Source organism: Triturus cristatus, chromosome 3_2 (genome assembly GCF_964204655.1).
Source record: "Triturus cristatus chromosome 3_2, aTriCri1.1, whole genome shotgun sequence".
Lineage (NCBI taxonomy): Eukaryota > Metazoa > Chordata > Amphibia > Caudata > Salamandridae > Triturus > Triturus cristatus.
The window spans coordinates 386,940,648-387,084,826 of NC_140584.1; the positions used below are offsets into that span (position 1 = coordinate 386,940,648).

Sequence of the window (144,179 nt, forward strand, 5' to 3'; positions counted from 1 at the left end):
AACCTTAACTGGAACAGGGGGGCACTGATTGGGAGGCACAGCACTTGCCTCAAAACCAATTCTCAACTATTTCTAAGGTTTTTGATGTCTTATGCCCCCATAGCTCGGCACCATAAAGGGACACACCCGATTTCTAGTAAGAGTACAACTGAACAACTGGGGAAACTGATTTAAAGGAGGACCTCTGGTGAACCTCCAGCAAGCCCACCCCCCCACCCCCCCCCCTCCGACATGCAGCTCCAAATTGAGCCTTCATTTTGAAAAATGACGGGACCAGTTCAGGTTCTCGTCTAGGGTAATACCAAGAGGTGGACCTGGTCTAATGGGGTACCATTCGGAATAGGTATAAGGCATGTGATCCGCTTCAATACCTACCATTAAAGAATACAAAGCTGGATCAGCCTCCCACGATTTCTGCCATTCTCAGCCTGTCCTCTAAAGCCATTACCTATGTCCGCAATTCTTGCCTCATTCCATACTAAACGGTCATATGTACCCCGGCAGTACCACCTTAAAGGCTTCCCATTCCGGCCCGTATGTGGCAGTGCTTTCGTTATCAGTGACGTACAAATCTATGTGTTCCCCCACGTGTCTTAAGTGGGGCACCACCAATGCTAGAGGTTGTAATCGACACCTGGGTATCACTGGTCACGGTCTTACCCATAAGAATGTTACCAATAGAGGACAGTGCTCAGCCAACATCCTGCCTAAATACTCTGCCCCTGTGCACTTACCCACCCGAGCCCCACTGCTATTTATCAAATCAATCCTTGTGTGGAGAGAGTGTAATGCTGAGTAATAAGAGTATTTGTACGTGTGCAGGTGTAGATTGCACCAAACATCCAGTACCTTTATATTGTGTTCCCACTGTTGTACCTGCCTAATAGTTGTGTTCAATTGTGCCCCCGGCACTGGAGATGTTGATCAGTCACTCAGTAAATCTGGGACGCAATTAAAGATCCCACACCAGAAGACAGGGAAAGTACCAATGCATAGATGGGGCAGGGTTAAAGTAGCCAGGAACAAGGATTGCCCCACATTTGGAGCATACAGCACCAATAATGTGAACGGTTCATCGTACATGGAACCCTCCGCTATTATGTAGTGACCCTCTGCCACCATATGAGTTTCCTGCAAGCAGACAAACTGGACCTGGCGCCTTTTCAAATATGCATGGCCCTGTATCATTCGCTATAGGTTCTCAGCTCCCGCACATTCCATGTCATGATACGATATTCCCTTGTCGCCATATGTGGCAAGTGTGTCGTAAGCCCCACCCCCCAAATCAATGCACGTGGACAGAGACCGGTGTAGGAGAGGGCTCCTAGAGCCAAATGAAACCAAACCAAGAAACAAAATAAACAAACCCTAAAAACACAGCCGCCCCCTCAATAGAGCGCAGCCAATCACAGTCTGTAATGATTCGGCAACCAACATATTGTCATTCTGTTAATTGGGGTGTTCCAGCTGGTCCAACATTTCACTGTGCAGTCCGTGAGCATGCCACCATGGCAGCATAGACATCCCCCACATGCAATGCCTCAGGCGCTCCGGCACCTCCTCCCACACTGAAGCACCCCTTATTCAATTGAGTCATCAACAAAGGATAAATCATTGCTTAGATGCCCATTAATAAATCTGTTGGCATTGGTTTGACCAGCAGGCCACCACAGAGCTCCTCTGGTAGTTCAGGTCCCTGGGATGTGTCCACCGAATCCCCCCCATGTCCCCATCTGATTCCCTTACATCTAAACTAGACACTGCTGGATGCTCCATCGTGGCCAGTGCCTCTGCTCCGCCTCTCACCACCTGTGCTTTTGTCAGCTTGCCAAGGAGGTTCCTGGTGGATTCCCATCTGGACTGCAGTGTCTTCCATTCCTCTGGGGTCTGACAAAGAAGTATGCTGGAGGTCTTCACGTGTCCTGAGCCAATCCTACATATCTTTAGTGGAGGAGACAAAAGGGTCTTGGCCCCTGCAAAGACCTGCAGCTTCGCCAGATACAAGAGGGCATATTTGAGTCCCAGTTTGCACAGACATCACTTTGCATCCTGAAACGACTCCTGCGGTTTGCGTACTTCCATCGTATAATCTGGGAAGATCATGACAGTACGGTTGTTTACAGTCCAAGGACCGTTGGCTCTAGAGATATGAAGAATATTGTGACGATCTTGGAAACTAAACAGTAGTGCCACTACAGGCCATGGCAGTGCCCCCCAGAGCTGGTGGGCAGCCTGGCAACCCATGCACTTTTTCCATCAAAAAGAATGTGGAGGTCTTACCTCCCAATAATTGTTACGATAGCCAGGCATCCAGGTATAGGCCCATGTTTGGCTCCTTGATGCCTTCAGGGAGTCTCACCAACCTGATATTTTCCCTCTGGGACACTTCTCTGCATTTTCCACCCTAGCACACAGTATTGCCATCTTTTCTGGAGTGATTCAAGTCCACTGTGATGCCCCATTACTGAAGGGCACACAACCGCCAGTTCCCTCTCAACATCAGACACTTTGTCTTTCAGTTCCTTGTGCTCCTCATGTAGGAACCCCATGTTGATCACTAAAGTGTCCAATTTTGGTTTCAGGGAGTCTTTAAGACTACCAACAGCAGTCAGCAGTTCTACAAATCTCTCTGTGTGATCTTGTAGGAGATACTACACTGATGTGTGCTGGGATGGCAGTTGTCCACTAATGAGGACCCTGTTACACAGTAACGTTATGTACCATAAACCACAGAACCGGTGGTTTGTAAATGTCACTACAAGCCATTTTATACTGCATGTTTCATTTAGTGCAGTTAGAAAAAAAGTCCCCTAAACCCTTCTCCAGAAGTACATATTTAACTGAAGAGAGTAAGTGAAACACTCCATTATAATGATGTGTTATCTGTAGTAAAAAGAAGAGACAATGTTTACAGATTTAGTTAGAAATGTAGGGTTACAGAAACACGAGCTTTGCTAAACAAAAACTCCACATTAACTAACAAGACCAACACTGGAATTTGAATAATCAGGCTTTGTTTACCTTTTAAGAGAATGCTGAATATAACAATAAATAATGGTAATTCACAGCAGAGTAGTTTAGAGTTATTATTTAAATGTACTGTGGTGCTTTGCGACTAATTAGCTGTAGGGAAGGACATGAGACTGAGACAGGGCCTACCATACCACATATGCCAGATTCCACAGCACTTATGTCATTTCTGTAAATTATTGACGGGTATGACATCATGACTGTGAAATATGGGTTTTATTGACTGCTTTTCATGCAGTCAAATCACCCAAAATGCATATACATAGGTAGTTACACTGCATAATGTAATACCTCAGACTGATCCCAATCACAAATGATACATAGAAATGTATTCTAGCAATATTAGGAATCAGAAGAAAGGAATCCAGATGATGTCATTTGTGAAAGGATCAATATAACTGACCTATATGAAAAAAGGTAGTCAAGATAAAAACATATTCCATAACCATTTGTTGAGCCCACATTTCCATAGTGGGGCACTGCCTAACTGCTTCACCATAACATCTACCAGAAATGATTAAGGTAAAATTTTAAGCATTACAAAGAGTAATACAGCACACATTGATACATGCATATTTTTCTTTTTATTTCTGTTAAGGAATTCTGTTCACTTTAAAAAAACTGTTGAGGGAGGCGCAAGTGCCTTACATCTAAGCGTTAGATGTTCACTTTTATTTGTATTTATAAACAATGCAGGTGAAATCAGATTATAAACTACAAAGCACGCCTTTTAGGAAGGAATCCAAGTCAATTTTAATATCCCTTCCAGTTCAAAGGGAACCAGGTGCTTTACAATGTTTTCCACTAACACAAAAGGTAAGCACTTTACGAAAGTTAGGTGTGACACTGTACTTTGTCCGATACAGAGCAATTCCACAATCTACAACAACAATCAACTAATCCAACGTCTTTACATTTGATAATTGCATCATTCCACACAACGAGGAAGCAGTTTGCTTACTAACATATGACATTACAATTCTGTAATGATAATTAACTGGAATACAAGGGTATTTCACACCCCTGTGGTTTCTTAGCACACAGTGCTAATTGAGCCAGTGTGAACAATCAATCAACGAGAAAATAGAACATGCCTCACAAAAAAGTTTAGGCGAGGACTGTCTTCTTTGTTAGAGCCATGTTCTATTGAATTTCCCGTTTTGGCACACTGAGGGCTTGTAGATTGACCCATATGAACACGTATTTCTAATAATGATACAATGTGTATCAACAAATCCATTGCCTGGTCTTGCAGGTACATTCACTTGCGGCCTAAAAACAGCAATGATGTTTGCAACCAGATTCAATTAGTTTTTTTTGTCGGTTACTATATTTTTTTCTTCAAATTACATGGTATTTACAAATACAGTATAAGTCATTCCCTGAAATCGGAAAATTTACCAAAGGAGACAATTTATCTAACAAAGTAAGAGGTATACACATAGAGAAAAAAAATGTTCGTTCAGTCACATACAGGATGAAATTCTGACAGTGGCAAAATCGAAGTTCTAGAAGGGAGGGCACAAAATGCGACAGTGACAGCATCAAAAATTATGTACGGGAGGACAAAAAAATATGACCGTGACAAAAATAACAGAAAGCAACACTGAGTCTGCAATCAGACTGGCTAACTGTATGCTTCTGGCACCAGTCAATAGTTATCAGCGTGCACACAATGCCTATGGACTGTTGGCTGGGTTATTCTAACTGCAATGTAAGACTGCCTAGAAGATAACATTTCCAGCTCAGCACAATACCTGTCTGTTAAATGAAGGGGGATTCGTAAATTAGAAGGCCACTTCACTAAAAAGATTTATTTTTAAAAATAAATCTTTCTTTGTTGTGGGTTTTGTTACAGATCAAGAAAAACTGTAAAAAATAAACCTAAAAGAGGATGGATATCTTGTTTTGGAAGTAGATGCTTTGTGACACTGAGGTTCGACTCTCTAAACTTTGGTGAGTTAAACACAATCCTTAACATGAAACCACAGGTCATGCATGGGCTTTGACATGGACATGTAAAGAACTCCAGTTCGAAGTTATAGAGAGAGACTAATATGCATATTTTGACACTTTCGACTTGTGTCGTGCTTTTCTGCCATTGGACACGTGCCTAGCACTATGCAGACAACTGTAAGACATGCCAAAACAAAATATAAGAAAAAGAAAAGATTATAATATGAAGAAAGCAGGCACAAGATACACTAGCACAACCATCATGACAAAATGCGGGAAAAACAGCCTGAAATAACTTTACGCTGAAAAGGCAGTGAATGCATGATTATCCTTCAATTATTACTGGATTGGTGCAGACAACTCGGTGTAATAAGAAATGTAAAGGTATATTGTGATAAAAACAAGCAGATAAACGGGCAGAGTAATTGGACTAGCCGGTGCTTATCTTCAGCCAAATTAAAGAACAGAAAAAAGAGATTCAGGAAGACCTAGGACATGCTAGTTTGAAAACACAGACTAACGATAACAAATAAAGAGATCATTCTAAGCCCCACATATATATGGGATAGCAATACTACACCTGGAATGTCCTATGCGGCATGGCAAGGCAATTCGATGTTGTGGTATTGCCACACAATTCGAGTTTTGGACCTTGAAAAGGGGACAACACACTAATTGTGTGTGCATTCCCGTTTCTGAGGTGAGTAAACTCGGAATGCCTGGTGTTTGCCTGCAAAATTTGTACAAGGTTTTACTCCCGTTTACACCTTAATCAGGATTAGCAAGGAGGTTTTTTATGTGGTATTTAACAGGGTGCAAAAGCATCCATGAAAACTGCCCGACTATGTTGCTCTTAATGTACCCACCTCCCTTTAATTAACAAGCACCCATAAAAAGTACATGAACTCACATCCCTGGGTTTTGAGACTTATAACTGAATATCTCAGCAGCTAACCTTTGGGGGTCTGTAAGATTTGGGTGCATTTGCATTACTCTGTCTACTAACTGAGGATGGAAGATTCCACATAATTTTGTGCGTGTACTTGAACGCTCTTTTGCAAAAGGATCACTCTGTGACCACTGGTTTACTGATGCAGATGCACCAGGAATTTGACAGAGATCCCGAGATCTTGTTTGAAGCGATATTTGGTGCGGTTCTGAAAGAAACTGAGACGGGGCAGAGATGGGGTGATATGAACCTGGGTCAGAACGATATTGAGTAGGCATAGAGGCAGAATGATAGTCACTGGGAAGGCTATGAATGTCAGCTGGAGATTGGTGCTCAGACCTCACAAAACCTGGATAGTTGTATGATGACCTTGAATGAGACTGGTCCTGTATGTAAGGGAAGAAACTGCCACTAGAGGAACTTGAGGTATTAGTTTTGTGAAAGTCCTGATGGTGATGAGGGTGTTGAGGAGGCCGATGATGATAGTCATCATGTTTTGCAGCACCAGAGGATTGGTAGACTTGTCTTTCTTTACTACATGGACAGTATCTAGAGGGTCCCATTTGGTCTGAATGAGAGTGTTCACAGTGGCTTGTTGACCTGCAGCTCCACCTGTTAGAGATTTGGCTCTCAAGAGACAGAGACATAAAACCAGAGTCTGCACAATCTAGAGAGGAATAGGAAATTGAGTCCATGTGAGAGGGGTGATGTGGATACCAGTCGGAAGATCCATAGCAGCTGTCATGAGAAGACACACTGTTTGAAACACTTCCTCTGACAGGAGCATCAGCCACAAAGCAACTTCCCTTATGGCTGGAATTTCTTTTCTCCATCGCAATTGTTTGCTGAGGTGCTTTGTCAGACTCTTTCGAAACTGCAGGTGCAAGCTCAGCCTGTGATGGCTTCCTGGTCTTTTTTTCTTCTCTTTGTTGGCCCACACTGCCCTTTGTTGGGGAAAGTCTGGCGTTTGCACGAAGTTCGTCTGCGACAGACCTTTGTGGCTGATTGATCCTCTCTGGGTGGTAAAATTTGCATTTGATCCCGTATGTACATTTTTTGCCTGAAAAAAACCAAAAACAGCAATGTATTTTAATTAACCAGATGAAATTAGAATAAGTGAAGCAAAAAAAACGGTTTACTGCTCTCAATGTACTTCCTACACCACCTTACCATATGGGCACTGAGCCTTTTTGTGCTCTGGAACAATGGCTTTTTTTCTCAAAAAATTGTCCAAGCTTGGCCCATGGCGACCTAGGGGATCATCCGGAGGCATAAACCTAGAATACAAAATGTAAATTACAACTAGCTCTTCTTCATAGTTTCTGCACAGATTATCTTGAATAAATTATGAACGTTCAGACACCCACTGCAAAATCAAAAATGCTGGGTATATATGATTAATTGCAACCACCACTAGGTTCAAGCAGTGCCAATATTTTAAAGATCACAGAGACAGCAGGAGTGGAGAGACTATGATGGTATGAGCCAACCCTACTCCCCGTCCTCATTGTTTCCATCCCGCTTGTTAACATCAGTGAAATTTGCACCTCATCAGCGACTCCACCTTTTTTCTCCACCTTGCTGCCTCAAATAGAGCCACTTGATAGTGGTGAGCTCCACATTCTATCCATTACCAGAGACTGCGATTGTGCCCTAAACAAGAGATTCTGGATTTCAATAAGTGGCAACAATCCTAACAAAGTAAGTAACCTCTGACTTATACTCTAAAAACATTTCAGATTGGGTAAACTAACAGAATCTTCACCAGATTTTACACAGACTGCAACAAACTTCATATATTTCAAAATGTTGAGTACATTTTTCAACAGATTCAGATAATACCTACAAATGGTAATTCCAAGTGCACTGACCCACCCAAACATTTAGCTTGTGGGCACTCATTGCTTATTTAAGGGTTGTTAATCATTCTGCTGCGGTTTTGAGTTACACAAAGAAATATATTGACTGGGTAATGGCTTCCACTCTAAGTGAATACCTGAAACCCAGTATATATTACTAAATTCCACAATTTATTGTATCCTTGTTTCGGGTGCTCATATATGCCCATTACCAAACAACACCAAAAGACATCTTCAAATTCATAGTATCCAGTCACAATAACAACATAGCAGGACAAAACTAGCATTATGCACATAAGTACTTGCATTTCTAACATTAGCCCAAACTTGTTCTGTTTCCAATCATTCCTTAAGGAGAGCTTAAGATGATTCTATTTCTTATGGGTCAAAAACATAGAACATCATTCCTTTCTCAAATCAGTAATTCCGGTTTATTTGAAGTTTCTGTTCTCCTTGTAAAATTACCAAAATTAAATTAAATTCAATAATTTACAGGGTAAGCAAAAGTATACAATTAATGCTTGCACTTGATCAGAAAACAACAAATTCAGAAAAAAAGACAGCTTTGCACCTCCAAATTGATTAAATATGCACAGGAAAAATCCCCCCAAAAGTGGGAAATTATGACATGGATCAAGCAAAAAAAGATCTAAGACTTAATTTAGATCACCATTTAAAAGAGACACATAGTATTGCATTACACATGCCCACTTCATGTTCAGTACTCCTGAATATCATAGCTAAAAGACAAGATTTGTGTGTTAAGTGGATCCTCCGCGTATGAAACATGAATGCTGTATCCAGTCACACTTAGTAATTAGCTCATTGCAGGTAACGGCAACACGTACTTGTCATTGACGAAAGAGTACATCAGTAGTCGTTCCTCAATAAATTTCTTCCATTCAGGTCTTTCATTTTGCAGATCACGGTAGGTATCATTTGATACAACAATGCCATCAGATTCGTAAGCCAACTTCACAATGAACCGGTCATCATAGCACACAACACGCTTGCCTCCAACACGCCGAGAAGGGGTGAAGACAAGGATTTTCTTCCGCTCAAGCTCACGAAGTACATTTTGATCTGAAAAAGAAAATGATCAAAATAAGTAGGGAACAAGTTACGACATGTTGATAGTCAAGAAAATAGTAGTTTTTGCAAACCCATGTGTGCGAATTACTAATAATATTTAGAATTGTCGATGTTCTACCCTAGGCAATATGTCACATTTAAGTTAGTTCTGAAATTGGGTAGCGGGGGGACAGAAGAGTGATCATTATTCAAAAGTAGCAATTTGATGTTTTGTCCCTGATGTTCTAAAATGTGTAACTGCATAAGTAATTAGTTATTCATATGTTAGTATTTAGCAACCATCATTGAAGGTAGCCACTATTGTTAGTGTGACCCAGGATATTCACATTTCTAACAGTAGTCATGAATAGAGCATAAATAAGGACTAGAAACAATTAAACATTGCTAGAGAGTGCACCTCACCTGGGCATCAACCACCACTTGGGTTGTACTTTGACGCCAAACCAAACTAAAATCCCTGTAGTTTGGCATTATATTCAGTGTGGCCACAAAGAAAGGAAACTAATAGAGGAACATCAACAAGATCATTGGTGACAAGTTGGAATTAGTGCTGTGATCAGCCACTTGGTTCTGCGCATTCAGGAAAAGGAAATGGTACTCTCATGGTAAAGAGAAATTGATAAGTACCGGAAAAATTTAACGAAGGCTAACTTATAGTTTTAGTTTATTTCGCAGTGCAACAATGAATTTGTTTGCTGGTGTTTTATTTCATGGGGATAATGTGGGTACACAATAGTCCCTGAAAGCCGAACGCAGACATGCATTCAAAATGTCATCAATTAATATTCACAAGGTAAATATACATACTATGGGTCTGAATGGGTGTTTTCTAAATATTCCCCAGTTTTATTGAAACCTGCCTTGGACACACAGGTTGCGCCTTTAGCATTTATGCCCATATTCACATGGCGATAAATAGAATCCATGTGCTGGGTGTAATATTTTTTCATTCTTGTTCACTGCTTAAAGGCACCTATTGTGGCAAAGTAACAAGTCCTGCAGTCACTGCCACATGGAAACTTAAACACTATAATGGGAACCAGGATGCTGTCTCCTTTACAGTATGTAAATCTACAGTAAGTTCATGCTGGAAAAGAAATGTCTTCTCCTTTTAAAGTCTAACTATCAAAAAGAATTCCAAAAATGCTTCTAATACTAACTATTCTGGTTATAAACTTTTATAAATGCTGTAATATGTTTGAGCATATATTTTAAGTAACAAGAGCAACCCATATGTCCCTGTGAGCCAGGTAAGTACAAAGTACACAACAATGTTCACAAGGAACTAATTTCCAATAAATGATGTATAATCGGCAACTTAATCACACTCATATATTTCAATTATGACCATATAATAAATCGCAGTATCAATCATGTATGTATAACATTCATAATAAGCCCACACATAACCTTTTTCCTTTAGAAATATACCTAACTTCAGCCGAAGTAGGTATTTTTATTCTACAATTGTCGTCTGTATCACAGACTTAATATCACAAATACATTTATTCTTAACATTTGTAGTGATTTTGTCACCCCAAGTGAAAAACCATAGCCTATTATAGTGAAATTATGTGACAAGGTGCAAAAAACTAGGACGGTTATTGAAAAATTATACAAGGACAGACTTAATACAATCTACAATAATTTGATCAAAACTGTCTCTTTTATATGTTGTCGACGTCGTTTCGACCCACTCTAGATACGGGGTCTCTTTAGGACTGTATTTCTAGGGACAGTATAATGCATACATGTGTCCATGTAGGATCCAGTATGTGGTTGATAGGCAGAATGATAAAATATCCGGACTGTAATCTTTTTTGCCAGAGTGTATCTGAATGATAATTGTATTTCCTTGTTGCAAAAGGAATCTTCCAGAATATAGATTCCATAATGAGTAATCACTCAAGCGCTGACCCTTAGATCTCAGTCGCCTGTCTCCTTGTTGCAATAGGAGTCTTCTTAAGGTAAAAATTCCTTCAGTAAATAATTACTCGAAGCGCTGACCCATTAATCTCAGTCGCCTGTCTCACAATCGAGATGCTTCTGTTTATTACTCCGGTCGGCAAATTATCGCTATCATAGCGATAATTTGCCGACCGGAGTAATAATACTAGTATAATGGGTCAGTGCTTCGAGTAATTATTTACTGAAGGAATTTTTACCTTAAGAAGACTCCTATTGCAACAAGGAGACAGGCGACTGAGATCTAAAGGTCAGCGCTTGAGTGATTACTCATTAAGGAATCTATACTCTTCAAGATTTCTTTTGCAACAAGGAAATACAATTATCATTCAGATACACTCTGGCAAAAAAGATTACAGTCCGGATATTTTATCATTCTGCCTATCAACCACATACTGGATCCTACATGGACACGTATGCATTATACTGTCCCCAGAAATACAGTCCTGAAGAGACCCCGTATCTAGAGTTGGTCGAAACGCCGTCGACAACATATAAAAGAGACAGCTTTGATCAAATTATTGTAGATTGTATTAAGTCTGTCCTTATTTAATTTTTCAATAACCGTCCTAGTTTTTTGCACCTTGACACATAATTTCACTATAATAGGTTATGGTTTTTCACTTGGGGTCACAAAATCACTACAAATGTTAAGAATAAATGTATCTTTTTGTAAATGTATTTTTGATATTAAGTCTGTGATACAGACGACAATTGTAGAATAAAAATACCTACTTCGGCTGAAGTTAAGTATATTTCTAAAGGAAAAAGGTTATGTGTGGGCTTATTATGAATGTTATACATACATGATTGATACTGCGATTTATTATAAGGTTATAATTGAAATATATGAGTGTGATTAGTTCAGAGCGACAACTTAAGTCGCAGATTATACATCATTTATTGGAAATGAGTTCCTTGTGAACATTGTTGTGTACTTTGTAATATGTTTGAGCAGTTTTTAATTCATTGATTTATATCTATCTGAAACATAAGAAGAGGTTTCACATACATAGGCATTAGAACATTGAAATGCTGAAAGCGCCATTGAAAACAATGGAGTGCTCCGGGCTTTTAATGGCTGGTATAAGCCCGGAGCTCCAACATTCCAATGTTGCTTTGTTCACAACTCTGGCTGTGAACAAAGGCTTCAGGGAGTCTGAGGGGATTTGAATCCCCTCGCGGTCCCTGAAGGCTTTGTTTTATTTGTTAGAACATTCTGCCCTCTAGTGGCAGAATGTTCTAATAGCCTTATAGCCCTACGTAGCTGGGCTATACCGACTCGCCTTCGCCACGGGCCTTTAACGCTGCAGCGGGCCTTTAATAGCCGGTCTAGCCCGCTACGGCGGGCTATAAGGCTATAGGGAAGCCATTCATAGACTAGGGTTTAACAGTAAGGTATATGAAATCTCAGTACTCTTAAAATGCTAGTGTACCCCAAACGTTGAGGGTTCAAATAGAAAGAAAATGAGTATAATTTTTTGTTTTGTTTAGGCGCTCAGGTGGGGATAACTTCAAGTCACACATGTGCGCTCTAAGCAATGCAAGCATAAAAAGTCCTTGCACTAAGGTAATGCTTTATGGCCTTTTTTAGCTCCGTGTACCACTACGGAATATGTATAGAGAGCTTCTCTTTAGTGGAATTCAAATATGGGCCGTTTATATGGCAATGAGACATTAACCTCTCACTTGCTTTGAAACAGACGGTTTCCAAAACTATTTTATGCAGTTTGACAAAACCAGAACATTGTGTAAATCTTTTTTTAATTAAATGTTCTTATTTTGTAGAAAAATTATAGTACTGCCACCGCCTAAACTGCTATCACTTAGTTGTACACTGGCATTTCTAGAAATCGCCACAGAGGTCGTTTCTTAGAAATGACTACTAAGTTTGTTCTCCATAATGAAATAAGTTCCTCAATTTTTTTTACTTCCTCATTGGAACCCATCTGTTTGTGTTTCACATTTCATACCGCGATTACTGGAAGTAGTTCAATCCAGACACCGGCTCTGTACTATTAGCTGCGCTGAAAAATGTAAACACATTGAGTACATTTTATGAGGAATACGAATTGCGAAATAGATTTTTTCGTATTCAAGCAAATCATTCAGAGAGCTACAACTTTTTGGTGCTTTTAGAACAAAGGATTTGAAAACGTGGTGTATTTTACCGCCAATGAGCAGATTAACCCATACATAAAGAAATTCCATACAAGCCACCAAATTCTCAATATTGTAAAAAAAATATAAAAATAATAATAACGCTGGAGCAACATGCTTATGTAATCAAATAGGCGAATTTGTATTCCACTTATGTCAAAATAAACATTTGGCTTCATTTTTAGATTTCACTAATACTGCTGTCCCAAGAAATTATTATAGTTTCCTTATGTTTTTGACCACCATAAAATCTGCAGTGGCTTGGAGGCACTGCAATAAAAGCTGAACTCACTGCTTTTCCTTTGACAAGAATGGGGTTCCTAGGCAATTCAGCCTTTCAGCTAAGTCCTAGCTCGGCGCATATGAACCAGATAACTGTGCGATCATGCAAGAATACTAGTGAGGGTTTGAGGGCAGTGCTAATAAACCCGGAGACCGAACAAACCCTAGATCCAGCCACAGCCCTTGCAGGTAAGAGCGGTGGGGCTGGGTTGGGGATTTCGAAAGACGATGATGAATGAAAATTAAACAGTTATTTAATTTTCCCTCGTGGTATGTCGACGTTAAAAGAAATCTATAACTGAAGGATGTAATTCCCAGTATGCAAAATATTTCATGGCTATGGCATTGCTTCGTTTTGTGCTACGACAACAGTCACTTAAAAATCAGAAAAACAATAAGTTGGTACAGTAAGAGTGCCTTTCATTCATCTCAAATGACACACCTTTTGTATTGCCCCTTAAGGTTTTGCACAACAGCTCGAAATAGTCCATATTTGATCATTGTTAGAAATTGGGTCTCTAGTTGACAGTGGTTTGCACCCTGTCCAAGTAGAGACCCTCACTCTAGTCAGGGTAAGGGAGTTACACACTCAAGATAACCCCCGATCACCCCCTTGGGAGCTTGGCACGAGCAGTCTGCTCATGTCAGAGGCAATATGTAAAGCAGTCGTAGTCAAACACAATAACAGTGAAAACACTCCAAATGGAGTTCACACCCATTCAGAAAAATAGCCAATATTTATCTGAATAAAACAAGACAAAAACAACAACAATACAACATACAGAATTAAAGATATCACTTTTCTAAGGGTAAATAAGTGGAGTCTATAGAAATCTGTGGATGAGTTTCTTTTAGCAGACAGTACCTTGGATTCTTTGAAATTCAAAGATGAAACAGGCACCAGGGGAGGTGAGGTGCCAGAAAAGCAAAGCAATGTGCTGGTTCCTTACTCCTAGGGGAGGTGATGCATTGGTTCCTTACTGCCAGGGAAGGTGATGCGTCGGTTCCTTACAGTCAAGGAGGTGATGCGTCGATCGTCGGGTACAAGGCTGCGGTTCCTTATTGCTCTGCAACTTCGATGACGAAATCAGCACCCAGAGACGATGCATTGAAAATCGAGTTGATTGACAGCAACGAAGCGGGCACTGCGTCTGAGTTGGGGTGGTGTGTCACGGTCTTTGGGGATGCGGTGCTCAAAACCGACGCTGCAGCGGTTCTTCTGACACACTGCGACTGAAAGCTGGGGACTGCAGTAAATGCCGTGGTTGATGCGCCAGTAGGGAACCATGCTACGGTGCTGGCAGTGGGGATGATTTGAAGTTGTTGACAATGCGTCAACTAGAACAGACACTGGGAGTCAAAATGTGGGTTTTCTCCTTCAGTTCACCAGATTCTACTTCCAGGGGCCCAGGAACTGGATTTGGCACAAATTGGCAAGTCAGGACTCTCCACAGAAGAGCCCATGATCTGGTAGGTGAAGTCTTTGATGGTCCTGAGGGAGGAATGCATGCACAAGCCCCTGAGTAACCTTTGCAACCAGGATACAGAAAGCAGTCCTTTCACTCCCAGGACAGAAGCAGCAATCAGCAGGCTAGCCCAACAAAGCAACAGTCAGAGTAACAGTCCCTCCTAAAGCATCCAGCTCTTCTTCCTGGCACAATATCCTCAGTTAAGAAGTGTTCCGATTTGAGAGTGTCAGAGGTCAAATACTTATATCTCATTCTGTCTTTGAAGTAGACAAACTTCGAAGGAAATTATTTGTAGAGCACACAACCAGACCTTTCCTTGACTTGGCTCCAGAAACAGTACAGGGGGGTGGAGACAGCTTTGTGTGAGGACAAGCACAGCTCTATTCAGGTGTCAGTGACAACTCTTCCCACCATTCTAGCTCAGGAAGGCCCATCAGCTTGGTGATGGCCCATCAGGACCTGCAAGGCACACCTCACCTCCCTTTGTGTGACTGTCTAGAGTGAATGCAATACAGCCCACCTATCATCCTAACCAAGGCACAGAAGCACAGAATGGTTAAGTAAGAAAATGCTCACTTTCCAAAAGTAGCGTTATCAAATACATAATTTAAAAACCAACTCCACCAAAAGATGTATTTTTAAATTGGGAGTTCAGAGACCCCACACTCCACATCTCTATATGCTCCCAATGGGATATGACACAACATATATATTTCAAGGCAATCCCCATGTTACACTATGGGAGAGATAGTTCTTGCAATAGTGAAACACAAAGTAAGCAGTATTTCACTATTAGGACTTGTAAAACACAACAGCACATGTCCTCCCTTTTAAATACATTGCATCCTACCTTTAGGGGTGACATATGTATTAAAGGGATGGTTTGGATCTAGCAAGTGGGTGCACTTGCCAGGTGGAAATAGCAGTTTTAAAACTGCACACACAAACACTGCAGTGGCAGGTCTGAGACATGTTTGCAGGGGTCCTCATATGGGTGGTACAATCAGTACTGAATGCCCACTAGTAGCATTTGATTTACAGGCCCTGGGCTCACCTGGTGCACTTTACTAGGGACTTATCAAATATGCCAATCATGAATACACCAATCACCAATACAATTTAGGCAGACACATATGCACTTTAGCACTGGCTAGCAGTGGTAGAGTGTCTAGAGTCTTAAAACCAACAGGGCAGAGAAAATAGGGGGGGGGGGGAAGAAGGTAAAATGCTTGAGGATAATGCTACAAAAGGGCCAGGTCCAACAGTCATCAATATTTTTTCAAATGAAACACAAAACAGCAGCAGAATTATTGTAAGAAAGCATACAAAATTTTATGATTTTAATTTCCGAGCTAAGTCATTTTCCATTGTTTAAAATTAGTGTAAACATTCAGCATACCTGTGATTGGTACATCTGGCCTGGGTTGCTCCTTCCGCCATGATGGTACAAAAACGGTGATATCAGTATGCCCCCGTTCCAAAAACCAATCCACAGCCAATGAAATACCACGACATGAGAAGACTTCTTTGTTTCCATGGCTGTTGAAAAACACACAATTAGACATTTAAGGTTGTTACTGCAGTCTAAAAAGGGAGAACTGCATTCTACAAAGGACATAGACCCTCCAGTATGAAAGGGGCATCTTCTTTACCTAGTTTTTGATCCCCTTCAAAAAACATTTGCATGCTTCAAAATATAAAACTGCATGGAAATGAAGGACAAAAGTGGAGTGGGTCTGGAAACATGATAAAACTGTCTCTAAATGTTGGCCGATACAATTAAAATTAATCAGTCAAAAAAAGCTTGTTAAATTAAATTTGTATATTTATATAGCACAGCTTATCACCCGTGAGGGTATCCAGGCAGTGTCCATGGGAATGGGGAGATTAAGTGATTTGCCCAGAATCACAGGTTGTTGAGCAGATGCTGAGACCCGAACCCGGATACCCAGGTCCCGAGTCGGCAGCTCTGTCTGCTGTGCCACATCCCCTACCTCGTAACAAGAAAGTATATTGTCAGAAAAAAATAAAAATTGAAAAGATTTTCATTGAGTAGATAAATCAGTGGAGTAACTCTATATTGCTGATATCCAATATAGGTCTAGATGGGACACATTCATGACAAAACCACGTTTTTTTGTTCTCTCCCTTCTGGAATTAATCATTTACCAGCCACTCAGATAATAGTTTCCAGTACAGAAAGCTACATCATCCATTGTAGCTCATGTTTGTTCTTGTTTGACTGATGGACTAGTAAAGACATGAACACCAACACTTGACTGTGCCAAAGCACGCCTCAAAGTGATAGCATTGTAGTAATACTAATGTGTTTTTCTAAATCTACAAATGGATGGCATTTTGATTTAGTTCAGTGAGAAGGACTGATTCTTCCCAAGTGTGTTGTTCTTAAAATACCAATGCCATGAAATGCTTTCACTGTGTCTGAATATTTTGATCAGCACATCCAATTATACGATTGTAAAAGATGAAATAAAATGTCAACGTATCTAATATTTAATAAAGAATATCACATCCACAAAGTCTCTTGCTTATATATTTTTTTGTAAATCTATTAAACTACCTCATATTTCTGAACACTTGGAGTGATATGCTTGAAATTCAAACACAGGCAATATAGTATTAAATATACACACTGTGGCTAACTAGTACATACATTTATGTTGCTAAGATTCAATATATTGTCAAAAATTGAACGTTAAGTGTTTGTTAAGGTGACTCAAGATCAGACAAGATAAACATAACCAAAATTGTTGGATCAATTGAAATATCCTATATTTCATAGGTCAGTCAAACGGCTTAACTTCTAATATCAGTCAAGATAAGGTGCATTGTGGGTGGCATAGACAGAAGAACACCCTTGTGCCTTCAAGCCTATCCTACAGACAGAATAGGTGGTGGCCATAGAATGTAAAAAGCAATATAGCAGATTGCAACATGATTCTCACAACCTGGCCTCCTAATGTCTCGCAGTCTCACGGGAAAACAGTGCCGTGCAACAAATCCATTCAGATGAGACTTTAGAGGACTAGGGAACAAATGAAGTTTGTGATTGAAGGAAAACTGACATCATCTGTTTACTGGAGAAGATTTCCTGAAGAATATTTTAGCTGTGACCTGCTCTCATTTTTGGCAGAGAAAATTTGGGAAGGTTTGTCCATATCGTGGTGTATTGCACACACAACTGCAAAGTCATATGTAATATTTATTCTGTACGTTGACAAGCAGATAATTGAAAGTTATTGTTAATCAACTTTGCTTGCAGAGCTCAGCTCTGTGTCAAATGTACATTTATAGATCAATTCGGCAATATAGGCGTTTGCATTCTTGGCACCCTAGGCAAACAGATGTTTTTTAACTCTGCTACCTGCAAATCAGTTATAATCAATGCTTCAATAATATCAGTCTTTGGTATTTTTTAAACACTGGTGGTATTAGTGCCCATTTTGATGATGCTCAATATTTCCACCTCAGAAGGGTGAAAGGCTGAGTTAACCCTGGCTGGATTTCAACTTTGATATGCAGAACACAGAAGAGGTCAGCTGTGAGCCATCTATCTTCAAGCTCATGGGCCGACTGTTCCATACACTGCTCAACATGTGCTGGGGAGTATGCATAAACATCAGCAGCTTCGAACCTATTTGGCTTACCATGAGTTGGCCATTTATAAAGTAGACCATGTTAAATGTAGATCGACTCTAATACAGGAATTCACTTGAAGCTGTACTAATTAAGTCTGGGTGGTGAACTCCGCTTGCGGAATTTTCCGTACTCCGCGTAGCACGCGGAGTTCCGAAAAACTTGGCTCTGCGTAGCAGTTTTTTTCCTCGTTCGCGTTTGTCAACGTCAAGTTGGCGAGCATGGAATATCAACCTTCCACTGAGATTTCTCAACGCGGGTAATCAGATTTCTCATTGCGAGTGGTCACGTATGCTTGTGGCAATTCGCGTTGAGAAACTGTCCGTTCGCGTTGAGAAAAAAAATCTACTCAGGCGGCAGAAAGGAAGCAGTGCCCGCTTGCGCTGTGCATTGTGCCGTTCGTGATGATTGCACAGTTCGGACAAGCATCCGGCACTGAAATTACCGCAAACAGCATTTATTTAACACACTCCGCCACTTGCAAAGCTCTGCATAAAGCTGCAGAGTTTTTTTTTGCACTTTGCGGCGGAACTCAACAAACTCCTCCCAGGCTTAGTAGTAATATGAAAGAGAAGTGCTTTTCCAAAATAAATCAGCTACTCAAATACATTTTTTCCCAATGCACAACACCCTTCATCCCATAGCTACCACTAACCCTCACATTGACCTTGCTCAAAATAACATTACAATTTAAAACAATAGTTGGCAAAGCCAATAGGTCTGACACGTGAGAGGTATCAGCTTTCCCAATGTCTTTTAGCTATGTTTTACGGCAGCATGGCTAAAAGTTAGTACAAAAATATGCAATGCCGTGGCAAGGGCCTGCAGTAGCATAGCACTTTTTTTCCTGATGGGACAGGCAAGCAATAATGTGGGAGGGAAGCAGATGGGCCTAGCGGAAGCAAAGTTACAGGCGGGGTGCTTTAGGGATTGGGGTAAAAAAGGTAGGAGGCAGAGACGTTTTAAGGCATGGGCAAAGTGAGCCCTGGCCCAGGGCCCCTGATAGAGCCAGCTCTGTTCTGCAGACACTCTCGCCCTGATGACCCTGAATAACTCTTAAAAAGCTTGTTTTAAATACCGTTTTCCTTTAGTTAATTTTCACTGTGGGTGATGGTTGAGAGTCTATAAGAGACATTTGGCAGAGAAATGTTTATGTTTTTCAACACCATCCAACATCCATAAACAAATTTTCTTTTAGATCAAAACAGGACCTCACATATGAAAAATGGGTGGGGGGCACAAAGATTAGTTGCACTAATATTAGTGGGTTGCTGCTGTATAATAATATTGAAAACACTTGTCACTATCCTTAAATATTTCATGTAACGATATTTAGAATTTGGACCATTGTATCTGTGCACCATCAGTGACCTAGCTAGAAACGGCATGAATGTGCTGAAACTGCATCATAAATTCAAAGCGTTCGGAACAGGGGCCCCCAAATTCCTTTTGGCTCAGGGCCCCCCGAAATCCTTATGATGTCCCTGGCAGGAGGGACGGCAGTGACAGGCAAATAACAATGATGGAGGGGCGGGAGCAAGCACCAATGTAGAAATGGACATGGCAAGCAGCAAGGCGGGAGGGGGCGGTAGCAAGCAACAATATGGGTGCATCCAGAAAGGTTAGGGACAATCAACAAAGTGAAAAGTGTCAGGAGCAAACAACACAGGGTAGGACGCAGAAAGCAACAATGCGGGAGGTTGGATGGAAGGACGGGATCAAGCAACAATGTGGGAGCTGACAGGAGGACAGGGCAATAAACAATGCACATGGGGGACTGGGGCAAGCAAAAATGCAGGAGGGAGTTGCGAGGCAAGCAACAACGGTGAAGAGAGAGACGGGACAAGCAATAACATAGGATGGGGCAAGGGCGAGCACTAGGGATGGGACAAGCAACAACGTGAATGGGGCGGGTGCAAGCAACAATATGGAGTAAAATGGGGGAGACAGCTTACAAACACATGCACTCTTATGAAGTGCTGCAACTAAAAGAAAGTGAAAGCGTGACTACTGGACAGACACTGGGTAAGGAAGCCAATGCTCAAGTGTAGGGACCAACAAACAAAGTGCAATTGGAATGTCCTTACCAAAGAGAAGCAAGGAAGTAAGCGTGACCAACCAATGGTAAGCAATGGGTGAACTTTGAGCACCCTGTACGGAAACAAGATGCCTGTCTCGGGTAAGATCTAAAAATGAAAACTAGAGATTCACAGATTTCCCAGTGCTGCCCACTGCTGTAACAATCTGGAGTCATCATCTATTACTACATTTAAGATAAAAAGTGTTTTTTGTTGTCTTGACTCAGAATGACATTTCTGCCAACAACAAAAAACATGCAGACAGCTGTCTGCCGTCCTTTGTTTTCCAATTATGCAATCATTTAGAAATCAAATATCTAATATTAATAGCCTTATAGAAAGTGACAAATTACCAGCATCAAGTTGTAGGTACATAACTGTACACGTCAATTAAAACATGGGAAGCTGCGGCTTCACACAGTATAACTGTTGTCACATTTAGCATGGAAAAAGTCAAATTAAAAAAACGATATTATTATAAACTTTTATAAAATGGTAACAAATTGCATATGCAGTACCGCTTAAAAAGACGAATTTTTCATTAAGTTTAGGCGTGTGGTTGAGAGGAAGTGGTTAATGAATATCGACATTACTTCTTTTTGAGCGAGTTACTAACAGATGAAACAAACAGGACTTTAAAATTCTAAATTATAGTACTATTGCAAAAGCAAGATATTTAAAACATCTCCGCTGTCAAAAAGGTCAAGTCATAAACGTTTGGATATTATGAAAGTAACTGTTGCAAAATTGAAATCGTAAAAATGTAATACATTCTTTCGCTTCCTTGACAAAAAAGGTGAACTGGGCCTTTGGAACTGATCGTTTGTAACATAAGCAAGCGAACTGGCAGACGCACGAGCGCCCTTTGGTACACTCGGTGATCGGATTTGGCAACTGCTGCGAAAAATTCCCCGCGAGGAGGAAGTAAGTTCCGATTTACATACGGCTTTGCATAATGTTTATCAAGAGCGTCGAACGTAGTCAAGCTGATCACCGTGCACATGAATCAACCAGGAACAATGTACAAGCTTCACAATACAGGAAGTTACAGAGTGGAATTCCCCTCCCGGTACATACACCGTGAATCAATCAGGTGATTTCAGAGCAAACACGAAACATCACAGTTACTTCATGGAACGACACTCTCTCACGAGTAGAGGAAGCAGGTACCATTTAGGACTAGCAAAAGGAAGCGACACTGCAAATACTTGTTATAAGTTTCAGGCTACCTTAAGCCAGCCATCTGTTTCTGCATATGAAGAGAAACAAACCAATTATCAATTCATTGCGTGGAGTCGACGTAGTCCAACATGTCACAAACAAGCACTGGCAACACCATTAGGCTTTAAAATAAAGTGGAATGGTAATGTGAAGTATTACAAGTACATAGCATGGGAATTGATATGGAAGCAACAAACTGCAGAATAGTTTTGGTGTAGGTTAAAAGGTAAGGTGGCAATTGCACTGTCGAACCAGACCTAAAACTCCAGGTAGTTTAAGGACTGCCCTCCTCTCCTCTGTGCTGCTGTCAGAATAAGCACCAAAAATGATGTAGTTATCTAAGACACTTTAATAGAATTACAATGTCTTGGTATACCCCTAAAATTTCAACCTCAGGATCACAGCTGTGATGTGGCAGGCACTTTTTTTGTGGAAACACTTCTTTCCAAACAAAACCTGTACTCCTGGCTCCCAACATGTGGGCAGAGCCAAAGCCCCTTTCCTGGTGATTCTCACATATTCCTCTAGCAACAGCTGCGCTGTCAAGCCAAACCATAAAAAGGACCATGCAACGTTTTTAGGGCGAGCCTGGGCAGCGCATGCAGTGCTCTGCGAGCCATGCTGTATTGGAGTATAGACTTGAATGCCCAGCCCACTCTCTGCCCATATTGTCATTGGCTTGTGTCATTTTCCTTCGTAAATGCTGACTTCTGATTCTTTATTAGGTTCGTTAGTCCCTCGTTAGTGCCGCCTTGTCTTAATTTGTAGCCTCCCATGAGGACTGGCCCTTTTACTTCGGTTGTTACACAGTACGTCTTTAGTCTGTAAGCACTATTTTCTTTACTGAGTTTCTCTTACTGCAAGAGGGCCTCTCATGCACAGTTTTGACCACCGGCTTGTTTAACTTGTAGCAAACGGGGAGCTCTTCAGGGGCCATGGGAGACAGAAGGGGGCAACTCAGTGATGCCTTTAGGGAGGTCAAAGGTGCGGGATGTAAATTCCGCTAGATCTTGCGTATTTATTTTCTGAACGAACATCTATGTTAAACATGAATATGCTTTAGGTTTGCTCCTGTGCTCACTTAAAAACCATGACTTCAACAAAGGGCTCTAACCCTCTTTTCTCGATTTGTTCCCCTGTGAAATGGATCCAAAAAAGAAAGAAACTCTTTGGCTGCAAATGTCTCTTTGGACACACTCTCCCGCAACCACAACCGTGAACCCGACCGGAAGGTATTGGGAGCGCTTTACTGAACAGTTCTCCAGTTCCAAAGTGGCAGCTCCCTGCGCTTTGATCTTGGGCTCAGATTACCTGTAAAGGGTGTGCTTTCACCCCAGGTTAAACTTGCTCTCACTCATTTGCTTTTCTCCCCTGACCGCCACATTGCTCTATCATTTGCTTCCCTATGCCCTCTGTCCCCTTCCCCCACGCGCCTTCCTTTTTGCTTCTCCACCCTCAGTTTTGTGTTCCCACACCAACCCAGTCTGTGTTACTTATGCTATCTTCTGTTTGAAACCACCCACACACACACATACTTTTAAACAAGCATTTGGAATGCAATAGCTCTCCCATTTGCGAGAGTTTAATCTCTTGGCATTGTAAATGACAATTCTTTTTATTTATTTAAAAAAAATCAAAACATAAATAAAGGCATTGTCATTTACAATGTCAATAGCTCAAACTTGCGTAAAAGCGAGACCTATTGCATTGCAGAGGTTTGGTTATTTTGGTGGACCACTGGCAGTGACCCTGGACAAATATGGCCCTAGAACACCGTACCCAAACTGTCAGACAACCATTTTCTAAATATCGTTTTGAAGGTAATCCTCTCACTGGGGTTAATAACAAGAAAAAGTACAGTAAATTATTTTGCAAACAATAATTAAGACAGACACATTTTTGTCAGATAATATGTTTGCTAATAATATTCGACATACAGTCAATCAGACAACTTTAAATCTGGCATATTGCTATATAACTTACCTAGGTCAGAACTGGAGAAATAACTCATATATAGTTTGTTTCCAATTTACAAAAGTGAACCAAACATTTCGAGCTGGGTCACTGTCTAAAGCTTGCAGAAAAATCTATAGTGTACCACAAGTATTAACCCACTCTCTAACCCTCTTTTCCTTGTAGATATTTCCCAAGACAGGCATCATGGAAACCCACAACACTGTGTTTTCTTGCAGGCAGATGATAGACATCTCCAGCTCAACTTGCATATTAAAAGTCTTCAGGACGGCACCAAGAGCTAGCATATCTGAAGCATGCCAAAACTGTCTTCCTCCTGTACCGTCAAAGGAGCTTTCCTCTTGAACACCTTTATGATATAGTTCTGAGGTGAGTAGCTCAAAGACTCAAACCCTTCAAAATAAAAATTAGTATGTCTTTAATGGAGGTATTGTTTTATTCCCTGAAGTCTAGTTCCAGTCTCTTTGACAGGACAGAGGCTGAGGCTGATCACATCATTCCCTCCCATAATCAGTCTATCCTCAAGTTGTTACAGACACAGATTATCATGCAGGCTAACTGAATCACTTGTGGAGGGTAAAAGTTCTAAATATCAAATACACTGCTGATTCTACTACTACTACACTCAATTATCGTAAATTGTAACAGCATTCAACTGCTCACTGCCTAAGGACAGTGGAGACAAAAAGGCAAATCCCTCCTCAGTGGTTTGTATTGGATGTATTTACTAAATATAGATAATTAGATTTAGAATTAAAAAAATAAAATAAAAACAACTCTGAAAGAGTGAAAGAAGGGGAAGGGAAGCGGCTAGGTAAAAGCCTGCTTTCCAGTAGAGTGAAGTTGTTTTGCATGTGAATAGTGTTACAATTTGTCCAAGGCCTCTTTAAAATTTGCTGAAGATAGCACACAATTAGTTCAGTTTTATATAGAAAGTTTTATAGCAGATTTGCCTAGTCTTGGAATGAACAGTCTTTGCATCCACTTTGTAAATCAAGGATTTCTTGGGCCCTGGTAAAAGTTCAAAGCGGATTACATACAGTGCAAATTCAGATACATTCTGACATGTCCTTTTCTAAACCCAGACTCATTTGGACGGTTTCGGTTTCCAAAAGCCATGTATTATCAACCATACTTAAAGCCTAGGTGACATTTACCAAAGGTGCCCTTATTTTAAGGCTTAGGTATTTCTGTTGCTTAAAATTTCAATAAGGTATTCTCTTGCCACGATGCTGGTCTGATATTCCTGTTGCTATTTATGGTGATTTGAATGTCCACAGACAACATTGGGGTTCATGGACATATTTATGTAATCCCAAGAACAAGACAACCTCTCCTGATGGGTCTCTGAATATAGATTTCGAATTAACTATGGGTAACACCTAAGTTACCTTCTCTCAAGAGGATGTTTACCAGGAATTCCAAGCCCTGTCCTGAACAAGGCCCCAGGACCTGATGGGATTCCTCCGGACCTCTTCCAGGATAATATCAAGGTCTGGTGCCCAGTTTTGCCCATGGTGTTAAATGCAGCAGCAAGGATAGCGAGCTTGCCATCTTGGGCAATGGCCTCTAGAATACCGTTCTTTAAGCAGGGAGATAAAGATAACCCACAGTGCTATCGTCGCATATCCCTTATTGACCCAGCAGTAAAGGTCCTTGGCCGGGTCTTATTGATTAGAATATTAACATGGCTGACACGAATCAGATCGTCTCTGAGGTGCAGTTCGTTTTTTGCCCAGTTAAATCAACTACTGAGCAATGCCTCAACCTTTACCTACTTGTTAATAAATATACAATAGCTCATCCTGGTGCCTTGTTTTTAGCATTTATGGACCTTACATCCACTTTTGAATTCTAAGAAACTGCGGGGCCTACTTATTTCCCTAGGTGCTGACCCTGCTATTGTAATTTTACTGATGAACCTTCATGCCCAAACTACGGCAGCGGTTAGATATTCCAAGGGGGTGGGCCCCTCAGACAAGTTTAAATGCATCAGGGATGTTCATCAAAGATGTATACTTGCCCCTTTTATTAACTATTTACATTAACGCCCTAGAAGCCACCCTCTCTTCACCACAGTCTGACTTTCCTAGAGTTGGTAAGAAATTATTGCCAGTTTTATTGTATGCAGAGGATGCAGTGCTCATGGCGCGTACAGCATTGGGCCTGCAGGTTTTAATTGTTGTTTTTTTTTTTGTGTGGACAGATTGGACCCGATCGTCAACTTAACAAAATCTTACGTTTTGGAAGTTGGCCTTCGGTTGACTAAGTCCAAAGATTTTAAGGCGGGGAACCATATCCTAGCAAAGGTTCTGGCTTTTTCTTATTTGGGAACTTTGTTTGATGCAAAATTGAACTGGAAACCGCTGATGGAAGGAAAGTTGGAAGACTTGAATAAATCAATAGGGGCCTCTGCCAGCTATGCCCATAGACTGGGTTAATGGTCGCCAGGCGTGCTTTTAAAGTTATACCAGTCCAAATGTATTTCTAAGGTTTTATACAGTAGTGAAGTATAGGGGTTCACCTCGGTGCATAAGTTACAGCTTGCCCAAAATACATTTCTGAAATGAATTATGAAGGTCCCCTAAAGAACTCCCTCCTGCTCCGTACATGAAGAACTTGGAGTACACTATATTGCTGATCTGCCTGGCAGTGAAGCTACTGTTGTGTTGGGTGAAGATATGGTCCAAGGAGGATGCTGAGCTAAACCGCCTGATCATTTCAGATTATAGGTTACTGGATCATGTGCTTAAAATTCCCTAGATATCTTATGTAAAGGAGTCCTTGTCCACACTAGGCAGAGCAGACATTTATTTTTAATCACGACTCAATGAGGCCCTAAGAGCTCAACATAGTAAAGGATTTGTTTTTCAAGAACGCCGCTGTTCACCGCAAATATTTTGATCTCCAGAAACCTGCATTTAGAGGGATGGAGAACTTACTTTTTATCCTTACCAGTGCAAATGATAGGTTTCTGGTGGTCCGCTTTAGGTTCAATCAGCTTCATCGTCTCCTGGCTATCCCATCTGGTTACTTACACTCAAACTCGAGAGGGCCTGTGGCTGCAATTCCAGGTATCCACAGGATACCCTACATTTTGTACTATTATGTAAATATTTTAGTCACCCTAGGAGGCAGTTTCTCTGACTCTTATAAAAATCTGTAAAGTTCCAGCAAGTCGGAGTGACGCTAATGTACTTGCAGCACCTGCCCAACGAACATACCCTATTTATAGTCACAAACTTCCTGTGGGTGCCTTTAGGTCAAGACAATCGAGATCCAACTGATCGTGGTGTGGACTTATCTTCCTTTATTTTGTTTTTAGCCGTCTGTAATCAGGAGTCTTTATTTTGAACTATTTATGGAATTGTAAAGAATGTATTTTGTACCATGATTTTATCTTTTATGGCTGTGATTGCATCCGAAAAAAGATTAATTTCATTCAAGAATATACATATGGTCATATCGTATCTCTCCACATTACAATAAAAAAGTACGGTCATTCATGCAAACCTATTTTTTTTCTAGAGGAGAATATTTTTATTTTCTATGTGGTAGTTTTCCCTCTATGTGCAAGCAATGTAAACCAGCAGCAGAGACTTCTGTTTACACTGTTGAATGGTTTCGCAAATGGAAATTCATACAATTACTCGAGAAGCCTAAGGTTCATAAAGACTCAATCATGCCTGGCAATGTGAACACTTCATTAACAATAGTACTCGATATTCCCCGGGGGAAGGGTGAATTCTGTGATGCAATAATACGCTAAAAGGTAGAGCTACACACTGCATTTATCTGGGGTGTATTATAAGCGCGGGGGCTTACTGAAGCAGCACCTATAGACAAAAAAGGTTGTGTTGAACCATCCAAGCTGTGATGGTTGTTATCAAAGACCACCACTACATCACTATAGGTTCACTTATGTCAATTAAAAGATACAGTTGTTGCAAGCAAGGTAAAAACCACATGGCTTACCCCAACATCCAGCTAAACAATGACTTGTGTGTCACCTCCACTCATGCTTAACAATATTCATGCTTGCAAACTACAGAAGCAAAGGAGCGGAGGCAAGCAGAGAGCACCAGATGATGCAATGTCGCCCTTCAGAAGAGAAAGAATGAGGAGAAGTTGACTTTAATTTCATCCAAAACAATGAAGTGTCTTGGAGTAGTCATAGCTTCAGCCTTCTCCTCGGAACATGCATATTATTTTACTCATTCTTAATCACACATATCCAGATAATGGCTAACTTATCTGGAAGACTTGAAGAACTAGACATTTATAAAACACATCATCTTCTCAACGTGTTATCTTCTCTGCTATTGTATCCACAAGCTTCTGTTCTAGAAGTAATCAGGCATCATGAAAACTATTGTAATCAAACTTCACTGTCTGAATCTATTTCAAAAGTGGTGAAAAGCTGCAACACTGAAATATCCCCCCCTCCCCACCCCCCATCTTCCTTTTAGTAGCTTGTTCAAACGCGGTCTACTCTCTCCGAAATGGTCAAAAGATCATTAAAATTGTTTCGTTCCTACTAGGATTAAACAGCAGGCACACCACACACATATAACAAAGCAGACTGCTGTCATATTTCCCTTTCCTGCCTAAGCTGAGTAAATAAATGGACTATATATAAAACTAGTTAGAAATGCTGTTTTATATTACATCTAATAGGGCAATGTTAATAATCATGTTCTTATTCCTAGGCCAGGAAGCACTTATACAGAATCACTGAAGCAAGTTAATAGAATCATGCCAAATTCTCAGTGCTTAGTAACTTCAATTCATAACATACCTATAGGAAGAGCCAAATGTTCAAGATTCACGCATAATAAATAGCAACATCTTCCAATGGACCATTTATGTTTTGCTCCTTGTTATGTTATATGCATTTGCAAGGCGCGATATCACTCATGAGCAAATCCTGCTGCTGCACAGGTGCGCAAGCCTTGTCCTGGCCTGGGTCTTACTCGAGGACCCAATTCTGCAGCTTCTTGTGGAATTGAAGTGGGGAAGAGGTTATAATGTGGAGTGGGAGGTCGTTTCATGCTTTTGGAGTGATGTATGAGACAGCTCGACCTCCATAACTGCTTCTGTAGATGCATAGAACATGTGGTAGTAAGAGTCCGGCTGGGAGGAAATGCCTGGTGGGTTGGTGGAAGCTTATGCAGCTATTGAGGTAGGCTGGGCCTGAGTTGTGTAGTGTTTTGTACGTGAAGGTAAGGAGCGTGAATTTTACTTGCTAGTGTATTGGGAGCATGTGGAGCTCCTGCAGCTGTGGTGTGATGTGGGATCGGCGAAGGACTTACTTATACCTACTAACTCTCATGGGGTATAGGCCTTCAATCAGGACTCTCCAGTCATCTCTGTCTAGAACTTTTCTTTCAACCTGACTTCAGGTGTAACCCATCCTCTTGCAGTCAGCCTCAAGCCCTTGACACCAGGAGGTTCTTCTCTTTCCCCAGGACAGGGCTTGCCTTGTGGTGTTTGATGCAGGCTTATGGAGGGTGTGACCTATTTAGCCTCGCTGTCTTTTGATGATTTCTTCATGAGCAGAGAGTTGGAAAGTCTGCTGCCATAGGTTGTTGTTGCTGATGGTGTTTGGCCAGCGGATAAGGAGAATTTTCCTCAGACAGATGTTGATGAATGTCTGGAATTTGTTGGTGGTGGTGGGCACTGTAGTCCTCCAAGTTTCTGCTCCATACAAAAGGACTGATTTTATGATGGTGTGAAAAAGCCTGACCTTGGTTTGCAGTGTTAGGTCCTTGTATCTACAGAGCTTCTTTAGCTGAATGAAGGCAGTCCTTGCTTTGCCGATTCTTGCTTTGACGTTGGCGTCTGTGCCGGCCTGCTCATCTAAGTTACTGCCCAGGTAGGTGAATGGCTCAACCTCTTCCAGTGTATCGCTTGGACGAGTGACTGGAATTGTGTTGGCCATGTTAGCCTTCAGGATCTTTGTATTTGCCCTGTGGATGTTGAGGTCAAGTTGTGCTGATGTGGCTGCCACATTGTCTATCTTTTCTTGCTTCTGCAGATGGATATGGGAGTGTTGATCCAGGGAATCTGCAAATTCCAAGTCATCAAGCTGCATCCAAGAAGTCTACTGAATCCCATGTTTGTCCTTGCCGTGGAGGTCTTCATGTTACTGTCAATGAGCTGCAGGGCGAGAAAAGGAGAGAGCAAACCACCCTTGCAGACTGCAGCTCTCACTTGGAAGGCTTCCATGGGTTGTCCTTCATGGACTATCATGCGAGTCATTCCCTCTTAAGAGTTCCTGATGATTCTTCCAAGTTGATCTGGCACAACATAGTGGCAGAGAAATTTCCAAAGGGTATTTATGTCTATGAAGTTCAACTTTTTCTCAAAGTCAATGATGTTGACATGGGTGTGGGGGAGTGCATCTTGGTATTGAGGTCCCCCATTAGTACGGGGATGTCTCTGTCAAGGTATTGCTCCAGGATGAACCAGAGGCTGTTGTAAAACTGTTCTTCTTTGTGGTCATTGGCTTATGAGGTTAAGGACAAGTCTGGCTGCTCTAGATGGTCTGCAGTTTTGTTTTGGGTTGCTTGGTGATTCCTACATTCAGGCAGTTACCAAAGTCAAACCTGATGGTGATGAGAGATTGAGTGCTGGTGTTTCTGGATCCGTTCAGTAGCTACTTGGTGATCTTTCTCAGTATCCTCAGGATAAAACAGGTTGTGGCGACAGCACTGAACTGAGCAGACACGCCCAGTTTATGGTCAATGATGATCCAGAGGTTTTTCGCTTCTGGGCTGGGGGCTGGAGTGCATGCAAGGTCTGCAGCCCACCACAAGGAGTCCCATGGCAAGGCATCCAATCAGAAGATCGCCACTTCTGTACTGTCAGCGCTCCGCTCGAGATAGTTGTACTACATCCAGGTGGCCACTTCTGTCATGCATGTGGCGAAGTTGTTCCTTGTTCTGGGGGAATTTTCTGAGGGACAGTATCAGCTGCTTGTCAGCAGCGTCGAATAGGATTCTGCTGTGCATGTGGATGACACCACCTAGCTGAATGATGCAGATATTGGAGAGGGTGGAGCTGAAGGAGGGACCCTGAGGTACTCCTTGATGATGAACAATTGATACTCATTTATCAGAAGGACAGAACATGTATTGTGCAAACCACCAATATAACTGAAAATTAAAAAGAAACAATGATAAAGAGAGAATAGAACACACGGCACGGTGGAGTGCAGTCTACAAAGAGATTTGGCTGCCACAGTACCACTTGACCAATGTCAACATTATTGAGTAAGCCTTATAATGTGCAATAAATAGTTTGCTTCATGTCTAAGCATTACGTTGAAGCCATCCATATGGGTTGAAGCAAGACACTAATTTGCATTTGATTTGATTTTCAGTGCCACAACCCTGCCCTGCGTTTTCAGAAAACAAACGTAATTCCACTGCAACCAATTTTTTTACAGTCTTCTGTCATTTTAAGAACAGAAAACGCAGTGCGAGGCCGAGGTGCTTTTAAAGTAAAGTGTAACCTATTTCATACAGATGTATTCATAATAAACATGTTTTTTCACTACATAAATTAAATTAAAAACACAGAGTAAACTAATTTTGATTTTGTAAGAATAAGACCACCAGATCTCTCGTACTTTCTGGAAGTTGTATTCAAGTCTCCATGTTTGTTTTGTTCACTGACGAATTACTAGACAAAGATGCAAGCGTTGGAAGCTTTAGCATCTTGCTTTGGTGTATGCACAGCCATAGACATGAAATAGGGCCCAAGGCTTATTTGGAGACATTTCTAAGTTGTGCACGGTTTCAAGATTGTGTCTGAGTCACTGTTTAAGTGGGCATGTTTCAAAGCTGTACTATCAGTGTCCCTGTCATGGGTTCAAGTTAGAACTGCTAGATGGTATACTGCCTGTTGTCCAGACCCAACAATATGGGAGAACACATGAAAAAGGTATTCTCACTGACCTGAAGAAAGATGTATCCAACCTTGGTCTAAGTATAGCTCCATATGGAAAAGGAGTTACCGCTGAAGTTTACCGAGCAGCCCATGAGTGAACTGGTTGGGATAGCCCCGAACCATTGGACACCCTTTGAAGGACAGACTTTGCCATTCATGTGGGGCATAGAATTTGATGTAAATCTGCGTTAACTCTATATCAGATACAGCAGTAATTGAGGTATTCTGGTGCCGTGTTTGTACAATCCCACCGGATCTTCCACTTCTGGCTAGCTATTGCATTGGGCCATTTGTTAGTCTACTGGACAAACCTCTGTATTTTCATAAGCGATATAATTCAAGAAAGCAACAGCGTATTTAAGTAAAATCAGAAGAGATGCAAGTGAACTTCACACTTAAGAAGGTAATACTATTTAAACTGTAAACTTGCCTTTCCTCACAAATACTAATGAAACTAATTATATGACAAACTATACTGGCCTTTTCTAGCACGAAATTATACTGAGAGCTCTGAATCAAGAAGCTAAGGAAATGTAATGTACATATTTTCAAGTACATAGCAGCAGTTTACAATCACTAACCGCTCTTTATAGTTAGTTTCTCCCAACATAAAAGTTGTGGATATTGGGTGACCACAGAAATTCGATAAATTAGACAAGCAGAGATCAAAGATCAGACTACTGTATGACAAGCGACTATTGTTTTAAACACCACTGATCAGAAAACCTTATGCATAAAACTATATACTGATACACTATCAAACCCATGATATACTGACCCTTATATTGAAAAGGACTTTTTAAATCTAGCCTGCAGACACCACCCGCTATAAAACATACATCTGTATAACGATACAGAAAGGGCCTTTAGACAGCTCCTTTCAGACACTGTGAGTCAGCTGGCTTTAAAGCATTAGCAAACAAAATTGTCAATCAGCACTGATATCAACCCACTGCATTTTGAGCATATGAAAGCTTTCAAAACCTAGTCTATACATGCAGCGTTTAATTCCTTTTTTTGTTTTACTTCAAAGGCCCCAAGCCCTCTTTAAGTGGTAAATGGCCCCTGTGCCTGCTCATCCGATGCAGCCCAGTGCTCCACAGCACATGCCTATGCTACTCTCTGGCAATTGTGAAATGCTACCAAGCGACTTGCTTTCCCTCAAACTTTATTTGGGTATTTCTATATTACCACTCTTTAATGGCTGTCGGCGGTGTTGAAATGGTTGAATTAAGAAAAATGGGCACGATATACTTGCTTGAACTGTGTGCATGCTTCATGACGGACCTGCGCCCATTTCACATTTTTTTTAGCTTTATAATTCTGGCATGGAGAACTGCCATTTTAGAAGGATTAAATATAACTGCCTAAATAAAAGCAAAATGGCAAGTGAGCAGCCTGATAGCAGCACCTGCTGGGCCCTAAATAATATCTAAAATAAAAACACTAGCAAAGCCTATACGTCAGCTCTGGCCTATTAAAAACACGATCTATTGGCTTTGCCAACGCTTGTTTGGCTTCTTAATAACATTGCTGACGGAGGTTTGACTATTCTGCACGAAATCTGAGACCAATTCACAAATTCGATTAAGTTTTTTAATGTCAAGTTTCATAGATATCCCTCAGAGGACGCAGAGAGATTAAAGAAAAAAAACATTTTAAATTTAAGCTTCAAAGGAATATTTGCTTTTTCACTTCAGCAAAATCTTCTGAAAGAATTATACTAATCTGTGCAAGGCACTGAACATTGACTTGGAAAAGGGTCTTTTGGATTTGGTGTGGTTTTTGAGGTAGGGAGACATAACAGGATATATGTAAGAGGCAGACTGTCACCACAGAGTTGTTTTGCCACAACAGTCATTATAGGGCGCCAAGAACAAAGCCAGCACCCCTAGAGGGTCAGACATCTCCCAGAAACCATGTCTACAATTGAACTGTTTGCAGTGACTTATCTAGAGCTCTAGTGATTGTCAATCACAGAAAATACTTCTTTTTCCTGAACACTTCAGGTGCACCCGCCTGCCCAGGAATAAGCAGAATTCCTGTGACACACTAGTCAGACCAGTCACACAACATGGGATGATGTTCTAATGCAGGTGGATTTAATGGAATGTCGGATGTGGCCTACTTCCTTGTGTTTCAAGCCAATTGAGGTGCACAGGTTTCGTTTGGACACAAATATGGGAACAATCTCTTAGGATGCTTCATAAAACAAACGGGATCCACCGTTTATGTTATGGCTATGAGCTGCAGAGAATGATTGGTAAAATCAACCTAAATTCATGCTTTGTTGTACTCACATGGAGGATTTTGATCACCCAAACTACAACCAAAAAGCATGCACGGTACAAACAAAATGGATTACTCTATTTTCATAGGAACGCTGCTCTAACAATCCAATTTGCAAGTACAAATCCAAGCTTATGATAAGAATAATTAAAGTGCTGCAATTTTTATAATTCTTTTGTTAAAAATGTATAGCTTTCACAAAGTCACAAAAAAATTAAATGGTACACATCCCAACCAAAACCCTGGTATCTTATAATGGAGCATTTGCCCGCGCCTTCTACACCGGTATGTCAATGTGATCTACTAAAGAGAGCTCAACTTCCTTTGATGAACAACTTGCTACGTTTTGCCCTAAAAAGGTAGGCATAGTCCAGACGGAAGTTAGAACTTTTTTTTTTTTACCCTTTGCAATCCTGCTATGGATCACAGTTTGAAGAACACATCGTCACAGTACAGTGCTGTATGCTGGACTATCAATTTGGCAGACAACCATGCTTTAATAGGTTGTGGGGTGAGAATAACGTGGGAAGCATTACAAAGTCAACACAGATAGATTATTGACTCGGGGCTCCCCAGAGGCAAAATGCATGAGCTACCCAAGGTCTTTTTTTGCGTCTAGGTCAGCAAATCTTTCAAAACAATCATAGAATGTTACAATGTAAATAGAACACTCACTAAGGTTCTCTAATGCGGTTGCATACAGTACCTCCGGGCTTAGGTGGGTGAAGAAAGGAAATTCGTATTTGGGCCCTCCTTACGAGCTGCATGGAAATGGCAGGGAGCAAACTCCGTATAAAACAAGCATTGCAATGCCAATTGGTCTCGGCATATTAATGAGTTTAGTGGTGTAGTTGCTATTATAAATATATTAATATACTGTGTTTGGTATCAGATGAATAATTTAGCAGGTTGGCAATGACTTCAGAAGTAGCAGAATAGTAATGCAGCAGTTTTAGTAGTAAAGCAGTTACAGCAGGAGCAATAGAGTAGTGATAGCAGGTACCATTAGAGTATTGCTAGTAGTGTTAGCAGAACAGCAGTATGAGCAATGTTAGTTTGATAGCAGTGTCAGCAGATTGTGCAGTTTAGCAATAACAGTAATATAAGGAGAACAAATACAATTTCACCAAGAGAATAGTACTAGGAGTAAGATCACAGAAGTAACAGTGGGGCAGTATTCTGAGCAGCATTATTAGAGTAGAACTGCACTAACAGGAGAACAATAATAAAAGCATTAGGAGAGCAGGAACAGCAGTGGTATTTGTAGAGCTTTAATAGCAGAGTTATTGTGAGAGTTGTGACAGAAGTTCTAGGTAAGCAGTAACTGCATCATTAGCAATAGAGGGCTACAGCGGTATCGGTAGTTAACAGGATATCAGTAACAGTAATAAAGGAGAAGAACACAATAGCAGCAGGAGAGCAGTAATAGGGGCGTGAGTAGATTTGTGACAGCAGTGTTAGTAGCATTAGTAGAGTACTGTGTGCAGTACCAGGGGAGCAGCGGTTAATAAGTTACCAGGAGAGCAGTGATAAAAGTTAGCAAGAGAGCATGAATAGTAGTGTTAGTAAAACAGCAGTGATAGTAGTGTGAGGAGTACAACAGTAACATAAGTGTGAGTAGGACAGCAGTAACAGAAGTGCCAGGAATAGCACAGACAGCAGTAGGCACTCACAGCAGTATTAGCAGTTAACAGGATAGCAGTAACAGAAGTAAAGGAGAAGAACAGAATAGCAGCAGGAGAGAAGTAATAGGGGCGTGAGTGGCTTTGTGACAGCAGCATTAGTACATTAGTAGTAACAGTATAATTCGTAAAAAAGTAGTAAGAGCAGTAGCATAACATTGGTGTCAGTGGTATGAGAAGCAACAGAGTAATCACAGAAGTGACTGCAGAGCTAGGAGGATAGCAGTGATAGATTGCGCCCGATAAAAGTGACAGCAGAGGTTACAGAATAGCACTGACGGGAGTATCAGCAGTTATCAGTAAAGCAATAACAGGAGTGTTAACAATCAGCAGGATAGCAAAAACAACAGTATGAGGAGAAGAAAGACAGTATCAGAAGGAGAGCAGTAATCTGAGTACAAGTACAATAGAAACAGCAGGTAAAGTACCATTAGTACAGTCAGTAGGAGCAAGACACCAGTGGTTGTAGAGTTACCAGGAGAGCAGTGACAGCAGTTAGCACAAGAGCATTAATGGTAATGTTAACAAGATAGCAGTGACAGCAATGAAAGCAGTACAAAAGTAACAGTAGAGCTACAGGACTAGCAGTAACAACGTTGTGTCCAGTACAGCAATGACAGTAGATTAGTGACAATAGTCAGCAGGATATCAGTGTTAGTAGTAAGCAGTGACTATATAGTTAGTAGGATATCAGTATGAGTAGTGTAAGTAGCACAATAGTGACAGCACTGATTAGTTTTAGTAGGATGAAAGATACGAATGGACTTGGAAGCTCTGCCTTACTTCCAAAGGAAAAGCATTACCAGATGACCCCATCTTATAGAAGATGCTATGCCCTGTCAGAGCTTTTATTTTAGACGAAATGCAATCTGGGAGTTGAAGTCTTGATTCACATTAATGAAACTGGTTGTGCTTAATTACCGGATGAAAATGGTTAGTAAATAGTAAAGCCCAGGCTTGAGAGCAGAACCTCAAAAAAGAGCTTATGTTGTAAACATTATGTAAGGCAGGATTCCAGTTTGAGTGAACATAGGGTCAGAAAGTACTAACTGGGTGTTGGGAGACTAACCTGCCCACCCTGCCGAAAGATGCTGCACCTCCGGGACCAAATCTTCCCACCATGCACAAATACCCCCCCCCCCCCCAAGCTACCTCCAGCGAGACCCAAATTCTCTCACCCTGTACTGGTGCCCACCCAACACTTCTCCAGTGAGGATCGAACCCTTTCGACGTACAGATATGCCCTCTCACTGCGCACTCACACCCCTCACCCCTCCAGTGAGGCCCGGCAGGTATCCCAGCCGTACCTGCAGCCCCTCGGGCTCTATAAAATACCTGCCGCGGGGAGGGGTTTGATGTATGTTTATCATCAGACCGGTGTTTCCGACCCCCTTGGGACCATGAGCAGCCCCGACGCCCCTCTGTCTGCAGGCCACCGGCCCAGTCTGACCCGAGTGCCCACTTGGCTATACCCTCCTCCCTGCCGAGAGGCGCTGTCAAGCGCTTCTATTGGGTCCCGGAGGGGCAGAACTCCTTTAACACAGGGGGGGCGCTGGAGAAGGGGGACCCTTCTTGAGGTAAGAGGGTTATTGACGTGGTAGCGGAAAATACTGGTGTGGGAGTAAAAACAACTATGTGACTCGGTGAAGTGATACCTCCGTAGACGCTAGCTAACAAGGGTGGGGGGATGCAGCACTCTGGGGGACCCCATCCCTTCAAGGCAGGGGTGGGCCTCACATACGTCCTTTTTTGAAGTTTTACTTGCTGGTCCGCTCTCCCGCCCCCCACACACTTGTTGTACGGTTTCTATTTCTCTATGCTGCCCCCAAACCCCCCTCTTTTAACAGTTCCATGTTAATATTGCAACTTTGCAGTGCAAAGTTTTGTTAGGGGCGGAGCTGCCGTTGATGCGGCAGGTGCAGCGGCACTGGGCCCAGAGGTCAGAGGGACCCGCTGATTGCTGTAGTTTAGATTCCAAACTGTGGACGGGGGCGTATTTCCTTTCTTGCTCTAGGGCCCATGACGCTCTGACTACGCTACTGAGTCTTGTGTCCTACGCGAACAAAATACTCTTCAGAACTCTCTTTATTGTGTTCACATTTTCTAAAATCTTTCTACGCCTGCCCGTTCAATGAAGGCATATTACGTGCTTTAAATCTGGCCTCCGTCAGTATGTTTGAGCTGTTGCATTGGGGGTGGATTGTTAATTTGTGCCTCTGGCATTATTCAGCAGGAGAGCTGCGGCAGGCTGATGCTGGGATGGAGCGGCTGTGGCTGAGTAGCGGGTGCAGGTGCTGCGGGCTACGCCACTGTTTTGTCCCGCATGCGTATGATGGCATCACGCGCATGCAACAAAGAGTGCGAATCCCTGGACCAATCACAGGACAACCAAGCACTGAAAATGCAATAGGACACGTATTTACGAGAGACCTATTGCATTTGCAACAGAAGTGCGTGCGTGAAAGAAGGCATGGACGGGAGGGGGTGGTGTGGGTGGTGATGGTCCAAGAAGTTACGGACTACGGGAGGGAGCGGGGAAAGGCTGGGCAACAAAACTGTTGTGGAAGTAAAAGGTCCGATAGCCTCGGAAGGAGGAAAATGACGACATGGCCCTGAGGAGGCGGGATTACGTTCCCGAAAAGCAATCAAAATGTACTATTTAGAATTGCGGCCAATGAAAATGAAAGGCGGAAAGTGGGCGGAGCTTCTCCCACTATACTGTATACAGCATCTCTCAACCAGACAGCGCATGCGCTGCCTAGGCCAAGACCTAAAAATAATGTTAATGTATGGCACAACCCTCCAGACAGTTTAATTAGGAGTTAACCCTTCAGGAATGGGGAATAACTGTGCAGACCTACTTTTAGCAGGCTGGTTTTACTCAGGGGAAGGGGGGTACGACAGGGTGGGTGCTGCGTAGGGTTGGAAGGAGGGAGATTTGGATGGGAAATGGGAAAGAATGACCCAGCAGAGGTGAACATTGCATCCTTTTTCCACTGTTGAAAAAAAGATACTCTGGCTGCTGTGATGGGGACTGAAGCGTGGCTTCGATTGAATCCAAAGCCTCATACAATTTTACCGGCAGGTCTGGTAAAATTAGGCCTAGTGTTCCAGCTCCCCGGAAAACGAGTGCAGAAACACCAGTTCAGTCGTGATCAAGTGTAGAAGTATCACACTGGGAACACTGTACCACCCGATTTGTAATAAGGACCTAAGATTCTGTAAATATGGGCAAAATAAAAGACCAAGAACATTATGTGGAGTCATTTCCACTGGTCTGCTTGAGAGGTGGTGACTCAATTTAACAAATGATAATTGGCTACCCCATTTTTGACTCTAGTTTTTAGTGGGGGGGGGTACTGGCTGCTGGACGTCATAATGTTCACAGGACATCACACAGAAAATTAACAGATGCAGAACATGTCAGTAGTACATTTATGGTTAGAAAAAGTGTGTGGAACGTTTCGGAAAGGCCTGAAGTAGGGAAATGCAGAGCAATAAAGTAAAGTACTTACGAGAGGGGAGGGCCAGAGAATAAAAGACAAGGGAAAGGTAAGAATTGCTGAAACAAGAAGTTGTTGGGGTTTCTTAAGAGGCACCTGCCAGTGCTGCTAATGCAGGCGTTGTTGAATAGTAAGGCGGCTTAGACTTGATTCCGCCTTCTGCTTCCACTACCCTACATTTCCTGTCTCAGTCTCATTTCTAGATCTCGCCCTGAAGGCAGCACGCATGCGCTGTTGCTTGGCGGTGAGCTGTTGCATTGTAAAAAAAAAAAGAAAAAACTCTAAAAAGTGTTTCTGGGCCCGGCCATTACTTGCTATTCATTGGCATCATTTTTCCACTTCTTTGCTGCCGTCAAATTCAGCAGTGTGTGCAAGGGTCACTTCCTGGTCTTTCTGTGGAGCTTGGGCCAAGTATAGATTGATTTAAATTTATTAGTGCCCGTATGCTGCCCCCGCTGTGATTGAGGTACTATTTTTTCCCATTTTTCAATGGTACCAACTCCACCTGACTGTGTGGTATTGGATGCGTTACATGTGCACCAGTTATATTACATAAGGTCACATTCATAATTTTTAAGGCAGGGGGAACAAAGTGATTTGCCCAGAATCACAGGATGTTGATACGATGCTGACACATGAACCTAGTTCCTCAGTTCAAAAGTCGGCATCCTGGACCTATCCGATGCAGCCTTCTTCCCTCTCCCATGCACTCGTCCATTTAGGTTGGGCTTCATTATTCCTGACTACATTATTTTATTCCTGGTTATCCTCGCCAGCAGTACAGGGATCACAGCTGCTCTCTGCACACATCCCGCTTCCTTCACACTACTGCTTGGTCTCACTGGAAACCACCAGGATGGTCTTTGTTGGACTCCGCACATTTATCCACTTCTGAAACCTGTGTGAGTTCTTTCATCCCTGACCTGCAATGCTGACACCCATGCCCGCCTACTACAATTAGTGTTATGGAAAGAATACCAGGACTGCATCTTTTCCAGCAATGAAAGCACGCTTGCGGCAGAGATGTAGAAATGAGCATAGAATAACACGTAACAACAATCCGCATCTCAATCATACTGCCTGTCTCTTTACTGCCCACTCAAAGACACCTACATGTCCTATTTATTTGATCTTTTATATTGCGCAAGCTTTATCAGATGCTAGTGGGATTGTCATTAAAGCACAGCAACTCTTCTGAGTAGTGCTGGCACTTTAGTATTAGAGTATAGAAGAAATGTGCCTTTTGTGGCATTTGTTGTATATCAGCTGTGTTGTAAAGTGCTGCTGCTGTGTCATAACCAAGCCCACTGGAATCATGGGACAGGCAGTGCTTAATTTGACTGGTGGATTTCGGTGCTTGGCACTGGCACTTAATTGTCAACACTGGCACTTCTGATGGTCTGCCACAAGGTGGCGGATAGGTCTAATTTAGAAATGACCACAACAACAGTTAATTATTAATTTAATATACATTAACAATGACTATTACCTGCCCCGCAAGCCATTCTTATAACTTTGGGGGCCTGAAACAGTCTGATTTGTCACACTTGTAGGATTGTGTTAGTACTTGTGCTGTTACTATCATTAGCATCATGGCAGGGTCAATATGTGGTGCAAGCAGCAGTGGCCTCCTGCCGATAGCCCCGGCACTTATTATTATTATTATAATTTTTTTTACAAATTACGCACTGAAGGTAGGGTTGACTAATAACGCTTTTTGTTTTTCACTTTCAGCTATGTTACACAGCAGCTATGCTGCTGTACAGCATGGCTCAAAAACACATTGGCAAAGCAAATAGATCTCGCCTAGGTGAGACCTACTGACTTTGCCAGTGCTTGTTGCAATTTCTGTTTTCTGTTCTTGTCACTGTTTTCCTAACTTCCTCTTCCGCCTCCTTTTGGTATTTGCTATCATGCCCTAGGTCAAAGGCTCAAGATAAAAAGCACAAGTCCAAGATCACAAAATTGACTGTTTGTGTCTAACACTTGCAAAGTATGAAACAAATTAACCATTAGTAATGTATCTCATGTCAACAGTGAACAACCGATATCAGGTTCATAGAGTTAACTTTATTTAGATGTGTGGAAGATTCATAAATTTCCAAACCAGAGCAGGGCAAACTCGCTCATGTTTTTCAGGAGGAAAAAGATCCTGTGCCAAAGCTGGAGTAGTAATACCAGTATTAATAATAATAAATATATCTCCGGAAGAAATACGTAAGTAGGGTGATGGTGTACCCAAACTAAAAGTTTGAGACTAATTACACAGCGGACTGCCTATGCAGGAGATTTCAGACTTTTGTCTCCCAATCAAAGCCCACAAGGAGGAAGAAAAAAACAGGCATGAACCAGATAATGGTTACACCATTAAACTAAGCTATGCTTCCTCTGACTTTCCACCTCCACCACAAGTGACTCCTTCTCCACCACCGAACACCTCCACTTCCAGATCCAGATTAGCCCTAGGACCACATAGCGCGGCACCCTCGCCTACAGAACCTCGCGCTTCATTCGCCACTACCATCGCCAGCCGCATCGCATCGCACCCCACGCCATCGCCTCCATGGACTACATACTCATCGGAGACCTGAACTTCCACCTCAGCATCCCCAGTGACCCCAACTCCTCTACCCTCCTGGAAAACCTCGCCAACATCGGACTGAAACAACCCGTCACCATGCCTACCCACAAGGCACGACACACCCTCGACACCCTCTTTGCAGGAGGAAACAACATCCGCTTCAGACACACAACGCAACCCCCATGGACAGACCACCACTGCGTCCACTTCCTCGTCAACAAACTCGCGCCACCCAAACCTGCACCCCGCCCTCCACAAAGAAACTGGAGCAAAGTCACTGAAGAGCAGCTCAACTCCACCCTCAACCGCGTCGCCCCCGCCACCTCAACCGACGCCAACCTCGCAGCTAAAGAACTCCACAGATGGATCTCCAACTGCGCAGACAACCTCGCACCCCTACGTAACCCCAACAGATATCACGCTAGGAAGGCCACCTGGTTCACCACTGACCTCCAAGAATCCAGATGCACCTGCAGACGTCTTGAGAAGAACTGTAGAAACATCAAAATGTCGGAAGACCACACCACCTACAAGAACGCCGTGACAGAATACCGCCAACGCATCAGATTCACCAAAAGGACCTTCATCCAGAACAAGATCCTCGCCAACTCCAAGGAACTCTCCAGCATCATCCAGGAATTCACTAAGCCCCTCTGTGAAACCACGGACATCACCCATCCCAGGACCTCTGCGACAAGCTTGGATCCCAAATCCATCTAAAAATCAAGGGCCTCTACAACAACTTCAATGAACAGACACCTGACTCCGAAACCATCTCCCACTCCAGCAACACCATCCAGCCCACCATCTCCTCCTGGACCCCAGTCACCACCGAAGACACAACATCGACCATGAAAGGCATCCACTCAGGAGCCCCCATGGATCCCTGCCCCCGGCACATCTTCCACGGAGCCGCCACCTTCATCACTCCGGAACTACGGCACACCATAAACGCCACCTTCAAGACCGGCATTGTTCCAGACATCTGGAAACGCACAGAAGTCAGACCCCTTCTCAAGAAACCCTGAGCAGATCTCACGGACCTCAAGAACTACCGACCCATCTCTCTCCTACACTTCATGACCAAAGTCACAGAGAAGACCGCCAATGCCCAACTAATGAAATTCATTGAAGAAAACGCCATTCTCGACCCCTCCCAATCTAGATTCTGCAGCGACCACAGCACAGAGACTGCCCTAGTCGCCACCACAGACGACATCCGCACCCTCCTCGACCAAGGACATACCGCGGCTCTGAACCTACTCCACCTCTCTGCAACATTCGACACCATCTCCCACCGCACACTCACCACCAGACTCCACGATTCTGGGATACGAGGAACTGCCCTCGACTGGCTCCATTCCTTCCTCACTGGCAGAAGCCAAAGCAGCAGACTACCACACTTCCTCTCCGGGAATCAACTGTGAAGTACCCCAAAGATCGTCACTCAGCCCCACGCTCTTCAACATCTAAATGGTCCCCCTCGCTGCCATCGTCAGACAGCACGGACTCAGCATAGTATCCAAGGACGACGACACCCAGCTCATCCTCTGCCTCACCAAGGACCCCATCACCACCCGACTTAACTTCCAGGAAAGAATGAAGGAAGTCACATCCTGGATGAGCAGCAGCTGCCTGAAGCTCAACTAAGAGAAGACAGAGGTCCCCATCCTTAGATCCTCCCCCTCAGCATGAGATAACAACTGGTGGCCCAACACCCTCGGCAGCCCTCCCACCCCCACGGACCACACCCGAACCTTCGGCATCATACTCTACTCCTCCCTTACCATGACCCGACTGGTCAACGCCGTCGTCTCCAGCTGCTTCAACACCCTCCGCATCCTCCGAAAGACCTTCAAATGGATCCTCCGAATTGAGAAAGACCATCACCCACACAGCAGACTGGACTACACCCTCTATGCCGGAATCAACAAGTCTCTGCTCCGTAAACTCCAGACCATACAGAACACCGCAGCCAGACTCGCCCTCGGCGTCCCTCGACACAAACACATCACCCAACACATTCGGAACCTCCACTGGCTCCCCGTTAAGAAGAGAATAGCTTTCAAGATACTCACCAATGCCTACAAATGCCTCCACAACACCGGACCCCAATACCTCACAGAGAGAATCTCCTTCCACGTACCCAAGAGAAACCTCCGATCTGCCAACCTCGTCTTCGACAACACCCCGCGCATCTGCAGAGTCAGAACAGGTAGAAGAGCCTTCTCCTACATCGCGGCCAAGACCTGGAACGAGCTCCCGATCGACATCAGACCAACCTGGCTCTTCCACTGAATGGAGCAGCTCGCCCCCCTTCCCCCCCCCCCCAGTGCCTTGAGACCCTCATGGTGAGTAGCCCGCTTTACAATCCCCTGATTGATTGATATGCAAAGAAATGTCTAAAACTTTTTTCTAATTTGAAAATACTAATTTTGGATGTAAACATGCTCTGTTTCATACACTAATACATCAAAATGTAAATCACATTAGGTTTCTTAAAGGCGCAGATCAACTTTTGTCTAATTTCACCTTAACTGAAAAATGCAAGCAAAACTGCACCTACAGGTTCCTCTAAACGCTCCCATTTCCTTTTGCCCACACACAACTGCTCCCACACCCTATCGCCTCTCCCTAGCTTGTTCTTTTAGTTTTAAACTCGAGGCACTTTAGAACCTACCACAGGGTGTTTTTCACCTCGTTTTCCTGTTTTCCATTTCTAGATTTCCTAGAATATTGTATTTACAACCTATAACCTGCAGCCAAACAAACTCTGAATTTACCTAAGATCATAGCATATTGCACTGTGAGCCTCTAATGCACAAAACCTGAAAAACGAAGATTGGGATCTTAGCCCTGTAAGCCTTAAATACCCATCAATAACAAACAGCTCATTGCAAAAACTAATTCGAAAACTACATTTCGGAGATACTGTTTTGCAACCGGAAATGATTAGATCCTCAGTGCCAGAACACAACGTCTAAATACCACCCAGATTCCACATATGTGATTTACTTCCACCCAGACACAAGCAACACACACATCTTTCCACTCCAAGAATACTTGCTACTGAGCTTGGTTCTGATTCAGATTATTCTCAGACACTGGCTTTAAAAGGAAAGTATACTTATTTTATTCGCTTTATTTTTTTGATATATTGTGCCATAATTAACCTGCTCTGTCCCAGAGACCATGGTTCCATTTGCCTATTTGGTAAAGGCTATGGTTACTCTGCACAAGTATACTCCATACAGCCTTGGTGGATCCAGCTGCTCCAAAAACAAGCAGATGTAAATACAATCCTTTGGTGGGGATGGGAATGAATGCGTTAATGCACCTACATTTACCGTCTGCATTGCAGAATCCGAGCAAGCCATGAATAGTCATTGCAAGTAATGTATCCAGGGCGATTGTTTTCTCGTCGTCTGCAGCTTGCAAGAAAGGTCAAAAGCGCTGCGCGTAGCTCCATAACTGCCAAGCTGAATTTTTGTTTCGTAACCATTGGGGTTTATTAAGGTCAGGCTGAAACGCCTAAACAGGGCTGTAAATGGAATCTTCCATTACATACACTCTTCCCTGCCCACAAAGAGGCCAAGGTCAGCCAATGAAACAGCAGAGCTGCTGCTCTTTGCGATATGGCAATCAGCTGTTACATGCCTGTGCTATATTTAAGACTGATATATAAGGAAGTGGTTCTGTCGGAAATGTAACAATTTTTTTGTTCAATGTAAATATATCCAGAACATTCACTTTTTAGTAGTAAACGTTATAAACTTATTGAAAGGAAAAGGTTCAATATCACATTTAAAGAACCAAATTGGGATACGAGGAACACACCACAAGGACAAAATATTTTTTGATCAAATAATGGCAATTGTATTGTAGGAGTATTATACACACAGATTAATGAATATGGCTGTCAATAAAACAATACAATACAAAGCGATAAAGTGACTGAAGAGCAGGAAATGTGACTCGTGGTGATAAGTGAAAAAAGTGCTGTACATATACTATACAAATAGGTAACACATAAGGCCAAAAGTTATGTTGTACTGTCCATTTCTCAATGCATGAATACACGAACAAAGGGCGACTTTGTGTTAGGATCAGGGAAGCTGCATGGACTATTGTGACTGCAACATCTCTATTTAAGACTGGCAGGGGAATGGAACCCTTCACCTCCGTGCCAGCCAGTTGAGTCGCAGAGATCAACATCTGGCAGATGACTGTCAAGCTATCTAAACTGAATTTGGAGGTCCCATAGTAACACTTTTGAGTGACACTCCCATAACTGACCCACCAAAACAAACATCATGTGCTACGTTATAGGGCAATTCCATCCTAGTGTGGAAATGTGGATTTTCATGATCAGTTATGTCCCCTATCTTGGACCCCAACGGTTCTATGTGCATGTTACAAGTACATGTATGTTCCCTCCTGTTCCAGTTTCTAAGACGCAAACACATGTGCGTCCACCGTCAACATGTCCTCTGTCAGATCCGCCATGAATGGGCTGGATATTCGATTCCTAAGTATGAAAGGCCACCGACTTTATATGGCTCAGTTACTCCATTTTGCAGTTCAGGCGAGTAGGCCCTGATTCTGCCATCAAGCCTTTCCTTGTTCTCTGCCCCTGACAGCTTCAGCTTGAGCTCGCATCTGTATCCATGAACTTTGTCCTACTCCCTGTGCGGCTAACGGTGCCTGCCTCGGCCGGTTTCGCCTGCCTGCCAAGAAACCGTATTTCACCTTCGAATTATTTACTTCGCTCCTCAGCCGATGCATTCCTGTCTAGTAGTTTAGGTAAACATTTCCTTTTGCTACCGAGCAAAGGGGACGGCCTCTCTGTCCTCATGCAAGTAATTCGTAGCCCCGTTACCATGGAAAGTTTCTGCCTCTTGCACCTCATATAGACACTTAGACGCTTGTACACGCACACACAGTCAGTATAGAATAGATTCTGTCCGAGAGTCCTTCCTTTGTGGATAACATAGTTCTTTAAACATAGGATGTTAGATATGATTTGGGATTAGGTTGACGTGACCCCCCAGACTTCTTGTCTCCACGTGTAGAGCTAAATGTCAAGTCCCCGTCACCCCCTAGCTGTACGTCAATCACACGTCATGCAGCTGCGCGCGCATCTATGCCAAGTATTATCTTATAGATCCACCTATATATGACATCATATGACCTTATAACCAATTATGTTTCTTTTTACTCCTCATTACGCCCATTTTTGGTTACGCATGTAAATTGTCACTTTTCTTATCAATTGTTACGCCTTCTGCATTTGTTTCATTGTAATGTACATTCTATAAAAACGATTGACTGTCAATAAAATATCGTACTTCACTTCCTGAACCCCCGTGGTGACGGAACATGAAGGCCGCGACTCGAGTCGGCCGTTTTTGAATAAAGCCCATTCAGAAACCTCTTATACCACGGATTCTGCCTCTTATTTTACTGAGCTGTTTTATTTAGATTCCGTATTAAATTCAGTCCCGGTAATAAAATATTTACCACATGATTGGCGCCCGAACAGGGACACTTTCTCATCTCACGCGCCGGTGGTGCGTTGCAGGCCCGGTCTCCTGCCACAGCTGGACGGACCATAACGCGTACCAGCAGGATTTCCTGTAGCTCCCTCCGGTCAAGCGGGGGCGACTGAGGCTGCGATCAACCCAGACGAGGCGGTGAGAAGTGCGAAGTATCCCGACCAGAGCCTAGCAGAGAGAGCAAGATCCGAGGTATACAGAGGCCCACCAGATTTCGAAGTCCCGACGTCCAGAGAGTTCGATGTCCGCAGTGTCGAGTCCAGTCCAGTCCCATTTCAAGGCCTTCCGTTCCGAGCTACCCGGTGAGTACCATTGCTGGGGAGGCGTTCTGACGTGCACTTAGGTTGTGCCGGTCAAGACGGATTTGGGTACACAAATCCGGTCTGCACTGTTTTAGCAGTGTATCTGTACTGTTTAGCAGTATATCAAGTATTCCGAAGTATCTAGTTATTGTCAAGAATTCTGCTTGGTGATTAGTTATGCAGACGATCATCATTGTTGGTCATTTTAAAGGTTAAAAAAATGTTTAATGTTTAATGTTTAAAGTGTTAAACGTCTTGCATATTGTGGTATGAATGATTGTTCATTGTTGTATTTTTTTTTGTACTAAGCGTGTTCAAGTTCAAGTATCAGATCAGTTGTCAATATGCCGCTCTTTTCGAAGTTAAGACAGATCACTACGAGAAAAGGGGTACTTGAAGAAGCAGTTCCTATTCCTCCTAGGGACACTCCAGGGCACTTCATGTATCACAAACATGGCTTAGATGCCATATTATTTCTTGATTTATGGGTGGACTACACCAAAGAATTACCAGAGAGTCAGAGATGGCCCGTAGCTGGGACCTGGGATGCAGAATGTATTATGAAAGTAGAAGAAGAGTTGTGGAAGAGGAAAGCTAGACAGTCACAGAAAGACGCTGTTGAGTTATGGCGTAAAGAATCGCATAGACGTACCGAGAAAGCGCTAAGACAGGAAGAGAGAAGTAAAGAAAGTGCAAATAAAATCCGAGAAAGCTTATTGATTGAAGAGGGTACACGAGTAAAAGCAGAGCAAGCCGATAGGCAAAGAAATGCCCTTATGAAAGGTATGTATCCCCTTCTGGCCGAAGGATTACCTAAGGCTACTACGGAGATACCAAAAGACTTGCCACCCCCATTGTTTCCTATAAAAGTACATCCTAAAGGACATCCCAGAACCGCAGAAGACGTTTTTCTTTCCTCGTATTTAGATGACGCAGCCCCCGAGTATGCTAACCCCGCACCACATAGACTGTCTGCTGGGGGGGCTCAACGTCAAGATCAGGTATCTGTCACTGTGCAACAACAAACTCCGACACAAGCTTCGGCAAGCACATCTGTTTCCGCATCTGTCTCCGCAGCCGATTCTACAGTTGTGTCCACACCTGTAGTTGCTGTAGCGCGTTCAACGAATCCTTTCGCGCCCAGTACCCCAGATGGGGCTACCGGAGGTGCTGCCAGCATTTATTCTACGCCACCCCGAATAAGTAAACTTACTTTTCAAGAACCAGTACATACACGTACGCCCAAACTTATAAATACTCGCATGCTTAAGGACCTTTTAGTAGATTGTAGATATGACCCGGTGCCCGGCAAAGAGGATGAAATGGTCATGGCATCATTACGTATCAGAAGAGCTGCAGGGTTTTTAGGGAAGCTACCAGGAATGGCTATGCACCTGGATAACATATATCATTTTGTCCAAACAGGGAGAGATCCTGAATGCATTAACAGAGCTATGGAATATCAGAAAGTGGAGATACAGGGGGAATTGCTACGTTTTCTCGTAAATTGTGTGATCAGAAATCAAGACCGACCGGGGGTGGACCCGGAAATAATGCAAACTCTTACGAGATGGAGTCAGAATATATCAGACGGAAGACATGATAAACAAGGAAGTATAGTAGCCATGTGTCGAAAAATAAGGAAAGAAATAGAACGTATACATGAAGAGAGATTGGAGACAGACGAGTTTGAACAAAACGAGGTGCCCGAATCAGGGGATCCCATAAGACAGTCAGATACCATAGCCTATGTAGGTAGAGGAAGGTCCTGCAATAATACTAGATGTTTTACTGATCCGATTCATTCGATATGTCCAGAAAATGACAGAACTTATCCAACACCTATCATAAATCTGAAGTCTCCCGAACATTCGTTTCAAGCTGCTGACAAAATACTCCGAGAACGAAGGGGTTACCACCTCCTCGATTCTATGGATGAGCAAGAATTAGCTAGGTCCGCCGTTCATTGGATTGATAGTCCCGGAAAATATGGTGATGACACAGTAGCACACACGTTTTTGAACCTCAGTCCAGATGAACAGCGTTTAGCTGGAATTTACATGATTCAGCAACTTCTTATATTATATAAGAACCAGCATTCCGATCCTGGTCCTTTACCTGACATATTAACTGAATTACTCACGAATAGATGGAAAGGTTCAGGTAATAAGTTAATTAAAGAAATACTCGTATCCAGAAAGCAGTACATTCTTTTTGTAAGCCCAGATCCTTTCTCGCTGCCTCACAAGGAAAGAACGCCGTATTACATAGATAGACAGAATCCTTTACGAGAAGTGCACCCAATAAAAGGCGAGGATAATCAGTTTCACCGTGTATTTGTATATACCCCCATATCTAAAATGGAATTGTTGGAAATGAAAAAGGTGGTACCCAGTCACGACAAGGACCCAGCGGGTTTCCACCGAGAAATTAAAGACATGTTACTGATGGGAGAGTATACCTATCCTGACATTATGACGATATTAAAGGTGCTAATGCCTGCTGGCATTTATGAAAAACTTAAGGAAAAAGAGTGGGAAGTGGGGGACCAAAAGATAGACTGGACAGCATTAGAAACCGAAGAAAGAGGTCGAACTGCAGGTTCAGGGCTTGGGGATAAAGGTAAAGCACTACCAGGTTTGCTAGTACAGGTACTGCCACGTCTATTAGCTACGAAAAAGGAAGATTGGGGTGCAATCTCAGCCTGTAAACAGAAACAAGATGAAGACACTAGTGATTTCTATGCCCGATTTGAAAAATGTTTTGGTATAAATAGTGGGATAAAAGCAAATAGTGAGTCATATCCACATTTATTCGTGACAAAATTAGTGGAGAATTCCTTGCCTCAAGTGAAGAATAGAGTATTGAAATTCGAAAGTACATGGCAGGGTAACACTCCGTCACAAATGTTGCAAATGTTACAGTATCATCACAATAGAATTAGAGATGAACAAGAACACGAACAAAGACGTATGAAGGACACTAAAATGAAAATGCTAGTTTCCCAGACAGTACCAGCGGATGGTCACAAAAAGGGTGTGACACACTCCGGAGATTCAGCAGTTCCTGTAAAAGGGACATGCAATTACTGCAAACAACTAGGTCATTATGTACACGATTGTCCAGTCCTGAAGCGTAATATAGCTGTAGGTATTGCAAAAGAAAGACCACGGCCACTCAGACAAGATCAGAATGAACAAGGAGCTCCGCAGCATGCACAGGCCATGCCAGCCGCACAACAGCCAATACAGTTTGTGCCAGCTGCACCACCGTTGCCTGTTGCTGCCACACAAACAACAACACGACAAATGTATCAGACCGCACAGTATGAATATCCTGAGTATCAGCGTTACGCATGAAGAAGCCTAGAGAGGGAAGTTGACTTACCCCTTATTGAAATCCCAGTAGATCAAGAAGGACCTTATGTGCACAGTGAATTATTAGGTCAAGACAGAAAATTTTTACTTGATACAGGGGCAAGTCGAACAACAATAAAACGTAGTGAAGTTCCAGGGGCACCCCTCTCAGGCTCTCAAAATGTTTCCCTTGGTTTTTCAGGAAAACCTATTGTTAATGAAGTATCACAGCCACTTCCACTTACGATTGGTCCCTTGACACGAACTACAGATTTATTGCTTACCAAATCATGCCCAGAAAACTTGTTAGGTATAAAGACATTGAAAGCCCTAGGGGCTATTATATGTTGTTCTCCGGAAGGAGTAAGATTGTTTTTACGAGATTTCAAAGGTCACTATGTATCCAGAGACATGGATCACCGATTACAGACTTTACCCGCACATTTATGGGCACAAGGCCCTACAGATGTTGGTTGCATGAACATTACACCATATCGAGTCACACTGAAGGCAGAAGTGGTATTACCACGAATGCGACAATACAAGTTACCACCAGATGCTGTAGTGGCTTTACTGAAAATTATTGATGAGCTCATTGCCCAAGGAGTGGTTGTGGAAACCGACTCCAATGTATGTAATTCCCCGATAATTCCGATTCTTAAACGAACTGATCCGAAGGCCCCGCCAGTATTTCGACTGGTTATTGATCTGCGCGAACTAAACAAATGCATTGTGCCACAGTTTCCTGTGGTCCCCGATATCTCATCATTACTGACAGCCATTGATTCACAAGCTACATTCTTTACAGTAATTGATCTCAAGAATGCTTTTTTCAGCGTCCCAATAGATCCGGAGAGCCAATATCTGTTCGGATTTAGTTTAAATGGACGAAGCTTTAAATTCACACGCGCACCTCAAGGATTTACAGAAAGCCCCAGCATCTATAGCCAAGCACTGAAACGAGAACTTGACAGTATACACATGCCAGTTAACACCGCCTTGCTACAATATGTCGATGATCTGCTGATCACCGCCCGAAGCGAACCTGAATGTGAAAAAGCATCACTGACGGTTTTACAATTTCTAGCCGAAAAGGGGCACAAGGTATCCCCTTCTAAGCTGCAATTCTGTGTACAGCGAGTTGTTTATCTTGGTCACTCGCTGTCCAAGGAGGGAAGGCAGCTTACAAACGACCGCATTCAGTTAATTGCTAACATGCCAATACCCCAGACACAAAAGGAGGTGCGGGCTTTTATAGGCCTCACTTCATACTGCAGGCAGTGGATCCCTCAATATGCATTTCTAGCAAAACCACTCATTCAGTTGACAACACAGGAGGCGGCCACATCGGCTGTCCTCCCTTGGACTCAGGAACATACACTAGCTTTTGAAAGCTTGAAGAAAGCTCTATGTCAAGCACCTGTTTTAGCGACACCATGTTACTATAAACATTTTACACTCTTTGTTACAGAACGTGAAGGTACTGCTTTGTCAGTGCTCACTCAGGAACAAGCAGGATCACGCAAGCCATGTGCTTATTTCTCTAGTACATTAGATCCCGTAGCTCAGGCTTTGCCGGCATGCCTGAAATCAGTGGCAGCAACAGCTTTAGCAATCAGACAAAGCGATGCCATAGTGTTAGGACATCCGTTGACAGTACAAGTACCACACGCAGTAGAGGTTCTTGTGAACCGAACGCAAACACAACACTTGACCATAGCAAGACTTACAGGGTATGAACTGACATTGTTTCAGCCACATATAGAAATCCGACGTTGTAATACATTGAATCCTGCCACACTTTTACCTGTAATAGGAACAGACCCACTAGCTCATGATTGTGTTGAAGTCATTACAATAACAACGAAACCCAGACAAGACTTGACAGACGTTCCATTGTTAGATCCAGACCTGACGTTGTATGTAGATGGATCATGTATGAGGACAGGTACAGGAGATTTAGTGGCCGCGTATGCAGTCACGACAGATACTGAAGTCATCGAAACAAACTGTATAGATACTTTGTCAGCTCAAGCAGCAGAGCTTATTGCTCTGACACAAGCCTGTATTCAAGCCACAAGTAAGAAAGTTAACATATACACTGATTCACGTTATGCATTCGGAGTCGTACATGACTTCGGGGTGCTTTGGCGAGAGAGAGGTTATTTAACTTCTCATGGCACCCACATTCAGCACGGGTCCCTCATTCACGCTCTGTTAGACGCAATTCATCTGCCCACTGCTATATCGATTATGAAATGCAAAGCACATACGAAAGTCACTGATATCATTTCTCAAGGCAATGATTTAGCTGACAGAACAGCTAAACAGACTGCTCAGACTCGCACATCCGACATGACAAAGCCAATAGTTCCGACATCAACACATTGTATGACGATTAAGGATCCCGCACTTGACATAATTGACATACAGACACATGCTACCGCAGACGAAATAAAGAAATGGACGGAATTAGGAGGGATCCAAACGGACCAGGGATGGATGACGAAGGAGAAATCTGTATGGTTCCTTCCTGATTCTATGGTCCAGTCTATCATAACTACAATTCATAGTCCGGCACATTTAGGGGAGAAAGCTATGCTAGATAACATTCAACACATTTGGTTCAACAAACATTTACGAGCAGCAGCTAAGCAAAAAGTCCGTACCTGTATGATATGTTGTCAGTTTAACCCAGGAAAAAGCATCCCCGTAGAGCAGGGTGGATTTCAGCCTCCTGATCACCCTTTTGAAGTCCTCCAGATGGATTATATCCAGATGGAACGATGTCGAGGATTCAAATATGTTCTCGTAGTTGTCTGTGCTCTTTCCCGTTGGACCGAAGCCTACCCAGTATCAGATTACACTGCCCCGACTACTGCCAAACAGCTAGTTCGAGAATTCTTCCCACGGTACGGGTTACCACGTGTTGTCTATTCAGATAACGGCCAGCCCTTCTCATCCGAACTGATGAAACATGTTTCACTCTTGCTAGGATATCAGTGGAAGTTTCATTGTGTCCGACACCCCGAGGCAGCAGGTCTCGTGGAACGACATAATCAAACTCTGAAAATCAGATTGTCCAAAATATGTAGGGAAAAAGGGGTTGATTGGGTAGTAGCCTTACCAGTTGCACTCTTTTACATGAGAATGGTAGCACACTCTCGAACAGGGCTATCCCCTTATGAGGTGATCTTTGGAAGACCGCCTAATATGTGGGGGACGCCTATACCACGTAAAATAACTGATGTTGACTGTAATATGCTGACAGATTACCTGGCTTCCTTGATGTCTGCACTACAATCTTGTCGTTCACAGGTAGCTGCAGCTTTTCCCGACAATACTGAGGTGAAACCCCATGACGTAGTTCCGGGGGACCTTGTGCTTGTAAGAAATTTCGACCGAAAGACTCAGCTGGAGCCCAGGTGGAAGACGCCCAAGTTGGTCTTGCTGACCACAAGGACAGCCGTGAAGATCGAGGGCAGGAAAGGATGGGTGCATTCAAGTCATATCAAGAAATTCCATGGACTTCCTTCAGATGTAAACAGCCCACCTCGTGTGTCCTCACCTATTGACTCAAAACTACCTTTGGCTGAGGCTACCAGTAAAGAACTCTATAAATTAAAACTTAGGCCCAAACCGTCGGACGATTTGATTGTTTAAGTCCTCTCCAAGGTGAAGCGGTTGAATCTGTCTCCGACATGTATCCCTTAGGCCTGAATCATGGACAATCGCGAAAAATGTTGGAACGACATGCGTATTGTAAATCACTGCGTAGCCATTGTACAGTGACGTTATTAATCTTGTTTTTCTTGAGTTTTATAATAATCACTGCAAGTATATTGTTGCATATATATTATCCTATTTCTAAACATGTTTTTAATATAACTGATGAACACTCTTTTAGTGACCTACCCCCGCATGAATTGTCCTATAGACTTGCGCTGCGCAATAACACTTTCATTAGTATGTTGCATCATTCCCATCAGACTAGTAATGCCACTAATTGTTGGGTGTGTGGCCGACTCCCTCCCTATCAGAATTATAAAGGAGTTCTGCCTTTCTTTCCACACCCATTTACACATAATGGCTCCTGTGGAGCATGGTTTAGTTTAATCAATTCCATAGACTCAGACACAGCAGTTTACCAAGATCATTGGGTATGGGGAAACCTGAACCTAGTTTTACTCAAGGTCTGCTACCCTGACAAGGAGGGTCGCCCCAAAAGAACAGGAACTGATCTAGAAAACGAAGTATATGGATTGGGTAATTTTACACCTAATCTCATGATTCTGAATGTCGAATCCGAAGTTGAACTAATTTTGCCCACCATGTCAGTATTCCCAGTAAAGGGTGAATTATGTGTAAGAAAAAGTGGTTCCATACATATGGGCCATAGTAAATGCACTACTATAGTAGAATTCAGTGATCAAGGCAAATCTTCATTTAGAGTTTCTCGCCATTCCTACTTTGTATGCGGTCAGACTGCATATATGCGTTTACCTCTAGATTGGGATGGTACCTGCTACATTGCATTCCTTCTGCCACCTGTTTTCCTAGCTCCTCCTGATTATTACAGAAATATTCATTTAGTACACAATAGAGAGCGGAGAGATCTCCCAATTGTCGATTACACTGAGACGGCATGGGACAAGTATGTAGATTTCAATAAAGGCATCTTTCCCTACATAGGTACAATTTCAAATAGTAAGCTGATACGTAGATTAACTAAGACCCTTGAAGCTGTAGTGAATGAAACTATTGCCGCCCTAGGCAACTTGACAGAGGAGCAATCTGCGATGAGGATTGTTGTTCTTCAAAATCGTCTTGTCCTTGACGTCATCCTGGCCGATAGGGGCGGAGCTTGTAGGGTCATCGGATCAAGCTGCTGCGTATTCATACCAGAAAATTCGCCATCTGTATATAAAGCTATAACGCGCCTCCATAAGATTGTGAGCCAGATACACGAGAGTTCAGGCACTTGGACTTGGTCCGGGTGGTTTTGGAGTGTGATATCAGCCTGGGGATGGAGAGTTCTATCCTTCATAGGTATTGGCCTTCTTATACTATTCAGTTGCTGCTTATGCCTGCAATGTGGACCAGCGATTTGTGGCCTGTGTGCCACATCGTGTATTCCACATCAAGGTTTTCACTCAAGATCCCGGAAGAAGAAAGAAGAAGAAATGATGCTCCATGAACTAATCGATGGACTAATGAAGATTGATGTCTCTTGACGGGCAAGTAGGGGACAAGGAGGGAATGTGGAAATGTGGATTTTCATGATCAGTTATGTCCCCTATCTTGGACCCCAACGGTTCTATGTGCATGTTACAAGTACATGTATGTTCCCTCCTGTTCCAGTTTCTAAGACGCAAACACATGTGCGTCCACCGTCAACATGTCCTCTGTCAGATCCGCCATGAATGGGCTGGATATTCGATTCCTAAGTATGAAAGGCCACCGACTTTATATGGCTCAGTTACTCCATTTTGCAGTTCAGGCGAGTAGGCCCTGATTCTGCCATCAAGCCTTTCCTTGTTCTCTGCCCCTGACAGCTTCAGCTTGAGCTCGCATCTGTATCCATGAACTTTGTCCTACTCCCTGTGCGGCTAACGGTGCCTGCCTCGGCCGGTTTCGCCTGCCTGCCAAGAAACCGTATTTCACCTTCGAATTATCTACTTCGCTCCTCAGCCGATGCATTCCTGTCTAGTAGTTTAGGTAAACATTTCCTTTTGCTACCGAGCAAAGGGGACGGCCTCTCTGTCCTCATGCAAGTAATTCGTAGCCCCGTTACCATGGAAAGTTTCTGCCTCTTGCACCTCATATAGACACTTAGACGCTTGTACACGCACACACAGTCAGTATAGAATAGATTCTGTCCGAGAGTCCTTCCTTTGTGGATAACATAGTTCTTTAAACATAGGATGTTAGATATGATTTGGGATTAGGTTGACGTGACCCCCCAGACTTCTTGTCTCCACGTGTAGAGCTAAATGTCAAGTCCCCGTCACCCCCTAGCTGTACGTCAATCACACGTCATGCAGCTGCGCGCGCATCTATGCCAAGTATTATCTTATAGATCCACCTATATATGACATCATATGACCTTATAACCAATTATGTTTCTTTTTACTCCTCATTACGCCCATTTTTGGTTACGCATGTAAATTGTCACTTTTCTTATCAATTGTTACGCCTTCTGCATTTGTTTCATTGTAATGTACATTCTATAAAAACGATTGACTGTCAATAAAATATCGTACTTCACTTCCTGAACCCCCGTGGTGACGGAACATGAAGGCCGCGACTCGAGTCGGCCGTTTTTGAATAAAGCCCATTCAGAAACCTCTTATACCACGGATTCTGCCTCTTATTTTACTGAGCTGTTTTATTTAGATTCCGTATTAAATTCAGTCCCGGTAATAAAATATTTACCACACTAGGACAACTGATAATATGGGATTTGAAGATCTCTCAATATCTTCTGGTGTCCTGGACAGATCGGGTGGATAAGGCCCACTGGCAGATCAACTTTGCGAGAGTCAGTCTCTATTGGCCAGTTGGGCTTTATGTAGGACACATTCGCACACATGCAAATACATTGGCTACGATGCTACCAGAATCTCAATCTTCTTTGGTAGCACTTTCGAGAAGCTTTATAAAACATCAATGTAGCGAACACAACTATTCTATCCCCTACGAAGAATGTGGAACTGAAACAGACTTCAGATGTAACCCACAATAGTTACATTGTCCTGGGGTTTTTACAATCCCTCTGCTGTGTTCACCTCTAACAGAGAAGGGTACATTGACAACTGTACTATTTTGTTAAAATTACAAAAGTACTAAAATACTTTCAGTCAGGGATTTGGAATAGCCAAAAAATCATACATTTGAATGACTAGTTTTTTCTGCAGAAATTAGCATTAACAAAATCGAACTGCTCAGGCTGATATAGATGAAGCCAGAATAGTTTTCACAGTACCGACACACCTCTAGCTAGTTCGGTAGGTACACCAGGTGTGCAAAATTAAAGACAAATTACAGGTGCAATGCAAATGTGGATTGCAGCCAATCCATCATATTTTCCATAGCATAAAATAAATCACTCCAGACACAAAACGTTTAAAATTCACGTTTTTTAATGCTTGAATGGCAGGTGACAGGACTGTGTGATGACTGATATGTCAAGGTACAATACATGTGCCTAATACTTTAAGACTTATGTACCAATCACCACAGAATTTAAATTGGGGGAGCGAGAGTGGTCTGGATTTTGGAGTAAAATGAATCCTTCATCAAGCCTCACAAACTAGAGTTTAAGTAAGTTGGAACCTTGTAAGTGCAAAAACCAAGCGACATCATCATCTGTATGGAATCACAAAGCATTCACGCTCATGATCTTAAAAGACAATGGAGTTAATAAATACACTTGAAGTTGGGAAGGTCTTCACAAGCAACCAACAGGAGGCGCGTATGAGAAATATTTTCCCATAACTATCTCACAGTCACCATAAGTATACAAAAAAAAACAGAGAACATAAACAAAGTCAAATTTTACTTGAAAAATAGACATATCATACATCCAAGTACATTAACGAGAGGTCTATTGCGGAACAGTTAATATAGTGCGTCCTTCCAATTCGTTCTTAGGAGACAGCTCTACTTGCTAGACAATGGTTATCGAGACTCAAGAAGTACAGTCAAATACATTTGCCAAGAATTCATTCATGGTGGTCTTCCTCATTTCAAGTTGAAGCAAACTAGTTGTTCTCTCATGTTTCACTCCGCATTCCCTTCACAGTATGTTTGCGTCTGTCTCCTTGGTGACATCTACATATCATGCGGAACTAGCATACAAAAGCAAGACAAACGTAGCACTCCCTACCTAATTTGTTGCAGCTGGAGTGTGCACAGCAATGTAAACCTCATATATAGTCTCAATCCAATAACAAGAGGGGACGGCGTGAGAAGCAAGGTCTATGGCTTAGCTCCATTTCCAATTCCTTGAATGTCCAAAACCAAAAGAGAGAGACCTCGTATTGCTAATTGATCTAACCTCTCTATAATAAAGTAGTGGAAGGATTCTCTCTTTGTTGAAAAGAACCCTTGCCCACCAGTAGCATTCGTGGCATGCTTCATTCTCAGGTCCTCACCCGTGATCCCAAATGTATCTGGGTGGCTCTACACTGTGTTAGCAGTGGAGCTCTTTGTTCGTATTAGTGCGGGATCTATATTTAAAATTGCCCACAGGTGTCCCCTATCTTGAACAAGCATTTGCAATGCAATAGGTCTCGCATTACTTAAAGTTTGAGCTATTGGAGTTGCATTATTATTTGCAATGCCACTCGATCAAAGTTTCAGTGATGCGCTTAAAGGCAACAAAGCGTCCTAGAGTATTCAGAGACAGTGAAAGGAACCAACGAGCCAGCTCTCCCGCCACAGAAGTTCACGGGCGCCACATGACTTGATTTGGCTCTGCATGTGCCCTATAAACATGCCAGACATTGTAGAGCATTACAAACAAACCTAGCCTTGTGCAATTACCAGAGACGCACATGGGACAACACCTGGACCATGCACACCCAGAGGCGCAGGAGCAAAAGAAAAGTACATGGCACTGAACGAGCATCACAGAATCAACTAGTACTGCACAATCATCAGAAAAGCACCTTGAACTGCATGCGCACAAGTTGAATCTTCCTGCAGGTGTCCCATGTGCCGCAAATGCACCAATAGTGTAACCTGTGCTACAAATGCACAGCTTATACAACATATGCTGCTAAAACACCACTCATGGGCAGAACCAGATATGGACCATTGGTGATTAAGCACTACACTGGCAATAATTATGCACTTGCCATTCCAAAGATTTGCAGCAGTGTACCAGTGCTGTATGACATCACTCACGCACTGTTTAGTTTACATATCCGAGAACTGCACCTGGCACTGAACATGGACCACTTCCTATTTTGCTGCACACACTCACAATGCACTGCACACACAACCCATACACACAACTCATACCCCTGCAGCTGCACAAGCACCATAATGCACCAAGGCTGCACATGCTCTACTCAGTCGCCAGATGCTAAATAAGTTCTACTAAGCACTGGGCGCTGTACATCCTCCACTCATACACCCGCAGCACTCAAACATCCAGTCCAGCTCATGTACCTGATGCTGCACAGATAATGATCCTCAAGTTGCACATACATACATACATAAGAAGTAGCTCTGGAAGAGGCACTGCATCAATATCACTCACACCACAGTGCTGCAGTCACCAATCATGTCCCTATCTTTCGCACATGGACATGCATAATTCACGCACACCTTGTGCTAAAAGCACATGCATATCTCACTGTGGAACATGCATCACATGTAGACAGTACTGCACGTGCAGCAGACAGCACATGTATTACGCACTCCCAGTACTTGAGCTGTGCATAAAGAACCTAAATATGCAATTGTGCACACATATTCATATTGCACACGCACTTCTTGTATACCCGGTGCTGTACAACACTATCCTGTACATGTCCCAGAACCCCACTAAGGACCGAACATGGACCACTTATGCATTCAAAGATAGGTCCCACACTAATACGATTTGGAAGAGGTTCAGTATCACAAATTGTCTAGTTCATCTAACATCAGTATAAAGGATGAAAACTAGTATACAAGATTAAAAGAATTCCTGCCTCAGTCTTGAAGCATAACTGAAGATAAGAGTGCAGTTAGAAGACGCCGAGAACACTGGCCAATAGTTTCAAAAAGTAAAGTTTAAGAGCACCCACCAGCAACAAGTAACAAGAATGAGGGGAGAACAACAGCCATGTGTTAAACCATAAACCATAGAGCAATCACTTAATAGTTGAGACAAGGTTTTCACCAAAGAGTAGCTCCGGAACTACTGGTAGCTCTTCATTTACCTGGTAATAGCTCCTCTATGTATAACCTAGTAAAACGAAAATCTTTTGTTTGGGTCAATTAGTTATACTTTCAAAATTGAAAAGGATATTTTTAAAAGTACAATGATCTATTTTCAGACCTTATAAGCTGCTGTTTGCAGATTTTTATTTATTTAAGAGTGATATTTTTATGGCTGCATTGGGTTAGTCTGATCATGTTGATTCTTTATTACGTGCCAGGGGGCATTGTGTATATGATTGCTATAATATGTAAAGGCACTAAAAAAAAAAAATCTTTACATTATTGCTGGTGACCTTGCCTGATGCACCGATGTGGTCACTACTATAACACTGAAAATGTATTTTATTGGTGCGAGATGATTTTTATTGAACATAGGTATCTCTCATCACAGAAAGGGTTGGAGATCCCTGGTTCAGACAACACCTTTTAAACTTGCATCATCATTATAAAGAGCCCAGGCTATAAAGGTGCCCAGTTTATGATACCAAAAGACTCCTTATAGGGCAGACACGTGTCAGTCACATGAATTTATTTTTTTACAGATACAGCAACAGATCATTTTTAAATATTACCCACGTAAAGGCATTTCAAATCGGCAAATACTTTTTTATGTTACCACTAGAAACTCTGCCTGATGGACAAGGGTAATCACTGGTGCTAATCTTGCATAGGGAGGCCACTAATACAATCTTGTGTGATGTGGTGGCGGTTACATCATTATAGCACTAATAATATTGGTAGCTCTGAATGATGGTTGGAGACGCCTGCCATATACCATTAACTCTACACCAATAATCCCTATAGCACATATCCAAGTCTTTAACTCCAATCCTTACCCCATGCCCTTAACCTTTATACCCTTTACTCTTTGTAACTTAACCCCATACACACAGTCTATATCCTATACCCCAACGCCTTAACACTTAACTTCTAATCCCACATCCTTTAACCATATACCCTAAACCGTATATATGTAACCCGTTAACCCCAATAACCGAAAGCCCCATTCCTTAACCTTACACATCAAAGCTTTAGCTCTCTACCCGAAAAGCATTACCTTTAACACTATTATTCTTACATTCTGTACCCTATACTCCAAACCCTCAATCACAACACATATCGAAAATAGTATATCCTTAAAATCAAAATCTTAACCCTGTACCCCAATCTCCTAAACCTATATGCAGAGGCTTTAACCCAAAATTTACAATTCCATATCCCCAACCATAACCCCCACACACCCTTAACACCCAAATCCTGTACTTCTAATCCATAAACCTTTTCATGCTGCCCTTGCTTCAATGTATTTTGTCCTGAAACTTTGGGACCTGTTCCATTTTCAAATAATTTATGTTTAGGGCTATGGAACTCTCTCCCCTTTTGTCCTTTAGGAATTCCCTTAATACCTGGCGCTTTAGCCACTAATGTAGCACTATTTATTTTTCCCCACCATTTTATATCCATCACAACAGCATCGCCAAGACGCCCCAGGGCACTCGAGCGCTATATAAAATTAGAAATCTAATCAAAATCAAATTAGAACTAATACTTGGGTTGGGTCCATTTTAAGTGTTATTTGGGTCTTGGGGGCAACACCACTCTCTCGTCATGTGTTCAAAGCCCTTGAATTTGAATCAAGACATGCACTTCAATTGTATTACAAAATTATCTATCGAAATGATTTACTCAGTTGTCTTTTTGATACTTTTATGCATAAATGTACTTAATTTCAAATTTCAAGCAATACATTGTGCTACAGGCAGCAGGCCATGCAGAAAAGATAACAAATACACAACATATTATTAGACACATTGTATAAAGTACTGTAAAGTACAGGTGCTTTAAGGTTATGTCATATGCATTTGTGTAGCACTAACGCCATTATTATGCCATCCAGCGCCATTCTTGCAGGATGTAGGAAAGCAATCAATTGACTGTGAAAGGCATTGATTGTGTTGTCTTATTGGAGTTTGTACCGTCTTAAACTTTGAAAATATATGCAAAAGTTATAATGAAAATAGAAAAAGTTTGATCTAGGAACATATTTGTTATTGCCTATGTGGTTGAGCTGAAGGAATTTCCTTTTCATCTTGATTAGAGCAGGTGGTTCAAATGTCCTCTGGTAAGTCAGAGTATAGTGTTTGCCATATTTGCATCACAACCCAGATCGGCGTCTTATGATGCAATGCTGTGCATGTTTTAGGGTTACGCTAGTCTTAGTTACAAGTTTCTAGGATGCACATTACTGTGGTGTGCGGCAGTGTTGTTGACTTGATAGCCCTTTGCACAGTATGTGGCTTTGGTGCCAATATAACAGTTATGCTCCAGTGCCGGTGTCTCTTCTATACATTAGTGTGATCTCGGTTGGTGCGGTCTGAAATGGAGTAGTCCATGTAGTCTTGTAGGATGAAAAGCCTTAAGAGGGGCAATCCAATATTCAGTCACAAATCTTACAAGTCACATTCCTACCAACATGTAATCACACATAACACATTCCATGCAGCCATAAGAACCTGTTCTGTTGGTATATAAAAACACAGCACCTCAAAACTGAACTACATGCTCACCATGCACAAGAATGTCTCATAAAGCCAGATCTTCCCGAGTTCCTAAATGTTGGATCAGAGCTGGTGTTAACTGTGCTTATGTAGGGTTTTTCTGTAATTTAAGGAGGCAGCTTAGAGTGGAAATCTAACTACAGACTATTAATAAATGCACCCTCCTAAGGCTTTGTGCACTTGTTTTCACCTAAACTCTAATGGAGTGTACCCTTTCAGGGAAACCTTCCTTCGTAATGTGTGCAGTGCACCTTAACAAAATCCATACCACCCATAGGAATTGAAAAAAAAGAGTAAACCATTCTTCGGCATGAGTGGATGATGGTTTAGCTTTAGTACTCTATAAGGAGTAAATAATGAATATGTTGTCAAAATGCAGAAACTGTAAAAGAGGACAACATATTCCGCTTAAACTGAAATCTAGAAAACAATTTGCTTAACGTCTTTTTACCCTAAGAGTTAACTTGCAAGCCGCAAGCACAAACAGCCAGCCATGTCCTCGTCACAATATACATTTCACAGATGCGCCTTAATGCGCATTCAAGTTTGTAGTTCGACACATTCTTAGCATCGAGGGATCATTTACTATTCAACTCACTCAGTATGAGGGTACATGCCATTGAAGAAGACGAGCCACATGCATTATTTGTTCCTTCATTCTATTATAAGAGCCTGCTTTATCAACCTACACAGAACCACTCTCAACCAACTACAGTGTATAAGGGTTCCTTTGATACAAAAGGGACCTAGATTGTTAACTGCAAACATTTCACACATGTATAAAGTCTCCTCATACATATGCATTATTCGCTTAGGTTTGATGTACAACCGCATGACAAATAAATACAGAAAATACATCATACGAAGTTTCTCTTTCGTCTATTTAAGAGGCCCCTGTAAATTCGATGGAGCTAGTAATTGAGTTACCAGTCCCTTCAGCATTCTGAGGGCCGCAGTAGCGCCAAACATCTGGTGTCTTGAAGCCAGAGTGTTTTCAGGTGAAATATCGGGGTGGAATAGCTAGAGGACTCGGCATGGAATTACAGTTTCCACTGCTAAATCCTCATTTCCAAGGGATCCACTCATATTGCCCAGTAACTTTGACCCTCATGCAGGGCCGGACTGGCCGTAGTGGGCACCGGTATTTTACCAGTGGGGCGGAAGGATTTGAGCCGGTTTTGTTACTGGGGGGCGGTTTTGCAGACGTGCAAAATCGGACGCTGTAACAAAAGCGGCAGCTGCGATTCTCTGTAGCAACCCCCCTTTTGAAGTGTTAAGAACAAGTGTAATAAAATAAACTGAAATACAAAACTAAAGGATAAGAAGTGAAGTGGAGTTATTTTCCTTTGAGAAAATGATCTGGTTACTGTATAGAGAAGGTTCAGACCAGGATTTGATCTGGCTGTCATCTGGTCACAAAATGAGCAATAATAAAAAGACATCCACTTTGCATATAAAAAAGGGCCAATAGAATTAATTATGTGTACATAAGAAGTATAAAGTTATGGTATACGCACCATACTAATGTGGTTCTTGCAGCCAAAGTCTACATTTTTTGAACCAGGTTGATTGGGTTTGAGGCATGGCAGAGACCTGATGGTACATCACTATTATTAATGTTACACAACGCCAATACTGGGGTTTTCCGACCATGGTATTGGTCGGTGCAGAGGAATATCGGCTTGGATGTAAGCAACTGCTTTAGCTGATATTGCAGATCCTTCCATTAGCTTCCTTGACATCATTACCAGATAAAGTTTGGGATCAGAATAAACTTGAGTGATTAGTGCCATTTTCTTTTACTTAATCAGCTACTGGTACACAATTCTGTATGCACTACTTCCTGGGTACATTGGTAGATTATTCTGTGATGAACTAACCCAACCTCATAGCACATCAGCCATGAAATCAACAGGAAGAGGTTGAATGTCTATTGCTTTAACTGTCAAAGTATGAGATGCGCTGGGAAAGATCATGTGTCCTTAATGTGAGGTAGAAATTTAGCTATAAAGCAACAAATCACTGCTCAGTGGTAACAGTACAGAATGTGGGTAGCCTATAGAGGCTGCAGTACACAGCAAAGAGAAAGCAGAAGAATAGGGCAGATTTCAAACGGAGTACCGAGGTGGACAGAAGGAAAGATTGAAGCGATCTAAGTAGTACGCAGATGGGCAAAGCAACTAGGAATGAGAAGAGGGATTTCTTCAGTTGAAGTTTGATGACTGGAAAAGGAGGCAGTAAGATATGCGGGGTTGAGTTGGTGGTAAAATAAATATGAGTCTTTAGTTCATTTCAGAAGTAGGGGAGTACAACAAACTCAAGCTTCTTTCTGCCTACCAAATCCACCACTGCTTGTAAATATACATTGATTAGCTAGGAGCATGTGAAGCTTGCCATAGCAGGCAGGGGAGAGTACTGAAAGGTTGGCATTGTGGACAAAAGAGTTATTGTCTACTTAACTTCCTGAATCCCAACAGAGCCACTCGCCCACTTACTGCTTTGCTTAGGACGCTGGCTACATCGTCAACTAACTTACTCCATTGATGCTTCATAGTCTGGATTCATATCATCAAATTATTTGTTTTGCCTACTCATTGTTCATTTTTACATTATTGAAGAAATCTCTCTCTCTGCCTTTGCAACGGCACAATCTGTGAAAATGCACCATAAATTAGGAGTCCGCTTTCTATAAGTGCCCAAATTTAAAGTCTTAAAATTATAGTAGAAGAGCATATCTTTACTAGTTTCCCTAGGAACCATCTAGCGCACTGACAGCAGTCCTCATTAGGCAGCCTGCTTTCTAACCTACATAAAAAACCTGACCACTTCACCTCAGCACTATCCTCTATTAAATGGTTCCCTATTAATACTGATGCAAACTCGAAACAGCAAGTCTCGCGTGCAAGGACCTCCACCTTACTATGCTTAAATATCTGAAATAAAACTCAAGAACCACTGGAGGTGTATGGTGCTCATAATAAGCGAAAACAAATTCCTCTTCAAAACTCCTCTCTTGAAACAAACAAAGGGAGTACTGTAGGATGATTTGTAATTTAAGGCACAGTGAAAGCATCTACTGTTAAAAAAATACCTCAACAAAAATAGAATACCTTTGGATACCCAAATCAATTATTACCTCAAGCTTGTATATTTGATCTGCTGGCCACCTCAGTATCGTAAGTCGAGCATACCAGACAGCAAAGCTGTCTGACTGCAAAAGACATATTGTGGACTTACCAAGAACACACAGGGGATTGGAGCCCACACATTGTTGCCCCTCCCCACCTGTGTTAAGAAAAAATAATGAAGCAAAAAACACTTTTGCGCTATTCACTTTACTGGACCAACTCTGTAAATAAAAAAAAACTGTTGTTAGTGTTATGTTAAATGTTAAATGTATTTATTGAGTGCACGTACTATACGGTTTCATGGTGCTATGGTCCAGGCAGTGCTGCTGCTAAGTGATTCATTTGTACACCTGGCAGAAAAGTCAGGTCTTTAAAAGCTTCCTGAATTAAGAATGCAAAGTCATCTATCGAATGTCAGGAGGAAGAGAATTCTAGAATTTTGGGGCCAGGACAGTGAATCTTAGGCCCCCCCAGTGTCTTACGTTTGAAACAAGGGGTAACTAAGAGGTTGAGGTGGGAAGACCTAAGATTCCGAGTAGGGGAGTATCTCTGTACCCGATAAGAAACAAACACTGGACATTTGCCATAGTTTGCTTTAAATATGATGCATCCCAACTTGAATGCACTGCGGTCAGCAACCAGGATCCAGTGTAAATTTTTCATAATTAGGGTGACATGGTGACATCTTGGCTGGTGATAAATCAATCGAGCGGCCTGATTTTACACCAGTTGCAGTCTTTTGGATTGGTATGCTAGTATACCAAAGTAAAGAGAGTCGGCATAGTCAATATGAGAAATGACTAAGGCCAGTACTACTTCGGTCAGGGCATCGGTATTAAGAAATCTGCTAATCTTCCTGATCCTACGGAGCTGAAAGAAGCAGGCAGAAAAAACTGTCCCAATCCGGGATTTCATCGACAGGTCGCTGTCAATAGTGATTCTGAGGCTTTTGATAGATCTCGACAGCAGGCGGTGTTTCCCATCTCTGCCGAACCAGAAGTTGGAGCTCCAGGGGTCTAAGGGCCCTCCAATTAGAATCAATTCAGTTTTATTTGGATTCATCTTCAAGTGATTGCCATCCATTCAATTACTAATGTATCGCATAGTTGTTTGAAAGTCGGAGGCGGGAGAGTTGTCAATGTTGAAAATTAATTGAAGATCATCAGCACAGTTGAAGGTGCACGCCTTCTTTACACCCAGTGAATGAATAAGGGGATACAAATATAAATTAAAAAGGTGCGGCACCCCACATATCAATTTGACTTTAGAGGAATGGAATTGGGTGATGCGGACCGCTTGCAAGCGATCCTCAAAAAAGGATGCAAGCAACTTGAGGGTGAGGCCCTGTATCCCTGCGTTGCTGACGCAGTAGACTAGAAGTTCGTGGTCGACCATGTCAAAAGCGGCAGAGAGATCAAGGAGTACCAGGGCCTGTGTTTTGCCCTTGTCTGCCCCATTCCTTAATTCGTCTAGAACCATCAAGATAACAGCCTCAGTGGAGTGAGAAGAAGAGGTAGCAGGAATACTAGTCTTGCTGGTGATAATTTTATCAATGAAATAAGTGTTAAGTGAGACACATAGTACTTGAGTGGGGGCAGGTTTTGCCGTAACTCTGTCCGGATTATATAGGTCGTCAACAATAGCGAAGATGTCCTTAGATCTATTAGTGGAACTCAGTATTTTATTGGAAAAATAATTTGCCTTAGTTTGTAAAATGGCATTTTTATACTGTTTGAGTAGGGTTAGGTATCGGTCTCTTTTTTCTAAGGAATGGTTGCGTCTCCAGTCGCGCTCGGCTTGACGAAGGACACGTTTTTTAAAAGTTTTAAATATTCAGACTGTGTTGCCTTTCCTATTAGTGGCATAACGGTCACTGGCTGGCCACTAGCCAAGATGTAATGCTTTATTCATGTTTGTTAAACAAGAACTGTTCAGAGGGAGCCGAAGTAGCTAGCAATTTACAGAAATCATCAATGTTGCAGCAGCTCCAATTTCTTGCCATGCGGCTTTCTTTGGCTTGGTGCATTGCTAAGCACAAGTTGTAAAGGGAGAATTTAATTAAGTAGTGATCTGACCAAGTACATGGAGAGACCCTCAAATTAGTAACCGTCAGGTTAGATGTCCAGACTTGGTCAAGGGTGTGGCCTTTCATAGTTGGAGCTGTCACATGTTGGACACAATTCAGTCCTCCAAATAAATCAAACAATTCTACTGAGCTAGAACCACCCATTGCATGATTAGCCCAATAGTTAAAATCCCCAATTATTACGATGTTGGCGTACCTAATAGCTAAGTGGGATATTTTCTCACACAATTGTTGGGGGAAAAGTGGTATGTGATAGGGGTGTCAGTATATTAGGACGCAAATCAGGGGGGTATGTGGGGAGTCTAGTTTTATGGTTAACCTTTCAGTTGAAGGTATGCCTAGGGCAGTGAGAGAGGAGAACTTTAGCTTCTGATGGACTATAGCAGCGGCCCCTCGCCCTATCTTCCCGGGGTCCATATTAGCTTGGAGAATGTCATAGTTGCTGCAAAGTCCCGCTAGTATGTCCGGGGTGGACTCCGCTGAGAGCCAGGTTTCGGAAAGAAGGAGTAGGTCAGGTTTGCCAGAGCCTAGCAGCTGAAATATCTCTAGTTGATGTTTGACCAGAGAGCAGGTATTCAAGTAAGTGACTGTGAGTTCAGTCCACCTTTGGTTGTGCTGAATGAGAGTATCTTCCTTTGCAAACTCTGCTTAAGTTATTTTGTAGGTACACTTTGTTTTCTTTAGCTATACGTCACAACACTTGTGATACTGGAAAGCATGGCTAATAGAAACATAGGTGAGCCAATAGGTCCCAAAGTTGAGAGCTACTGGTTTCGCCAATGCTTGTTCTTATATACATTTGAACATGTAGACACAAATCTAGATATTTGCAGGCAACCATACTACCTTTCATGTACCGTTTGATTAAATGCCTTTATTTAAAAGACATCACCACTTGTTCTTAAGTTTATTGCATTGATCTAATAACTTAAGTGACTGTCCCTTCCTTGCAATCGAAATGTAGGGAGAACTCTGTCATTTTACACCATTAGTTCACATATGTACTCTGACAAAGGATTTAAATTGAGGAATGCCCTTTTCACATTCATCTTGCATGCTCTGGTAACACCATCAATCATATGTGCGTTTTAATCTGATCGTTAAAACCTATACAAGCATAATTTATTCTGATAGTTAAAACCTATACAAGCATACATTTCCCGTCAATCAATAATAAATGTATATTACCTTGCTTACTTAATTACTGTAGAGTGCACTGAACCCTAACAAAATACAAACTTCTCCACAACACGGAAGAAGCTCAAAGCTACACATTTGACAGCTCCTAGAAATAGGAACCTGCTGATCGAATTCCAAAGTCTACAAACAATTCTGAAAGCTGTCATACTAGCTACAGTTAGCGTGATAAGGCTTATCTGTGAACATTACTCCACCAATCTGTAACCAATAATCAGGTGCTGCATATGGAACAGGGTCAAGACTGATTTGCATATGGCTGGGTCCAAACTGGGGTAGTGTGGTGAGCAAAAGAATGATGGATTAAACCCAGATCCTTGTGACTGGGGGTGAATGTTTCCATTGTTCACCATTCCGTCCATCAATTGTTTGTTTTGCATATGTTTTATGAACTGTGAGTCGAGTAAAGATCGTAGACCTGCATTGGAAATGAGCCTCTTGTGCGGTCTACAATATGTGTATTAACGACGACTATCTGACAAAGTCATCAAGTGTTTTAATTCTGTACATCAATTTTCAGAGAAAGGCAAAATCAGTGCCCTGGAAGTCGCAATCCCGTTTTCAGGATTTTATCCCAATAAAACTAATAACACCACTTCTGCCCTCACCCCAATTAGTTCATCTATGTTTTTGTCTTGTTATACCTATTTGCTGTGTACATATTGCATATGTGACATTTTATGATATATTTACTATAATAATTTACCAAACGCCCCACCCTTAAAAAACTGTTTTCTGCATTAAACTATACACATTTTTCCTGTCATCCTCCCCTTGTATATATTATTCTTCCTTTGCAACTTGTGATATGTTATTTTTTGTAATCTTCAGTTGTAAAAACGTATGGCATGAAGGGGGACCATGTTATGCTCTATATAAAACTATGAGACATTTCAAATGTGAGATATTATGATGGCACATCAAATACACCATAAATCATATGAAGGCTAAGAGCCGAATAAGCCGTATGCAGGCAATGAACAGCTATTGCCCACATCCAAGTCTACAAACTGATGAGATGCACATTGAGATTTTTCCCAAAAAAGCATGAATACTTCAAATTTTAAGACACACCCAGGTTCCATTACAATCCAATAAAGCAAAATGTCAAAAAAACTTGCTTGTATTGGATACATTATTTGATCAACCTGGATGTTAATACTTGTAAAGTTTGTGTAGTAAATGTTTTAGGAATGCCCAGAAGTAGTACAGTAACACAGTCAATTCTGTACATTTGCATATTGCGGGATATAGGTGATGAGGGACATTTTCTTCAATGAAAAAATAATAGGAACGCATGGAAGTGCCTTCTAGCAGGTGTCCTGTAGGAAATATCAATAACAGAATTCAGAAACTCCTTTGACAGAACTGATCATTGTATGAGAACAAAGAAAAGCTGGAAACTATCCAAAGGGAACAGCAGGCACTAACATCACCTTCTTAATGGGCCGGTAAGTCATCATGTGTGATATCCAAATTGATGATGGATTCCACCCGGATCAGTGACTGGGGGCGAGTGTCTGAAAAGTTTCAGCGCTCTGTCCATCATCTCCTTGTGTTTGCTTTGTTCGCCCTTAGTTGGCAAGGTATGCTCGAACGAGGGGCCCTTCCTCACTTTGCCACTGGATTGAAGCTAGCCTCGCTGATGAGGGGCGATACCCCGAAACCAGTCCAAGGATGCTTGTTTCCGATCAAGGGAAGAAATTACTTGGCAGTTTGGGCTGGACTGTTCCCATGAGGCACAGGGCCAAGACTAATTTGCATATAGCTGGGTCTGAACTAGGGTGGTGAATTGAGCTAAAGAACGATGATAGATTTAACCCAGATCTGTGACTGGGGGTGAGTGTCTGAAAAGTTTCAGTACTCCGTCCCTGATCTCCTTTTGTTTGCTATATCCAGATCTACACATATCTGACAGCACATTTCCAAGGGCACCAACTCTAAATAAAGAGTGTATTAACATACTAGTCTTGTCCTTGAATAAAGAAAATGTGTAAAATATGCTGGTAAGTGTACGTATATATACATGTGCACTTTCCTGTCAATTATAGAGAGCATATATCTTCATTTACTTTTAACAAAAGACTACAATGTTTTAATTCTGTGGAGGGTTGTATGTGAAAAAACAATTTATCGGAATACCATCATTGAGAAACATTTAATCTAAACCATTTAATGGAAATATTCAGAACGAATGGCATGTACCATTTCACAGAAAGCAATAGATAGAAAGTCTTTTTTTTTTAATTGGCTGTTGCTTACTTCTACCAACTTTCTCTCCGAATCTTCCATCCCCATTCTAGAACTACATGACCTCAGGAGCTGCCTGCTTCCAATAACATTACAGTAGAATATAATGTACCCCCTTTCCTTGGAAAAAAACACACTAACATCATGGAAACTAATACATATAGAATAATATTACTAAACAATATGTTAGGCACCCCTATAATACATGCTAAGTATACACCTTGCGTAGTGGATCAAAATTTTCATTGAATAAAACAAATAAATATTAAAACATAACTCCAGGCCTCGATTACCTTTTTCACATTTCTGGGAGGGACACTTACGGACTGATTAAGAGTAGGGCAGTCCCAAGACTGCCATACCCAGGGTAGCAGTCCGATTGACTGATCACGCCCATGGCAGTTGGACTGCCGCAAGACCGCTGCTACCGCTAGGATCTTGGATCCCGCAGCGGTGGCGAAAGCAGTGATCAATGGAGGTGGTGCCGATGCCGGCACCGCCATGGTGATCACGGCCTGCATTTTCGCTGACCTTTTCATGGCGAGGACCCAGTCACGAAACTGTAGGCAGAAAGGCATGGAAGAGGGCCCACAAAGGGCCCCAGGGCGATTTTGCCCATGGGGCTGTGTGCATTGGGGCACATGTTGTGCCCCACTCTGCTTGCACTGTTGTGCGTGGACTGTGTGCCATACACAACGTGACACATAGTACACAGTGCACCGACATGCCAAGTGCAGCGGCATGTGCTGCAGGCTCTCTATAAGCCGAAGCATGCTGTCGTCATGGCACCACCACAGCAACACCACCAGCCCAGCGGTAAAATTTAATGCAGCGGTCGATGGATCTGGATGTAGCTGGCTTGGCGGCGATCTCCCGACATTTCGGGCTTTAAGTCTTTATTTTTTGTGCAAGATTAACACTATTGCACAAGTAATATTGTACATCAACATGTATTAACAACAAATAGGTCTATTTTCCGGAGAGGATGTCCACATTTTCCAAAACAATAAAAACTTTGCAAATCAAAGAAAAAATAATAATAGTAAGCACTCTGAGCTTTACAAAAACTACCTAACAGAACTAAAAAATATAATGTTAAACATCTAGGGTAAACCTGTGAAACACTCAGATTCATATACTGGGAAAGACTGTGTAGGAATAATTTTCATACTGCCACCATGACCACAGAGGGAATGGTTTGGTGTCCTCTGCTAATGGATGACACTCCAGTGTCAATGTTCTGAGTGACTTGCCTTCAAAAGGCACAAAATGTTGCTGGGTGCTTCTCTTCAAACACTAAGAACAGAACATCTGGATAATATGCTGTTGCCTTCAGAGAAAAGCAGGGTGGCGTTTAGCATTCTTTGCCTACCTTTCACGTGTCACTGAATCATTTCCCTCAACTATGAACCCCTTCAAATACATGAGCATCTATGCCCCTTGCAGAAATCATGAAAAACATATGGTTATTCTTTTTTTAAGCCACAGTAATGGCTGCAAAACCATTTCCCGGCGTTTTATATAGCGCAAACTTGACCCGAAGGTATCAAGTATCAGAGCGCTTTACATAGCAACAGTTGCGTTACATGAGGACACATTCATTTTTGTTAGGCACGGGGAGATTAAGTGATTTGCCCAGAATCACAGGATGTTTTAATGTCATTGCCGAGACTCGAACATGGTTCCCCAGATTTGAGGTCGACCGCCTTAGCCGTTATGTCAACTCCTCTCCCCATATAGTGCTTGTGACATACTTAAACGTTTTCACAATCGCGCTCATCAGAGCACTACTCAGCCACTAAATTGGGGAGAATGCATGCCCAGATATGGCTAAAACTGAAACAGACTGAGCTTTGACCTTGTTCATCACATGGCAGAAGCTACCGCCCCATTAGAGTATCCAGGCAGTGACACCTGCAAACTCCTGCCAGTAGGAATCGCTGCCCACTCATTCAGCCAGCTCAATATACCAACCTAGTTATTAAAGAGCCGGCAGTGCTACACCTTACACCGCCAACATTCAGATCAGTTTTCTACTTATCTAAAGGTGGATGGTGGTACAGTGGGCCTCCTTGTGACCTGCTGGCATGAGTGGGGGTGAAGAATCCTTATCATTCAGGTCCACACACTCAACATCAATTCATACACTGACGACACCGAAAACAATCCTATCCATCTCAGGAGGCACCAACCTCACCAAAGGTAACTTCAAAATGTGCATGACCAATATGGCTAACTGGATGAGAGCAAACTACCTCAAACTCAATGTCGAAAAAAGATGGAAGCGCTGAATTTCGGCAACAAAACCTCACTATTCTATTCCATCTGGTGGCCCACAGAAATAGGCCCCACTCCCACCTCCTCCGAACCCGTCGGAAACCTGGGCATCATCTTGGACACCAACCTCACCATGAGACCTCAAATTAATGCCGTCATCTCATTCTGCTTTCACATCCTCTGCAAGCTTGAAAAAAAAAAAAATCATCAATATGGCTCTCCAGACACCAGAATGACAGTCATGCTGGCCCTCATGACAAGCAATCTGGATTACAGAACAACCTCTACTACGCCATCTCCACACACCTGCTACACAAGCTGCAAATCATTCAAAACGGCGCCGCCAGACTAATGCCAAACTTTCCTCTGCACATGCGCATCCCACCTCACCTCCGAGAACTACACTGTCTCCTCATTCAGAAACGCTGCCAGCTCAAGACGCTCAGCCATGCCTACAAGGCATTACACAACCTGGGTCCCATCTACTTTAACCACCATCTACTCTTTCACCAACCAACCAGAAACCTCCACTCTGCATCACTTGCACTTGCCCACGCCCCCCATATCCACAGAAGCAAGTTGGGAGGCCGGGCATTCTACTTGGAAGCCAAATCCTGGAATGACTTCTCCCAGCACATCAGGTCAGCCACATCACTTGTGGAATAGGACAAGAAACTGAAAACCTGGCTCTTCATTTGAACTAAGGAGATTGTGTGTGCTCTCAAGATGTGGTCAGGTCGGGTAGAGTGTGGGGAATTTCTCCTTTTGAATATAGTGCCCTCACACACCCTTTCGAGTGTCCTGCTTCATCATAGGGCGTTGCTCCTCGTGGGGGTGGCGCTGCAGTCCCCCACGGGCCCCGCAAGAGGGCTCTTTGTCGGAGATCTTTTGTTTGGAGACGCCGCAGTTGTGCATGGGGGTGTGTGGGCCTATCTAAAGGGAGGTGGGTGGTGCGTTAAAAATTACTGGATAGAGTACAAGACCTTTATTCACAGCTCTACCTAGTAAAAATTAAAAATAGTGATCCTGGAGCTCCTCTTGGAGAAAAAATAGAGAGGGCAGATGTGAAGATAACTGCTGCTCTCAGGATAGTGAGTGGAAGTCCTACTAATAGGTAGTCAACATGTTTCGCCCTTCAGGGTGGGTCCTTAAGGGATCCCAATGCGCTTCGTCAGGACCAAAATATAAAGTGAGTGAAACAATTGTGAACATATGGAACAGGTTTCAATAAGGTGCTGTGTTGTAAACCTGTGGTACCTTAATAGTAAGGGAATACAGCGTCCTCGCGCTGGTAGGTGCTCCTTCTTATTTGGAAAACCTTTACCCAACCTGGTAGGGTAGAAATACAAAAGAGACACACACATGGACAGAGGAGAGGGAAAACAATAAAAATAAAACTTAGCATCTGGTAATCATTAAACATAGTATGTTGTGATTACAATGTAACCCAGCACAAGGAGTATAATTTCAAACCATGCTTCTAATGATTACATGCAGGTAAAATGAACTTGTGTTAGAAAATTATCCAACATCGTGCAGGAGACCCCTATAGTGGGGTGCGAGTTATGTTTTGTCAATTAGCAGTACTCGAGTGCCATACAAAAGTTATCTGGCAGCCTGTGTAAAGAGACAAACTCCGGTCGCACCGTGAGAATGGTTTCTATTACTATCGCGATTGTAAAGGAGACGAACTGTATATCTCTTAAGTGGAACACTATTACTAGTGAAAAACTTGCAAAAAAAACGGAACTACATGATAAAGCCTACCCTTAAAGTATAGGGAATGGGCTCCATCAGCAACGCGGAGTAGGCAGAAAGAGAGACTGGTAAAGGGAAACAGAAAGGTATACCATGGACGTTGGTTTCTGGCAAAATGTCAAAAGACTCAGAGCGCATGAGCTCACCTCTTCGTTATAAGTGGATACTCACGAGTGCTCTTTCGCCAAGGATGTGGAAACCTACCCCTCCTCCGTTCAGCGCTGGAATGGATGAGGGAAGATGTAAGGACGTGCTTCTTAAGTATGTTCCTCATTAGTGCTGAGTTCCGGGTTGGACGTGGAAGCCCTCTATACGAACATACCGCAGGACGCCACTTTGGAAGTACTAGAGGACACCCTCCAGAACATCAAACCTTGGCCCTTCATAACTCCTATTCCATTTATCTGCGACTGTGCTTCCCTTGCTCTAAAAGAAAATTTCTTTGCCTTTAAATCGCAACTATTCCATCAAATACAAGGCACGAGCATGGGAAGCACATTCGCGCCGAGTCTGGCATGCCTTTACATGGCCCATTTTGAAGAACGACACATTCTAGGAGATAACAACCCCTTTAAGGAACACATTCTTCTATGGCGTCGTTACATAGACGATGTCATTTTATTTTGGCGAGGGAATGAAGAACAATGCATGGAATTCTGCAATTGGGTCAATACTCTCAACCCTTATTTAAAATTCAGAAGCACAAGATCACGTCACAAAATCCCCTTTTTGGACCTCCTTATCTCATTGGAGAATGGTTGCCTTCACACGACTAATTACAAGAAGCCGACAGACAGGAACAACCTCCTGATCTATGACAGCCACCACCCCAGGGCACTCAGAAACAACCTTCCGGTTGGCCAATTCTTGCGTCTTCGGAGGAATTGCGATACTATCAAGGAGTTTGAGATACAGTCTGATCTTCTCAGAAACAATCTGGCAAAACGACATTACCCAAGTAACATTATTCGTCAAGCTCAAAAAAGAGCCAGAAACAGCCCCAGGGCATCTCTCCTTGAGATAAAAGAGAAATCTGAATTAGACACCATGACTTGTGTAACCACATTTACTCCCAGCTCCAACAGTGTACAGAAGGCGATCAAGAAACATTGGCCAATATTGAATTCAGGTTCATTTGAACCTGGCCCGCCACCTCTCTTTGCATTCAAACGTACGCAGAATTTAAGAGACCACCTGGTACATACTAGGCCAAGACTACAACCTACACATCAATCCACACTTTGGTCTTTACCACCAGTAGTAGGCCATTACCCGTGCGGCTCCTGTTCAACATGTGCAGAGACCACGGTCTCAAAAGAAATCGACTTGGGCCTAACTACACCCTGGCGCCAAACCAGACACATGAATTGTAACACGACTAACTGTGTTTACACTATAGTCTGCCCATGTAACATGAGGTACGTGGGTATGACCACAAGAGCAGTTAAAATTCGCATGGGGGAGCACAAAAGCACCATAAGACGAGGGAAAACTAACACGAAATTATTGACACATTTTGCAGAACAAGGACACACAGCGAACAGTTTAAGATGGACCATCATTGTTTCCAACCCTTACTGGACAAAACGCACTCTGTTCAGACAGGAACAACGATGGGTCCACAGATTGAGATGTGATACCAGGGGCCTGAATGACGAAATTCCATGGGTTGAGTTAACATGACACCCCATTTCTAACATTGAATTTGTCTATGCAGATCATAATGAGACTAATGTAATACCATATCCCTATCCGGGACTTCCCTGTAATTCCATCCTGCGCATCAAACATTACATACACTCTGATGCATGGATAAACTAGAAAAATGATGAGATACTCGCTGTAATACAAACACAAGTGTCTAAACTATTGCATACACGCAATATATTCACGCCATTCTCCGGCGCCGGACTACCACCACGGCTTCTGAGTACACTCCCCCCAGGTACATCATTTTCTCTCATGAGACTCTTTTTCACATTTTTTCCATTTCTGAAAACTTTATTGATGTCTCTCTATGAATGCAAGCTCGTATCTCTACGAACGCGTTTACATTTTACCGCGTCGTACACACCCCCGATTACCATTACAACGGATTGTTTATTGCCACCACGTCATTCCCCGGCACTAAGCAACTCCCCTGATCTCCATGGCAATAACTCACATCACGCCACCACGTCTTCGAGTAGCGTCATAAGATTCCCAAATCACCATGACAACTCATGACGCTACGTCATGACGTCATTTTTCGGCGCCCCGGGACCGCCCCAACCCGGAACTCAGCACTAATGAGGAACATACTTAAGAAGCACGTCCTTACATCTTCCCTCATCCATTCCAGCGCTGTACGGAGGAGGGGTAGGTTTCCACATCCTTGGCGAAAGAGCACTGGTGAGTATCCACTTATAACGAAGAGGTGAGCTCATGCGCTCTGAGTCTTTTGACATTTTGCCAGAAACCAACGTCCATGGTATACCTTTCTGTTTCCCTTTACCAGTCTCTCTTTCTGCCTACTCTGCGTTGCTGATGGAGCCCATTCCCTATACTTTAAGGGTAGGCTTTATCATGTAGTTCCGTTTTTTTTGCAAGTTTTTCATTAGTAATAGTGTTCCACTTAAGAGATATACAGTTCGTCTCCTTTACAATCGCGATAGTAATAGAAACCATTCTCACGGTGCGACCGGAGTTTGTCTCTTTACACAGGCTGCCAGATAACTTTTGTATGGCACTCGAGTACTGCTAATTGACAAAACATAACTCGCACCCCACTATAGCGGTCTCCTGCACGATGTTGGATAATTTTCTAACACAAGTTCATTTTACCTGCATGTAATCATTAGAAGCATGGTTTGAAATTATACTCCTTGTGCTGGGTTACATTGTAATCACAACATACTATGTTTAATGATTACCAGATGCTATGTTTTATTTTTATTGTTTTCCCTCTCCTCTGTCCATGTGTGTGTCTCTTTTGTATTTCTACCCTACCAGGTTGGGTAAAGGTTTTCCAAATAAGAAGGAGCACCTACCAGCGCGAGGACGCTGTATTCCCTTACTATTAAGGTACCACAGGTTTACAACACAGCACCTTATTGAAACCTGTTTCATATATTCACAATGGTTTCACTCACTTTATATTTTGGTCCTGACGAAGTGCATTGGGATCCCTTAAGGACCCACCCTGAAGCGCGAAACATGTTGACCACCTATTAGTAGGACTTCCACTCACTATCCTGAGAGCAGCAGTTATCTTCACATCTGCCCTCTCTATTTTTTCTCCAAGAGGAGCTCCAGGATCACTATTTTTAATTTTTACTAGGTAGAGCTGTGAATAAAGGTCTTGTACTCTATCCAGTAATTTTTAACGCACCACCCACCTCCCTTTAGATAGGCCCACACACCCCCATGCACAACTGTGGCGTCTCCAAACAAAAGATCTCCGACAAAGAGCCCTCTTGCGGGGCCCGTGGGGGACTGCAGCGCCACCCCCACGAGGAGCAACGCCCTATGATGAAGCAGGACACTCGAAAGGGTGTGTGAGGGCACTATATTCAAAAGGAGAAATTCCCCACACTCTACCCGACCTGACCACATCTTGAGAGCACACACAATCTCCTTAGTCGTGTCTTTAGGAACAGTTACCCTCTCAATATATATACGTGATTCTGAGGGAGCACGGGTACTGGACCTATTTCCAATTACGCTCCCGGTCCCCCCCTCTTTTTGTAGTATGATCTTCATTTGAACTTCTATGCAGTGCCTGTACCTACTCAGCACTTGGGATACCCTCACAGGTGATATGTTTGCACTCTACAAACCCACATTACATTTTACATTGTTCTCACAGTATGTATTAGTTAATATCCTGTATAGGCAATGTCACACCCCTACGAGCTTTTAAATTAATCGATAAATGTGAAATTTTGTGGCATTAGGCCAGGGGTGTTCAAAGTATGAGGCGGGCATCTCTAGGGGGTCCTCAAGTGATCCCAGAAGAGCTGTGGGGGTGCCAGGCTCTGGCCAAAAGAAGCATTATGCTGATAAAAGTGCTTTGTTTTTAGAGGGGCAAAAAAATGAGAGGCAGTAAACTGGTCTGTAATGGGCCATCACTGACATATTTTGTCATTAATATCCTGGCTGGGAGAAGGTGTCAAAAGGGAAGTGACTCCAAATATTCATCACCTTCAATGCCCATTTCTAATAATCACACCGTGGCTACTTTTACTTGTTAGTAAGGCCTGCCTGACCAGAATAGTATGTTTGGCAATCATATATTGGATTGCATTTTTAAAACAGTACAGAACTTAACTGCAATGTTTAAGTAAGTCTAGGCATTTTTTAAACATTGCCAGTTTAACAGAATAATTGTGAAAATTTTCGAGAGGACCCTAATGATTTGTTTTCCGGAGGGGGGAGGAGGGGGGGGGGGAGAGGTGCAACTTTAAAAAGTTTGAAGACCACTGCATTAGACAATAAAAGTTTTTTTTGTGTGTCCCAGTTGAAGGAAAGCAGTGCTATATCACTCATTATCCAAAAGAGGTAAATTGCTGACCCTAAAAATGTAAACCAAGCAAAATGATGGTGTTGTAGGGGTGAATGATCAACAACTAACTGAGCCCTGAGTAGTCTTCTTGCATATGGCTAGTAAAAGGCTTAACTGGCATTCAACCAATTAACACCAATGAAATGACCTGGTAAACATTTCTCTTAGGCTACCAAAAACTGCGCGCAGCTTTCAACCTGAACGAAAGGTTGGGTATTAGGTTACCAGAAGAACCCATGCCATGAGGGATGCAATGCTCCAGTCCCAGGCTTTCATTTGCTAGCTTTATGTAATACTAAACTGGATAAGTCGATTGGAGTACATAAATACAAAGACCTGGAGGAAAAGAAAATAGCAGCCCATCGTCAGCCCACTGTGTACATGTGACATGGAATTATCTGCTAACTATCATTAAATGCAAACTGTGGGACGAATGTGATGAGAACCCAAAGGGATTACATCTGTGATTCACAGGTAAAGGCAATAAAGGCTTTAAAAGATCCTTAGCAGAAATGTAGTAAATTGCCCTGAACGTGCATTGAGAGTTAATCTTACCTCATGGCCACATTACTTCCATCAATAACCACAGGTTTAAACTGCTTCCCTTCACTCTCCTCAGGAGCCACCACAGGGGCAGGGTTCGGAGTAGAACCCCCTCCTCGTGGTACCAGACAATATTCTGAAGAAACTTCGGGCACCGTCTCTTTATCAACAGCAGCCGGTGCATGCTTCACAAGTTCTCCAAGCACTGCATTAGTGTCTGCATTCACACCCAGTTTCTGAAGGACTGCAGAGATCTCTTCAGAGGTGTAGCCAAGTTTGCGGCAAAAGTCCATTTTGATTTGCATTTCACTATCATCTATGGTTTCCAGCTCAGCCTTTTTCTGTTTCTCAGGTGTGAGGGCAGTCACAGACACCACCCGATTGGTAGAGTTGAGGTCTTTCAAACTCGTACTTGTTAATGCGTCATCGATATGAAAGTCACAGTCCAATGGATTGAGAGAAGGCATGTCCCACTCGGGCTTGATAATGGGGCCTGTCTTGAGCTTATTGTCGTAGAACCTCTCATTCCAGAGTGACAAGTCCAGAATGCTGAATGAATCTAATGGAAGGTTGTTGTCAAGATTCATGATTGCCCCCGGCTGCTTCTGTCAGGATCAGTTGCACTGCGCTCCTGCAAATAAATAATAATTACTGGTTAACTTTGAAGTGTTATCAACAAACATTTTTTTTTACAGTCAAGTTGTTATGTGTCTAGTTGATTTGGCTCATATTTTGAATGCATGTCAAACTGGCATAAAATAGAAATAAAAAAATATTTTCATTAACAAATAAGAGTGTTGTATCTTAGGGCAAACCATGTTGAAAATCCAAGTCCATTTTTTGCAGAGTTTGAAACGGAGGGGTGGCACCTTATAGCTGCTGCATCCCGTCTTTCAAATACTTTGAAAAATACTTGCTTTGTGTATAGACAAGTGGCTTACTTCTCGTAGAAAGTGTTTAGCAACGCAGTTGTACCTAGCACCATTTTGTTGCGAGTGACTGAATGGGTCTAGATGTCAAACGTGAAATGGACTTAGTCGTTCCAGGAATGTAAAAAAAAACAACTTTGGAAAAACACGTAAAGCAAAAGTACAGCTCAACAGTTGGACCCAGTAACTGAAAGAGGCAGGGCTGGGTAATTTTGAGAAGAGTAAAAGGATCTGGCAATTGAATTGATCATATAAAATTTAAATCAAGTTAGGGAGTTGTGATACTTAAACTAGAATACAAATGTATAAAGCAGTAGTGCTACACAAGGAATCTACGAGAACAAAATTATAGTTGTTGGTAGCACTAAAAAGTCTATGATCAGCTTATTTCAATATCACACCCTTGCCATTCTGAACCCCACTGTAAGATTTATCAGGAAATTGTTTAAATTAGCATACTATGAGTCTGTGTTCGACTAATGATGATTTCCATTGGGCACCAACCTCCAAGCAACAGGTTATTACAGTACACTGAGAAAACAAATCCCTTTGACCGCAGGTCGTTTAACTAGGGCATATTGGTAGTGCAAATAGATAATGTCATCACAATCACCCTCAGTGTCAAGAGGAAACGAGAACTGGAAAATCCCCTCTAGCAACAATCACATAGAGAAGAAAGGCGGGAGCCCTATATGCACCTCCACTTCCTGCACAACACAGGTACGAAAGAGCCAACTCCTATTCTCAGAAAAGCAGATCATAAAGAATGCACGCGTCAAGAGGATGGAAAATAGCATTCTTTACAATTAACTGACCTTAGGTTAAAAATGGCACAATCTCAATAGGTGAGACACGCCCTTAGACAGACAGGCATCTGTATTTCTTGTAGCAACACGTATTTGCCTGCAAAATGGCATCTGCGAGGAACACACGTCCAGGCTCTTCCCAAGTTCACGTATGTTAAGGTTTACTTAATAGACACCTCAACATCAACAGGGGCATGCCATTTTAAAATAAAAAACTACTATGCGTACTTGTTTAAATGTGCGGTCACTCTGAAGCAATAACTTTGCCAATGTCAATCAAGCTGGGCTTTGCAAGTTGGTGCATTGTTTTTTTCTATTTTTTTTTTTAAACAATTGTTGCAAACTTATGCCACTAAAATAAAACAAAACATACCACTGCCTAAACATGGTGGCGCTATACTTGCAAAAAATGTTGATTAAAAACAAAATGAACCATTGCATGTCATTTTAATAGAACATTGGATATGCTTGCTTCCTATGAGAGGTGTACTTAAAACAGGCATAGAAACCTTTGTTAGTTGGAATGCATATCACAGGGAATTACTATTTTATTGGCACAAAAGGTACCATTAGTTTTCATTTACTATAACCTGAAAACATAGTTCAAACACACAAGTATGAAAAAAAAACGATTTAAAATGGAAAGAAGTAAAGCATTTGACCACAAGCAATGGCACTCAAGTCCATTTACTTTTAGGTGAATATGAAAAATGCAGACACTCGAATGTAACAGAGTCAATACTTGAAGGGGACTGACTGTCCACGCTGTACGTCGTGTTGGGCAGAATAAACATTTTTACAGTACAGGGTTACAAAGGAAAGGCAAACTATAAAGTTCTGGACGAGTTACTCACAGGAGGACCAATAAAGCTTGAGACCCAACAGAGCTGATAATGTTGTTTTGTATTTCGGATAATCACAAACTCCCGTTAAAATGCATTTTGCACAGTAAGTTCACCAAGAGGAACACAGTGACAACACACAATAACGACGCCAAAAGGGAAATTACTGGCTGATTTTTTTCCCTTGCATTGAAAAATACAACTATTAAATAGTGGTGAACGTATCTCAATTTGAGTTCTAAATTGTCACAGATGTAAACTGGTACATTTGTGTGAATATTTGAGTTTATTAGTATGGACACAAAAACCATGGTTCAAATCCGGCTCGCTTAAAGGTACATAGTGACTATAGGTGCCAGTGGCAAGTTACTTGGGCGCGCTATGCAAATATGCAGTTATTGCACCATAATAATTCATAGGAGTCTGTAATTATAGAGTAATGATCTCAGCGTATGTATGTCTAAGTATTCATCAGCTAGGAAGATATAGATGCTCGTCAAATCGTGGACCACAGGCTGAATAATATCCAATGTAAGGGGTCTACCATACCCAGGCACCCATCACGTCCACGCTCTGTTCAGTAACCCCTGGGACAGGACGACCTGCCATGTGCATTATGAGGAAAGAAAAAGGGAGGGTGGCACTAAAGAGTAGAGTTGGCAGATGCCTCTGTGTTAACGAAACTGCCCTTTCATAGAAGTGTGGTATATTCTTCACGTATGGTGTGGTGTATTTTGTGAGCTGTAGTTTCACTTCAGCTCATTTTTTAGAGACTCTGGGTTTCCCTATTCCCATTGGCTATGAGCTCTTCAGTCCAGATTTGCTCTCAGTGTTCTGTGACTTTCAGACTTTTATTCATTACCGGATCAGAATGCAACGTAAAAAAAACCTGGACGGGATAATCTACCCCCACATAGAATCGGGAAATGTAAGAGCTTAGGAAACGCTGTGACCCACTGGCACTGAATCAATAACTCCTGTGAAGGATTACTTTTGGTACATCATCAATAAGTGTGTGCGTGCTCTCTACTTATAAAATGTCAGGCCTGGACGGCAAGGACGATGGGCGATAGAGCCTAAATGAAAACTGGGATATACGACCAACACGATTGACCACTCATTTTGTTCAGTGTCCAGTAAAACGGCAGTTGTAAAACGGTCTAAACACAAGAGGGACCTCTTCCATCTTTAAAGGAGTACACGTTTTGTTTTAAGGGATCTAAAACAGCACACTGCGCTTATAGGGATCAAAACTCTGGTCTCTTTCCTTTACTCAAGATGTCCCGCTTTTCAACTTTCTAATAAGACAAAAATTCTGGAAAATGTAAACTGCCTCAGTCAGAGCAATATATTATGACTTTATTACAAGGTCCGAAAAAAACACAGGTATTGTTGAGTCTCGCGTGACATGACATTGCCTTGACCGGTCACGTGACGTCTTCCTGATCTCCTAGGGCCTCATCTGAGACGTCCGCTTCCGGGTTTAGAGGAAGCGGGGATCGCAATAACCAGAGGGGGAAAAGGACGTTTTAGAAAGATAAATGTCCAGTTCCCCGCCTTCCAGTGGGGATTACTAATAAAGTTACATAAGCCACGCAGTTACATAATTCGGTAAACCCGGCGCACAGATTTAAAGTAACATCTCCCTCGGCGTTACCGCCCTCGCTCAGACCGAACAATTTTAAACTTACGTGAGTTTTCGCCCCTTTGTTGCTTCATTTCTGGGTGGGTTGTTTCCACAGTAGGCCGTATTTCGTATTGTTTTATTCAGAGATGTGGGCAGAAGGCACAACAGAGCCGCGGGAGAGGGCATGGGGCTGTGGCACACATCTGTGAAGTGGCTGCTACTGCGTGTTTTCTCCCCTCGGCTCACAGAGGAGGAGCTCGGACCACTGTCTCTTCTCGATTTCGAGCAGCAAAGGGTCTGCTGCTGCCTGGGTGAAGGTGCTAGGTGCTCTGTGCACTTCCTGTACAGCTACGGCCTGCCCAGGCTAAGTATACCGGCCTGTTCACCCGCCTCCATGACTGTGCAAGCAGCACGCACGGGAGGAGCTGGAGCCCACGCCCCCTCGGTCTGCCCTCCCACACCCGGCTGTACCTCTGAATAATAATAACAGCAGCCTGGCTCAACTGAGTACTGGAAAGCATGGCAAACTCGATCGGCGTGACTCTGGCCAGGGGCGCAACTAGACCCGTACTTCGTGGGAAGGGGATTGGAGGGCTAACACTGCCAGCCAGCAGCCAGGGCTGGCCCTTGCACTGGTCGCACACCGCACACCGTGCAACAGTCTTTTGGCGGCCCCTCCCCCATTTCCCCCTTCTTCATGTACTCCTTCACTACCACTAACCCAACAATGCACCTCATCTCTCTGTAGAACCTTTCTGAGAAACATTTCACTTTTTTATAGTGCTACTCATAGTTAGCTCCCACTCAGTTCTGTGATCTGCATGGTACACGTTCTTTGTAGTAGGCACATTAACCCTCTGCGCTGTGAGGGGGTCAGGACCTCCCATGTGAGTGCACGGTGAGCGATGCAACAGTGTGAGAGTTGGGTAAGAGGAGTGACTGCAGGGTGAGTGAGGGGACTATAGGAATTTGGGTGCGGATGTAAGGGCAGAGTGGGACGAATTAATGCATGGTTAGTGATGGGATTGTTTGAGTGAGATTGCAGATTGAGCAATGAGGGGGGACAGGCAAGTGAAGTGTCACATGAGTACAGGGTGAGTAGTGTGCTCGTGTGATTGCAGTGTGAGGTACAGGGTGAACAGCACAAGTACATTGTGAGTGCAGAGTGAGCGGGTGAATGTTGTGAGTGCATGGTGATCAGTGAGTGCATTTTGATCGCTGTGAGTGCAGGGTGAGTTTGAGCGTGAAGGGCGAGAATGAGGAGTGAGTTGTCTGAATGCAGGGTGCATTCTCAGACACTTGAAGTAACTCAGCATGTTATTTACAGCGGCGTAGGGTTTCAGATATAAGTTAAACTATTGCTATTATGGCATTAATCAGGGATCGAGGGTGGAGGAAATAAATAATGTGCTGATCCTACAAAAAACTTTCAGTCTTATGATTAGTGTTACCAGCTCATTATTTTGATGTCCCAGACGGTACAAAAATAAACAGTCACCTAAAGCTGTATTTTCAGCACTTATCTGGGCATACTTCCAACAGCAAATGTAAATAGAAAGCACTTTTAATTGTGTTCTAGGGCTGCCTGAATGATCCATGACTGATTATTAAAGTGAACAAAGACAGAAAAGTCACATTACAAATGAATACATACTTTTTTATTTATAACCCTATTTAGTGTCAAGACGAGGTTTTTGCAGGCTCTTTAAACAACACATGGCTGGCATTTTTCTTTTGGCAACCCTACTTTATATTCCTTTTCATAAAATGCATTCTCACACTATGATAGTAAATGTAAAATACATATGTAAGGAATAGGCAGAGTGGGGGCCCAGAGGGTACTGAATCCAGTAAAAAAAAAAACGAAGCCTCTGTAACCAGTTTACAAAGAAATGTAAATATGCACATGGTCTTTAAAGACCTGTAAAAAACTCGGGCGTGGTGGAGATAAGACTCCAGACACTGCCCAGCTGAACCCAGAGCAGCTCAAGCTGCAGCAGCCCGGGCTGAGATACACAACGGGGCGAGGGTGGGCTGAAGCCCTTTTAGCCCTCTGGGCATTGTGCGCACGACTCTCGCCATCAGTTATATCCACAATAAAATGTAAATAAAACAAAGTTCTTTGTTTTCATGAAACCACGCACATATTGCAAAAGTAAAAAGAAGATAAAAAAACAAAACTAGAGGCATACAATGAAAGGCATACAATGTACAGCATGAGTCTTCCCAGCAGAAGTCAATCCATTTATGTTACTCTCTTTCAGCAACTGACGCAAAATTTATTTTGCCTTCTACTCGACTGAGTGGGTTCCTCAGTAGCGTGCTCTGAAGAAACATACCCTGCTCTCATAGCAAGCACCCTTCCAGCCCAGGATACCATGAGGGCGGAGGAAGGCTTTAAATGGGATTTAAAAAAAAAAAAAAAGCATTGGCATAACCCATAATTCTCGTCTATGCAAGAGCAACCGGCATTGCTAATATGTTTTAGCCATGTTGTTCACCAACGTGGCTGCTGTTCAGCATGGCTAAAAGTTAGGGGGTTAAAGGAGAGTGGAGTGGAGTGTGGTAAAGTGGAGTGTTATGGAGAGGTGCAGAGAACTGTAGAGAGTCATAGAGTGGAGCAATGTGGTGTAAAATACAGTTGTGTCACAGAGTGGTGTTGAGAGTTGTGGAGGGATTAGAGTGCTGTAGAGTGGAAGGGCCTAGAGTGGAGTGGTGTAGAGCAGAGTAGAATGGCATAGAGGGTGTTGGGCAGAGTGTTGTAGATTAGAGTGACGTAGAGCGGAGTGGATTGTCATAGAGTTGAGTAGTGTAGGAGAGTGAATTGGCATAGAGTGTTGTGGAGTGAAGTGGCGTAGAGTGGAGCAGTGTGTCGTAGAATAGAGTAGAGTAAAGTGGCATAGAGGGGTTGCGTACAGTGTTATAGAGTGAAGTAGTGTGCACAGAGTGGCATAAAATGGAGTAGAGTGTGCAGTGGAGTGGCTTGGAATGGAGTGTCATAGAGTGGAGTAGGGTTTAATGGAGTAGAGCATTAGAGTAGAGTATCATGGAGTGGTGCAGAGTGCACTGGAATAGAGTAGAGTGTTGCTGAGTGCACTGGCATAGAGTAGAGTGGCGCAGAGTGCATTGGCATAGAGTGGCAAAGAGTGGTCTGGTATAGAGTAGAGTGGCGCAGAGTGCATTGGCATAGAGTGGCAAAGAGTGCACTGGTGTAGAGTAGAGTGGTGCAGAGTGCATTGGCATACAGTTCATTGGTGCAGGTTAGAGTGCATTGGCGTAGAGTTCAATGGTGCAGATTAGAGTGCATTGACGTAGAGTCAGTGCTTAATTCGAGCTGGTGGTTCTTAATTGTCAACACTGGCACTTATGACAGTCTGCCACGTTTTGCCTAATTTAGAAATGTGCTAAACAACAGTTGTTTATTCATTCAATATTATTTGTAAATTACTACTACTCCCAGCCCAAACCATTCTTGTAGCTTTGGGGGCTTGGAATAGTCTGAATTGTCACACTTGTAGGAGTGTGATGGTTAGTCATTGTATTGGTAGTGTCATTGCTAGCGCTGGTAAGGGCAATGGGTAATCCAAGCTGTAGAGGCCTCCTGACGATGGCTCTTGCACTTAGTTTTCTAAAAATTAAGCGCTGCGTAGGGTTCAGTGGTGCATAGTAAAGTAGTGTGGGGGTAGAGTGGATGTGACATAGCAGAGTAATGTGGGGTAGAGTGCATTGGCGCAGAGTTCAGTAGCTCATAGTAGAGTGCAGTGACGCAGTGTGGAGTAATGCATAGTCAGGGCCGGACTGGGAACCAAAACAGGCCCTGGCAAAGGGCTCAGCGGCACCCCGGTGTGCCGCCGAGCTCTTTGCCAGGGCCAGTTTTCGGCCGATTATGTCACAGGGCCGATTGCTGCAAAAATGGCCCTGTAACAAAAATGGCCCCTGGGGGCCCAAAACTGGCCCCCACCCGTGTGGCGCACCGGGGGATTTCCCGGTGCCCGCTACGGCCAGTCCGGCCCTGTGCATAGTAGATTCTAGGGGCCCCTGGGCGTAACTTTTTAATGTCAGCGTGCCAAATATCAAGATATGCTGTGTGGTCTGTATTCCACCCCGTGCCTCTGTGCTCCAAAACTAGACACTCCCTACCTCTTTATCTCACTTTTGCCGGTTCGGTTTCTTCTCTGCTTTGTTCCTTTGTCATGGTTTTCGGTCTTTCTCTTCATCATTCTTTCCCACTTGTGGCATTTTAACTCTTTTGCTCTGGGTTAAAATCTAATAAGGAGAAATAAGTGTCTGCCCCCAAAAATGATTGCAGTTGGACCCCACCTGCAACCACTGTTTTAAATTAAGCAGTGATTATGTCTAAAACGTAGGTCACAGATTTATAATCTATGTAAAATAGATCAACGGGTAAATGTGTTTGTTACAGAGATTCTTATGTAACCCTGTAAAGAGTTAAAATCCCGGTACCCTTGCTTAATAGGTTATGTGCCGCATCAGCAAGCAGGCAACTTGAATCCTTTTTTTCCCGTCCTAAGTTTGCGAATTCGGGTTCTGTTGCCTAGTAAAAACACATTATTATGTGCCCCCGATTAATCAGATTGTAGTTTGCGATGTATGGGGTATGATTAGTGTAATATCACACTCACACACATTCCCACAGAACACACATCAACTTTTGTAACTTACAAAGGTATATAGCTTTTGAAAGTCGAACACACTTTCAGGTTGCAGCTTATTTCTTGTCCATCTGCGAAGTGACATTCTGAATGTATACCCCTGTTTGGCTGTTGGTTGCTGCTGAGGGGTGTGAGTAACTTGCTGTGTTCCAATTGACCATCAAAACCTGCTTCCATCCAGCACATAATTAAAATAAAATAAATTCGTGACTGTACATGAACTGAGGCATTTATTTTACAGCTGGCCCATGCTGAAGGGGAAAGTTAGCCACTCATCCAGAGCTTCTGCAGGCTGCTGCTCTAACGCTCTCAAAGAACGTGCTTATACATTGACCTGCAAGGTTACCGTAATGGCACACGTGATATATGCAAATGTAGGTGCCATTGCATTACTGCTAGCCCTCTCCCATTATGATTTGCACTCCACAACTGGACAGAGGGAGCAGTGTCAATCCAACCCCACACCGATATGTTCTATACTCTCTACTACAGTCTCAGAGAAGTGCAAACTCAGATTCATCCCCTTTCATCTCTCTAAACCTTCCAAGATCGTGCGTAGAAGGTATTCTAATATGATATATACGCATCTTTCCCCAAATACATAGTTTTATCCAGGACCAGAGTGGACACAGAAACCTCCTGCCCAATCCACAGGTACTGAGGGCAGAGCTAGGCCTCACTTCCCCATACCTTCTGCTGTTCGAAAGAAGGAAGTACAGCTCTGTATTTCTCTCAAATACAGTGACTCACCTTACCAGACTGGAAGAGGGAAGTACACTCCCTTTGCATTCACCGTGGAGTCTAGGCCTGGGCAAAAATTTCGTTCCGTTCGCGGAAATTGCGATAATTTGACATTTTTGCGTTCCGCGGAGAGCGCGAAAATGTCAAAAATTCCGGTTTCCGCAGCTTGGCGATAATTTGTTTCTTGCTCGCGCTGTAAAATGATACATTCTCGCGCGCGCGCGATCGCCTTACCTGAATCCCTGCGTTCGCCGACAAGTTTTCTTGATCCGGTCGCGTTCTCCATGAGATGTTGTATTGTTTTTAGCCATTTGCGCTGTCTCGCGACAGTTCGCGCCCGCAGTGACGTCATGCGTCGCGCGATCACGTCTTTCTTCTCGCGATCATGCACCGCGAGAACAACTCAAAACAAGATGGCCGCGCCCGCAAGCAACCACATGGGTAAGTTGGCGACCCGCAACCATGCAGAAAATCTCGCGAACATGCCGGAAAAAAACTTCCGCATCTTTGCGATATTTCTGCTTGTTTGCGATAATTTTAAACATTCTCGCGATAATTTGCGAAGGTTAATTCCGCAAATTCCGCCCACCCCTGGAGTCCCCAGAGAGCATCTCACCAGTGGCGACTGCCAGCTGGAGCACTGTCAACATAACTATTATAAAACATGCACTGACAAACAGTTGTCTTGGATTTTGTACATAAAAGGGCTTCATTAGAACAAACATGACCCAATTCATATTTTTTTTGCTGTGACCAAGTTTAATTAATTACCAATGTAAATATGATTTGCTATAGATTTTCGGCGAGTAAGCCACAGTTAGATGCAAAGCATCGCAAATATCTGCTACACTCTTTTCATTAATTGAAAGAAACGAAAACTGAGTTTTGCTTTACCTCCTTGTAATCTTGTTTTAACTTTAAGTTCTTAAAGAAATCATAGATTGCCTTTGGTATCAAAACAAGGGCATGACAATGCCATCACAAGAAAGGGGGAAATGAGGGTATTTTGACCCTGAGCCTACACATTCAGGGCTCAATGCAACTGAAATAATATTGATTTATAGCTTTTTACTTAAATCAAACTTGTCTGTCTTTATGACTAATGAAGCATCTTATAAACCTATCAATACCACTGCATTGCAGAAGTTGCCTTAGCTGCTTTATTTTCTTTTTCTGTTGAGGATATGTTTTGTTTTATATTTTTAAATCAGGTGCTTAAGATACCTGGCAAAAATGTTAGCCTCATATGATGTGGGACATTGAGATTCTTAAGGGGCTGCAGGGGTAGCTGGATACAATTGCCCACAATTCATCCCACATGCCAACTCTAGGAGGTAAACCAATTGCTCCAATGCTAGAAATATACAAGTGTCAATGTACTCCTATAGTTACATATGGAGCAGGAGTCTGGGACTATGCTTATTCCTCCTCATTATACATGGAAAAGAACTGTTTTTTCTTCGCCTCCTTTCTCTTCCACCATGTACCTCACATTACATCTGTCAGATGAGCTAGGGCTCTCCTATTTAGAGAATGCTATTAAGCTCAACCCGGTTATGCTCTCGTATTTAGAGAATGCTATTAAGCTCAACCCGGTTGTGCTGTGGCTATTTATTTGGACAAATTACTATGCTTCCATCAATCAATGGAGATTGTCTATTTTAGGACAATATGTAGCGAAATGGATTCTGCCCATTTAATCCACCTGCATTTTTTGATTTTTGATCACCCGGTTTTGGAATTTTTGTAGAGGGTGAGTCTCACTACTGGAGTCTCACCCACGGTAAACACATGATAAATGTACTGTTCGTGGTTACCACCAGTGTCCACCTTTTAAGATAAGGCTGCTGCGATGCAGCAAAGGAAACGGGGCACTTGGCTGGTTACGTGTGAAAACGTGTGCACATGCATGTGCTCACATGTGAAGGTAGCATGTGTGAGACTACCATTGTGCACAGCCTGTTAACTGCACAAAGGTATACTGGAAAAGAGGGGACTATGCAAGGTTAGATGTTAACTTGGGGTAGGCCTTATAATATTAGTAGCCTATTATAGGCACAGTCAGTGAGGTTACTATTTTATTTTCTGAATCAATGTCTCATACACATAATGGGAAATCTTCCTTATAGTGCAGTTTCGATTCTCTTAGGCCTTCAAGTCCAGTAAGGTATCAACCTGGGGTGAAACGTGTGCACTAAGTTTGAATACACAAGTCGCAAGCACATACATGTACTTTTTATGGGTCAGTCAGCATTTTCGTATTTGTCTAGCTCTGCTCGGGATCAGAGTTCAGGCCTTTTGTTACCTTGCTGGGTCAATTTAATAACACTGCTGGATAGTAGAGGGAACACAAACCACTACACACAATAGGAGTAATAACCAGTGCTCCTGAGAAGGAAGGGTGGGGGAGGAAAATCTCATCTGATAATTAGCTCTTAATGGAGGAAGGCCAGAACCCTTTTGCCAACACAGTAGTGGGCTCCCCTTTGATCTTTTTGTGTTAAAGTCCCTGGCAGTGATGTCACCTAGGAGCGCAGCTGGGGTCCCCAGAGGAGATGGGAACTGGGAACACTTGACCATTCCATCTTGATTTGTCCCAGCGTGCTGTGCAGGAGACTCGAGTCAGGGGTGATGTGGCACCCTAGGATTGGTCAGGTGTATGTGGCTTCTAGAACTTTCCACTCCTACTTCAAATCCCTTCCACAAGGGAGAGACAAAGAGTTGGACACTGCAATTGGATGTCAGCTGCAGCCATGGACAGATGGAAGGACAAGCCCTCTGATGCCCTAATGCAGTGGTTCCCAAACTTTTCATTCCTGAGGACCCCCATTGAGTCACTGCTGGAAGCCGGGGACCCCCAAGCAATTTATATGATTTAAATGTGAAACATTACAACTGTAATTCGAAAAAAATAAACACTCGTGTGCACATCAAACAAAAACTAGACTTGAATTACTAAAGATTTTAGTATTTTTATATTAAAAATATTTGCAAAATCAAAAAATCTTAATGAGAAGGTTGGTGCTGCATCTAGCGAATAACTTTTCATTGGCATTATTTTGCTGCCCGAGGCTCCTCCGCCTGCCAGGGCTGGACTGGAAACCTAAAGCTGCTCTGGCAAATGTTGTCAGACTAGTCTCCGTACAGGGCACAGCAAGTGAGCCTGACCACTACAATGTGGCTTTGGGGGGCTCTCCCCATAGAAAAGTTGCGGGGAAATGGTGCATTTTACAAGACATTTGACATTATATATTGAATTGTATTAGCTTTTAAAGCATAGTAAATAATTACCTTACTATGTACCAGGATACAACAATCTTTTGTCAATCTTCAGTGATTGACAATCTTCAATGATTCCCTCACTACTACCCTCCAACTGTGCCTCTCATCTCTCCATAGCACATGTATTTAATTTATTTTATAGCACCTCTCATACCACTGTAGATCAGTTAATAGAAAATGTTACATAAGGCAAAGGGGACTACAAGGTGTAGGATTCGCATGTCATCCATGCTGGTAGGCGTTTTTTAACACCTTGACCGCGGCGCGAATTCCGCCGCGGTGCTGGTGATTTATTGAGTGGGCGGTGTTCTTACGGCCCCCGGCCGTCCTCTGCACACTCCCACTGTGACGTCGGGCGGCCGGGGGCCATGCGACGTTGAAGGGGTTAAGAGTGCTTGCTCTGGAGAAGCACAAACTCAGGATTCAGAACATACCACAGGGGTTAGCATTGACTTTCATAATAAGGATTTATTTCTACCCAAATAAACCTTTTTAGCAGCATCGGGTTAATGAAAGACTGGGAAAAAGCATAACTTACTAACTTGTACCATGCAGTTTGCATGCAGCTCTTTGACGGTAGTTTATAGCTCACTGTGCTAGATTATGATTGGAACTTGTGAACTGCACAATAACAAAATAATCTCTGTGGCAAAAGCAGGAACCCACTGAGCTATGCTCAAAACGAAATACTGTTTTTTTTAATGCATGGTAGACATTCTTTGCAGCAGGCATATTAACCATCTGCACTTCCTTAGATGAGTCAAAGCTGCCACTGGACAAAACCCCCATCTCTCTCCAGCATGTACATTTATCACCAGAGTTATCTTGACACTTTTATTTCTGCCCAAAAACTGTTCATTATACAAGGAACTTTGTAGTGCTTTTAAAACTGCAGACCCCCTGGGAATGTGTCACGGACCGCTGGGGGTCCGCGGACCCCAGTTTGGGAACCACTGCCCTAATGGACTAAGGACTCTGCCTACAGCTGACCCCAAGACCAGTAACTTTATCCAGGACTAGGGAAGCCAGTTCCCTTACACCCCTAAGAGCCAGTTGGCTGTAGTTTTGGACTTCTGTGCCCCAGCATGAGGGTCAGAGTACAAGAGATCAAGCGAAGGAGAAAGGCTTCTGCAAAGTAAACCACATGAGAAGCTAGGAGGCCTGCTACAGAGATTTCAGGTGGCTAGGGCTCGCCACCAGGAGCAAAGTGAGCCCAAGATGATTGAAAAAGGCCCAGCAGTGCCAGCGAGATCCACATTTGAATTTTGTGACCTTTAATCCCTGAGAGCAAAAGGAGCATGCGGGGCTCTGCTGCAGTTTTAAAAACATACCATCAGGGTGGTCGAGTGCCTGGAGGTCAGAGCAAGTTTATCAAATTTTTAAGAGCTTGGGAGAGGTCATGCATACAGCCCACTCCCTAGAGCTCAGCTCATTTTGAATAAATTACTGTTAGAAATGGGGTTTTGGGTTTGAAGAGGTATGCACCCTGCCAAGCAGGAATCACCAATCTAGTCAGGGAAAGCTAGATACAGAATAAAAGATAACTTTGCTAAACCTCTGATAGCTTGGCACAGAGCAGGCATGCTTATCTAAATAGACAATGTATAAAGTATTTGTGCAACACACAATAAAACACCACAAAAAGACTCCACACAGGTTTAGAAAAATAGAGAATATTTGTATAAGAAAATCAAGATAAAAATGACAAAAATCCAATTCGTAGAACCAGAGTGATGAATTTTTAAAGAATAAACTAAAAATAGTTCTTAGAAGTCAATAATGTTATAAGGTTACTTAAGGTCGTACTAGACCATGGTAAATCCAAAGTTCAGGCTGACTGCAGGTCGGTTACAGGATCCAGACAAGTCACGCTGACAAAGTTCCTTGAATGGAGCAAAATGGTGATGGTGAAATCTTGAGTCGAGGTGTTGCTGCATCTTTGTTGATCCGTGGATGGAGGCTGGCATCAGCACCTATCAGCGCTGTTGAAGGAAGCTTCGGTATTAAACCTCTTTTCAATGCAGGTGCTGCGTCGATGTTGAACGGCACTGTCTGCCGTGTCGAAACGCACCAGCTATTTATTCGCTGTTGTCTAGCGGGCGCTGCTTTGGAAATGAAGGCAAAGCGTCAGTTCCGATCGGCACAAAGTCACAGCTGCATTGACGTCGATGTAGGAAAAGCTGCAAGACCCCACTTCTGAGGCCCAGGATTTGAGGGGGCACCTCAGACAGGGGTAGGTAGGTCTTACAGATGACAGAGTCCAGCAGCACCAGCAGATTTGCAAGAAGTTTTTTATGACCCTGAGACTTCAGAAAACAGGAGGCAAGCCCTTAAAGTCACTCTGGGTTTAAGTGAGATGGGTACAGTTCTTGTCCTCTGTAGGGCAGAGATCAGCAGGGGCAGCTCAGCACTGCAAATAAGCAGTTACTTTGAACAGTCAGTCAAGCAGGGTGGCAATCCCTGTAGCACAGCAGTCCTTACTTCTGGCAGAGTTATTTACAGGTCCAGTAGTGTACTGATTTGGTAGGATCAGAGCCCCAGTACTTATACCCAAATGTGTCTTTGAAGTGTGGGACAGCTTCAAGACAGCTCTAAAGTGCACAGGTCCCCTTTAATCCCCGCCCTATCTGCCAGGCTTATCTGTGGGTACTGATCAGTCCTTTGAGTGGGGACAGGACACATCATATTCACCTCCCTCTCCCCCTTCCTGCCCAAGGTAGGTTATCAGAATGCCGATGAATGCAGATAAGTCCTCTGTCATACCCACCCTTCCTGTGTTTCTGGCTGTCTGAGGGAATGCACAAAATGTAGCTGTCACCCTGCCCATATGGGTATAAGAGACAGCCTGCAGGCACACAGAGCACTGTTAAGAGCAGAGAAATGTCAACTTTCTAAAAGCAGCATAACTAAAATAGTAATGTTAAATTCAACTTTACCATTAAAGAGGATTTATCATTACCATTCAAAAGATATGAAACATGCTGCAACTACTCTTTTCTAATCAGGGATTACAGCTTAAAAATGTTTTAAGGAATTCACAATGTTAGTCTATGCGAGGAGTAGGCCTCACAGTAGTGAAAACACTAATTTATCTATTTGTCACTACCAGTACATGTAGAATTTAAAAGTACATGTCCTACCTTTGAGTTGCACATTGCCATGACCATAGGGCTAACCAGGGCAGCCTTAGGGGTGACTTATGTGTAATAGAAGGGGAGTTTAAGGCTTGGCAAGGGGTTTTAAATGCCAAGTCGAAGTGGCAGTAAGCTGAACACACAGGCCCTGCAGTGGCAGGCCTGAGCCAGTGCTGCAAGCCCACTTGTAGCCTTTAATTTACAGGCCCTAGATATATGGTATACCACTTTACAAGGGACTTGCAAGTAAATCAAATATGCCAAACAGATGTAAACCAAATATAACATGTTTAGAAGAGAGCACATTCCCTTTAGCACTGGTTAGCAGTGGTAAAGTGTGCAGAGACCTTAAGCTAACAAAAAGAAGGTCAGAAATACACGGAGAGGAAAGGAAAAAGTTTGGGGTGACCCTTCAGAGACTGCCATTTCCAACAAGTACCGTCATTAAAACTTAAATCATAAAATATTTGTAGCTAGTGGAGCTCCACGGCTAGATTGGCTTCTTAATAGTGTCTTTAGAAAGCAACCAGAGCTCTAGGATGATACACTCTTTTTCATTTTCAGTCACATACTGAGAATTGGTGTAATTCCTAACATTTAGGTTTGACCAACAGTTAAAAATAGGTATATGAAAGGCCCCAGTGATGGTCTTGTATGATACTAAATAATCCCCTTATTTTATTCTGTTGTTGAATTCTTTGCTAACAATTTGGTACAGCATTTAGAAGGAAGAGTAGCAAAATTAAAGCTGATTTTCTTAGAAGAGGCGGGCTTTAGACCAGGATGGAGTAAAGCTCAACATACTTTTCTCTATAGAAAGTAGGGCAAAGGTCTGCTCCACAGGGCAATTTATATGCTTATTTCTGGGCTACAGTAGAGGCCCTTTGGTCTCTACCTCCTTCACCTTGCTTACTAAGGGGTCGATTACGATGTCACTCGGAAACACTTCCTACTGTATCGGTTCCAGAATCGTTTCCGACCGAATCGGGTTCTGCGAGTCCGTCTGACTGATTACGATGCGTCCGAACATTATTCGGTCGGACTCGCTTTTACATCAATGGGATCCTGTGTTCCGAATAAGACCACAGGCTCCCATTGCAAAAAGGGGTGGTTGGGGAAAACCTAGCACCCTGTGGCGGGCACCCCATGGTGCCTGCCACACTGTGCATGGGTGTAAAGAGGGGTCCCATGGGTACCCCCATTGGCCACATCCAGAGGCCTACGAGTGAAGGGGGGCCTGCTACGGGCCCCCAAAGTCAGATTCCGACAGCCATTTCGTGTTGGACAAACCGATTCGGAATGGCTGCCCGAATTGGTCATCATAATCGCTCGTTCGTAAACCGTGTCCATAGACCTGTTTGATTCAGCTCAGAACAACTCGGGCTACCTGAATCCCATTCAGAACCGATTTGGACAGCCCGGATGGTATGCCACACCGTGCAAAAAGGTGCAGTTGGCCCACTGACGGAGGCGGGCTGCATGTTAGGCTCTTCTATGAGCCTAACAGCAGCCACCGTCAGACCGTCACAGGACCACCTGCCAGTCCAAGATTTAACTTCTAATCTGACGGGCAGTCGCACCACGACTTTGACGGACCTGCAGCGGACAGCACATTGCTGGCACCGCTGTAGGATTGACAATGTCATGATCAGGCCCTAAATCTGTGGCTGACATAAATGGGCTGTTGAGATGTAACTCTTTGTACAGAGGCTTTTCAATTACACCCTTAAAGAGAGTGTATCAAACAACATTTTGATTTGTTGGTTTATCATCTCTAGTGTTAGAGGGCCATGTAAGTTTTAGCAAGTTGCAAAGCAAATCTTGGATGCGGGGACATTTTGTAACTTGTAAGGGATGAAACCTATTCCACTTGATGAAGAACTTTCTAGTTTAAATGTGAAAGACAAAGTGACAGACATTAGATTTTATCTACATTAACTAATTATTTTAACTCTGTAAGAGCTGATTTATGCTTATGTGATCTGAAGAATGAAAGTGTTTGAGCTCATGAAAAGGTATCTCTCTTAAAACATCTAATAAAAAAATATCAGTTTTAAAGCTTTCATTGATCAGCATAGGAGCCCTTCTTTTCCCCTTTTTTAATAAAAACATAATAAGAAAGAACACCATAACAATATCCTTCATTGAAGATAAAAGTTATATGGCTGTAAAAAATGTATTGCTGATATTTTGTTAGAATGTAAAAAAAAGTTTTGTCTCAGCAGCTACCTAATGTATGCCTGAACCTGGAATAAGACAAGGTTACTCTTGATGTGGTTAGGAAGGACACATTGTATTCCTTCAACACAACTTGTGGCTATAGCTTTAAAAACCTAGTGCCGTCTTGCATTTGCTCGTAATATTAACATAGGTACAATTTTAATTACGGTGGCGAAATTCCAGAATTTCACTTTACACACAATTCACACATTATTGTGACACTTTTCATTATGCAATATCGCATAACTGTTTTTGCTCAAGGACGCACCTATCACATAAACGTCTCACCAGATACCAGTGGGAGACTGGTTCTTACAGAAATTGCCTTGCCTAGTGACATTTTCTGCTTAAGCCAGTTTCCTGATTGTATCTTGTGGGATGTTTTGTATGCAAGTTGCATTCTCTTGTGAAAAGGTTACACAAGATACTTGTAGAAGCATAATTTTGTGTAATTTTACACGTTCTTCATGGAATTTTGTCAAAGTGCACAAGAAGTAGACATGATTGATATTCTATCCCACAATTAAAGCTGTTCTTAGAACTGGTAGGCAAATATTTAGGTCGATCCTAGGCAGCACATTTGGTGTTCTGCAAGGCATGCTGTATCAAAACTGTGGTCTTGAAGCACTTCCCATCTTTTCTATTTGTTCCTGTTTGTGCCCTTCATAAATGCCTGCTTTTGTATGGTCAGTATGCTTCATTAGTCCAGCCTTTTGGTATTTAAGACCCTCTCAAGAGATTGCCCCTGTTACATGTGGTCTTGCTCTTCTGTTTATTATTTAGAGGCCTTTGTGTTCACTATTGTTTAATTGTTTTCCTCAGCTCGTGTATCAGCATGGCACCCCCTCATGGACTCAGCGCTTCATGTTTCGTATGGCATTCAACAGCATTAGCATTTTTAAACATGAATTTCCTTTATTCTATTCAGCCTGCCTAAAATGACTTATGCACACTGCTGGCAAACACTCTTTTTTAAAATCTATGAGCTGTTACACACCCAGGTAAGAGAGTTTTCTCAACATCTTCTGTTGCATGTGTGTGGCTCTTGAAGCACTGTGGGGGTGCTGGATTTACGGCTTGAGTAGCCAATTTCTTTTCTTTACCTTGTTCGAAAGAAGAGGGGGGCGTCACTGCCTAACTTGGCTCCAAGCGTCCTTCATTCTGCATGCACACTCAGTCCCCATCAGTCCTTGTCCTCCACCATGAGTGATCACCCCAGGGGGTAATCTGGGATGTGCGACTGCACACTAGCCCCGGGCGGAGACCTCCGCTCCACCCGCGGAGTGTGCAGAGATTTGCCTCCTCCGTGCGCCGAGGAGAATGCGGAGAAGGCAAATCTCCGCACACTCCGCAGCGTAGCGGAGTTGGCCAGCCCCCACCTCCACCCCCCTATATTAACAATAAATGATACAACTAATAAGTACATTTAAACCACTTACCTGCACTGCGGCATCCTCAGGCTGCCGTCCTCCTCTTCATCGCTGTTTCTGCTAATTCTTGCAAAAACTGCTCATGCGGCTCTGCGGCTCTTGTGAGAAATGCACATGCGCGGGCGAGCGCGCATGCGCAGTTTTCGCAAGAATTAGCAGAAACGGCAACGAAGAGGAGGAGGAAATCCTGGGGACGCTGCAGTTCAGGTAAGTGGTTTAAATTTACTTATTGGTTGTATAATTTATTGTTAATAATATAGGCGGGGGAGGCGGGTGGCGTAGATGGGCTATGCGGAGGGCCACAAGGGCCACGGAGTTTGTTCGTACCTCTGTGGCCCTTCGTGTAGTTCCACTACACCCACTATGCCCAGGGTTACTGCACATCACTCACTGCCTGACCTTTCCCTCAGCTTGAAAGGGGGTGGTGAAGTGTTTACATTGCCCGATGCCCTCTGAAATCCTCCTGCTGGGCCTCTATGCCACCTATTTGGGTATCTCAATAGCTATTATGGCTCCACCAGTAGGGCACGGAGACATTTCGCTTGTGATCATGTGTTTCTGATCCTCGCCCCCCTCCCTAAAGCTTAGTAAGAGCATATGACTTGAGGAAAGAATGTATCGCTTGGTGGTGCCAGTCCACAGAGGCATGTTGTGGCAGGCACTGTAAGTCGGTATGGAAACCGGGACTTATTGTGTTTTCTTTCTCCTCTCCTCTTGCTAACCCCTCCCAATTCCCATATCGGCACACAAGAGCAAGCTTAGCGTTCTGAAGGCCTGCCTCTTCTTTCAATCCCTGCACACTTCAGCAAATAACAGAAAGAACAGGAAAGAGGAACAATTCTCAGGGGCTGTTTTTTTTCCCATAGCCCTCTGTGAGATTCCTCTGTCAGAACTGCTGGCTTAGCGCCTCCAACATCTGCACCAAAGGCCTGATCAGTCAAAGAAGTGCTCCCCCTCTTACACCACCTCAGCGCCTCCTCGCACTCCGGTGTAACTCAACACTCATCCAACCCTGAATGTCCAGGGGTGTTGGGGAGAGATGGCAGAGTAGAGGCTGGGGCGACCGGGTCACGTTCTGATGCTTATATTGTATTATAGTTTTTGTTTATAGAGCTTACCTCCCTGAGGTGGGCTCGGCAAATTCCACAGATACTGTCACTGGTTTTCTGCATCATTTAATTCGGTATTGGGGTAGAACATGCCCATTTTATGTAGAAATTGTGACTCTGTGGCTATAGCCCTTAGTGGAGCTTACCCAACCATAATCACAGGCATAGCCACCATTGATGCAGCAGGTGCAGTGGCACCGTGGCCTAGAGCCCTAATAGACCCATCTAACCCTGACAAATGTTATATTTTACTATATCCACAGCACTCAAAGGGACCATTTTCCTTGCATGCACCAGTACTTCTGCATCCTTGTTACTGATCATAAGCGTGGCTTACCGGGACTTTCCTGGTAAGAGATAACCAGTTCTTAAGTTATGACGTGGACCAAACCTACACATTGAAAGCCCCCATGGGAAAAACATGCACCGAATAACCGAAATAACTTTATTTATAAAGTATTGCGTTAGGTTCCCTTCTGTCTATATTGTAAAGCAAAAAAAAATAAAATTTGTAAGTATTGCAAATTGGAAGGGCTTCTGAATCTTAATGTAATCAACAACACATTCACATAGATGACCTAACAAAGACTCCCAGTAACATTCCGCCCTTGAGAACAATTGTATTAAGTGCGAATGCTCTATCAGCAACATACTTTAAGGCACTTCTAGTGATGTTCATCATTTGTAGGGATGAGCTGGGCAAGTACCTGTCAACTGCTCCTATGCCATTCATGACATCTTCCAGCTAATCCTGGCTTTTTTATTTTATGTAATATCACTTTTCACACTCGGCTGTTTGTGCCGACATGTTTCTTCGTGAATGGAAAAACAACAAGCTCCACAATACGAAAATGATGTTGATTGAAAATCCAGGACTACACAAAGCATGGGTTCCTTTGGTAGTTGTGTGCATAACTGCACAGGAAAGTTGAGAGATGGCTCCAAAGACTTAAGTTGACACACACTTTTTCCTAAAACACTACATGTTCTTCCTTACAATCAATGTCTCAACTTCTGCCAGACTTACCCATCAAATATTCTTCCCAGCTAAATTATTTATACATTTTATTTTTTTCTTCCTTGCCTAGTGCTTATTCTATTTCATAAATCACCTATAACAATTGAAACAGAAAGAGACATCAGAGCAGTTCAACACATGCAGCGTGCAGCTCATTTAGGGCATGCTCCTGTGGTGTTTAGGTTGAAGCCTAGCAGACAGCTCAGATATCTGGTTTGCTAACGACATCTTGGGTACATTCAGAAAACGTCCCTGGGAAGGCATTCCATCCTTTGCTTACCATCGGCTTTGTGGTTGGTAACTCACATTTGCTTGCTTTCTATTTGTTGGCTCTATTTGTTTTAGGCTGTATAGCTTGTGTTCATCCCTTCTCTTGCCCAAACCCTATTTACTGTATTCTTCCATCATTACTGGATTTCTGTATCCCATAGTTTACTTTCTGCACTTCAACTGCTGCCTTGGAGACTTGCAAAATAAACATGCAGGAGGTGTTGAGTTCACTATGATATGGGCGCTCAAACTGAATCACTGTGTGTCTCCTGGAGAGAGGTTATGTTCAGACGTGGCAGTGCCGAGAGGTATCCCTACTCTTCTGTGCTTAAGCCCTGCTATATTTCCCATTATTGACCCTTCATAGCTGGGTAATCAGGCTCCAAAATCAAATCAAATCCACCAGCTCTCTCTTTTGTCCATTCTGCTCTAGTCTCTTCCTCACAAACCCGCAAACGTCCCACTCCCTCTCATATTCCTTCCCCCCTGTCCCATTCTTCTCTAACTATCCCTTTCTCCCTGTCACTCAAACGCACTTCTCTCTAAACCCTCTTTTATCTCTCTCTCTGTTTCTCACGCACATATCCTGTTCAAGTATCACACTCATTAATTATTCCTGACCCTTTACAGCAGTGGTCTTCAAACTTTTTGATGCCGAGACCCCCCATCAAAGGTTTGTAGGTGAAAGGACCCCCCCTCTCTAGTCAGAAACTATTATCTTACAATTTTACAATTTGCTTTTAACTCTGCCATGTCGGTACATCAGGTGCATGGTCGGAAGGACATACATATGCATATATCATCATACAAAGACATTCCTTTCTCATTATCACAAGGCAGTATAACAATCTGCTAATTTTTCTGCACTTTTACATAGAATATTTTAATAAAAAATTAATAGTGTTATCCATTTAAAATGCCACTGCCTTTAACAACTTTAGATGGATGAAACTCTGAATTACGTTTTCTTGCTTTTATCCAGCAATTTACAGGTCACACACCTCTCAGCAATGCGCACTCAACTCACTGAGCTACCGTACCATTTTGGTTCAGTGTTTACAAAAAATGAGACAAGATTTGGACAATAGGAATAGTAGGGAAACCAGGTAGAAATGTTGGGACCACTTCCTCTGTGAATAGCATGGGAGTCGTCTCTTTAGATCAGAGTCCCCCCTGTACATTTGATAAAGAATCTTGAAATCCGATTTAATTTTGACCTACCATTGTATAAATAGATTTGCTGAATGACTAACAACTGTTATTTACAAAATTAGGTATACTAAAACAGGTTAGGTTTCTGTTCAACATCCAGCAAAGAATACAGATTTTCAAGGTTTTTGTGACTGTGAGGTTTGATTACAGTAATGCTGTATATCTGGGGATCCTACAAAAGCCTCGAATAAACTGTAATTAGTACAAAATGCCACAACGTGACTCATACTGAATATTAAAAAACACACGTCCTTCTCAAAGTGCCTAAATAAACATCATTGGCTTCAGAGTTTTCAGAGGGTTAACATTAAATACATATGCTTAGTTCATAAAGCATTATATGGCCGTAGACATAGCCCTCTTACCCACAAATCTAGGTTCTGCACCCCAAGAAAAAGCTTGGTTATTCATGGAACTTTAAGGGGAAAGATGGTTTTCAGCGGCTGCAGCAATGCTCTAGAACTGGCTTACACTTAATCTAAGAAGAGAATACTCCTTGCTGGGATGTAGACTAGAGAGCTACTGAACGCCTGGCAAGGCTCCTGTGATTTTATGACTGGTTAGTCATTTGCAGAAATGGTCTTTGAAGAATGAGCGCTGAGGTACCTACCTGGATATAGCGCTTTAGAAGTGGCCAAATATAAATAAATAGCATGCAGATAATTGCTCCTCTAATCACAAAACATTGATCGCCAAAAATAATCCTATATAAGGATGTGGGGTTTGGTGCAGCATTAGACTGAACGTTGGTACCTGCTGCCATCATTTGCTTGGCAGATCATATGCTACTCATAGCAACCAGGGGCATAACAAAGGCCTCCGCATGTGAGAGGGCCCCTTCAGCAGATCTTGCAGGAGGGCCCCCCCCTCACGTTGTTACGCCACTCTCTATTAACTGGAACACCACTCTCGTATCCTGAGAAATCTAAGCCAGGCAGACAGCTAAACACACCTTACTGCCAGTGTGCTGCTGGCCTGAAAGAAATGTAAATGTGCACGAGTTAATCTGCAAATCCTTTACATTTGCAGATTAACTTGTTGTGCACATTTGCATTTCTTTCAGGCCAGCAACACACTGGTAGAAAGGCGTGGTTAGATATCTGACTGGCTTCGATTTCCCAGCACAGGAGAGTCCCTGAATTAAACTCCAGGGAAAGCATTTCAAATAGGTCTGGGACGTTTTCTTTCAGCAAATGAAGAGCGTGACCCCCTACTCATGCTTCCATGCCCACCCTGGGGGTCGGCCCCACAGATTGAAGGCCTCTGCTGTAAACTAACAAAATGTTTCTCAACAGACAGCAGCCGCGCTCTCCTAGGCAAGACCCCAAAATGCATCCTGGTAGTGTTCCACTTGTTCATGGTTGTCATCAATTATGTATGTAAGAGGTTTTACCTTAATAAAGTAAGTGGCAAGGCTCATCCTCAACCTCCCACTCACACTCACATCACCCTGCACCTCAAAGAGCTCCACTGGCTCTCAATCCACAAATTAATATTCTTCAAACTCCTCACACACACATACATTGCCTTACACAACATTGGCCCCACGTACCTCAAAAACCGAAGACCTGGCTCTTCACCTAGACTCGACAATGGCTCGGCCCATACAGCTCCTGCTTCAGCTCCAGGATACCCTCCTGGGTGAGTTGTGCGCTCTACAAATACTAATAACATAACATAACACACCATGTCCAAACAAGTGTGCATAGAAAAACCCAATCCGTGCACCCTGTAATCATGGGTACATCGTGTCTCTGTTTGAAAATGTGTAGCACACTGGGGTCTCTGATGAACAATGGCAATATGATAAAAATCCGAACATATGGCACCTAACACTGTAGGTAACAGTAGTCATGTTAAGGGTGGGGGGGGGGTAACACTGCCACCAGAGCTTGGGCTAAATGCTTACCCTGATCAGTTTCAAGACTCCTCCCAAGTTTCCAGGAGCAGCACAAGCATGCTGTAGGCCCCATATACCATAGCAGTAGGCTGCATCTTTTTTGGGAACGCCGCATGAAAAATTGCAGTGCTCCTTTGCACGAAGGATAGAAGATTGCACAGCACTGGAGTTACAGAGCTTTGCAGCCTGATGATATCATCTGCAGTGCGGGTGCTAACTGATTCTGCTTTGTGCCACACAGAGCCTTGTGGAATAGTAAAGATGACCCAGCATTATGGAATGTAGAATTTGCACTAAAGATACAACCTTGAAGATTCCTACATGAAGACAACCACAGAGAGGTAATCTACTTATGACATGTGCAGTTTCATAAATCACACACCACATGTAGGGTCCATACTCAAAATATTGCTTAGACCATCCTTTGCACCTGGTTCAACTTGGCATTCGGGTTTGATGATGGGCCTCCAAAGAGAAACTCAATTTACAAGCATTAGCAATCATCTCTTCAAGACACAAATCATTGTAGATACTGCATAGAGGTCAGGGTTCATCATAAAGACACTTTAGCTCTCAAAAATTGAGACTGAGGTTTGCACCAGCTTCTGCCATTTTGCGTAGTAAAGCTGGGCTTTATTGAACTGAATCCTTATGTAAGCTTTGGCTCTAAATGTTCACTTCTTCGAGTGACATTATGAACACAACTGTGCCCAGATGACTGGCACAGGAAAATAAGTCTTTAAATCCAACGAATTTGCATTGAGGGCTGCCAAAGAGAGAGAGGTGAAGCAACCCAGGTCAGTATCGTAGTGGGGGCTGCCATGGGACCGATGGGTTGGTGAACTTGATCCCAATAAAACGGTAAATTAGTTATATGTGGCCTCTTTCATCTGCAGACAAAACGTTAATAAATAATGGATCGGGAACACCATGACAGAGGCCATAGGCAAAGGAAAATGAGGAAAGAAAATCATGTCATGATGAACAAAGGGGACAACACTCGGAGAGGGACAAACAGAAAAAGTATGCATGAGAGAAATATAACAAAGAAAAAAGCATGAGACAAAACATATTTAGAAATTAAAGAATGAACAGGAGAAAAAAAGGAAGGATGAAAGGAAGAACGGTGAAACAAAACATAAAGGTGAAAAATAGGATAGACGGGTGTAGGAATGAATGGATAGAAGACTGAAAGAATAGAGTGAAAGGATGGAGTGAAAAAGTGAAACAACGGATAGGTGTAAGGGAGAAAAGTATGTTATTGGTGTTTGTATAGCTCGAGGGTCACCTGTAAGGGTATTAGCGCGTGTAGGGATGAAAGAGTGAAAAGATTGAGAGATAAACGGATGAATGAGTGAACGCATGGGGAATGGACAGAGAGTACATGTGAAAGGGTGTATGAAAGGGTGAATGGATGGATGCTGGATGGACGGAAAGGTGAAGGGATTGATGGATGAATAGATGGAAGGGTAAAAGGATTGATAAATGGATGGAAGGAGGATGAAAGGGTAAAGGTCTGTGTGCCCGTTGTAGAGGTATGGTTCAAGTGGGGGTGTTTTAGTGTTCTAGCTACTGCCTTGATTCAGGTTTAGCGTCACCTCTGCGTGGGTGCGTGATAATAAAGCAATTATGTAGTGTATTGTCTATCAGGAGGGAGCAACTGGCTGGGCGGGGGTATTTAAAGGCGGGCTCGTTGTCCACATGCACTGCAGTCGTAAATCAGCATAGAGGGGGTTTAATTGCAGCGGACCAGAGAGGTTAATTTTTTATTTTTGCATCTTTTATATAGCGCAAACTCGACCCGAAGGTATTGGAGCACACATGAGCACCGTATTTACATAACATATTCAGGCACGGGGAGGTTAAGTGATTTGCCCAGAATCACAGGATGTGGACGCGACCCCGAGGCTCGAACCCTGGTTTCCAGCACCAAAGTCGGACGTCCAGCCGACGGACCACATCCTCTCTTCATTCGACCCCTCTTTTCCTGAAGCCTCGACACTGTGCTGGAGAGTGCTAATAAGATGGGCCTAAACTCAGCACAAGACCTTTGACTTTTTGTGACGTAGTGTGACAAGGTGCTCTTTGTGGGCACCACACCATTTTTGCACTGCTCCACTGCAGGTGGTGTGAATCGCAGGAATTTTCGTTACCTTTTAAATCTGCAAATGGTCCTTAACGACCTGTGAAAAACTCAGGAGATAAGACTGCAGACAGCCCAGCGGAGCCCACAGCAGCGCGAGCAGAGACAGACTACGGGGGAGGAGGGGGGCTGAATCCCTTGTTGTGCCTCGCAGAAGTGTGACCAGGAATGCGCGACCCCCTTTCCATCACTTCACGGCCCCCCTGGGGGTCGCGCCCCACACTTTGAAGACCCCTGCTTTACAGCAACCCCTTCCCTATTTTTTTAATTCCTTTTTACATTGGTGTCATTTATTTCACACTTCCCTCCCTCGTATCCTATTTCCCATTTTCTTGTTCTCCAGCGCTGTGAGATAATACAAACGGCAATTGCGCAATGCAAATAGAATCACTCCACTGCAAACAAAAAAAACAAAAGTTAAAAGCATTGTCATTTACTACGCCAATAGCTCTAACTTCCACAAACGCCTGACCGATTGCAATGCAAATGCTTGTTATGTTACGGCTCTGTTTAAGCACCCCTTTCACATGATTTGGATTAGACATTTTTTAGAAGCTGTGACGTTGCAATTGTTTTCTTCTCTTTCCATTTCCATTTTCTTCTTATTTTTACTTTTATTTTTAAGTATTTGAATGATGGAATATATATTCTTATTGTGATTTGATGTATATTCATAGTGTGTATGTTTTTATGGACAAGTTGTTGTCTAATAAAGAGTATATTGGCAAATTTGTGATTATGATGATTCTGGTGAACACATTTATTTTGTAGTGTTTTTAAGTAATGTAAATGTTTTACATTTTGTAGTGTAACATTGAATAAGATGTGTTTAATCTGAGGAAATGTGCTGTCTGCTTTAATGAAATGTTATTGGTTTTTATTGACATTTATATTGTCACTATAAAACAAAGAAATCTTTATTATGGATGTGAGAATTCGGTTACTGGTTGAGAGGGGTGTAATCCAATCAGTAGGACCGGAGATATGTAATTTTAAAGTTTCATTAAGTATAACACCAAAAATCATAAAGCGTCAACTGTGGATATCTGGTTACACCGGACCAGGACAAAGTCACAAGTTCAAGTTGACCGTGATAAAGCAGTGGCCAGCTACAGGCACCCAGTTAGGCCTGCTGAACAAGAGTAACTTAGAACCTGGTTACAGAGCATTGCAAGGTCCCACGTCGAGGAAGCATTGCACAGTCGAGGTGATGCATTGGTTCTGAAGAACTGTGAGGCTTTGAAGCGAGAGCCTGCATCGTCATCGAGGCTGCTGTCGAAGAGAGAGTTGGAATTTGACGGCCCACGTTGATGAAGCTGCGCACAGTGGTGGTTCTGGTGTTGGCTGTGAGGTCAATGCGAAGTCCTTGAACTGAGCGAATCCTTGCAGCAGAGGTGCTGTGTTGGTTCTGCTTGGGTTTGCACCATGCAGTGGAGGAGATGCATCAGTTCTGCTGAATCCACTGACAAGCTGGCAGGGTGCCTTCAGTTCCACTTCTAAGGTTCCAGGACTGGGGTGGCATGATTTGATAGGGCAGGACTCAACAGATGGCAGACTCTAGGTGCTTGCTTCAAGTTTATTGAAGCCTTCTGCCCCTGAGGCGCCAGTCAGGAGGCCAGCCAACTAGCCCTTAGAGTCACTCCAGGGTCCTGGGTTCAACAGACCCAGGCCGAGTCCTTCTCACTGAGGCAATAGGGTAGTAGGTCTGCACAGCAGGACAGCAGTCCTTCAGAGCAGCAGTCCCGCAGAGTGGCAGTCCATTCAGCAACACAGCAGTCCTTCCTCCTGGCAGAGTCTTCACAGTGTACTGGAGAGTTTGTGTCTATGGTCCAAAATATGCCTTCCTTTGAAGTAGGGAAGCTTCTAGAGGTCTACCTTTGAAGTCTACAGGCTTCCTGCCTTCTCTGTCCTGGCTCCAGACTAACTATGGGGGTTATGCAGCCCTTTGTGTGGAGGCAGGACACAATGTATTTAAGTGTAAGTAGGGCTGTGCCCAGCTCCATCCTCCCATCCTTCCAGTGATGGCCCATCAAGGCACACCTAAGCTCTCTATTGTGCGTGACTGTCTAGGAGGAATACACACAGCCAACTGTCAGCTACACCCAGTCATTTGACCTAGAGACAGGTTACAGGCACTAAATGGATAAGGCAGAAAATTATAATCTAAAACCTGACTTCACCACGAGAGAGGATTTTTCATTACGTTCCAAAGACAACAAACATGAACTGGTTACCTGCTCCCATTTGTAAATGATCTCTTATTAATTTATTATTAATAAGGTAACTCCAATTTTATCCTATGGGAGAGTTAAGCCTTGCAGTAATGAAAAACCAATTTAAGAGTTTTTAACTACCAGAACGTGTAAAACTAAAAAGTGCATACCTAACTGTTTAAATTCCTCAACTTGCCCTCTGGGCTGTCTAGGACCTAACCTAGAAGTGACTTATATATTTTTAAAGGGAAGGTTTGGACCTGACAAGGTGTTGTTTTGCCAGGTCGAGATGGTAGTTAAAAACTGCACACACAGGCTGCAATAGCAGACTTAAGATATGTTTAAAGTGCTTCTTAAGTGGGTGGCACAATCAGTGCTACAGGCCCACTAGTAGCATTTAGTTTACAGACACTGGACATAGGTAGTGCAACTTTACTAGAGACTTACAAGTAAATTAAATATTGCCCACCTTCTCTTATTGAAAAAGGTGCAGTTCAGGGCTTGGGGAATTAAGGTTGTGGAATACGGTATAACTCTTATCTTGCTCCCATGTCTCAGAGCTCAGTTGTGAAACATGGTCCCTGCCAAGGTTGTCCTCTCACTAGGCCTCAGGAAAAGAATAACTCCTTATTACATTTTGAAGCACACAAGAGGTGTAATCACTAAACCAGCCATAAGTACAACTACACTCCCCTGAAAATCACCATAACTAAAAAGGAGAAACTTTCAAGCATTTCACTACTGCATTCTAAGGGTTTAGAGCTGGATCAGCAGCAGAGAATAAGGGTATCCACCGGCGGGAAATGGTTGGTGAAACTTGATTCAGATTGACTAAAACCTGACTCCGTCGCCTCCTCTTGGACTTGGTTGCCATCAATCCTATCATCAGGTAGGGAAAAAGTGCATGGTGTCCAAGGGGCTGACAATTTGCTCTGGGAACTCAGTGGCCTGAAACCTAAGCTAAATGACAGTGACATCATTCATTATCTTCAAAAGTATGATATACTCACCCTTCAGGAGATGTGGGCACTCGAGCCAACGCCATTAAATGAATGTATCGACTTGCTCAACCAAGCGAAAAAGAGCAACCTCAAAGGCAGACCAAAGGGAGGAATCCCCACCTACATCTTGACAATATTAGCCCTAAAAATCAACAAATTAAAACCATCAGAATTCTGGCGGCAACGGGTACTGCTCCAAAAAGTGCCCTAGGGTCAACCTTTAAAGTAATAATAATCATTGTTGTTAAAAATAGAATTCCTGGTTGGCTAAGTATGCACCTAGGCCAGGCAGGATCCACCACTCTAGTCAGGGCAAGCTAGATACACACTAAAAGATAACCGGAACTCACTCTCTGGTAGCTAGGCACAGCCAGGCTTATCGAAAGAGGCAATGTATAAAGTATCTGTGCAACACACACACACAGTAAAACAATGAATACACCACAAAAAGACTCCACACATGTTTAGAAAACAGATTATTATATACTGAACAAAAGAAGACCAAAATGACAAAACTCCAATGTATAGAAGTTGAGATATTGAATTTTAAAGGAATAAATGCAGAAAAGTGCTTCGAAGCAAGTAGCGCTAAAAGGTTACTTTAGGTCGAGCTACATTGGGGCACAGTCAAAGTTTGGGGCGACGCTGTGGAAGCATATGCCAGCTACCGGACCCACAAAGCCCTGATCAACAAAGTACCTCCTGATTGCGAACAAAAAGATACGTTGATCTTCTACGTGCAGTGAAGGCGGGGCATTAGTTCTGAAGACGGGTGGCGGAGTCAAGAGGCATCGAGCGATGCACCAGATTCTGCCACGCAGTCAAGGGTTTGTATCAATCTCACTAAGCTGCAGCTGCAGCGATACGGGACCACTGACATATTATCGAAACAAGGAATATTGGAAGCAAATATATTGTGACTCATAAGAAATCATAATATTGACTGCATAAATATAGTCAAAATAAGTAATAAATACCAGTATAAATTATGAAAAACACAATATTTAAACCAATAAACAAAAATATATCCTACAATAATAACTAAAATATATAAATATATAAAAATATTTTACTGTTCCAAAATCTTGTATTTAAACGATAGCAACAAAATACACTTCAAAATTCTACATTACACATATTTACATCCCATTTCCATATAATACATATTTCTTTATTTTTTCTTAAAATAAATAAATAAAATATTAAATAAGTTAACTTATCTACAATAAGGCCACGATAAAAATGAATTTGCATTTGCTAAATAAGGAGTGAAATAAAATGAACTCAAGCTGAAACAACCAATAACATTGAACTATATAAAACTATAACCAATAAAATAGCTTAAGTAATTAAAGCCAGAGCAATAACAGCAAATACATATCTCAAAATACGGCAAACATTTGAAGAGGAGGAAACTGCTGGCTTTACCTTACAAAAGACAAGCCTGCAAAATATAAATCCATACAACTATATCTGCAGGAGTAGGAATTATATTAAAATACGAAGTTAATTAGGTTTAACTTATATAAACAATTATTAGTAAACAATTTCTAACACACTTGCTAAAGTTTGTCCTTTTCAACAAGTTATTCAAATTTCAACTAAACTTCATCGACAATTAGACATCGAAGACCACAAAAAAACAAGTATATTTTAAAATCTGCTTTGAACATACTACAAAAGCAACTGTTAAAATTCCTAACAACTTAAACACCATTAAACATGAAACATTTGACAAATGCAATAAATAAAACAACTTTTTCTCTTCCAACAGAAAAAACATCTGTTTCACAAAGGATCTAAGTGAAAGAAAAATTTCCAACAACACAAAACATCTCAGAAAATGTGTATTTAACTGTATATTAATAAACAACGTAAAGTAAATACCTTTTTTTTACATTTATATTATTACACTAAATAAAGACATATGTTATGTTAGCATATTTGTAAAGCGCATGGCTGCCCCAGCAACGGGGCGTCCCAGCGCTAGTCTCAAGAAAAGGCCGCTGTAAAATATAAGCAGAGGAATCACCAGTGGGATTAAACCAATCAATCAATCAGTGACACTTATAAAGCGCGCTACATACCCGTAGGGTCTCAAGGCGCTGGGGGGGGGGGGGGGGTGCCGCTACTGCTCGAACAGCCAGGTCTTCAGCTTCTTCCTGAAGGAGAGGTGGTCTTGGGTCAGGCGCAGGTCGGTCGGGAGGGAGTTCCAGGTCTTGGCGGCCAGGTAGGAGAAGGACCTTCCTCCTGTAGTCGCTCTTCGGATGCGGGGGACGGCGGCGAGGGCGTGGTTGGCTGATCGGAGGTGGCGTTTGGGAGCGTAGAAGTTGACTCGGCTGTTGAGGTAGCTCGGGCCTTGGTCGTGTAGGGCTTTGTGTGCGTGGGTGAGGAGGCGGAAGGTGATTCTTTTCTTGACGGGGAGCCAGTGAAGGTCTCTCAGATGTCCGGAGATGTGGCTGGTTACTGGGATGTCGAGGATGAGTCTGGCTGAGGCGTTCTGGATCCGCTGGAGTCTCTTCTGGAGCTTGGCGGTGGTACCGGCGTAGAGGGCGTTGCCGTAGTCCAGTCGGCTGGTGACGAGGGCCTGGGTGACGGTCTTCCTGGTCTCGGTGGGGATCCACCAGAAGATCTTCCGTAGCATGCGTAGGATGTTGAAGCACGCCGAGGAGACGTTGTTGACTTGCCTGGTCATGGAGAGGGAGGAGTCCAGGATGAAGCCCAGGTTGCGTGCATGGTCTGTCGGTTTGGGTGCGGTGCCCAGGGCGGGAGACCACCAGGAGTCGTCCCAGGCGGAGGGTGAGGAGCCCAGGATGAGGACCTCCGTCTTGTCCGAGTTCAGTTTCAGGCGGCTGGTCGTCATCCACTCGGCTACCTCTTTCATCCCTTCGTGCAGGTTGGCTCTGGCGGCGGCGGGGTCGTTGGTCAGGGAGAGGATCAGCTGGGTGTCGTCGGCGTAGGAGATTATGCTGAGGTTGTGTTTGCGTACGATGGCCGCGAGGGGGCTCATGTAGACGTTGAAGAGGGTGGGGCTCAGAGATGATCCTTGAGGGACGCCGCAGATGACTTCGGAGGCCTCTGACTTGTACGGTGGTAGGCGGACTCTCTGTGTTCTTCCGTCGAGGAAGGAGATGATCCATTCCAGCGCCTTGTCCTGGATTCCGATGTTGCTGAGGCGCCGTACTAGGGTGCGGTGGCAGACCGTGTCGAATGCCGCGGAGAGGTCTAGGAGGATGAGGGCCGCTGTTTCTCCATTGTCCATCAGGGCTCGGATGTCATCGGTGGCGGCGATGAGGGCGGTCTCGGTGCTGTGATTGGCTCGGAAGCCGGACTGTGAGGGGTCGAGGGATCCGTTCGTCTCGAGGAAGGCGGCCATCTGCTTGTTGACGGTCTTCTCGATGACTTTGGCTGGAAACGGGAGGAGCGAGATGGGGCGGTAGTTCTTGAGGTCGGTGGGGTCCGCTGTTGGTTTCTTGAGTAGAGCGCTGAGTTCGGCGTGTTTCCAGCTCTCAGGGAAGATGGTGGTGTCGAAGGATGTGTTGATGATGTCTCGCAAGTGGGGTGCGATGACAGCGTCGGCCTTGTTGAAGACGTGGTGAGGGCAGGGGTCGGTCGGTGATCCGGAGTGGATGGAGTTCATCGTGCGGATGGTGTCTTCAGTGCTGATCGGGGTCCAGGCGTGGAGGGTGGTGGTGGGGGGTGGTTGTTCGGTCATGGTGTGCGTTGGTTGGTTGTTGAAGCTGTTGTGTATGTCCGCGATCTTGTTGTGGAAGTATGAAGCAAGGGAGTTGCAGAGGTCTTGCGATGGGGTGATGTCGTTGTTTCCTGCGCTGGGGTTGGAAAGCTCTTTCACGATGTTGAAGAGTTCCTTGCAGTTGTGTGCGTTGTTGTCCAACCGGTCCTTGAATGCTGTTTTCTTGGCGGCGCGGATCAGCTGGTGGTGTTTCCGGGTGGCAAGTTTGAAGGAGGTCCTGTTGTCCGGTGTCGGTTCCCTTCTCCAGACTTTCTCGAGGGCTCGGCAGTTCTTCTTGGAGCTCTTGAGTTCGTCGGTGAACCATGGGGCCTTCTTGCTGCCGGGTCTGCTAGGCGGGGTCCTCAGTGGGGCGAGTTCGTCCGCGCAGTTGCTGATCCACTTCGTGAGGTTGTCGGCGGCCTGGCTGGGGTTCGCTGAGCTGGCAGGAGGGTGCTGGCTCAGGGAGGTGGCGAGCTGGTCTGCTGTGATCTTGTTCCAGCTTCTGCGGGCGGCCTGTTGCTGGTGTTGGTGGGTCGTCGTTCTCTTGAAGGTGAAGTGGACGCAGCTGTGGTCCGTCCATTGAAGCTCTGTGGCGTGGCTGAAGACGATGTCTGTGCTGGAAGAGAAGACTGCGTCGAGTGTGTGTCCGGCGAGGTGGGTGGGGGTGGACACCAGTTGCTTGAGTCCAAGGTTGGCGAGGTTGTCGAGCAGGGTGCTGGTGTTGCGGTCGTTGTTGTTCTCCAGATGGAAGTTGAGGTCTCCCAGGAGGATGTAGTCAGCGGAGGGGAGGGCATGCGGGCTGACGAAGTCGGCGATGTCCTCGCTGAATTGTGTGCGTGGTCCAGGGGGTCGGTAGATCAGGGTGCCTCTGAGGGTGGTGTTCGGGTTGGTGTGGATCTGGAAATGCAGGTGTTCGGCGCTGGTCAGGGTGTTGTCGGTGCTGGTCGTGAGACGGATGGTGTTCCTGTGGATGATGGCGATGCCTCCTCCCATCTGGTTGGCGTTTCGGTCCCTCCGGACGATCTTGTAGCCCTCTGGGATAGCGATGGCGATGTCGGGAGCTGAAGAGGCGTTCATCCAGGTCTCCGTGAGGAAGGCAACGTCAGGGGCTGTGGCGTCTAGAAGGTTCCAGAGTTCGATGGCGTGTCTGTGGACGGAGCGGGTGTTGAGCAGGATGCACTTGAGGTGGGTGCTGCTGGTGTTCGACTTGGCGGGTGCTGGTGCGAGGCTGGTCCGGATGCAGGAGAACTTGAAGGCGTGGCAGCTGAAAGGTCCGTGGGTACGTCGTGGAGTGGCTTGATGGCATTCTGGGAGTCGGCCGGTGTTGAGTGCGGTGAGGGTGGCGGCGGAGTACGTCAGGCGGGTCGGTCGGGGTCCTCGTGGGCCAGGGGTCCTGGCACTGGGCGCGGTCCAGGCGCGGACGGGCGCAGACGGGCTTACCTTTGGCGCGCCTTCGGCGCATAATCGGCGCACCCGCTGCGCGTGACCGCTGCGCGTTCGCACGGTCGCCATTTAAGGCGAAGTGCGCGGGTGGGCGGAGCAGCTGGGAGGCGGGAGCGGGGAGGGTACAGAATAGAAAAAGGGGCGGGGAAAAGCGGCGGTGGCGGGAAGGGAGAGCGGAGGGCGGCGAGGTAGGCGGACAACAAGGAAGGAAAACCAAAACACAGGCACAACGAAATAACTAAAAACAGGCACAAATTACAGTAAAAACAAGGCAAAAACAACAACAGCGGAGGCAGCCGGCAGCCGGCAACGAGGCAGGCAGCGAGGCAGAGGGCAGGCAAGGGGCACACGCAGCAGCTGGTGGCCGTGCGGCGCGGGGGTGTCCCACAAGTGGGTTACCCCCACAGAGAACAAGCAGGTCTTAATGACAGAAGGTGCACAATGTATAACATCACAGAAGGGGAAACTGTTGCTGTGTTACATGGGATACACCTACAGTCAAGAAAATGCTTCTACTGAACACATTAATTGGAAATGCACAAAATGTTGTTCTAATGCATGTTATGGGAGGGCAACTACTAAAGAAACTTTAGTAATTAAAGTAAAAGAGCATAACCACCCTCCCAACGTAACAGAGATAGAAGTGAGAGACGTTTTAGAAAATATAAGAGAAGCAAGCACCAGTACCCAAGAATCCATAGCACAAATACTGAAAAAATATACTACACCATGTACCTGAACATATAACAGGTCAGTTACCATCAATAGCCACCTTAAAACGCCTCATAACATGCACTAAAAGAGCCACCAGTGACACCCCACCTGCTCCTAAAACTTACATGTATAGACATCCCAACACACCTTACAATAACCCATAAAGAGGAACAATTCCTATTATATGATAATAAAAGTAATGACAAACGTATACTAATCTTTGCTGCTCCTAACAACTTACTCAAACTAGCCCAATGTCAAACATGGATGAAGGGTGGCACATTTAAAAGTTGCCCCAAGCCATTCCAGCAACTTTACACCATACATGGTGAATTTCTGAAAACTAATATACCTTATGCGTATGCTTTACTTCCAAACAAACAAGGAAGAACCAACATGAAACTGCTAAAGCACATTAAGCGACAAGCAAACTACTATCCCTAAAAATTTATAAATGACTTTGAACAAGCTATGATCCAATCTATCCTAAAATTATACCCCCCCCACAGCCATACAGGGATGTTATTACAATTTTAATCAAAGTATATGGCGTCACCTACAGAAATCTGCACTAAGGCCCTGATTACGACTAGGACAGTCCCAAGACCACCATATCCACGGTGGCAGTCCAACCACAGGCCTCGTCCAGGGTCCGTCTGCCCGATTATGACAGTGGCAGCAGGATCGACAGAAGACCACTGTCACTTCCAGGATCCTGGATCTCACAGAGGTGGGGAAAGCGGTGGGGAATGGAGGCACCAATGCCAGCACCGCCGTACCTATTCTGACCTGTCTTTCTGATAACCTTTTCTTGGTGGGGCCTCTACCATGAAAAGGTCGGCGGAAAGGCAGGGAAGGGGTCTAAAGAGGCCCCCCGGGCATTTTAGCCCATTGTGGCTGGGGGCACATGTTGTGCCCCACTATACCTGCACTGTCGTGCTAGCGCTGTGTGCTATGCACAACATGATTGATTGCAACAGTGCGCACACGACAGTGCAGATGCTACAGGCTTCTGTGAACTGAACCATGCTGCCTCCGCAAGACCGCCGCTTGCCCACTACCAGCCCGGTGGTAAACTGAAATTTTGGCCGTCGGGATGCTGCCGGCTTGGCAGCTTTCTCCTGACCGCCGATGCTGCAGCCTGGCGGTCTGACCACAAAGGTCGTAATCAGCCACTAACAGCCAATTTGCCTTTGAAGATAAAACATTATTGCAATAGCCTTCAGCCCTGTCACAGAAGTAGTCAACCATTACAACATCCTAATAGAAAGACCCTATTTCCAAAACTCCTAATCTGGCGGCCAGTCTCATCACAGCTTTGGCGGTGCGGCGGGGCGGACCCAGCGCCGCACAGCCAAAGTCGTAATCAGGCCCTTAGTAGTCAACATTCACTATTCCAACTAAAATATAACTTACCTCAGGGAAGTTAGTGGACACTAAAATGGTTACATTTACTATTCCCAATCCAACATAAACTAACGTGTTGGACACCAAAGGGACAACATTTACTATTTCCTCTCCAATCTATTTTAACTCAGAGAAGGTGTTGGACACTAGAGAGGCTATATTCACCATTCCCACTCCAATACAGCGTATCTCAGATAATGTTTTGGACACCAAGGTGCCGATCACGATCCGGCAAAAACCGGGTACGAACCGTCGGACGGAGCATATTCTCCGTCCGACGCGTACCCGGTCGTCAAAATATACAAACATGGAATTACGATTCGCACGGGTACACCATTACCGTACGAATCGTAAAAAAGACCGACCGAACAAAAAACACCTACCAATGCGATCCGGGAAAGCGCCGACCTGACGTCGGGACGCACGCAGCCAGCCATTCACGACCCAGGAATCACGATTCGCACCGACGTCACCCCGCACGGTGAATATTTTGCGGCAGCCAAAAACTGCCGGGAAATCAGGACGACGCGAACAAGGACCACCAGTACGCGACGGACAGACGGCGACGCGAACAAGGAGGACCAGTACGTGACGGACACACAGGACGACGCCACCAAGGAGGACCCGTACGCGACAGGACGACGCGATCAAGGAGGACCCGTACGCGACAGGACGACGCGAGCAAGGAGTACCAGTACGCGACGGACAGACATGGACCCGAACCTACGAGTCATCCCTGCCCTCATAGCAGTACACCTCCTCTACAGGTTACGACGCAGACGCCGCAGAAGGTCAGAATAACTAAGGGAGGGGGGAAAGTGGGGTGGGGTGGGGGTGGCACGACCAGGGCAGGCCACAAAACAACCACATGAGTGACACACTACACATGGCCTGGACATACCTGACTCCCATGCCCTGGTCACCACGAGGGGGTGGGGGCGTGTCCTGATAAGCCAGCGACCGCCACAACGGAAGTCCGTCACCACGCGAACCGGCAACACAACCAGACAGGTACGTCCCGTACCCACGCCTGAAGAGCGTGGGTACGAGTCGGACCACGCCCACACACGTCACCCCAACAATGGCGGGACGGATCGCACCCACGTGGCAAAGGCCTGGGTACGGGCCGCACAAACATCACATAGCATGGGGACGGATATGTACGGACCCTACCCCCACCCCGTATGCAAGGAGCGTACCCCCCAGCCCAACAGTGTAAGTACGACCCGTACCCCCACCCGCGGACGTACGGAGCGTACCCCCAGCCCAACAGTGTAAGTACGACCCGTACCCCCACCCGCGGACGCACGGAGCGTACCCCCAGCCCAACAGTGTAAGTACGACCCGTACCCCCACCCGCGGACGCACGGAGCGTACCCCCAGCCCAACAGTGTAAGTACGACCCGTACCCCCACCCGCGGACGCACGGAGCGTACCCCCAGCCCAACAGTGTAAGTACGACCCGTACCCCCACCCGCGGACGTACGGAGCGTACCCCCAGCCCAACAGTGTAAGTACGACCCGTACCCCCACCCGCGGACGCACGGAGCGTACCCCCAGCCCAACAGTGTAAGTACGACCCGTACCCCCACCCGCGGACGCACGGAGCGTACCCCCAGCCCAACAGTGTAAGTACGACCCGTACCCCCACCCGCGGACGTACGGAGCGTACCCCCAGCCCAACAGTGTAAGTACGACCCGTACCCCCACCCGCGGACGCACGGAGCGTACCCCCAGCCCAACAGTGTAAGTACGACCCGTACCCCCACCCGCGGACGTACGGAGCGTACCCCCAGCCCAACAGTGTAAGTACGACCCGTACCCCCACCCGCGGACGCACGGAGCGTACCCCCAGCCCAACAGTGTAAGTACGACCCGTACCCCCACCCGCGGACGCACGGAGCGTACCCCCAGCCCAACAGTGTAAGTACGACCCGTACCCCCACCCGCGGACGTACGGAGCGTACCCCCAGCCCAACAGTGTAAGTACGACCCGTACCCCCACCCGCGGACGCACGGAGCGTACCCCCAGCCCAACAGTGTAAGTACGACCCGTACCCCCACCCGCGGACGCACGGAGCGTACCCCCAGCCCAACAGTGTAAGTACGACCCGTACCCCCACCCGCGGACGTACGGAGCGTACCCCCAGCCCAACAGTGTAAGTACGACCCGTACCCCCACCCGCGGACGCACGGAGCGTACCCCCAGCCCAACAGTGTAAGTACGACCCGTACCCCCACCCGCGGACGCACGGAGCGTACCCCCAGCCCAACAGTGTAAGTACGACCCGTACCCCCACCCGCGGACGCACGGAGCGTACCCCCAGCCCAACAGTGTAAGTACGACCCGTACCCCCACCCGCGGACGCACGGAGCGTACCCCCAGCCCAACAGTGTAAGTACGACCCGTACCCCCACCCGCGGACGTACGGAGCGTACCCCCAGCCCAACAGTGTAAGTACGACCCGTACCCCCACCCGCGGACGCACGGAGCGTACCCCCAGCCCAACAGTGTAAGTACGACCCGTACCCCCACCCGCGGACGCACGGAGCGTACCCCCAGCCCAACAGTGTAAGTACGACCCGTACCCCCACCCGCGGACGTACGGAGCGTACCCCCAGCCCAACAGTGTAAGTACGACCCGTACCCCCACCCGCGGACGCACGGAGCGTACCCCCAGCCCAACAGTGTAAGTACGACCCGTACCCCCACCCGCGGACGTACGGAGCGTACCCCCACCACACCAGTGTCAGTAGACTCGTACCCTCACCTCTAATGCAGTGTGCGTAACCCCACCGTGTATGTGCCAAGCGCACATATCCAGAAATCGGAGGTGTGTGTGCAGACTCCACCCAGCAGTGCCCTGAGACAGGAGGGGTGGGTGCCCATCACTCCCAGCAGTGCCCAGAGACAGGAGGGGTGTGTGCAGAGTCCTCCCAGCAGTGCCCTGAGACAGGAGGGGTGGGTGTGGAGTCCTCCCAGCAGTGCCCTGAGACAGGAGGGGTGGGTGCAGAGTCCTCCCAGCAGTGCCCTGACACAGGAGGGGTGGGTGCAGAGTCCTCCCAGCAGTGCCCAGACACAGGAGGGGTGGGGGCAGAGGCCCCCAGCAGTGTCCACACCCAGGAGGGGTGTAACACATGTGTGTGATGCCACAATTACCCACATCCATACTGCCTACAAGGGAACATGTCCCCATGAACTCATGTCAACTGACTCCACACACAAGTACAGTGATCACCAAGGATGCCACGATTGTTGCAGGTGGAGACATGGCCATGCATGCATGGCCAAAGTAGAAGGGCTCCGTCACACACACAGCTCATGTAGACACAGCTCTGCGCTAAACATTGGGAACACCCTGCAGGGAAGAAACTGGGTACACAGAGGAAGGAATACACCCTGGGACAATTGAACCATGCAGTAACTGCTGACATGACCTAAGGAAGTTAGCCAACACCTTGTGATGGCACACAGATCCTAGGGTGGCCCCAAAGAGCAGAACACTACTACAAATCCCACACACCCAAAGCCTTAAACACCACCCAAAACAATGTAGCAGCCCCACCAACACCAATACCACCATAGCAGGAGTGTGATAATGAAAAAAAAAATAAAGCTTTAATCAGCATGAGCACAATGTCCGTGGATCAACGGCAGTTCAAAGTCAACAAAGGCCATAGGGCAGTCAATTATTCCCAGCTGCATGGGGGACACAGTGGGATGTGTGTCCCCTACCTTGCCTGCACAGTCAAATGCCATCGTCTTCCATACTGGTGAGGGCATCAGGGGGGGGGGAAGCAACAGGCACCGCAGGGACATCAGGGCAAAGGGGCGGCGTTGTGGGTGCAGGGATGGAGGACTCAACCACAGGGGGTGTGTCATGGCCAAAGGCGGAGGCCAGGATGGCACTACACACCTTAGCAAGGTCCTCCAGGGAGTCCCCTGCACCCGAAGTGACCTCAGGCCCCAAGGAGGGGGGGGGTTCAGAGGGATGGGTTGCAGCGCCACCGGGGGAGGGTGGAGACAGGGGGGGAGACTCAACCACCCTGACCGAGGACTTCCTTGACCGCTTGCGTGGTGGCGTAACTGTGGGGCTCAGGGACAGAGCGGCCATGAAGGAGTCCTTGGGGGAGATGTGGCCAGGAGAGCTGAGGGGAGGGGATTTGGAGGGAGTGGATTGTGTGGAATGCGGACTCCCACTCTGGCTGCGTGTCACACGTTTGCCCCCCGACCCAGTGGGTGTGCCTATCTCACCCTGTGTGTGCGTGTCAGGAGGAGTGCGGTGGACCTTCCCTGCTGGTGTGGTGCCTGTGTCTGTTGTGGTGGGTGCATGCCGACGTCTGGGTGTACGTGGGACAGGCATGGAAGTGGGAAGTGTGGATGGGGCAGGGGTAGGTGGGGGGAGGTCGCGCTGCAGGAGACCCACTGCTGCAGTCAGTGTGGAGTCTAGGGACCTCAGCAAGTTGCGTTGGTCAGCCTGCAAAGAATGAATGCCCTCCAAGAATGCCTCGATGTTGGTGAGGGTTTTCCCGTGGGAATGGAGGACATTCAGGATCGCAGCCTGACCAACCTGCATTTGCCGCTGGATGTCCATAGACTCAGCATTGGCGGCAGCAGTGGAGACAGGGGCAGGGGGTGCGGTGCCTGGCAGGAAGGAGACATGCGGTGACCGGGCACGCTGGGAAGGGACACGAGCAAGTGGGAGGCGGTTGGTGGGAACTGAGGGGGCGGTGGCAGGTGTTGTTCCACTGTCAGCTGCTGGTGCAGCCTCCGCCAACCCTGAGACATCCTCCTCGGACCTGTCAGCTTCGTAGTCTGATGTGCCAGTCGACAGGTCCTCGGCCACACTATCCTCCGCCTCTGTCCCACTCGATGTGCCAGCCCCGATGTCACGGCTGCCACTGGTGCTCGGTCCCTCCGCCTGGTCCGTGTCCATGTCTCCCTCTGTGTCCCCCGACGATGCTGTGGGCAGGGTGGAGAGACAGAAATTAATCAGACACCTGTACACATCTGTCACATGAGTCCAATCTACATAGTCAACATTGCATAGCCTGAAGAGGCAGATCCCTAACATCTGCAAAACAAGGTACCGATGTAGGGCATGAAACACAGTTGGTTGAGCCACCATGCCACTGAAATACCATGGAGAGCATGAGACAATAGCTGATGACAGGAAACGGAGTCTGACATAGCACCCAGGCCCTGGGGACAATCCTGCACTGCCTCTGCACCACACAGCGTTTGTGAAAATACCTATGACCAGGGACAATATCCATGAACTTGAGACACATGCTGCATAGGTAATGCTGCAAACATGCCCAACATAACTCGGTCACTGCACCTTGCGTGTGTGTCCAGTAACATCACACACTGTCCAGACCCAGCAATTAGGAATCAGGATTTGACACATAGGCATTGCCCGCCCCAAGCAACCCCCACACGATGCTAATTGCTGAGACACAGGTGGCACCAACATCTCATAGTCTGGGTGATAAACACAGTGGCAGGCAAAAGGCAAGATTGGACGCAAATCAGCAAAGGTGCGCCTGTACAAATAATGAGGTACCAGTGCCCATCCTCAGATGAGTATAACAAGACACACAGGCACTGGCAACTGTGAGTATGAAGAGGGACAATCAGGTCAGGCTGCACAGTGGACACCTGTACATAATAGCACGTCTATATACATGGTGACAGGGGACAATGGCACAGAGCACAACCTACGCTGTAGACAGTGAGAGTGTCCACGTTGATGATGACACAAACAACACTGAGGATAAGGTGCCCCAGGGGACAGTATTGGGCACGCAACTACATGCTACTGAATGGCTGAATGGGAATGACTGCTACACACGTCACCATCCCTGCACTATGCGTAGCGCACACTCATGCACATCATGTCACAGGCCACTACATAGGACATGCGCGCTGTAAGGCATGACACATGAGAGACCAACTCCCATGTCTGGAGCCAGCATCAGTGCCAACTGACATGGAACCCACATGCAGTGAACTTGACAGTTCACAGGCAAGGTCCCACAACCTGTTACCCACCACTACCACCCATGATGCTACAGTCATTGTTCTCGTGGACAAAGCGCCAGCCTACATTACCTTGTGAAGGAGTGACTACACACAGACCAGGGAACACATTGCAAGGAGGGGAAGGGTGGCAGGGGCGCAGCGCTACACTTGGGCAAACTGGATGGGCACAGCACCTTTAAACCCTGCCAGTGAATTAATGCCACTGTGCCCTTAGAAATGCCGGTGACACACAACAAACGCACATGTACCTACCCCCTTCCGCCTGCTGCATCGCCTGTAAGCGCCTCTCCAGGTCTGGAAAGACCACCGGCAGCACACGCCTGTGGAGGTGGGTCAGACGGCGGCGGCCGCGGTTCTTGTGGCTCTCAGGTGAGTCCCCCAGCAGGAGCCGTGCAATCCTCCGCGTCCAGCACCGGATATCCTGCCAGCGTTTCCTCACCTGGGACAGGCTCCGCCTCCGACCATCCACACGCCTCACGGCACTGACGGCGGTCAGCCAGATCTGCTCCTTGGCAGAGGCGCCTACCTGTGAGGAAGTACAAGTGACACCACATCAATACACCAGCCACATGTCACAGAGAGACATATGTGAACATAATAGCTGGTTACTACATGGCATGTAATGCAGCCAACGCATTGCACCTCTGTCATAGGGACATCATCCTCTGGTGAGGGAAAAGGCAGTACGTGCCATAGTGGGTACTCAGGTGGAATGATGGCAATGTCACAATCAATGATCAAGGCTCACACTGTGCATCACACCCACCCCTCCTGTCTCAGGGCACTGCTGGGAGGACTCCACACCCACCCCTCCTGTCTCAGGGCACTGCTGTTAGTGATAGGTCCCCACCCCTCCTGTCTCAGGGCACTGCTGGGAGGACTCCACACCCACCCCTCCTGTCTCAGGGCACTGCTGGAAGGACTCCACACCCACCCCTCCTGTCTCAGGGCACTGCTGTGAGGTATAGGCCCCCACCCCTCCTGTCTCAGGGCACTGCTGGGTGGACTCTGCACACACACCTCCTGTCTCAGGGCACTGCTGGGAGGACTCTGCACACACCCCTCCTGTCTCAGGGCACTACTGGGAGGACTCTGCACACACCCCTCCTGTCTCAGGGCACTGCTGGAAGGACTCCACACCCACCCCTCCTGTCTCAGGGCACTGCTGTGAGTTATAGGCCCCCACCCCTCCTGTCTCAGGGCACTGCTGGGTGGACTCTGCACACACACCTCCTTTCTCAGGGCACTGCTGGGAGGACTCTGCACACACCCCTCCTGTCTCAGGGCACTGCTGGGAGACATCAGGCACCCCCCCCCTGGTACCCCCCCGACAGTACATGGCATGTGTGTCACACCGGGTCACAATGCCTGAAGACACAGTCACAACATAGGGACAGTCTGTGGCAGTGGCCTATGCACTCACCTGATACCCTGGTCGCCCATACAGCATGGGGTACTGTGGGAGGATCACATCCAGCAGAGCCATGTTCTCCTCCAGGGTGAATGGCTGTGTCCTCTCCACAGCCCTTGACATGTTTCCAGGGAATCAGTAGCAGCAGCTTGGTCGACAAATGCAAAGATGTGCAGGCAAGTAATCCCTCATGGGACCTGGCTGCCTTATATGTGGCCTTCTGCCCAGTCTCATGCACAGGAGTACAGAGTGATTGGTCACTCACATTTGCATCCTATGTTTCCACCAATCCCTTCAAACCTAGCAGTCTGTGGGTTCTCTATCGGTTTCATTCTCCTGCATGATGTCAGCCCCACAAACACATTGCAACAAAGTAGAAGAATTCCAACTGACTTCTGCTGTGCACCTTCCAGAACAAAATCGAAATTTGAACCTGGTCGCCATGACAACCAGCATGCATGTAGGCCTTAATACTTGTCCCCTATGTAATTAGGAGAATCACACACAGGTACGGTGCGTTTCCGGGCCCTAGGGCACCCCAAAAGCATGGCAACGGCCCGTACATGCATGCCTACGTTCAAAATCACTATGGGTCTGCACGCGTATGCGTACACGTAGTGGTACGGACCGTACACACGCATGTACGCTCACTATCACTATGGTTCTGCACGCGTATGCGTACTCGTTGTGGTACGGACCGTACAAATGCCTGTACGCTCACTATCACTATGGGTCTGTGTACCCGTAGTGATAGTGAGCGTACATGCGAGTGTACGGTCCGTACCACTACGTGTACGCATACGCGTGCAGACCCATAGTGATAGTGAGCGTAGATGCGAGTGTACGGTCCGTACCACTACGTGTACGCATACGCGTGCAGAACCATAGTGATAGTGAGCGTAGATGCGAGTGTACGGTCCGTACCACAACGAGTATGCATACGCGTGCAGACCCATAGTGAGAGGGCCGTACACTCGCATGTACGCTCACTATCACTATGGTTCTGCACGCGTATGCGTACTCGTTGTGGTACGGACCGTACAAATGCCTGTACACTCGCCATCACGATGGGTACACATACGGCAGCACTCCCACAGTGATTGGGGAACATACACAGGCCCTCTTAGCAGCAGTACGCCGGTTTGTACACATCACTGTGGTGATAGTCGACACACAGGTAGGAATAGGGCGGACATACTTGTCCATGGATGGACATACTTGTCCAGGAATGGACATCAAGGCATCGTCTGTGCATTACTACATGTGTGGGGCACAGGTGTGACAGGCTGTGATGTGGAACATGCCTCCTGAGTGGAGAAGGCACCAGATGTATGATGAGATGTGTACAGGTGTACTGTGTGAGGGTGCAATGTGTGCCAGGCATGCCCTTGACTCCTTTGACATGTGTGCATGTCGTACTGCGCACTTGGGGTGAGCGTCACTGGCATGGCACGGACACCAACACACGGAAGTGTCCCATGATGGCCGGTACAGGGGTCATGAAACCTGACTTGTCACTACCCACAGTGCACAATGTGACTATGTCATTTATGTGTCCGGGATTTACATCAGGTTGATGTTGTAGCACCCTCAAAAGCTGCAGCCGTTGCAGCAACCAACATGTGTCTGTGTGTAGATTATCATTGCACACTGTTCCGCACACCATGCCACATGTGGTATCTGATGTGAGGTGCACATGTATGCATGGGACACGGAGTAGCGTGACAAGGCCATGTCAGCATCCTCACAAGGAATGTGTGGTGAGTCATGACATGTGCACCTTCATGGCAAGGTGTGTGGGCAGGCCTAGTGTAATGTCATGTGACCTGTGGCTCCGGTGTTCCGCTACCAGTCTCTACAATCGGCATCCTACTTCTGCTGATGTGTGGGTGTATGTCACTTCTGTCTTGCGTCGGGCTGTTCACTTGCACTGGGACACAGCTATTCCCATGGCGTGGCATGGGGAGGTTCTCAATCACCGTGTGTGGCTGGGTCTTGGAAGGAGTGTCACCTTGCATCCATACGTGTCCTGGGCATGTAGCACATGCCTGACTCCCTATGTGGCATGTGTGTATTGGCAGATTTACATGTGCTCAGTAGACATGCGTTGTTCTCGTAGTGCACTCACTCTTCCTTGTCACTTCCAAATTACTGCAGAGCGCCTCCTGTTGCCCGAAGAATTCCAGACTTGGCCACCATGCAGGAGAATGACAGGATCCGGCTCTACCGCTTCACCCAACCGTTGATTCTGGAGCTGACGGCGAGACTGGCACCACACCTGCAACCGCAGCACAGGTATCCTACGGCACTGACACCCCAGCTGAAGGTAATGGCTGCCCTACATTTCCTTGCCACGGGTACCTTCCAATATACCATAGCTCATGTTGGTGGCATGTCCCAGAGCATGTTCAGCGGTGTGCTGCATGATTTCTTGGAGGCCATGTTGATTCACCTGGATGACTTCATCAAGTTCCCAACCCCTGAACAGATGACTGAGGTCAAGCGTGGATTCTATGCCCTGGGAGGGATGCCCCATGTCATTGGGTCCATAGATGGGACACATGTAGGTTTGGTACCACCACACGCACGGGAGGTGGCGTACCGCAATCGGAAGCACTACCACTCCATCAATGCCCTTGTGGTGTGTCTGTCCAACATGGTGATTTCACATGTCTGTGCTCGTTTTCCAGGATCAGCACACGATGCCTACATCATGAGGCGTAGCGGGATGCCTGATATGATGATGCAGCTGCGCAACGAACGTGCATGTGTTGTTGGTGGGTACAGTCTGTCTGTCCTGTATTCTGTTTGGCCGAGCAGCACTACCGCTTCGCCTGTTCTAACGATATCCATGTGCTTTCCATTTAGGGGACGCTGGCTATCCCAACATGCCTTGGCTGCTGACACCTCTCCGCAACCCCATCACGCCGGCCCAGCTCCGCTACAACACCGCCCATGGCCGGACAAGGCGAGTGATAGAGAGGACGTTTGGCATGCTGAAGAGCCGATTCCGGTGCCTCCACAAGACCGGCGGCGCACTCCCATATGCCCCGGCGAAGGTCTGCAAGATCTTCATGGTCTGCTGCATGCTGCACAACATGGCAGTTGAAAGAGCTGTGCCCCTCATCCTGGATCAAGATGACGAGGACCATCCACCCGTGGAGGACGAAGGGCTTGGCAATGGGGCTAGTGATGTGGAGGATGTGGAGCCGCAAGAGGACATCCGGACTCGGCTCATACGCGACTTCTTTGCTTAGTGGTGAGTACCAGGGTCTGAGTGTGCACGCATTGGTCCCCGTGTGGCATGCGTTGTGATGTGTGTCTCCACCTGCATGTATGGCACGTGGGTCAGAGGTGTGTGTGGGTGTGTCACTGGAGTGATGGTGGCAGTGATGGTAGTATTTCCCCAGACATAATTGTGACATGGCATGTTGTCATACATACATGTGTCGAGTACATGCACATGCAAGTGGCTGTGCTTCTTGTGGCTGACTTCTTGTGTGTCTCTCTTCCCCAGGTACCTGCGCATGCCGTTTGCTGGTTGCATTGTTGTGGCACTGCTATTCCTCATGGACATGGCATCGTGGGCTGACTCAGCGTTACAGGCACGGACACGTTTGGAAGTCTCCATGGGGTAAGGGATGCATCTGGGGTGTATTGGGTGTGGCAGTTGTTCACGATGTGTGCACACTGCCCCGGTCGGGGTTTGGGTCCTCTGCAGACATGTGGCATCCCCATGGGACACGACATGCAGCTGGGTACACCTGAATAGATGGGCTGCCTGGTTGTCAGTCATCAGTGATGGGATGGTGGATTGTGATGAAGGCATCAATGTGTGTGACACTGCCCTCGGACACATCCGGTTAACATTGTCTTGACATGGCGTGGGACTTCCACATCAGCGGATGTATGGTGTATGGCAGGCTCTCCGTGAGCAGCTGTGGGTATTTAGCTATTATCCGACACTTGTGTGCCAGTTCCATGGCTATCACGCATTTGTGCTGCAGAAGGGGGGTGCCAGTGTTGGAGCCACATGTTACTCCACATGATGTGTTCATGTGTACTTCAAGTTGCCTCTGCAATCCCAAACACATGACTATTAAAGGTGTCCCTATGCCTCCAAGGTGCCTCTTCTCAGTCAATGCTGGTGTGTTGGCACGGTGCATCCTGCATGTCTGGCATGGTATTCCCTGATTGTGGCTATGTGTCAATGTGTCGAGTGGCAAGATGCAAGCTGTGTGTGTGTGCTGAGACTGTGTAATGGGCATGATGTCCATGACTGTGTGGGTATTGTGACATGTGCCATCCCCATGCATCCAACGTTATCCATGACCCCATTCTCTGCATCCACCGGACTCAAGCTTGCAGGACATGGTTCTGCCACCTGTCTACACGTACCTGGGTGCCCCCCAGGACACGGGCCAGGATCCCTGACCTCTGCGCATGACTGTTGCTGTACTCAATGTGTCTGTCAGCACGGTTGTTCGGCCACCCCCTCAGCTGGTTCTGACCATCACGGGTGTGTATGGTGCTCCATGTCTGTCTTGCCTAGAAAACTGTGACCCATGTGTCCTGTGCCAGACTCAGGCCCCAGGGTGTGGATGGTTGAAGTGAACAGATGACTCAGGCATGTTTAGACTGTACAAGACACATGTTAGGTAATAATGCTACCAGCAGGCATCTACTCTTAATAGTGTGATTTATTATTGGGGGGGGGGGCCAAGTGAGGGCCTTTCCGGGATTAGGGAATCCAAAGTTCAGTAGGGGAGTTGGTGTCCTTGCCATTGGAAATCCTCAGAGTCCATGCCACAGTCTTTGTCAACATTGGTCAGCCAGTGACCAGCAGGGCCATGTGGCAGAGAATGTCTCTTGATGCTGTGATGCTGTTGCTCCAGTGGGCCAGGTGCCAGGCCAGGTGTCCTGGGAGATGGTGATGTAGCAGCCACCCTCACGGTCCTTTCCGTGGACGACCCGGCTTCCTGCGGGGAACCTCAGCAGCAGGCCGTGACGACGTCTGGGATGCTCCGTCGGATGTTTCCTCCTCCTCCTCATGATCCCTCCCTGTGGGTGGTGATGTTCTCCGCCTTCTGGCACAGGGAGGGTCGGCCATGGTGTCGGCCATCCGACGGAGTTCAGCGTGAATCCCCTGGGACGCCGTCACTTGCTCAGCCTGTCTGTCCTCCATCCTCCGTTGGTGTAGCTGTAGACAGGCTATTAGCTCCGCATGTTGCTGGGCCTGCTGGACCTTGATCCCCTCGAGGACGGACACAACCTGGGCCATGCCCGTGGTGTCCTGCCGGTATGAGTCCAGGATGTTACGGACATGGGAAAATACCGGATCCCCAGCCAACTGGTCAGGCTCGCGCCTCCGCCGCTCTCCACTCCCACCACCCCTGCCCACTTGCGTCTGGCCTGCACTTGTGGGCACATGGGGTCTCCGGGACCCCTGAGGGGTGGCATTGGCGTTGTCGCCTGCCTCCTCCTGGGTGCCCGGGACACCGTGTCCCTCCTGGCGAGCCTGGCTGCATTGTGGTGTTGGGGCAGGGATCCTGGGTGTCTCCTGGGATGTGGCAGGAGTGGGGGTGGTGGTTGGCACGGTTGTACCTGACGCAGGTGCTGCAGGTGGTTGGACACCAGAGGGGCCAGGTCGGTCGGGGTCGTCCGCAGAGTGGTGAGAGTGGTCGCTGCCGGTGGGATCGGTCTCCTGCAGATCCGGGTCCTGTGAGTGTTCCCCCCCAGTGTTGGGGGGTGCAGCACGACGTTGACCTGTGTGTGAGAGAGACAATGTTACTTTTGATCCATGCAACATCCATGTTGCATCCGTTACAAAGTTGGCACATTTCCTCTTGGAATTAGGATCTGTCTTGCATTCCACTCACAGTGCACTTGTGCATGTGTGTGTCCCTTGGGCACCAATTTGGCCCCTTTAACTATGTGTGGCACAGTCTTACTTGCTGCGTCAAGTGTGACTGCAGTCAGCAGTGGAGTGTGCATGTGTGCCGAGCTATGCGTTTGCGCCTTCCTTGTAGCACTGTACATGTGCACATGGAGTGGATCCACACACTCATATGATGCAGGTGGCTGTCCTTGTGCTCGTGTACAGGTTGTAACATGGCCCTGCGTTTTGCCATGATGAAGAGGGGGGGTTCTGGCACTGGGCACCCTTGTCTACATGCACGCAGTCCACCTGCTGACGAGCAGACATTCCCACACACCAAAGGACTGATTTGCTCTCCCTGTGTCTCCCTCCTTCTCTGTCCCCCTCTCCCTCCCTCTCTGTCCCCCTCTCCCTCCCTCTGTGTCCCCCTCTCCCTCCCTCTGTGTCCCCCTCTCCCTCCCTCTGTGTCCCCCTCTCCCTCCCTCTGTGTGTCAGCCTCCTCCCTCTGTCCATCTTCCTGTGTCCCCCTCCCTCTCTGTCCCCCTCTCCCTCCCTCTCTGTCCCCCTCTCCCTCCCTCTGTGTGTCAGCCTCCTCCCTCTGTCCATCTTCCTGTGTCCCCCTCCCTCTCTGTCCCCCTCTCCCTCCCTCTCTGTCCCCCTCTCCCTCCCTCTGTGTGTCAGCCTCCTCCCTCTGTCCATCTTCCTGTGTCTCCCTCCCTCTCAGTCCCCCTCTCCCTCCCTCTGTGTCCCCCTCTCCCTCCCTCTGTGTCCCCCTCTCCCTCCCTCTGTGTCCCCCTCTCCCTCCCTCTGTGTGTCAGCCTCCTCCCTCTGTCCATCTTCCTGTGTCTCCCTCCCTCTCAGTCCCCCTCTCCCTCCCTCTGTGTCCCCCTCTCCCTCCCTCTGTGTGTCAGCCTCCTCCCTCTGTCCATCTTCCTGTGTCTCCCTCCCTCTCAGTCCCCCTCTCCCTCCCTCTGTGTCCCCCTCTCCCTCCCTCCGTGTGTCACCCTCTGTCACCTTGGCCCAGCTTCCTGGGCACACACTGTTAGCAGATCTTTGAGTGGCCCTTGGCCTGTTGATGTGAGTTTGTTTCTGATCTCCAGGCACCCATTTTGTCTGCTGTGTGTCTGTGCGCTGCTGCTGTGGTGGTGTGTGCTGCCACTCTTTCACACTGTTGGCTGTTCATTAGCTGCTGGCATGTGCAAAACAGTGCCTTCACCCCCATGTGTTGATGCAAGGCATCCGCCATTTGCTGGCAAGTCATTCCTGTGTTGGGACACAGTGTTTGTCTGGCTGTGACCTAGGCCATATGGGCAGAGGGCATTGTTGTCTGCTTTGGAGTCGCACTATGTGATTCTTGGTGCCCACACTCCCGCCATCCGGGTTACCGTGTCATGTGTTGTTGTCTTCTGTGGCCTGTGACTTGACATTGTCCAGCTGGGTGCATGGGGCATGGTGGCAGCAGTGGCATGTGCCTGCTCATGGAGTGTGGTTGAGTAATGCGATGGCTTGTGGTGGTTGCGTGCCTGTTAGTAATTTTGTTTGTGGTTGCAGTTCCCCCCATGTGAGGTGCGTTGTTTGTGTACTCACCCGGGTCTCGGAGTCCTTCTACTCCTTCAACTGCCTCCACCGGCAGTATGGCCATCACCCTCTCCTCCCAGGGATGGTACTGTACGGGTCTGCGGGAGGGCCCTCCTCCGGTGGCGTTGGCCTGGTCGTGTTCCTCCTGTCTCTTGGCTCTGACCCTCCTCCGCAGATCGTACCACCTGTTCTGGCAATCCTGCTTGGTCCTCCTGGTGTCCGCAACAGCATTCACAGCATCGACGATGGTCTGCCACATGGCTGTTTTGGCTGCCTGGCTGGTGCTTCTGACCAATGTTCCAAAGATCTGTGGCTCTACTCTGAGGATTTGATCAACAAGGACCTCCAACTCTCGGTGACTGAACTTTGGATTCTTGGTAGTGGGCATGGTGAGGGGTGTGGGTGGGGATGGTGTGGGTGTGGGGGTGTGTGGATGTTGGGGGGGGGTGTGGATGGTTGTGTGTGTGTGTGAATGTGATGAGAGGGTGTTTGTGAGGGTGGTCGTGTGAAGGTGTGCAAGTGTAAGATGTGGTGTCGCTTGTAGTCTGGTTCTGTGGTGTCTGGCAGCAGTGGGTCTGTTGCAAAGGCTCATGGTTTGTGTGTGTGGGCCCTTTTTATTGGTCCATGGGTGGGTGTGGCAGTGTTTGAATTTTGGGTGGGTGTGTTATAAGGAGTGGTGGTGTATTGGGCCTCTGTTTGTTTTTGACAGTTGCAGGTCAGTGATTGTGTTATTTTAGTGGTTGTTGGCCATGTTTAGTGGCTGTGTGCCTTTCGAATGGTGTATTGTTGAGTTGTTTTGTTTTGTCCTTGTTGTGTACGTGCGTTTTGAGCGTGTGTACGGTGTGTACATGGGCCATTTGGTTGTACGATTTGGTCCTTGTGTGTGGCTTTGCACGACTCGTACATGCGGTTGTGATGTTGGGGCATGGGGTGCGCTCCGTACTTAGGAGGTTGTGTTGGGGGTGCGCCAGGAACGTACTGGGGTGGGGGTACGACTGGAACGTACTGGGGTGTACATAGACGGTGGTACGACACGTACAGGGGTGGGGGGGTGTACATAGACGGTGGTACGACACGTACAGGGGTGGGGGGGTGTACATTGACGGTGGTACGACACGTACTGGGGTGGGGGTACGACTGGAACGTACTGGGGTGTACATGGACGGTGGTACGACACGTACAGGGGTGGGGGGGTGTACATTGACGGTGGTACGACACGTACAGGGGTGGGGGGGTGTACATAGACGGTGGTACGACACGTACAGGGGTGGGGGGGTGTACATTGACGGTGGTACGACACGTACTGGGGTGGGGGTACGACTGGAACGTACTGGGGTGTACATAGACGGTGGTACGACACGTACAGGGGTGGGGGGGTGTACATAGACGGTGGTACGACACGTACAGGGGTGGGGGGGTGTACATTGACGGTGGTACGACACGTACTGGGGTGGGGGTACGACTGGAACGTACTGGGGTGTACATGGACGGTGGTACGACACGTACAGGGGTGGGGGGGTGTACATTGACGGTGGTACGACACGTACAGGGGTGGGGGGGTGTACATTGACGGTGGTACGACACATACAGGGGTGGGGGGGTTTACATAGACGGTGGTACGACACGTACAGGGGTGGGGGGGTTTACATTGACGGTGGTACGACACGTACAGGGGTGGGGGGGTGTACATTGACGGTGGTACGACACGTACAGGGGTGGGGGGGTGTACATTGACGGTGGTACGACACGTACTGGGGTGGGGGTACGACTGGAACGTACTGGGGTGTACATGGACGGTGGTACGACACGTACAGGGGTGGGGGGGTGTACATTGACGGTGGTACGACACGTACAGGGGTGGGGGGGTGTACATTGACGGTGGTACGACACGTACTGGGGTGGGGGTACGACTGGAACGTACTGGGGTGTACATGGACGGTGGTACGACACGTACAGGGGTGGGGGGGTGTACATTGACGGTGGTACGACACGTACAGGGGTGGGGGGGTGTACATTGACGGTGGTACGACACGTACAGGGGTGGGGGGGTGTACATTGACGGTGGTACGACATGTACAGGGGTGGGGGGGTTTACATTGACGGTGGTACGACACGTACAGGGGTGGGGGGGTTTACATGGACGGTGGTACGACACGTACAGGGGTGGGGGGTGTACATTGACGGTGGTACGACACGTACAGGGGTGGGGGGGTGTACATTGACGGTGGTACGACACGTACTGGGGTGGGGGTACGACTGGAACGTACTGGGGTGTACATGGACGGTGGTACGACACGTACAGGGGTGGGGGGGTGTACATTGACGGTGGTACGACACGTACTGGGGTGGGGGTACGACTGGAACGTACTGGGGTGTAGGTAGACGGGGCTGTGACACGTACTGGGGTGGGGGTGTGGCTCGAACGTACTGGGGTGTAGGTACACGGGGGGTACGACACGTACTGGGGTGGGGGTGCAACTGGAACGTACTGGGGTGTACATAGACGGTGGTACGACACGTACAGGGGTGGGGGGGTTTACATTGACGGTGGTACGACACGTACTGGGGTGGGGGTACGACTGGAACGTACTGGGGTGTACATAGACGGGTGGGGGTATACATATACGGGGGGTACGTGTCGGACGTACGGGGGCTGGGGGGAGTGTTGGGCGCGTATGCGGGCACATGTCTCCATGGTTGCTATTGGTGTTCGGTGCGGACAGTGTTTTTTCCATACGGTTGTAGGCTCGGACGCACGGGATGGATCGTGATTCCTCGGTCGGACTTGGATTTTTACGTTTGTAAGGTAAATCGTCCGAGGACGTGTCGGACACATTTTCCGACCCGAGGACGTGTGGGGAATGATTCCCGGTGCGGGTCGTATGGACTTTTTACCATGCGAATCGTGATTGCCAGTTCGTACGGCATTTGTACGATTCGTACGGTAAAAAGACCCGATACGAGTCGCACGGGGGAATTTTTTGCCGGATCGTGATCGGCACCCAAAAGGGTTAAATGTACTATTCCCACTCCAACATAAGCCAACTCTGGGAAAGTGTTGGACACTAAAAGGGTAATACTTACTATTCCCACTCCAATCTATTATTAACTTACAGAAGGTTTTGGGCGCTAAAGAGGTAACATTTACCATTCCCACTGCAATATAACTTATCTCAAATAAAGTTTTGGACAGTAAGAGCCAAGATTGTGATTTTGGCGGTCCACAGACAGCCCGAATCACGGTGGCGGTCTAGTGACCGTCCTATTATAACTTAGGCAGTTGGACCACCATTACACTGCTGCAACTACCAGGGATCAGAGATCCTTGGCAGTGGTGCGGCGGTCTGAGGGACGCAAGATGATTGGTTGTAACCTGCGATAGTGCCATGCATATCACAACTTTCCTCACCACCAGCGGTCTGATGGAGGTTCTTCCTACATGAAACTGCTGGCAGGGAAGAAAGAAAGGGGGCACTACAGGGACCCCTCTTTCCCCTGTGCACAGGGCTGCATGCATGGGGGCACATGTTGTAGTTTTACACCCCCAGTTCCTGCATGGGAAGGAATGCACGACATGATGCATTCCTTCCCGTGCAGGAATGTACACTGGCGGGCCTGTGGCAGAGCAGTTTAAGGCTCACTATGAGCCTTTAAACTGCACCTCCGTGGGACCGCCATGCTGCCGGCTGACCAGACCACAAAAATACTTGTAATCGGGTGGGCGGCGGTGAGTTTTGGTGGTGCGGGAGCATGGCGGTCACGTTCTGCCCGCACCGCCAAAACTCATAATCAGGACCCTAATGGGTTAAATTTACTATTCCCACTCCACTATAAAATAACTCAGGGAAGGTGTTGGACACTAAAGGGGCAACATTTACTATTCCGACTCCAATGTAACTTAACTCAGGGAAGGTGTTGAACACGAAATGGATAACAATAACAATACCCCCACTACAAAATAGGTAACCCAAATATATGGCAAACTAAAACATAACATTTACTATTAGCACCACATAAATAACAAAGTTAACAAACATCTATGTAGAAATGTATTAAAAACATAATTATTCCACATAAAAACAAACATAAATTAACATTGTGTTATCCATATATCCATATATTTCATACCAAATTTAATAAAATATTATTTAAATTTTTGTAACAAACTCCAAAATCTTTAAACATTCTCAAAATTATTTAAAAAATATATTAATAAGAAAAACATTTAATATAGTTACAAAATATTTTTTAAATATAAAAAATACTCGAAATTTGTTTTTCAAAAAGGTATAATTTTTTTCAATATACAAGTATGTATTATTAAAATGTTTACATTTTTTCCAGACTAAAAAGTAATATTTATAAAGATATAATGTTTCTCGTTTAAGGCAACAAATTTTAAATTTTATATGAGATAAAAAGTTAAAATATATTTTTCCATTTTCATAACATTTAAAACATGTGTTTAACCCCTTCTATGCTGAGCACAAGTTCTAGTGTGCTCATGACGGAACCATTCCGTCATGAGCACATGCTCAGGAAATCCCTCTGCTGCAAACAGCAGAAGGATTTCCCTTTTTTTTTGCCTTGGGAGGTGGGGAAGAGCTTCCCCAACCTCCCCAGGCCTATTTTTGTATTTAGCTGTAATGACGATCGCGCGCATGGCGCGCAATTGACATTACAATGAAATTGAAACTGAAACTTAGTTTCGGTGCTTGTGGGGCTATCTCAGCCCCCGAGCACTGAAAATGATGGGAGAGGTATCGTTGGAAAGAGGAGAATCTCCCCCTTCCTATGGTACCCTTCCCTAGTTAATCCCTGCTTGGGGATCACCCCAGGAGGGCGATTCCCAAGCAGGGATCCACCCACTAGCACCAGGGAGGAGGGAGCGGCCCCTTGGGCAAGGGCCTTTGCTCCCCCCATTGCGTTTTGGGCACACCAGTCTTTCTGCCCCCCCGAGGGGGGCAGAAAGCCCACTAGCGCCAGGTATTTTTGATCCCAAAATTTACTTAGGGGGGGCTGCCCAAAACGGGCATGCCAATGCCCCCATCTCCTCACCCAAAATAAATTGCAGTCTTTCTGCCCCCCCCCAGGGCAGAAAGCCCACTAGATGCCAGGTATTTTTTTGGGGCAATTTTACTTAGGGTGGGAGCTGCCCAAAACAGGCATGCCAATGCCCCCACGCCCCCACCAATGTAACAGCCTTTCTGCCTCACCCGGGGGGAAGATGGGGGCAGTAGCCTCCAATCTGGCCCCCTGGGGGGGCAAAAATCCCACTAGACGCCAGGGATTTATTTTGGGCAATTCAATTAGGGTAGGGGTGCCCAAAATGGGCATGTCAATGCCCCCCCAAATAAATTACAGTCTTTCTGCCCCCCCAGGGCAGAAAGCCCACTAGATGCCAGGGATTTTTTTTGGCAATTTTACTTAGGGTGGGGGGCTTCCCAAAACAGGCATGCAAATGCTCCCACCCCCCTACCAAAGTTACAGCCAGGTTTGGTAGGTTTCCCTTGCTGGCCGCCGAGCACGGGGCCAAAAACCCAGGTGACCCCCCTTGCAAAACCCCGTCGTTTTGTGATAGGCAATTTTGATGTCGCCTCAATACATTTTGGGCCCTTGCCTGTCACGGGTACTTGGGCCTCCCACACGAGTGAGGCACCATTTTTATCGGGAGACCTGGGGGAACGCAGGGTGGTAGGGAATTTGTGTCAGCCCGGTGATGCCACAAATTTCCCACACATAAATGTGTGAAAAAAAGTAATTTTGTTCAGCTAAATTTGAGGTTTGCAGGGGATGCTGGGTAAGAAAACTTTGGGGGATCATCGCAAGCCATACCTTCCTGGAATCCCCCGGGTGTCTAGTTTTCAAAAATGTATAGGTTTGCTAGGTTTCCCTAGGTGCCAGCAGAGCTAGGGTTCAAAATCTACAGCTAGGCACTTTGCAAAAAAAGGGTCAGTTTTCACTGTGAAAATGTGGTGTCCATGTTGCATTTTGGGCCGTTTCCTGTCACAGGCACCAGAACCTGGTGAGAGCCAGTCAAGTCACCCCATCCTTGATTCCCCTTGTTGTGTAGTTTTAAAAAATGTATAGGTTTGCTAGGGTTGCCTAGGTGCCGGCAGAGCTAGGGTTCAAAATCTACAGCTAGGCACTTTGCAAAAAAAATGGTCAGTATTCACTGTGAAAATGTGTTGTGTCCACATTGCGTTTTGGGCCGTTTCCTGTTGCGGGCACTAGGCCTACCCACACAAGTAAGGTACAGTTTTTCTCTGAAGGCTTTGGGGAATGCGGGGTGGGTGGAAGTTTGTGGATCCACGCAGATTCCAGAACTTTCCACCACAGAAATGTGAGTAAAATGTGTTTTTTTAACAAATTGTGAGGTTTGCAAGGGATTCTGGGTAAAAGAACCTGGTGAGAGCCAGTCAAGTTACCCCATCCTGGATTCCCCTGGGTGTCCAGTTTTAAAAAATGTATAGGTTTGCTAGGATTCCCTAGGTGCCGGCAGAGCTAGGGTTCAAAATCTACAGCTAGGCACTTTGCAAAAAAAGCGTCAGTTTTCACTGTGAAAATGTGGTGTGTCCACGTTGCTTTTTGGGCCGTTTCCTATCACGGGCACTAGTCCTACCCACACAAGTGAGGTACAGTTTTTCTCTGAAGACTTTGGGGAACGCGGGGTGGGTGGAATTTTGTGGATCCACGCAGATTCCAGAGCTTTCAACCACAGAAATGTGAGGAAAATTAGTTTTTTTGACAAATTTTGAGGTTTGCAAGGGAATCTGGGTAACAGAATATGGTGAGAGCCAGTCAAGTCACCCCATCCTGGATTTCCCTGGGTGTCTAATTTAAAAAAAATGTATAGGTTTGCTAGGTTTCCTTAGGTGCCGGCAGAGCTAGTGTTCAAAATCTACAGCTAGGCACTTTGCAAAAAAATGGTTAGTTTTCACTGTGAAAATGTGGTGTCCATGTTGTGTTTTGGGCCGTTTCCTGTTGCGGGCACTAGGCCTACCCACACAAGTGAGGTATCATTTTTCTTGGAAGACTTTGGGGAACACGGGTGGGTGGAACTTTGTGGATCCACGCAGATTCCAGAGCTTTCCACCACAGAAATGTGAGGAAAATATTTTTTGGGGACCAATTTTGAGGTTTGCAAGGGATTCTGGGTAACAGAACCTGGTGAAAGCCAGAAAAGTCACCCCATCCTGGATTTTCCTCGGTGTGTAGTTTTCAAAAATGTATAGGTTTCCTAGGTTTGCCTAGGTGCCGGCAGAGCTAGGGTTCAAAATCTACAGCTAGGCACTTTGCAAAAAAAGGGTCCGTTTTCACTGCGAAAATGTGGTGTGTCCACGTTGCGATTTGGGACGTTTCCTGTCGCGGGCACTAGGCCTACCCACACAAGTGAGGTACCATTTTTCTCTGAAGACTTTGGGAAACGCGGGGTGGGTGGAATTTTGTGAATCCACGCAGATTCCAGAACTTTCCACCACAGAAATGTGAGGAAAATGTGTTTTTTTTTAGAAATTGTGAGGTTTGCAAGGGATTCTGGGTAAAAGAACCTGGTGAGAGCCAGTCAAGTCACCCCATCCTGGATTCCCCTAGGTGTCTAGATTTAGGTTTCCCTAGGTGCCGGCAGAGCTACGGTTCAAAATCTACAGGTAGGCACTTTGCAAATAAAGGGTCAGTTTTCACTGCGAAAATGTGGTGTGTCCACGTTGCGATTTGGGACGTTTCCTGTCGCGGGCACTAGGCCTACCCACACAAGTGAGGTACCATTTTTCTCTGAAGACTTTGGGAAACGCGGGGTGGGTGGAATTTTGTGGATCCACGCAGATTCCAGAACCTTCCACCACAAAAATGTGAGGAAAATGTGTTTTATTTTTACAAATGTTGAGGTTTGCAAGGGATTCTGGGTAACAGAACCTGGTGAAAGCCACACAAGTCACCCCATCCTGGATTCCTCTGGGTGTCTACTAAAATGTATAGGTTTGCTAGGTTTCCCTAGGTGCCGGCAGAGCTAGGGTTCATAATCTACAGCTAGGCACTTTGCAACAAAAGGGTCAGTTTTCACTGTAAAAATAAAGTGTGTCCATGTTGCGTTTTTGACCGTTTCCTTTGCAGGCACTAGACCTACCCAAATATATATATTTTCCCAAATTAATTGCTATATACCCGGAACATAATGAAAAACCATTGGAAGACGCTGCTCAGTTATTGGCTCTGGGTTCATCGGGTTCTTGGTAAACCTACAAGTCGTATATATCCCCACAACCAGAAAGGTCTAGCAGATGTAATGGTATATTGCTTTCAAACAGCTGTCACAATTAGAAGAAGTTACAGGTGAAAACGTTGGCACAAATGGCTGTTTTTTTCAACTGATTTTCAATTTTTCCTAAATGTAACTGTTAGTTTCTATAAAGAAACCTTGAAGGATCTACACAAATGACCCCTTGCTGAATTCATAATTTTTTCTAATTTTCCAAAATGAATAGCTTTACAGGATCCATTATTGCTTTCATACCCATTTCTATCATTTACTGGAAAGCACAAAAAATAGCAAAAATAGGCTATGTCCCAGAAAAATGCCAAAACTGTGTAAATAATGTGTCTTTCTGACAAATATCTGCTTGTCCCTGAAAGCTGGGAAGATGGTGATTTCAGCACCACAACCCCTTTTTTGATACCATTTGCAAGGAAAAAAACAGACACTTTCATCTGTAGCCCTTTTTCCCATTTTTCCCCCAAAAACTAAATTTTTCTGTATTTTGGCTAATTTCTGGGTCCCCTCCAGGGGAATCCACAAACCATGGATACCTTTAGAATCCCCATGATGTTGGGAAAAAAGGACTCAAATTTGGTGTGGATAACTTATGTGGTCGAATAAAATTCGAAAATAAATTTTTTAAATCATTCCAATTAATCAAGTAATTAAAAAAAAATCCACACCCTTATACTTCATAAACGGAACACCACACTAATTCATATTTTTTAAAAACACTTTGCACCCTTATCTCCTATAAATCCAACATCCTGTTCCTAAAAATTTTTTAAACTATTTTTTTCTTCTTTAAGTTTTGTTTTTTTCATTGAAGAAATGAAAGTTATACATGGATTCCAGCATGCCAATATATAGAGAACCATGAAGAACAATCTAAAAATGCAGGGGCTGATTACGAGTACAGTGGTCCCAAGACCGCCGTACCCACGGTGGTAGTCCAACGGCCCCCACCTTGTCGGTCGACCGCCATTTTTACGAGGATGGCGGTCGGACCGACACAAACCAGACGCAAGACCACTGCCACCACCGGGATCTTGGATCCCGACAGGGTGACAGTGGGGAAAGTGGTGGTCTGCGGATGCTGGCACTGACTTGCAGATTAGGACCTGCCTTTCTGAAGAGCTTTTCATGACAGGGACCCTGTCATGAAAAGTTTGTCGGAAAGATAGGAAAAGGGACCCAGAACAGTGCCCCAGGTTGTTTTAGCCAATGGGTGGGGTGCATGGGGGCACATGTTGTGCCCCCCCCTCTGCTTGCATGACATGGTGCATGGTACACTTTACACGACGTGCAAGCGACGCTGCTACGGTGGCAGCAGATGCTGCAGGCTCTCTATGAGCAAAAGCATACCGCCACTGTGGCACCACCAATACAACACTGCTAACCCAGCTTTGTTCTCATAATAAGTCGGGGACCCGGATGCCACCGGTTGGATACATACTCCACAGCGCCGTATCGATGGTCCGGCGGTCAGACCGCTGATGACACAATCAGGCCCTAAGTATGAAGACTCATATCAACAACAGAGCAAATAACTACATTTTACAGGTAACCAGATTGAACAAAATAATGTTAAAGTAAAGAAAAAGTAAAGGAGAGAGAATATGGAAAAAGGAAATAGAAGACAAGAGAGAAGAGGAGGAGAAGTATGAATACAGTTTTCAAATCTCTCCTGTCCTTTTAATCTTTCTCTGAAATCTCTCCAAAAATATCAGATTCTAGAATCTCTGTTGACTCCTACAATGCTGTCCCTCCCTACCCCTTCCATTCACCGTACTTATCTGCAATTCCCACTAAGGGGCTGATTACGATGGCATTTGGAAAGGCTCTGAACGGTATTCGGATTCGGAAAATCCGATTCGGAACCTAACATTTCTGAATGACCGATTACGATGCAAGGATACTGATCGGGCTGTCCAAATCGGTTCAGAATGGCATTTGGACATGCCGAGTCGTTCAGA

General features: G+C 45.0%; 1 protein-coding gene across 1 annotated transcript; it reads right to left on the minus strand.

The window, feature by feature from the left end:
* Nucleotides 1-3,595: 3,595 nt before the first annotated feature.
* ZC3H12A (zinc finger CCCH-type containing 12A) lies at nt 3,596-85,801 on the minus strand. The gene is made up of 6 exons (XM_085647916.1): nt 85,458-85,801; nt 81,202-81,820; nt 16,162-16,301; nt 8,643-8,877; nt 7,106-7,212; nt 3,596-6,995 (listed from the first exon to the last, which is right to left on the minus strand). Exons 2-6 carry the CDS (start codon nt 81,774-81,776, stop codon nt 5,893-5,895), a joined length of 2,160 nt encoding a protein of 719 aa, XP_085504042.1. The 5' UTR covers nt 81,777-81,820; nt 85,458-85,801; the 3' UTR covers nt 3,596-5,892.
* Between the last annotated feature and the right edge of the window lie 58,378 nt (nt 85,802-144,179).

Excerpts from the sequence above, each read along its gene's own strand:
- ZC3H12A (XM_085647916.1), bottom strand. The coding sequence starts at position 81,776 with ATGAATCTTGACAACAACCTTCCATTAGATTCATTCAGCATTCTGGAC. Across the intron at positions 16,302-81,201 it reads GGAAGTAATGTGGCCATGAG|CCATGGAAACAAAGAAGTCT; the intron begins GTAAGATTAACT and ends GTTTTTCAACAG. Across the intron at positions 8,878-16,161 it reads GCCAGATGTACCAATCACAG|ATCAAAATGTACTTCGTGAG; the intron begins GTATGCTGAATG and ends TTTCTTTTTCAG.